This window comes from Gasterosteus aculeatus, chromosome 1, assembly GCF_964276395.1.
Source record: "Gasterosteus aculeatus chromosome 1, fGasAcu3.hap1.1, whole genome shotgun sequence".
Taxonomy (NCBI): domain Eukaryota; kingdom Metazoa; phylum Chordata; class Actinopteri; order Perciformes; family Gasterosteidae; genus Gasterosteus; species Gasterosteus aculeatus.
The window spans coordinates 236,651-376,927 of NC_135688.1; the positions used below are offsets into that span (position 1 = coordinate 236,651).

Consider the following 140,277-nt stretch of genomic DNA (forward strand, 5'->3'; position numbering starts at 1 on the left):
TGGAAGGATTGGCGCTGTAGTGCAGCACCATCGGCCTGTTTAAGGGCAGATGGCGCCGCCTCGACTGCACTGGAGGAGGTTGTTGTTTACTCCTGAGAAGCTGTGAAACATCCTGCGTGTGCTGTGCTACATGATGTGGCTCAGCTTCCAAACGCGCCTCCACCCCGACGCCGATGTTGGCCCAGACCCTGTCCCCGATCCCCAATCACTGCCGCCACTGTTTTTAATTGTCTTTTAATTCCTGCATTTTATTTCACTTGTTATGTGAAGCACTTTGAGTCTGCCTTGTGTATGAAAAGCACTATACAAATAAACTTGCCTTTATAAGTCTGAATATTTCAGTGCGTACACACGTCCTACGTTTCATCCGTACGACACTTCTGGCGCAAATCCTACGCACGCTTTTGTAAATGAGGCCTCAGTCTTCTGGTTCTACCCAACCTACAAAGGCTGGTGTCTTTTCTCTCAATTCAGGATGGTTCAACACCGGTTTCTCTCTGGCTTAAAACGTTTCTCAGTTTTACACTGGTTACAAAATGATTTCTCAACTCACTAGTTTGAAAATAGTTTCTCACAGTGAGGAAACCGTGCGATGCGTACTGGATTTAGAGCCCACCTCCTCTTGGCTGGACGCTGACCTGCTCACCGGTCTGTCCTCCACCCGAACCCTGGTGCACCACATGTTACAGGCCTGTTATCGGACTTTGGGGCTTGTCATTGATCTTATGAACATGAGACTAAATTGAAGAGGCGGAGAAGCGGCTTTGGACCTGATATCAGTTTTATTGTTTCTGTACAAACAAGATCGGATGCTGCAGATGTTTCCTCTTTACACTCGGGAAGGATACAGCATCTGGAAAGCAGACAGGAAGTCACGCGGTCACAATGAAGCACTGTTCAACAGTAACATTTGATCTGAGCTGCAAAGGGTTCCTTTAGAACACCAACTCTTTAGTCACATACGTGTGTGTGTGTGTGTCTCTACCGCCCGTCACATCACAACAATGCAACTCACCACTCTGATTCGGTGTCCGATGGCTTTGGCCGGCAGGTTGCTGCTGAACTTGGCTCGGACCATCCCGCTGCTGCCGTGGGCCCGGGTCACCTTCCCCCAGATCACACGGGTCTTGTTGGGTTTGCCGCCCGGCGTCACTGTGTTCCTGCACAACACGGGACATCGTGAACCCACAGTTTGTTTTAGAGAGCAGCACGTGGCAGCCGGAGGGAGGGACTCACTTCTTGGCTTTGTAGACGTAGGCGCAGCGCTTGCCGAGGTAAAAGTCCACCTCGTCTCTTGTGTAGCAGCCCTCCACCTTCAGGAGCGCCGTGTGCTCACGCTGGTTCCTCAAGCCGCGCTTGTAGCCAGTGAAGATGGCCTTACTCCACAGTCTGACGAGTCAAACAAAGGGTTAACAATCAAGTCTGACAGGCCAAGAGAACCTACTGATCCAGTAGAGTCAACAGCAGTGTTTCCCCAATTCTAACAGGCGGGCGAACAGTCTGCCAGACTACCACCCCCCCCCCCCCCCCCTCTGAAATTGTAAACTAATCTGAACAAGATCCCCGGACGAACAGCGGCTGTGAAACCGCTGTACAGGCAATGTTTTCTGACTGACATCGCTCAGTAGAAGCACCTGAAGATCAACAGTCACAAGACTGAACTTCTTCCAGGGAAAGACTCCCACAGACACGACCGCCATCTTTGACAACTCCGTCCTGACCCCACCTCGACTAACCGACCGACTGACTGACCCCACCCCGACCGACCGACTGACCCCACCCCGACCGACTAACCGACCGACTGACTGACTGACTGACCCCACCCCGACCGACTGACCCCGACCGCTAGGAGCCTCTGTGCGACTCATCTTCCCCTCACTGCCAACATTACAATCTCACGTCCCAGTAGATGCACAGCATCACAACACGTAGCCTTCTCACTCAGAAGGTCCAACCCGGCGCCCCCACAATGCACCACCTGGTCTTTAACCTAAACTCACCCAGTGTTTCAAAACACTGGTACTTCTGTACCATGCCGGGAGAAGATGGCAACCTTCAGGACGAAGGTCCGACCTTGCTGTGCAACAATCAACCCTTTGCTCCTCACTGAGCCAAACATCTCACTGGCTCCTGGAGAGTCTGGTCACCTGGGCAGGTAGCGGGCGTGTAGGTGTGTCTGCTTACCTTCCAGGCATCGTTAGTCTTCTCCAGGTGAGTCACCTAAAACAAACAATAAAGCTGTTTAACAACATTATGAACAGTCTTCATTTATTACAACTTTTCACCTACGACACGCAGCCGTAGTATTTATAGTGTTTGAACACAGTAAACTACTCCACACACGCCGCATCATACACACGCAGGTGTCGTGAATAATCTGGATAATGAATGAATGAAGGCAGCTACATTTCATACGTACGTCTATAAACTACAAGGCTTCAGCAGCATTGCAGGTGATGGAGTTACAGGTACGTTAGCTAGCAGTAAGCTAACATGGAGCTTGTTGATCACCCAGCTTGTTTTAACACTGAATCTTAAATGAACATGAGACCAGTTCATCTGTTACACTCAATGTCTGTCTGTCTGTCTGTCTGCACACATGCCATCATGTCTACGTTACACAGCACGCTTCTACCGGCAAAACAAAGTCATAAGACACCGAGAGAACCGGAGATTCCTATTCGCGTTTTGCAGCAGCTTTGCCGGCAGTGCTTCACCCTGTCAGCCTCCGTTAGCACCATCCAAACTAAATCTACGCCATCACGAAGTGAAGCAGCAACGTAAAGCTCCCGGGGAGCGAAGGACAACCTGCCCGGTCACTGGTGCTGCTTTTCGGTCATACACGAGTCATATTAAGTGTTTTATTTTAAGTTTAAATCGGACATGTTGGCATCTTACCGTCCAGAGGGGAAGAAGATGGCGGAAAAGGAAGAGAGCGATGCATGCTGGGATATTATGGTAAACAGAGGCGGCCGCTCATCTGCCTGAACGAAATGTTATTCATAGTTCAATTTATTCCGTTTTATTTGATCAGAAAGAAAACATGTTGAAACTGTTACACCAAACGTTGTATTTCAAATATATATTCTTTATTATTTTCGTGAATTTTTACTATTCTACCTGCCTACCTTATTTACTATTATACAACGTGTGGTAATTGTGCTTAAATAACTTCAGGAATCAGGAACATTTATGACCAAAATATGTCCCTCCATACACATTGGATGAATTTAATGTATTATACATATTTTACGTTGTTCATTCTGTACGTCCATCGCAGTCTGTCCGTCCCTGGAGGACCGTCCTGTGTCTCTAAAGGTTTCTTCCCTTTATTCTCCCCATCAAACACTTTTTCATTGTTTGGGGAGTTTTTCCTGTCGATGTGAAGGTTTCTGCACAGATGACTTCACATGTGTTCACACTGTAAAGACACATGAGGCAGATTTGCAATATTGTGCGATACAAAATGAAATGAATTCTATGATGATGTTAAAGACCGACAGCGCCCCCTGGAGGCTACAAGCCCCACAAAGTATCACACACGTTAACGTTACGCGTGATGGTAAAATGTAACGGCTCATTTAAGGGCCTCGTCACTCTAATCAATCACATTATATCTATTTAAATGTGGCTTCATGATGATCATCATCCAATGAGAATAAAGATCTCAACTCTTTCAGAGTATGTAGATGAAAACAAGCCCAAAGAATCAGATTGATACGAATTAATAGGATCTATGTATCAGCGTATGTATCATATGTATGTAGACGACCACATAGAACTAGTTTATTACATGTGTGTGAGAATCATTATAGATCCATCGTTCATCAGCAGACATTTGATCAATTGAAGCAGTGAAATATGGAACATCCAGAAGTTTATTAAGAGACAAATAAACCAACAGAACTTTACCAAGAGCACGACATGCAGCTGCTTTCCAGATGTTCTCTGCATCGCAACACCGTACAGACAGTATGTGAGACAGTGTGTGAGACAGTATGTGAGACAGTACGTGAGACCGTCCGTGGGACAGTATGTGAGACAGTACGTGAGACTGTCCGTGGGACAGTACGTGAGACAGTGCGTGAGACCGTCCGTGGGACAGTATGTGAGACAGAATGTGAGACAGTCCGTGGGACAGTATGTGAGACAGTACGTCAGACCGTCCGTGGGACAGTATGTGAGACAGTACGTCAGACCGTCCGTGGGACAGTATGTGAGACAGTGCGTGAGACCGTCCGTGGGACAGTATGTGAGACAGAATGTGAGACAGTCCGTGGGACAGTACGTGAGACAGTGCGTGAGACCGTCCGTGGGACAGTATGTGAGACCGTCCGTGGGACAGTATGTGAGACAGTCCGTGGGACAGTATGTGAGACAGTACGTCAGACCGTCCGTGGGACAGTATGTGAGACAGTGCGTGAGACCGTCCGTGGGACAGTATGTGAGACAGTACGTCAGACCGTCCGTGGGACAGTATGTGAGACAGTACGTCAGACCGTCCGTGGGACAGTATGTGAGACAGTACGTCAGACCGTCCGTGGGACAGTATGTGAGACAGTCCGTGGGACAGTATGTGAGACAGTACGTCAGACCGTCCGTGGGACAGTATGTGAGACAGTACGTCAGACCGTCCGTGGGACAGTATGTGAGACAGTGCGTGAGACCGTCCGTGGGACAGTATGTGAGACAGAATGTGAGACAGTATGTGAGACCGTCCGTGGGACAGTATGTGAGACAGAATGTGAGACAGTCCGTGGGACAGTACGTGAGACAGTGCGTGAGACCGTCCGTGGGACAGTATGTGAGACCGTCCGTGGGACAGTATGTGAGACAGTCCGTGGGACAGTATGTGAGACAGTACGTCAGACCGTCCGTGGGACAGTATGTGAGACAGTGCGTGAGACCGTCCGTGGGACAGTATGTGAGACAGAATGTGAGACAGTACGTGAGACCGTCCGTGGGACAGTATGTGAGACAGAATGTGAGACAGTCCGTGGGACAGTACGTGAGACAGTGCGTGAGACCGTCCGTGGGACAGTATGTGAGACAGTATGTGAGACAGTCCGTGGGACAGTACGTGAGACAGTACGTGAGACCGTCCGTGGGACAGTATGTGAGACAGTATGTGAGACAGTCCGTGGGACAGTACGTGAGACAGTACGTGAGACCGTCCGTGGGACAGTATGTGAGACAGTATGTGAGACAGTCCGTGGGACAGTATGTGAGACAGTACATGGGACAGTATGTCAAGTCAAGTCATTTTATTTTGTATAGCCCAAAATCGCAAATTACAAATTTGCCTCAGAGGGTTTTACAGTCTGTACACATACAACATCCTCTGCCCCGAAACCCTCCATCGGCACAGGAACAACTCCCCAAAAAATGAAAAAAACCCTTACAAGAGGGAAAAAAGGGAAGAAACCTCAGGGAGAACGTCAGAGGAGGGATCCCACTCCCGGGATGGACAGACTACAATGGATGCCATGTGTACAGAATGAACAATGTATAATCATGCAATTCCTATGACAGAAATGATTCAAGTAATTGTGAGTAGTAAGCCAGGCGCACAGCAGGACCACTGCAGAGGCAACCACCATCAGATAGAACCACCATCAGATAGAACCACCATCACATAGAACCACCATCACATAGAACCACCATCAGATAGAACCACCATCCACAGAAGCCTGTGGGGAGGGAGAGCACAGAGATTTTAGGAGAGGGTAATGTCGGTTTATGAGTAAAGTAATATGATTAATATCTAAAATAATGATGATGGCAGCAGCAGGCGTCAGCATGGCCACGGTAGGTGTCAGGACCAGGGTCCCGAAGGAACCACAATCTACGGAGACCTGATAGGGGAGAAAGCACACAAAAAAACTCCCCGAAAGAAGCTGAATTAGTCATGTGCATTAATAAAACTTGAATTATGGTAGAACGAGAGCGTGAGAGAGGAGCTCGGTGTGTCCTAAGAATTCCCCCGGCATTCTAAGCCTATAGCAGCTTAACTAAGGGCTGGTCCGGACTAACCTGAGCCAGCCCTAACTATAGGCACAATCAAAGAGGAACGTTTTAAGTTTTACTTTAAAAGAGCTGAACGAATCTGCCCCCCGGACTGAAAGTGGAACCTGGTTCCACAAAAGAGGAGCTTGATAACTGAAGGCTCTGGCCCCCAGCCTACTTTTTAAAACCATAGGAACAACAAGTAACCAGCATCTATGGAGCGCAGTTGCCTTGTAGGACAATAAGATGTTACAAGCTCTTGAAGATACGACGGTGCCTCACCAGCAGCTGCCTTGTAAGTGAGGAGAAGTACCTTAAAATCTGTTCTTGATTTAACAGGGAGCCAGTGCAGAGAAGTTAATACAGGAGTGATATGATCCCTTTTCTTAGTTCTTGTTAATACACGTGCTGCAGCATTCTGAATCAACTGGAGAGGCTTAAGAGATTTATAAGAGCAGCCTGAAAACAAAGAATTACAGTAGTCCAGTCTGGAAGTGACAAACGCATGAACAAATTTTTCTGCATCACTTTGAGACAGGAAGTTCCTGATTTTTGATATGTTACGTAGATGGAAATAGGCAGTCCTTGAAGTCTTCTTTATATGCGAGTTGAAGGTCATATCCTGGTCGAAGAGGACTCCCAGATTCCTGACGGTGCTGCTGGGTACCAGAGCAATTCCATCCATAAAAACTGTATCACGTGACAGCTGGCTTCGAAGGCGCTCTGGGCCTATCAGGATAACTTCCGTTTTTTCTGAGTTTAGCATAAGGAAGTTGCCGGTCATCCAAGTTTTGATGTCTCCAAGACATTCTTGAAGTCTAACTAGCTGGTCCGTCTCTCGGTCCAAGTACAGAACCTTGTGGGACTCCGTGACCAACATTGGTGGTCTTTGAGGATTCACCGTTTACAAGCACAAACTGGGATCGGTCTGATAAGTAGGATTTAAACCAGCTGAGTGCAGTTCCTTTGATACCAATTAAATGTTCTAGTCTCTGCAACAGGATACAATGGTCTATGGTATCAAATGCGGCACTGAGGTCCAGCAAGACAAGAAAAGAGATGAGTCCTTGGTCCGATGCAAGTAGAAGATCATTCGGAATTTTCACCAGTGCTGTTTCTGTACTGTGATGCACTCAAAATCCTGACTGGAAATCCTCGAACAAAGCATTGTTTTGTAGAAAGTCACATAATTGATTTGCGACGGATTTCTCAAGGATCTTAGAGAGGAAGGGAAGATTAGAGATGGGTCTGTAGTTAGCCAACACCTCTAGAGCAAGAGTAGGTTTCTTAAGAAGAGGTTTAATTACAGCTACCTTGAAGGACTGTGGTACATGTCCTGTTAACAAAGACAGATTCATAATATCTAATAAGGACGTGCTAACTAAAGGAAAAACTTCCTTAAGCAGTTTGGTCGGAATCGGATCCAAGAGACAAGTAGAAGATTTAGACTTTGAAAATAAAGAAGTCAGTTGATCAAGGTTGATGGAAGAGAAGGCATCCAAACAGGCATCAGGGCCCACTGCTGCATCCAAGGTTCCTACATCGGAGGACAGGTCGGCACTGGTTGAAGGCAGGAGACCATCAATTTTCTCTTTGATAGTCAGAATCTTATCATTGAAGAAGTTCATGAAGTCGTTACTAGTGAGGTCCAAAGGAATACACGGCTCGACAGAGCTGTGACTCTCTGTCAGTCGGGCTACAGTGCTGAAGAGAAACCTGGAGTTGTTTTTATTTGTCTCTATTAATGATGAGTAATAAGATGCTCTTGCGTTACGGAGAGCCTTCTTATATGTTTTAAGGCTGTCTTGCCAAACTAGCCTAGATCCTTCTGATTTGGTGGAACGCCATAATCGTTCAAGCTTCCGCACAGTTTGCTTTAGGTTCCGTGTTTGAGGGTTATACCACGGAGCAGACTTCCTCCTTGTTGCTATTCTTCTTTCCAGAGGAGCAATAGCGTCCAGCGCCACTCTCAAAGAGCCTGTAGCAGTATCGACAAAATGATGGATCTGGGACGGACTGAGGTTCTCACAGGAGTCTTCTTGTATCTTGAGGCAGGGCACTGAACTTAGAGCAGAAGGAATGGCTTCTTTAAATAAGGCTACAGCGGTATCCGATAAGCGTCGGCTGTAGAAACCTTTGGCAGGAGGAGGTGGTTCTGATAGTAGAAATTCAAAGGTTATCAGACAATGGTCCGACAGGAGAGGGTTCTGTGGAAAAATTGTTAAATGTTCAATCTCAATCCCATACACAAGAACCAAGTCGAGAGTGTGGTTAAAACAGTGAGTTGGTTTATTTACACACTGACAGAAACCAATTGAATCTAACAATGAAAGGAATGCAGTACTAAGGCTGTCGTTGTCCACATCCACATGAATGTTAAAGTCACCCACCCACAATATGTGAGACAGAATGTGAGACAGTCCGTGGGACAGTATGTGAGACAGTACGTGAGACCATCCGTGGGACAGTATGTGAGACAGTACGTGAGACCGTCCGTGGGACAGTATGTGAGACAGTACGTGAGACCGTCCGTGGGACAGTATGTGAGACCGTCCGTGGGACAGTATGTGAGACAGTACGTGGGACAGTATGTGAGACAGTATGTGAGACCGTCCGTGGGACAGTATGTGAGACAGTACGTGGGACAGTATGTGAGACAGTACGTGGGACTGGCGGTTGGTGCGTGACAGCAGACAGTACGACAATGGACGACACTTTGTTCTGATGGTTCTGATCTATAACAAGTTGTGAATCGGCTTATTTGATGAAATTGCACTTTCTTGTTTCTTGTTCTTCTGAGTTTGTGTCCTTATGGTTGAAATCCACTTATTGGAAGTCGCTTTGGATAAAAGCGTCAGATAATTGACGTGTGATGTGATGTGATGAAACAACACGACAGCAGAATGCAAGAAAGTGCACTTATGTTAAATTTACCAACCAAGGCGTCAGGTTCCTTTATCAGAACGGCACAAAGCGACCTCAGTGAACCGCCTCCTCGGGCAAATCACACTAAATGAGTATCTTCATGACGTAGGTTTGTCCCAAATGGAATGAATGTGGCACAACACAGCGACTCGCAGCGTCTTAAATAAAGTGAAGTGTCCCCCCATTAAATCTACCTCATCAATGGGAACAATGTGTGTCCGTCCTCCGTCACTGGGAAGTGGGTTCTCGTTTTATTTGATGAAGTTGTGCAGCATGCGGCGGATTCACGCGTCCCTCTGCTGTGTCAGCGTCTCTGAATGTCCCATCATGCGGGAAAAGAGGGACGAGCCATGTAATCGGGAGAGAATCATTGTTTCTGATTGGGGGCCGCTGTTATAAACTGTGAATGAGTTTGTGCAACAATAAATGAACACGAGAACTGATCTGAACTTTAATAATGAATATAAGTAGAAATATACTTTCAAAAGTTACAAAGTAGATTCTCTATATACACATAGAGATACACATATATACATATACATACATATATATATACACACACATATATATATATATTATATATACATATATATTAATTATATATATATGTATATATTATATATACATACATACATACACACACACATACAGATACACACTGCAACACACACCTCCTGCAACCCCTTGAGGATAAGCAGTATAGATGACTGACTGACTTAGGAGTATATGTGTACACAAATATTCAACAAATGTTGTAGTAGTGTGGCTGCAGAACAATAAAAATGTTCCTGAATGCAACAGAAGGACGGACAGAAGCTCGTCATCACCTGGTTGCTCCTTCAGTCTCCATCTGATCGCCATTATTTTAAATGTCGATAGAACTAAATCTTTTCTCTCAAAATTGCATGTAAGAAATGTTCTTAATAAATAATTTAATAAATTACAGAAAATTTGTTCTTTGGAAGATATAAAATTTTAAACAATTTAATCTGTAAATGTAGTTTTGGAAACTAAATACTTAACTCTAAAACTGATGACATCATTTATTGATGTTGGGTCAACCAGGTGGTGAAGGAGCCTCAAACAACTGTGAAACTCTTGGAAAACACTGTCATAATGTTTCAGCATTACTTAGACGACAGGTCTAAGGTCCATTGTGTTCTGGGTCATTTGATAACCAAGATGTTTTTAAGATGACCGTCTACAGCCGAGGTCCACTACCAGCTTCCGACTAATGTTCCCGCTGCGAAGATGAAGACCTTTGAGCTGCCTCCACGCATGACTTGTATGTGTGTATATTCGGTCTCTTGTTTAATAAATGTCCTGTTTAATGATTTTATAGAGGTGTAGCGTAAACAATGAGAGTTAAAAACAATGGTGAGAACTAAGAGACCTCCGCCATCCAATGCCAACAAACATCCCCCGAGTCGGACTTCAGGGGCAGAAAGTTGTTTTTCTTCATCACATGATCGCTGACGTCCAATAACAACTCAAAGCTTTGAATGAGAAAGTTTGGATCTGATGGAGAAAACAGCTGCAGACTCCACAGATGAGAGAAACGTTAACTCAAGTCTAATGTTGGAACTTAACTACTTTATCTTTAGCTCCATAGTTAGCCAAAGCTGGCACTGTCGGATATTTGGTAACATTAGCGCTGAGCTAGGTTGGCTTTAGCTCCTGTCTACTGCTGGCTACATGGGAACCAGCTACGCATGCTAGTTAACATTAGCATAGCGCGAAAATTCAATTCAATTCCTTTTATTTTGTAGAGCCCAAAATCGCAAACTACAAATTTGCCTCAGAGGGCTTTACAGTCTGTACACATACGACATCGTCTGTCCCGAAACGCTCCATCGGCAAGTAGTGTAAACCTGGGTACACTTGTTACCAACTAAAACCTAAAGTAACCACATTAGCATGAAGCTACATCACCTTTATATGCAAACCGAGTACATTAATATTCAGGTTCAATGTCTAGCGTTACAGCTATTTCAGGTTAAATTAATAATTAAAATGACTTTTAGCTAATTGTTAGCTGACCGAATGAATGTTGCTAATGTTACCTGTGATAATCCACGTTCGCTGCCATTAAACTTTAGACCATGTTTGGCTTAGCTTCAATCTTAAATCTCTGAATTAGTGTTATTTCAAGAAATGATACATATCAGAAATTAGTAGCACCACATGTAAACGTGCATTTTCATGCTGAAAGGTTTTCATGAAAAGTAACATTAGCATTTAGCTACATTAGCTTTTTTTTCCTATAAAGTTAAAGTGAGGTTTTTAAGTTTTATTTATTTGTTTAGTGTCTAAATATCTTTGATATTGTTTGGCAAGTTTAGAGGATCAATAAATAAAATGTAAGCTGAACCTCCACATTAAGGAGATTAACATTCAAAACCAGGAGAACCATGAAGTTAGCCAACGTTAGCTGCGTCATTGGCTATGAAATGTTGGGTCATTACATTTTATGATCACAGTAAACTATTTTTAGGATTATAGTTGTTCATACATTTCTCTTTTCTCCATACAAGGTTTTTGGTCTGTGGTTGTAACGTCCTGATGATGTCGTGTTTGTGGTCGTAACGTCCTGATGATGTCGTGTTTGTGGTCGTAACGTCCTGATGATGTCGTGTTTGTGGTCGTAACGTCCTGATGATGTCGTGTTTGTGGTTGTAACGTCCTGATGATGTCGTGTTTGTGGTTGTAACGTCCTGATGATGTCGTGTTTGTGGTTGTAACGTCCTGATGATGTCGTGTTTGTGGTCGTAACGTCCTGATGATGTCGTGTTTGTGGTTGTAACGTCCTGATGATGTCGTGTTTGTGGTTGTTACGGTCCTGATGATGTCGTTGTTTGTGGTTGTAACGGTCCTGATGATGTCGTGTTTGTAACGTCCTGATGATGTCGTGTTTGTGGTCGTAACGTCCTGATGATGTCGTGTTTGTGGTTGTAACGGTCCTGATGATGTCGTGTTTGTAACGTCCTGATGATGTCGTGTTTGTGTTTGTAACGTCCTGATGATGTCGTGTTTGTGGTTGTAACGGTCCTGATGATGTCGTGTTTGTAACGTCCTGATGATGTCGTGTTTGTGTTTGTAACGTCCTGATGATGTCGTGTTTGTGTTTGTAACGTCCTGATGATGTCGTTGTTTGTGGTTGTAACGGTCCTGATGATGTCGTGTTTGTAACGTCCTGATGATGTCGTGTTTGTGGTCGTAACGTCCTGATGATGTCGTGTTTGTGGTTGTAACGGTCCTGATGATGTCGTGTTTGTAACGTCCTGATGATGTCGTGTTTGTGTTTGTAACGTCCTGATGATGTCGTGTTTGTGGTTGTAACGGTCCTGATGATGTCGTGTTTGTAACGTCCTGATGATGTCGTGTTTGTGTTTGTAACGTCCTGATGATGTCGTGTTTGTGTTTGTAACGGTCCTGATGATGTCGTGTTTGTGGTTGTAACGGTCCTGATGATGTCGTGTTTGTGGTCGTAACGTCCTGATGATGTCGTGTTTGTGGTTGTAACGTCCTGATGATGTCGTGTTTGTGGTCGTAACGGTCCTGATGATGTCGTGTTTGTGGTCGTAACGTCCTGATGATGTCGTGTTTGTGGTCGTAACGTCCTGATGATGTCGTGTTTGTGGTTGTAACGTCCTGATGATGTCGTGTTTGTGTTTGTAACGTCCTGATGATGTCGTGTTTGTGGTCGTAACGGTCCTGATGATGTCGTGTTTGTGGTCGTAACGTCCTGATGATGTCGTGTTTGTGGTTGTAACGTCCTGATGATGTCGTGTTTGTGTTTGTAACGTCCTGATGATGTCGTGTTTGTGGTTGTAACGTCCTGATGATGTCGTGTTTGTGGTTGTAACGTCCTGATGATGTCGTGTTTGTGGTCGTAACGGTCCTGATGATGTCGTGTTTGTGGTCGTAACGTCCTGATGATGTCGTGTTTGTGGTTGTAACGTCCTGATGATGTCGTGTTTGTGGTTGTAACGTCCTGATGATGTCGTGTTTGTGTTTGTAACGTCCTGATGATGTCGTGTTTGTGGTTGTAACGGTCCTGATGATGTCGTGTTTGTGGTCGTAACGTCCTGATGATGTCGTGTTTGTGGTTGTAACGTCCTGATGATGTCGTGTTTGTGTTTGTAACGTCCTGATGATGTCGTGTTTGTGGTTGTAACGTCCTGATGATGTCGTGTTTGTGGTTGTAACGTCCTGATGATGTCGTGTTTGTGGTCGTAACGTCCTGATGATGTCGTGTTTGTGGTTGTAACGTCCTGATGATGTCGTGTTTGTGGTTGTAACGTCCTGATGATGTCGTGTTTGTGGTTGTAACGTCCTGATGATGTCGTTGTTTGTGGTTGTAACGTCCTGATGATGTCGTGTTTGTGGTTGTAACGTCCTGATGATGTCGTTGTTTGTGGTTGTAACGGTCCTGATGATGTCGTGGTCCTGACAAAAGAACACGGCGAGTAAGGAACAGAACGTGTCCTCATTTAGTTAAAGTTGAACCCGTTTCTCCGTCAGATCCTTTAAAAACACAGGAGGCAGATTGAGCGTGTGCGGCAGGCGTCTACACGGCGGCGGGTGTCGTTGTCGTGGAGATCGGGTGTCGGCGAGGGGCCAGGTCCAGCAAGGCGCCCACGGTCCCAGCCACCTGCGGGAGCCCCCCCCCCTCCAGAATGTGAAGAGGTAGACACAGCTGAGTCTACGGAGACAAACACCACAGAGGAAGAAAACACGGCGAGGGACAAAAAAAACACAACGGAGAGGGGGGGTCAACGAATGGAAACTCAAACCAAGGAGCAAAACAACAGTAACCATGGCAATGGGAGATGTGGGAGAAAACAATATGAAACGACGGGACTCAGAACAAAATTTGTTTTATAATTTATGTTCTATAGGATACGTTACTAATAAAAATAATATACTGTATTAATTAAAATAAACATACTTCACACCCATTAACCAGCTGTAAATGATCTATTACTACACAGCAACTGTCACATTTGATGAGCCAGATGACGCGACTCATCAAATGCGATAAGACCGAGGATCATGTGACTCATCATGTGATCCGTATGGTCATATTAACAAGTCGCTGGGTTCTTTAAGCTTCTTCTGAAGTTCAGAGACAAACACACCAGGTGCTTCATATTTAATTCATTTATTCATTAGAGCTTATTCATCACCCCATAGCCTCATTCTTCCTCCTCACTTAATTCCCACTCTTGAACCTGACCTCAGTTCTATTAACTTGTCCTCCAGAAACTTAACTACAAATATCTTCACCGAGAGAATAAAACGGTAAATGTAAACACACTCACACACACACAACCGTAAGGCACAGAGGGGGCGGAGCTTCAACAAGAAGGGGAACAGGTTCGGGGATTGAAAAGGTTGATCATCTGAGGTTTAATGAACCCCTGATTCTCATGGAGGTTGACAGAAGTCACAGCTGCTGGTGACTGTGATCATCTAGACAGGGGAACCTTGGTACAAGGTAAAGCTTTCAGAGGCGTGATGGATACTACTGGTCATTAAAAAAGAAAATCTTTAGCTTTCCAACAACCGGATCTGGATTGAGGCTTTCTGACTTTAGGTGGAGTCAAGTCTTCTTCAATACAGCATGATGTTCATTTAGTGACTTATGGTGCATGTAGAGCTTGGGTCGACCAGACGATCGCGTGCCATCGCTAAAACAAAAAATGACATCACTTCACGCATGCGCAGTCTAGCGTGAGAGATGACCGAAACTAATGCTAATGCTAACTAGCGATCCTTGTTTACTGACGGACGCATTTAATTTCATTCCAAAGCGACCCAGGCTGACTCCAGTAAGGTAAGAATGTGCGAGATGCTTATGACCTTTCTTCCTGCAGATGAGAGGCTCGTTTTATTCACATGGACTCGTTATGCGCTGGAGTGCGTCACCGCTACAACCCCCCGTCAGCCGGCACAGAGGGAAGGGGGCAGATCCCCATGACTTGGTTAGTTAAAAAGTAGCTTGCGAGCCGGTAAAGTGTGGGCACCCCTGATATAGAGTAAACAGACCATAAAGCAGGGGATGCTTTAGGGCGGGGCTACACACGGATTGAGAGGTCTCTACTAGATAACCTATACAGCATCGCTACGTTGTCCTCAGTCCATATATGGTCACTTCCTGTTCACTGGTTGATACTTCATGTATCACATGACATGTTATTAAGTTGGTTGAGAATCAAAAGTATGGCACCAGGTGTAAGTAGACGGTGCACAACACCGACATAACGGACAGGTAGAAAAGGGCGAAGCCAGCCAGCTGGACCAGAGGGGAGCGGCTTGTGGGGGGCGGGGCCACAGAGAGCAACAGGCCTACCGTCCCATAGACGCTGGCGCCTTCCCCCTCCAGGACCTCCCCTACTGAGCAGAGACAAGCCTGAAGGGGGGGTCGAGGTGTGTTGGACGCGGTGAGGGACAAAACGTTTGGACGAATGGAAGGAATAAAGTAAATAAATCGAATCATGAAAGACGGGAAAATGACAGAGAAATAAGAAAGTTTGTTAGTTCAGGAGAAGCAGAGGAGCAGATCATGATTTCACACAGATCCCGGAACGAGGCCACGCCCAACCGGTGGGTTAATTCCAAGTAATCAATTTAAAAGGATTCGATTGAGAAGTTAAACAGCTGCTGTGACTCAATTTCCATTCAATCATTCACTGTGACATGGTACCAGGTGAGACATGATCCGGTGCTGAGAACTAAACTTGACATCAGATCAAGTTTCTGCTGATCGAATAAAAAACAAGTATCACAGCTGAGGTATAATCTCATTGATTGTATGATGTGAGAGAGAGTTACCTGAGGAACACCGATTCTACGACACGCCTCCAGGAAGTTCTCTACATTTCGTCGACATTTGGCCATTGTGAGTTTGGGCTGCGAAGCAAAGGCGCAGCACCAGGGTTATTATAGTAACTAACATGTTATTATAGTAACTAACATTATTATAGTAACTAACATGTTATTATGGTAACTGACATTATTATAGTAACTAACATTATTATAGTAACTAACATGTTATTATAGTAACTAACATGATTATAGTAACTAACATGTTATTATGGTAACTAACATTATAGTAACTAACATATTATAGTAACTGAGATGTTATTATAGTAACTAACATATTATAGTAACTACAATATTATAGTAACTGACATGTTATTATAGTAACATATTATAGTAACTAACATGTTTTTATAGTAACTAACATTATTATAGTAACGCACATGTTATTATAGTAACTAACATATTATAGTAACTGACATGTTTTTATAGTAACGCACATATTATTATAGTAACTAACATATTATAGTAACGGACATGTTATTATAGTAACTAACATATTATAGTAGCGGACATGTTATTATAGTAACTGACATGTTATTATAGTAACTAACATATTATTATAGTAACTAACATATTATAGTAACGGACATGTTTTTATAGTAACTAACATTATTATAGTAACGCACATGTTATTATAGTAACTGACATGTTATTATAGTAACTGAGATGTTATTATAGTAACTAACATATTATTATAGTAACTAACATATTATAGTAGCGGACATGTTATTATAGTAACTAACATATTATAGTAGCGGACATGTTATTATAGTAACGGACATGTTATTATAGAAGTTGACATGTTATTATAGTAACTAACATATTATAATAACTAACATATTATAATAACTAACATAGTATAGTAACTAACATATAATAACGAACATAGTATAGTAACTAACATGTTGTTATAGTAACTAACATATTATAATAACTAACATAGTATAGTAACTAACATATTATTATAGTAACTAACATGTTGTTATAGTAACTAACACATTATAGTAACTATACTGTTATTATAGTAATTAACAGCAGCACCGGGTTATTCTAGAATGATGACAATAACAATACTAACAATGATAGTAATACTTACTACAGCGGGAGAGGGGACGTGGATGCTGGGGACGGACCGGGGTCTCACGTGATTGGCCAGGTGACAGAGCACCACCCCGTCTGTCAGAGCGGCTCCCAGGTCGCTAGGCAACGACACCTTTAGACGAGCCTCGATATTCTGGAGGGACAGAGAGAAAGACAGAATAAGAGTATTTATCCAGTATGTTATTGATTATTAGTACTACTATGCAATTGGAGTACTCTATGTATTTATACACTACTTGTTATGGTCTCAGCACAACGACTCTAATGATCTTATTGTGACTACATAGTTCAGGAATCAGGAAACATTTCCATAATATGTCAGACATACAAGGAATTTGACTTGGCGGTTGGTGCGTAACAGCAGACACAACGACAATGGACAAGACAGCAGTGCACGAGGAATCAAATAAAATATAATGCTATGGGTTAGTAATATAAGGCTATGGGTTAGTTTAAAAATAAAGTGCACCAGCAAGTGACGTGTGCAGTGTGAGAGAAAGTGACCGGTGGGATGGCAATAAAAGCATAATAAAATATGATTCATTTATGTACAAAGAGGAAACCAGCGACACTGGCCGTGACAGGAAGAAACTGTTTTCTCTTTGGCTCAGAGGAGCAGACAGAGGTACAGACCTTCCTCAGCTGCTCCACCAGCTCAGCATCTTCTCCAACCAGAGGAGCAGCAGAAGCCTCTTCCTGCATCTGAGCAGCATCACCTGAGGTAAGGAGTTAGCAGGAGTCAGATGCTGAAGCCGAGGCTCCTCCATGGACTCAGATAAACGTTAAACCAGATAGATCCAGTACTTGATACACACTTCCTTAGTGATGTCACAGCTAACAAACCACTTCCCCTTCCTTGCTGCACCTGAACGCCTCACCTTTCCTCTTCTCCTGTTTCTGTCCGAGCCGAAACAGGAAGCTCTCTGGTCTTAGACCAGCTGTCCGACAGGAGGCCACGCTGCCTAAGCTGGGGTACGAAGGCGACGGATTGGCTGGAAGAAGCGATGCAATGGATGAATAAATGGAAGTCATTGGGTGAAATAGGAGTGGTTTCTGTTTCATCGTTACCTGTAGGAGACAGAGCAGCTCTGTCCTCCCCCTGCAGAGACACAACACAGCATATTTAATGGAGTACTGTAGAGGCTGTTAATCTTCATCATCGTCACTCGGACCCCTCAAGCAGCTAAAGCTCCTCCTAACTAGGAACCAACGAGCCTCAGACAGGAAGTCAGACGGAATTGAGAGACGGACCAACATGAGATTTAATAATGATTCATGAATATTTAGAAAAATGGCAGAGGCAATGTTTAAGCCAGACATAGTCAGAGAGACAGGCAGAGAGGCAGACAGGTAGTCAGGCAGTCAGACAGACGGAAAGTATGCAGGTTTCAGTACTTGCAGCAAACCACAGGCGGAGCTATTGGACGCTAGAGAATGAGAAACGTCAACAGACACTTGAGTCAGAGACTGACGGAGAAACAGACAGGCCGAGAGGCGGACAGAGAGACAGGAAAATAGAGGGTGGCAGCAATGAAAGCTGGAGGTGTCCTCACGTCTCGGCGCTGCAGGTCACGAGGACAGAGATGATAAATATCTGATCGGTCATATAACTCTCATATAACTCTCCTTATTTTATTTAGTAATCAACTCTACATCGTCTTTTCCATTCAGCTTTAGTAAAGAGTAAAGAGACAAACCTGTCTGCGTGAACAAGGACATCTCTTTATAGTGTTTGTGTAAAAGTCTGTCTCAAACACCAGGAGACACTGAGACACAAGACAGGCAGACGGACAGGGGCAGAGATAAAGTAGGAGGAACAAACTAAAGTGAAGAGAGACAAACATAAACAAACACAAATGAAGTAAATCAAAATTGAAGGGGAAGAATAAAACAAGGATTGACAGAAGAAGAAGAAGAATATTTAGTTTTCAAATCACAGTTCCACCAAAGTTCTCTACATTTTATTTACCATAGCAGCTAATTGCTATTTTTAACATCGAAAAGGTTCTTATGTTCTAGATTTCAAAATATTGATTAGATCGCCACAGACAGGTGGACAGACAATGAGACACACAGACAGGTGGACAGATAGGTGGCGAGGAGTGATTGACAGGAGGGGGAAACACGCTGATCAAAATGACTCAGACTGATGTAGAGTCATGATCAGCCTCCATGACCTCTGACCCTTCGTCTACCTGATCCCTTGTGTGAATCGAGAGGTCTCTAGGTTGGAAAAAAAGACCTCTACTTCCTGTTTGTATGTTAGCCCTAACTACTTCCTGTTTGTATGTTAGTCCTACTTTTACTTCCTGTTTTCACCATTGTCCTACTTTTACTTCCTGTTTGTATGTTAGTCCTACTTTTACTTTCTGTTGGCCCCTCAGTCCTACCTCTACTTCCTGTTTGTATGTTAGTCCTACTTTTACTTCCTGTTTGTATGTTAGTCCTACTTTTACTTCCTGTTGGCCCCTCAGTCCTACCTCTACTTCCTGTTTGTATGTTAGTCCTACTTTTACTTCCTGTTTGTATGTTAGTCCTACTTTTACTTCCTGTTGGCCCCTTAGTCCTACCACTACTTCCTGTTTGTACACTACTGCTACTTCTGCTTCTTGTTTGTACCTTAGTTCTACCTTCCTGTTATTGTATTAGCTCTACTTCTAATTCCTGTTTGTACGTTAGTCCTACTTTTACTTCCGGTTTGTACATTGGTCCTACTTTTACTTCCTGTTTGTAACTTAGTTCTACCTTCCTGTTATTGTATTAGCTCTACTTCTAATTCCTGTTTGTACGTTAGTCCTACTTTTACTTCCTGTTGGCCCCTTAGTCCTACCTCCACTTCCTGTTTGTACCGTAGTCCTACTTTTACTTCCGGTTTGTACGTTGGCCCTACCACTACTTCCTGTTTGTACCCTACTGCTACCTCTGCTTCTTGTTTGTACCTTAGTCCTACCTTCCTGTTATTGTATTAGCGCTACTTCCAATTCCTGTTTGTACTTTAGCCCTACTTATCTTTTCTATGTACTGTAGTCTATTTTATATTGTTTTAATTATCTTGTTATTTGTACATTTTTGGGGGAAGGGCCAAATTCTTACCACAAAGAGGGCGGAGTCATCTGTGTGGGTGGAGCGTCTGGAGGGGTAGACATTCTGAACACACATGGACAGACAGACAGACATGAGGTGAGGGTAACCCTGTGTGGGGGTGGAGGGCCGCGCTAAACATTAATTTAAAACAACAAATCTGATTCTGACAGATGAGAATAAAAGCTGTTTTAACGAGAGCTAAAGTTGATATTTTGTATCTTTTTACATTGACATGGTGAGCTGGTGATGACGACGACGACGAGATGATGTCACCTTTTTATTGTCAAGGTGGAGTGATAACAGAAAATGTGCCATCATTTGAGATGCTGTGACTGGTCATTGTTACAGGTTTGCTTTAAGGAATACTTTACTCTCGTGTCCGAGTCAGGAGTGTGTGAGCAGACACACAACGTCTTTAGGTAAAGAGCAGCTTCTTTTGATTCAATTCCATCATGTACGGGTTTGTTGCGTGTCTGTTGTTGGGTTGTGGTGTCGCTTGTTGTGTTGTGGTGGTGTGTGGTGTCTGTTGTTGTGTCTGTTGTCTCACCTCACAGTCTGGACTTTGAGCTGCTTTATGCTGAGAAACCGAAAGCAGAGTGAGTGAAACTTCATGACGTCAGAAGTACCGCAGTGATTTCTAGATTCATTTATTCTCTTGTCTACAGTTACTCTGTACAATGAAATATGCTGCAATGTCCTGCGTCCAAATAAATAGAATAACACACTAACCGACAAACAGGATTAAATATATTCTCATGCATCAGGCATACGGCTAGATGATCAATAAGAGGAAGTCCGGCGTACCTCAGAGTCTCTTTGCTGAGATCTGCTCTTGTGTCTCTCCTCGTCGTACCTCAGAGCAGCGTGCTGAGCCTCCCTCCTCATCCTCTCCACCCCCACTGGAGCAGCACCCCCTCCTCTCTGAGGGGGGCAGACAGGCAGACAGACATGAGCAGCTGAGATTTGTAGTTGATGGTCAGAAAAACATGTGATTTGAGGTGTTACCTGGCTCTGGGCACTAGGAGGCGCTGTGACACCGTCAACCACACCCCTGCAGGACAGGCAGACAGGGACGGAGGGACAGACCGATGCAATGGGAGACAAATCAGAGTTGGTTGACAGACAGCATGTGTCAGCAATTATTTTATAAACCACACACCTGTTGTGTCTCCTCCCGTCTTCGGTCCTCGAGTTGGTTTTCACAGGAGAACCCTGAACACACAGGAAGGAAGTCACAGAGCTTTATGAAGAAAGAGGCGTGTGGAAATGTTCAGCGACTCGTGTTTCTCTGGCAGAGAATCTATGAATGTCTTTGACTGCAGAGAATCACTGACGAGAAGAACTCAACCTTTGGGAAGCTGCGTGAGCTCCTACCTCTCTGGTGATGCGTCTCTCGATGTAGGCCATGAACTGAGAGCTCAGGCTGACGCTGTCTCTGCTGCTTACTCCTCGACTCCTCCCCTCCTCCTCCTCCTCTTCCTCCCCCACACAGCTGTCTATGAAGTCTATCTGCTCCGACTCCACATCTGGAGAAGACAGAGAGATCAAGACAAACAGACAGAATCTGTTTTAAAAAATCCTTCTAACTGTCTTTGAATAATGTAATTTTTATAGATGATCATCTTTTTTGAAACTCACGTTTGCCGTTAGCCAGCACAGGAGGTCCTCCTCCTCCTCCTCCTCCTCCTCCTCTGTGTCTCTGGTCTCTGCTGATCTCAGCCACTCTGAGTGGCAGCTCTGAAAGCTCCTCTGTGGGCTGGACAGAGACAGCAAGTGAGCTCACACACAGAAAGGAAGCAGAGGACAGGACAGGTGGAGTGTGTGTCTGACCTCGTTCCCTGACCACCTCTTGTCTCCGCTGTCAACACTGTTGAAGCCAGAGTCCAGAGCTCCGTATGATCGGCCGGGGTAAACCTCATCAGCACTGAATCACACAGACCTTTAGTCAGACAGCACGACCACAGACCACTGGGCTTTTATTCTGAAGGTTAAAGTCAGTGGCAGACTGGGCTTTTATTCTGGAGGTGACGCCTTTTCTAGTCTTCCCAGATGGAAAAGATTAAAAAACATTCAGTTTACAACCGTTTCTAACAGAAACGCAGCAAATAATGAACTTGCCAGGAACTGAAGGTCAAAGGGCGTCTGTCGAAGTCTGGAAGGTCGGGGGTCGTCTTACTGGCCTCCAGGTTCAGATACTTAAATATGTGGACCTTTCCTTTAATACAAATCTACAAAAACACAGAAGCAAAACTTTTCTCATGAAAGTCAAACCGACGGCTCTGGTTGGACCCGAATGATGTCACCTCTGGTGCGTACCTGTGCAGGTGGGGTCTGCAGAGGGTTGTTGTCGAGGACGATGGTCTGTAGCTGCGTTAGCTGTCGGTAACAGACAGGGATGGTGGTCACTTTGTTACAGGAGAAGTCCAGACGAATTAGAGGGAGGTCTGCCAGCTCTAAACACAAGTACACAGGTATTTATATTACTGTGATCCTAGTACACACATATACATACACCCATGTACTGTGTGTGTACCTGGAGGCAGCCGGACCAGGTGGTTCCTCCTGATGTTCAGGTCTCGCAGAGCCTCCAGCTGACCCACCTGACATGGTAGAGTCCGGATCTCGTTACAGCTCACGTCCTGCAGGAGGAGGTCCACACACATCAATAAATGATCCAATCACAGATCAATGAGATCAAGACTCACATGATCAAACCCACCAGCTCTGTCAGCTGTCTCAGCTGGCCCACTTCTTCTGGAAGAGAAACCAGCTTGTTGTTGCAGGCAATCAAAACCTTCAGAGGAAGACTGCAGACAACCACAGGGAGGACAGACAGCTGGTTCCGACTGGAGGACAGACACAAAGGGGGAGGGGGTGAAAATAAATATGAACTGGTTTTATTATTGCTTAAAGACGTCTGTGGCGCTCGGCCCCCTGTGTAATGATAGAGGGAACACTGATATGTATACTGTGGGCGGGAATAAGTTATGAGGAAAGGAGGCAAGTAAAGGGATCAAGGACACGGCAAACCAGGAACGGTAAGCTCAGCCTCCGTCCCTCAATCCTGTCTGATGATAAGCAGTTGTCTCAGATTGCTCGTGTGTGTGTGTGTGTGTGTGTTACCTGAGGTTCAGGTAGGTGAGGGCCTGCAGGTTGAGCAGACTGTCCGGTAGAGACCTCACACAGTTCTGGTAAAGATTCAGACTCTCCAGAGACACAAAGAGACAAACGTCCAGAGGAAGCTCCGAGAGGCGGTTACGAGACAAGTCTGGACATAAACAAACACACACGCATTATATTACACAACATGTAACAAACACTATGGTGCAGAGCAAACTGAATGTTCAGTTTAGTCTCCATGGTTACTAGGGCTGTCAAAATGATTGAATATTCGCTTAAAAAAACAACATGAATATATTTGAATATCTGGTTGCGCATTAGGGACGCCAATAACAGGACAAATGTATACAACGAGACATAACTAAAGTTAAACATATTTAACAACATCTTACCTACAAGAAAATAAGTAAATGAACTGCCTCCTCCTCCTAATGAAAGCAGTGCATGGAGCTGTTGTAGTTCTTTGTATTCACACAGTCAGTCAGGGTCCTTCCTATAGGCGAGCGTGTCCTCTAAGCATACGTCTTTCCCTCAACAACATTGATTAACGAAATAAAATGAAATAAAACCTTCATTCAAACAAATGAACATGGCGCCCCGGCGATATGTTGAAAATCAATTTCATAAGTGTTGGGGGGCAATGAGCACACTCAGATCAAGCTAACGTCAAGCTAAATGAGAAGGTCCAAATCTCTGGTGCAAAAGGACGAAAACAAAGAAAAGGGGAGGAGAAGAAAGTATTTCCATCTCAGACGAGTCATTTCATGTCACACGTGGACGCTTTAGATTAACAGCCGGTGCCTTGTTAGCCAAACTGCGTTCAGCCTTAAGGAGCCGTGCAGCATCGTGATGGTGCCGTGAGGAGGAACGCCGTGAACCTCGACTCTTCAGGGCTCGACATGAAGACTTGTCCGGGACGCGCGTCTATTATACCGGTTGTATTTTACCAAGTCACGTTAGCTAGCTAGCATTGTTCATGCGTGACGGTACCGGAGCGGCCAACTTTTCAAAAAGCCTTTAAGTGAGATTTTGTCGGGTGACCATAAGGTCAACGGGGGGGCGCTACGCTACGGGGGGGCTACCGTCGGGGAGCCAGAGGAGGAACCGACGCGGCTCGGAACAAAGTCAGATTTTTCTTCAGCGTGAGAAATTGGATGTGTGGCGTGAGTGCGTGTGAAAACATGCAGAAGCAAAACCAGTCAGCGTTGTACCTAGCAAGCAAGCCATCATTAGCATCATTTATATCGGTTTAATTTAGGTTCAAATCTTCTAAATTGTTACCTATATTGTTTAATGTTACAGCTCATCTTCATTGTCAAAGGGAAACGTGCCTAAATTAAAATGATTAAGCTATAGCCGGACTTTTGTGTGGCTGAGCCCATTGAAAAACGCTGTTTACACGGCCGATGACACGACTGATGACACGACCGATGACACGACCGATGACACGACTGATGACACGACCGATGACACGACCGATGACACGACCGATGACACGACCGATGACACGACTGATGACACGACCGATGACACGACCGATGACACAACCTACGAGTTGTGTAGCTACAGTAACCAGCTAGCATCTGCTTTCCATTGACATTTATTTAAGTCCGCGTTTCCCCTTCGTTGTCTCTAGGAGTTTTTTCGCGGCAGACGGCAATTCTGCCCCGATGGAGACACGAGGCCACAGAGGACACAGAGCGCCCCCCAAAAAGCATTAAACTGAGGGTGTAGCAGTGTTCCTTCAGTGTTTTTGTCATGGAGCTGCAGACACGTGGCTTCATTTCCTCACGCACATGACAGATTGTTGAGATGTTTTGTCTTTATTTTGCGCAGCAAAGCGTAATAAATTGTGTCACACGGTAGATAAACAATATGCTGCAAACATTCATGTTATATATCTTTAGTTACAGCATAATGAGCATACGTCTAAGATGAAATGAATAATATTCCCCTAATTCCAACAAACTAATATATACACTGTAATTATACTGTAAACATAGTTTGAAGTTAAAAACTTAAAAAGATGTGGTTTGAAGCCATATTTAGAGTACTGTTTAAAAGTTAACACATTGTTCAATTTGAATAAGAAAAGTCCTCTTTTTTGTCGTCAATTGTTGCTTTAGCGATTAGCACCGGTATCTGGAAAAAAGAAAAGCGATACCCATCCCTACTGTTAAGATAACTACGAGCTGCTGATCTAACGTTACGTTGGTTTGCTTTTGTTTTAGAGGGTGCAGATTAATATTTCTAAGCTAAACTATATTGTCATTGCTGTAAATGCATCTGATGAAGAGCAGTGGCATCAAAAGACTTTTCAAAGCCTTCAGACCGGCCTCCTAAGACTTAATAGGGTTATCGTCAAGGGTTGATCAAAAAATGAATGAAAGGCATCAGGTCTCTGTGAGACCAGCGGCCTTAATAGGTCTTCATTCTTCTTTTACTTCCTTCAAGCAGAAATAAACCAAAGCACTATAAAACATTTTAAATAGGACTGCAGGTCTCGCCGGCTCAATGTGGATTAGTGTTGGTTTTCTGAGTGCTTTGAATCCTACCCACATGGTACATTTAGTGCTTTTGGACTTCAGACTGGGTTTCATTTAACTGGATTAACTGGATTCAGGCAGAGTATATCCTTAGAATGGTTTCTCTGCTAGATTACTATTGTATCCGCTGTAGGCTAACTAGACAGCTAGTTAGTACAGTGGTTGAAGGGCCAGCTTTGACTCGTACGGAGACTTGGAGGACAAAGGACCTTTCCTGTATTAACTACCACCCTCTGCACATGTCCAACACCTCGTCTCAAGGTGCCTCTGGATCTGCCAGTCAGCTTCTCACAAGACAGACTTTATCTCCTTGCTCTAAAATAACATTAACAAAAAACAAGTGTCTAAAATAGACGCTTTCTAAAGTGATTACTCTTTCTTAGAAGAAAAACAAACATTCATTAAAAACAACAACATTGATTAATCACCATTAATCAAGATTAATACATTTAAAAAAGTTATTTTTTTAACCTATGGACAGCCCTAAACCTTATTGTTTTAAATGTCGTGTGGGAAATTCCCTAGGATCAGCATCCAATGCAGCAAGGGTTCATAAAGGGCTCGAAAAGTCCGCCAGAGCCTCAAACCCTTGGAGCTGTGATAGTGGGACAGAACCAAACCATCACGGAGTCAGTGGGAGTCAGTGGGAGCGTAGGCAACCCAGTCTCACAGCAAAACGTGGAATAGCTGCTGCGGACCAATTGTCAGACAATAGAACAGACTAAAGAGCTGCCAAATGATCAAGCTCCTCCTCCTCTTAAGAAGCCAACCAATCAGAGCAGAGCACTCTGTCAACGAGCTGTCAATCCCCAGTATTGATCTATGATAAGACGCATGATCGGTTCTTCTGCCTCAAGTTTTACCTAAAGAAAGAATAACAAAGACGCAGAGTCACAAACTGTTCATTGGTATTCAATCTAAACTGACCAGAACGGGCAGAGAGACAGAGAAGGAGACAGGCAGGGAGACGGAGCAGAGAGACAGACAGAGAGAGCCAAAGGCGGAGACTCAGAAAGACAGACAGCGCGGGAGGCAGTCCAGAAATAAGCTGCTTTGCTCGGCTTGTTTTGTGTCGTCACGCCGGCCGTCAGCCTCGGATGGGCGGTGCGGCTCTCCTTGTCCAATCAGCCACCTCTCAATTAAACGAAAACAAAACGCCAGTTGTGTTCACCTTTTCACACCGACGTGTGAGACTCGGGGAGAGAATACAGCGCGGCACCCCCAAACCGGAAGGTCCAGTCTGTCCGATCCGAGTAGTAACTTTCATTGGACAACCCGCTTCAGACGGCTAACTGCTGTTAGCATGCTAGCTGGCTACATCCACTAACATCAACAAACCTCACAGGTGTACTGAAACAAGTGGTGGCCCGACATACTCCCCCTCCCCCGCAATTCAGCCAAGGGACCAATTACACGGGCAATATACAGTTTAAACACGGTTTTTATTTGGCCCCGCTACATCTACCTAACTAACGTCACTAGCTAAACTAGCCCGGCGTTATTACTACCATAGTAATGTGGTTACCGTTTTACTCATAAAGTTACAGTGTGCCTCCTCTCGGCCCTGGAGTCCATTAAACTGACACTAAATACCTAACGTAGCGTTAACCCATCCCGGTCCTCTAGGGCCGGTCCCCGCTCCCCAGGCCTCTAACTCTGGTCGCCATTCCCCGGGACTCACTCACCGGCCCTGGTGGTGTCCGTCAGGTCGTGGTGGACGGCGATGCGGGGAAACTCCTTCAGCTTCCGGCTGCTGAGGTTCAGGCTCCCGGTGGCCGAGGCTTCGTCCAGAGCTCGGTCCAGGGCCCGGTTCCAGGGCACCGGACCCACCGTCCCGTTATGATCAATCCCGACTAAAATACTCCTGCTGCTGCCGCCTCCAACCGCGAAGTTGACTCCGACGTTGTCCATCGAGCCCAGCAACACTGATGCCGCCATTACACACTCCGGCTGGTTAGCTCTCAGTGCTAACAGCTAGCTCCCACCCTAAACTTCAGAGGGGAGCATGCGCAGTACGTCTAAACTGTCAAGGGGCGCATGCGCGGAGGGCGCTCCGACTGGACAACAGAAGCAATAGTTCTTGTACTACATTACTGCAGTACTGCGTGTACTACATGGCAATTAACACAACTCGTGTTGTTGTACATAAACTACAATTATACTGCTTGTACAGACTAACTTTGTTAACTGTACACATGACAATACATACATATCTTGAATCTTGTATAATGTTATATTATTTTATAAAATAATATAATATAACTTGCTAATTATTATATTTGTATTGTATTAATATTATACAACACTGCAGAAGCAATATTGCGTGTATTGTAGTAAATTACAATTATACTGATTGAACTATGATATACTGTAGTACAATAATATGATAGTAATTTTATATATAGTACATTTACCAACTGCATTCAACATAATACCAATACTTTGTGTACTATACTACTGACAGCACAGTAGCACACAAAGTACACACAGTGCTACAGTTCTAACATTATAATTAAAACATACATTACATTACATCACATGTAATTTATCTGACGCTTTTATCCAAAGCGACTTACAATAAGAACATTTCAACCATAAGGTACAAACTCAGAAGAACAAGAAACAAGACAGTGAGATTTCCTCAAATAAGCCAAGTTACAACTTGCTGTAGATAAGAACCATTATAAGTCCAATGTAAGTGCTGCAGTTAGTGTGTTAGTGGAGGTAGAGTGTGAAGAGGTGTGTCTTTAGTCTGTAGATGTGAAGGCTCTCTGTGGTCCTGATGTCTTCAGAGACCTCCTTCCACCATTTAGGAGCAGGACAGCAAAGACTATAGACTATTAATTAACTAATACACACAATATTGTAGCCCGTCTCTCGCCCGATGTTAGCTGGGATTGACTCCAGCCTCTCTGTGAGCCTCTGTTCATAAGCGGCTGAGAAGATGACTAACATAATATTGTGTTGTTGTACATTCAGTCTTTGTACTGTAAGACATACTGTAGTATTGTAATACAGTATTACTCACCATAAATGAGTACAATTATACACTCTGTGTACCTTTACAAATAATGTATAAACAATACTACTTTGTGTACGATGTACTGGCAGTACAACAGGTCATACATTTGTATTGTAATATTGAACTTACAATATTACCCAACGAAAGTACGGACAATATTGTTGTACTACTGCACTCTGATAGTACATTTAAGCATTCCATATTATTAGTAATTATTACAGTAGTTCTTTTATACATCATCATGTAAAGTAAATTATTATATTAAAACATTATCAGGAATCAGGAAACATTTATTGCCAAAATATGTCAAACATACAATGAATTTGTCTTGGCGGTTGGTGCGCGACAGTAGACAGCGTGACAATAGACAACAAGACAGCAGTGCACAAGTAATAAAATAAAGTAAAATGAAATGCTAATGCAATGGGTTAGTAGAATAAGGCTATGGGTTAGTATAAAACAAGAGAATAAAGTTAAAAATTAAAAATATTTAAAAGGTTAAAAAATATTAAAAAATAAAGTGCACTAGCGAACAAGTGACAACGTGACGAGTGACATGTGACAGTTAAAGTGACATGTGCAGTGTGAGGGGGAGTGACCGGTGGGATGTCACAGTCAGGCAGTGGGGGACCGGCTCTGTTGATGAGCCCGACTGCTGACGGGAAGAAACTGTTGGTGTGGCGGGAGGTCTTAGTCCTGATGGACCTCAGCCTCCTGCCAGATGGAAGGGGCACAAACAGGTTTTGTCCGGGGTGGGAGGGGTCGGCTACCATCTTTTTAGCTGCTTTAGAGACCTGGAAGCGAACAAGTCCTGCAGGGACGGCAGATTGCAGCCGATCACCCTCTCTGCAGAGCGGAGGACACGCTGCAGCCCGCCCTTGTCCTTGGCTGTGGCTGCAGCGTACCAGACGCTGATGGAGGAGCAGAGGACGGACTCCATGATGGCCGTGTAGAAGTGGACCATCGTCGTCTTTGGCAGGTTGAATTTCTTCAGCTGCCTCAGGAAGAACAACCTCTGCTGAGCTTCTTGGTGATGGAGCTGATGCTCAGCTCCCACTTGAGGTCCTGGGTGATGATGGAGCCCAGGAAACGGAAGGAATCCACAATAGTGACGGGGGAGTCACACAGGGTGACGGGGGAGGTTGGGGCTCTGTTCCGCCGGAAATCCACAACCATCTCCACTGTCTTTAGAGCGTTGAGCTCCAGGTTGTTCTGGCTGCACCACGACACCAGATGGTCAGACTCCACCTGTAGGCGGACTCGTCCCCACCAGAGATCAGTCCAATGAGGGTGGTGTCATCCGCAAACTTCAGGAGCTTGACGGACTGGTGACTGGAGGTGCAGCTGTTGGTGTACAGGGAGAACTGCCAAAGGCGATGATGGTCCACTTCTACACGGCCATCATCGAGTCCATCCTCTGCTCCTCCATCACCGTCTGGTACGCTGCAGCCACAGCCAAGGACAAGGGCAGGCTGCAGCGTGTCATCCGCTCTGCAGAGAGGGTGATCGGCTGCAATCTGCCGTCCCTGGAGGACTTGTTCGCTTCCAGGTCTCTGAAGCGAGCTAAAAAGATCGCGGCCGACCCCTCCCACCCCGGACATAAACTGTTTGTGCCCCTTCCATCTGGCAGGAGGCTGAGGTCCATCAGGACTACGACCTCCCGCCACACGAACAGTTTCTTCCCGTCGGCAGTCGGGCTCATCAACAGAGCCCGGTCCCCCACTGACTGACTATAACACTCCACCGGTCACTCCCCCTCACACTGCACATGCCACTTTAACTGCAATTCATCACTTTGTCACTTGTCACTTTGTCTCTTGTCTGTTACTTGTTTGTTAGTGCACTTTATGCTTAATACTTTTCTTTTTAACTTTTTAATATTTAAAATTTGTTTAACTTTATTCCCTTGTTTTTTTACTAACCCATAGCCTTAGCCTTATTCTTACTAACCCATTGCATTAGCATTTCATTCCACTTTATTTTATTACCTGTGCACTGTTGTCTTGTCTGTCTACTGTCGCGCACTAACCGCCAAGACAAATTCCTTGTATGTTTGACATATTTTGGCCAATAAATGTTTCCTGATTCCTGATTCCTGAGAAGAGCAGAGGGGAAAGAACGCAGCCTTGGGGGGAACAGGTGCTGATGGTCCGAGAGGCTGAGACATGTTTCCCCAGCTTCACGTGCTGCTTCCTGTCAGACAGGAAGTCTGTGATCCACTTGCAGGTGGAGTCGGGCGGTGCAGCTGGGAGAGTTTGTCCTGCAGCAGAGACGGGATGATGGTGTTGAAGGCAGAGCTGAAGTCCACAAACAGGATCCTGGCGTAGGTTCCTGGGGAGTCCAGATGCTGGAGGATGTAGTGGAGGGCCATGTTGACAGCATCGTCCACAGACCTGTTGGCTCTGTAGGCGAACTGCAGGGGGTCCAGGAGGGGGTCGGTGAGGGACTTCAGGTGGGTCAGGACTAGCCGTTCAAAAGACTCCATGACTACAGAGGTCAGGGCGACGGGCCTGTAGTCATTGAGTCCTGTGATCCTGAGCTTCTTGGGAACAGGGGTGATGGTGGAGGCCTTGAAGCAGGCTGGTACGTGGCAGGTCTCCAGGGAGGTGTTGAAGATGTCAGTGAACACTGGAGACAGCTGGTCAGCACAATGCTTCAGGGTGTGAGGGGAGACGGAGTCCGGACCGGCTGCCTTACGGGGTTTTTGTCTAATTCTAATTCTAATGATATAATATTATTATAATATAATATAATAATTATAATATAATATAATACTATATTATTATTATTATGAAATCGGAACAAAACAGCAATATTCTCCTGATTTTGCCTAATCTTTTAGCACCTTAAGTCATTGCAACTGACACGACAACTTCATCCCCCAGAATGCCCGGCGCTGTCGCATATAGACGCATGCGCGTCCGCGACAGTCTGTCCAAGGCCGGGTATCATGGCGACGTACGTGGACATCCTGAAGAGCGAGTTTCCAGAGATAGACACGGAGGTTTTCAACTACATCACGGGCAAGTATCGGGGGACAGAGCTGCTGTCTACGGGGACAGAGCCGTGGTGTGCCGGTCCAGCGGAGCCGTTAACCAGCCTGTTATTCGGCTAGCGCTAGCTCGCAGCTACAAAGCTAAGGAGCTAGCGTGGCTAATGCTAACCGGGACACCGGGTAGCACGGCGTGGCTCATTCCGGGTTCCTGGACCTGAAACCGGCCTAATTTGAGTGTATCGAACCCCCGAACACACACCGGGGTGATACCTTTATATTCCAGTTTTATCAGCAGTACTACACGAGAAAAAACGGTTTTATATGAGGCATTACGGCCATATTGTAGGAAAGAGTACATGAGGATCATAGGACAAAACTGTTGCAGGGAGTATTACTTCGCTAGTACAGGTGAAGTACACTAGTGTCGTAGGAAGTGCTACGAGAATGTTACAGAAGTTATTACAGCATTATTTAGGAAGTATTACAACAGTAATATGGGTAGTAGTACTAGTATTATAGTAAGTATTGCGTCAGTCAGTCAGTCAGTCATTTAGTACATCACTATTTTAGAAAGTATTTTAAGAAGTACTGCACAGTGGGTTCAGGTGTGGTAGGAGGTTTCTGCCGGTGTGAATGTGTCCTGTTTGTGTTTCAGGAGTGTTGGACAGCTGTGGAGGAGACTTTGAGGATGGGGACGAGGTGTACGAGGCCGTGGGAGGAGTCCTACAGGAGGTCTCTGCTGACAGTAAAAACGAAGACGACGTCAGAGAAATCTGTTTCCAGATGTTCAACACTCTGAAACTGTAAGTCAGTGAGAACGTTGCGTTTTTGTCTGTAATCTCACATTTCTAGGTTAATGCACATTCCCACTGGGTTGTCATGGAGATGACCGTGTCTTGTCATGGGGAGTAACCCCATTGTGTGCGTTGAACAGGAACAACCATCATGGCACTCAGAGGCAGGTGTTGCTGGACGCTCCAGTTCAGCTCTCTCAGATATCTGCAGAAAACGGTGAGAAACATAATTATTAGGGGTGTAACGATTCATCCACTGAAACGATTAATCGATTTATATTCCTGCGATCCAACTGAATCGATCTGTGCTCCGCAAATCGATTACAAATCGATTGAAATGGTACATAATCGATTTGTATCGTTACTTGGAAGCTGCACATTGGATTTAAGCACAAACGGTATGGATGTGCACTTTGGACACGTTAAACGTTACTGGATTCAGTCTGCCTGTCTGTGACGTCATCAGTACGCAGCGGCAGCCGCGCGAAACTCTGAACAACTACACACGGCGTGGAGGAGACGACTGCGAGCGAGACATTTACAAACCAACGTATCGATCCAGTGGAAACATTTGGGCTTTTGCAAACACGGAGGTGTTCTAAATAAGTCGCTCGCTGTTTGTAGAATATGTAGAAGACAAATAAAAAACCACGGAAACACAAGGAATCTTTCCGGCCGTCTACTAAGGCGCCGTGGGATTAAACAACGGCGACAGTCAGGACCTCTAGCAGCGTCACCGCTGCAGCAGCAGCAGCAGGTAACTCAGCTCTGCAGACGCCTCAGGCCTCCAGCACCAAACTCATCACAGTAACAAGTTCATCTGTAAAGACGTGCGGCCCTACGATGAGGTGTCTGTGAATTGATCCAAACATTGTTTAATTATTGTGTCATGTTTACATTGAAAATGGTTGCACAATAAAAGGTTAATACATTTGCCATCAATTGTCGTTTGCTTGTTTATAATATCCATAATTCATTTAAACCGGATTTCCTTAAAGGAAACAACAGGGATCTCAGAAACTTTGCCTGCACTGTGCAGTAAAGTTACTGAATCAATTTCAAGTCACTGAATCGAATCGTTCTAAATTGTCCATGAATCGAATCGGCAACCATGAATCTCGAATCGTTGTTAAAATGAATCGTTACACCCCTAATAATAATAATACATAAACTCACTCGGCTCATTTTAAACTTTTAACAACATTTCATGTAAACTGTAAAATATTTGCGTCAGTTTGTGCAGCAGAAGACGTTCAAGGAATCTGGATGATGAAACGTGGTCAGAACACAGTGAGTCCCCCTCGTGACAAGCAGCTGATTGGTGGATGTAAACATGTAACTGTCATTAAACGCATCATATCCTGTCTCTCTTCAGACGGTGGACGCTAAGAAACTGGAAAAGGCCGAGGCCAAGCTGAAAGCTAAACATGATCGCCGCAACGAGAAGGACGGCCTGAAGCCTGCTGCTCCACTGTGAGTACCTGAACTCGCCTGTACTCAACTACTCGCCTGTACTCAACTAGTCACCTGAACCCGCCTGTACTCAACTAGTCACCTGAACCCGCCTGTACTCAACTACTCGCCTGAAACCGCCTGTACTCAACTACTCGCCTGAACCCGCCTGTACTCAACTAGTCACCTGTACTCAACTACTCACCTGTACTCAACTACTCACCTGAACCCGCCTGTACTCAACTAGTCACCTGTACTCAACTAGTCGCCTGAACCCGCCTGTACTCAACTAGTCGCCTGAACCCGCCTGTACTCAACTAGTCACCTGTACTCAACTACTCGCCTGAACCCGCCTGTACTCAACTAGTCGCCTGAACCCGCCTGTACTCAACTAGTCGCCTGTACTCAACTAGTCGCCTGTACTCAACTAGTCACCTGAACCCGCCTGTACTCAACTAGTCACCTGTACTCAACTACTCGCCTGAACCCGCCTGTACTCAACTAGTCACCTGTACTCAACTACTCGCCTGAACCCGCCTGTACTCAACTAGTCACCTGTACTCAACTACTCGCCTGAACCCGCCTGTACTCAACTAGTCACCTGAACCCGCCTGTACTCAACTAGTCACCTGTACTCAACTAGTATCCTGAACCCGCCTGTACTCAACTACTCGCCTGTACTCAACTACTCACCTGAACCCGCCTGCACTCAACTAGTCACCTGAACCCGCCTGCACTCAACTAGTCACCTGAACCCGCCTGTACTCAACTAGTCACCTGTACTCAACTAGTCACCTGAACCCGCCTGTACTCAACTAGTCACCTGTACTCAACTAGTCACCTGAACCCGCCTGTACTCAACTAGTCGCCTGAACCCGCCTGTACTCAACTAGTCGCCTGAACCCGCCTGTACTCAACTAGTCGCCTGTACTCAACTACTCACCTGAACCCGCCTGTACTCAACTAGTCACCTGTACTCAACTAGTCGCCTGAACCCGCCTGTACTCAACTAGTCGCCTGTACTCAACTACTCACCTGAACCCGCCTGTACTCAACTAGTCACCTGTACTCAACTAGTCGCCTGAACCCGCCTGTACTCAACTAGTCGCCTGTACTCTACTAGTCGCCTGAACTTGCCTGTGTTGTCTCTCTCAGAGTGCTGGAGGAGGCGTCGGCCAGTCAGGCCAGCAGTAAGAAGGACAACCGAGTCGACCAATCAGGGAAGAACCGCGGCTACGATATCCGCATTGAGAACTTTGATGTGTCCTTTGGAGAAAGGTGAGTTCATTAATGTTGCGTATGCGATTGACCTGAGATCAAACACACCTCTCTGATTCAAGTCGGTACATAATGAGTTTATGATGACCCTACCCCCCAGGTGTTTGCTTCAGGGGGCGGAGCTATCTCTGTCCACAGGCCGGCGCTACGGTCTGATTGGTCGTAACGGTCTTGGGAAGACAACGCTGCTGAAGATGCTGGCCAGTCGCAGCCTCCGGGTCCCCCCCCACATCTCCATCCTGCACGTGGAGCAGGAAGTGGCGGGCGACGAGACGCCGGCGCTGCAGAGCGTCCTGATGAGCGACGTGCTGAGAGAAGGGCTGCTGAGCGAGGAGAAGACGCTCAATGCTCGCATCGCCACCGGCACGTAAGAGATATATAAACATTACATCACAGAATCTTTAGTCCTGTCGCAGTTATTTATATATATAAATACATAAATTAGGGCTGTCAATAGATATAAAAAACAAAACATAATTAAAGTTTGCTTTTCTCTAAAGACTAAATCTTCTACACTAACGAGTAATCACTTTAGAAAGCGTCATCTTGGAGGTGGAACATGTGTCCTCGTGCACTTTGCTCTCAACTCTCCACCCTTTGACGTGTTGTCCCCACATTTAGCAGGACTAGATGTTGAGATGGAAGTAGCTTAGCATAGCAGCTAGAAACATGTTGGGCGCTATCAGTCCTAAAGTGGTCCGTTTGCACTCGTCCCCCTTCTGTTTGACACGTGGAGGAATTCTTCTGCTCAGATCTTCTGTCACGTTTTGCTTCCAATGCAAAACGTTCTCCATCTTCACGTCTCGCTCTCTGCATCTCACTGACTGCAGCACACATATTGCATTAATCTCGTTCACAATAATCCCATAGATGAACACGTTTTGACAGCCCTGCTGTATATATATGTATTTGTATAATTAGAGAGAAAAACATTGTCAAAGCTTATGACTGTACTTTATTCATCGTTGAAGAGTTGTTGTTTCCTCCTCAGCAGCATGTTGGGCTAAGCGAGGGTTTGTCTTGGCTTCTGTTTGTTTCAGCGCCGATGGGCTGGAGAGCATCAGACTGACGGAGATCTATGCAAAGCTGGAGGAGATCGAGGCCGACAAAGCTCCAGCCCGGTAGCTATGCTAAGCCATGCTAAGCCATGCCATGGCATGCCAATGTCATGCCAATGTGTTTCCAACTGACGTCTCTCTCATCCAATCAGAGCCTCCATCATCCTGGCCGGTCTCGGATTCTCCCCCAAAATGCAACAGCAGACTACCAAGTGAGCTACTTCTAATGCTGCAGTACAGACGTCATGTGCTACTTGGGCTGTCACAATGTCACATTGTTGTTGTGCGATTATTGCACCAACATCTATTGCGATGTGCGATATTATTGCAATTTTCAGACCATTTTATGCCTCTGATAACTTAATGACAATATAATAGCATAGTAATAAAGTACGCTATTTCAAAGAACAACGTTTTATTTGTCAGAATAGTTAGACATTAGAAGCGGAATTCAAACAAAAAAACTAATAAGTGCACGGGACACGGAGCGGGCGAAGCATCGGGCGAAGCATCGGGCGAAGCATCGGGAAGGGCGACGCGCTTCGCGGCTGCAGGGAGAGACGGAGCGGCTCGGTGCCGCTAACAATCGGCCGGGCCGGGAGGAACGCAGGGCGGCGGTCTGGGGACGGCGTCCTCCCGCCCGAAGAGGCCAACGAGCAGTCCGGAGGAAGCGACAGTAGTTCAGGTTAAAGACGGGCGGACGGTTGTTGTTTGGGTGAGATGTTCGCTTAGTTAGCTTAGTTGGGTTCACTGCTTCTCTCTCGCTCTGTGGCGTGCTGCATAAGCCCCGCCCCCCTTTCCACAAGGAAAAGGGACAGAGGATCAACTTAAATGTTGATGTTCATTTAGATGTAAAATGAATATCGCAGCACCAAAGATTATTGCACGCGATTTCAGAGCGTGTGCGATATGTCATTTTATTGCATGTTGCGACCGGCCTACGTACTACTACGTGTACTACTACGTGTACTACTACATGTAGTACTTCTACTGTCGCTCCCTCGTCCGCCCTGCTGTTCTGAGTGTTGCCGCGGTAACGTGAGGGTCTGTCTGCAGGGAGTTCTCTGGAGGATGGAGGATGCGGCTGGCTTTGGCCAGAGCTCTGTTTGGCCGGTAAGGTGTGTGTGTGTGGGTGTGTGTGTGTGTGTGTGTGTCTGTGTGTGTTCATTCATCCTTACTCACCATCTATTGTCCATGTTCGTCCTCATCAGGCCGGACCTCCTGCTGCTGGATGGTGAGTCCGATCCTCCTGTTGACATTCACACTGTAGTCTTTGGTAGGAGTACTGCTAATAGTAGCAATGGGAGTACTAGCAGAAGGACAGGTAGTGATGGGAGTACAAGTACTCGGGTAGTGGTATGTATTTGTATGACCTGTATAGTCGTTTAATGAGTACAAATGGTAGTATTGTTGGTAGTAGTCCAATGTACTGCGTGTGTGTTTCAGAGCCCACCAACATGTTGGATGTCAGAGCCATTCTGTGGTTGGAGAACTACCTGCAGGTCTGCTCCAGCAGCTACTTTAATGTTAGCGTTCCCCATTGAAAGCAGTGGGAATGCTTAGCCACGTGCTAAATGTGGATGAACGTCTCCTCCCACAGACGTGGCAGTCCACCATCTTGGTCGTATCCCACGACAGAAACTTCCTGAATGCCGTGGTAACGGACATAATCCACCTGCACTCCCAGAGGCTAGACAGTTACCGTGGCGACTACGAAAACTTCATCAAGACCAAAGAAGACCGACTGAAGAACCAGCAGAGAGAGTACGAGGCCCAGCTGCAGTACAGGCAGCATATACAGGTACTTCAATTCACTTTGTTTTGTAAAGCCCAAAATTGCAAATTACAAATGTGCCTCAGAGGGATTTACAGTCTGAACACGTACGACATCTTCTGTCCTGGAACCTTCACATCGGCTCCATCATGGGGACAAACGGGGGAGAAACCTCAGTGAGAGTCAGAGGATCCGTCTCCTGATGGACGGACTACAATGACGCCATGTGGACACAATGAACAATGTAGAAGATGAACACATTCAGTTCATATGACAGAGATGATTCAAATCATTGCGAGTAGTAAGCAGGACCACTGCAGGACCACCACCATCAGATAGAACCACCATCAGATAGAACCACCATCACATAGAACCACCATCACATAGAACCACCATCCACAGAAGCCATGGGGAAGATTTTAGGAAAGGGCAATGTTGGTTTATGATGACAGTAATAGTAATATGATTAATATTACTATATATTAATATCTACGGAGACCTGCGAGGCGAGAAAGCACAACAAGCTCCGGGGAAGAAGCTGAATTAGTGATGTTCATTAATAAAACGTGAATTATGGTAGAACGAGAGCGTGAGAGAGGAGCTCGGTGTGTCCTAAGAAGTCCCCCGGCAGTCTAAGCCTATAGCAGCTTAACTAAGGGCTGGTCCGTCTAACCTGAGCCAGCCCTAACTATAGGCACAATCAAAGAGGAACGTTTTACGTTTTACTTTAAAAGAGCTGAACGAATCTGCCCCCCGGACTGAAAGTGGAACCTGGTTCCACCAAAGAGGAGCTTGATAACTGAAGGCTCTGGTCCCCAGCCTACTTTTTAAAACCATAGGAACAACAAGTAACCAGCATCTATGGAGCGCAGCTGCCTTGTAGGACAATAAGATGTTACAAGCTCTTGAGATACGACGGTTCCTCACCAGAAATCCAGTCCAGAAGTAACAAACGTATTAAGTCATTTTTCTGCATCACTTTGAGACAAAGTTCCTGATTTTCACTACTACTGCAGTACAGGTAATATGTACAGGTACTACCAGCGGCGTATTTGTCTAATACATTCATGAGGTTTGGTGTGTTTTTCCCAGAATGCAATGTGCTTGTGTTCCAGGTGTTTATCGACAGATTCCGGTACAACGCTAATCGAGCAGCTCAGGTGCAGAGCAAGCTGAAGCTGCTGGAGAGGCTGTGAGTATTCACACCTGCTGGACGCCTGTCAACCGCTTCCTGTGGGGGGGTAGTCTGTCCGCTGCGAGTACTAGTACTCTTCCAGGTACTTGTACACACTGTGAATCCTACCTGAACACGTGGTTTCCTCTGCAGACCTGAGCTGAAGCCCCTTGAAAAAGAGACCGAGGTGACGTTAAGGTGAGCAGGTGAACTTCTGGAGGGTCCAGGCACCGAGGGTCTCTGGTTCTGGTCCGTCACCATGTGTTTCTTCCGCCAGGTTTCCGGATAACTTTGAGAAGTTGTCTCCTCCCATCCTGCAGCTGGATGAAGTGGAGTTCTACTACTCTCCCGACCGCCCGCTCTTCTCCGGCCTCAACGTGTCCGCTGACCTCGAGTCTCGCATCTGCATCGTACGTGTCACCAGCAGCTGTGTCACGTGACACCATTTCTAAACTTCATTGATCTGAGTAGGAGGAAGAGCTCAGTGGCTTTACTCTGTGCTCACTGTTCAGAGCTCTGTGCGTCTCTTGCGTTTGGTCCAGATAACACGGATGTTCTGACATGGACACAATGACTCTTTATTTTACCGGCAGGTCGGTGAAAACGGCGCCGGTAAAACAACCGTCCTCAAACTGCTGATGGGCGAGTTGACGCCGGTAGGCGGAGTCAGACAGTCTCACAGGTAAGACCACGGACCAGCTGCCTTCACTACGAACCAGGGAACGAAAGTTTATAGTTTGGTTCAGGGAACCTTTACTCAGGTTGGAGAACATATTACTTGTTTGTTGGTTCTTTTCAGTAACGATTAGTGTTTAGGTTACTGTCTACACGTGTTCCTTTTCCACTAACACATCCCGAAAAAGTGAGTAAAAGCTTCAACGAGCTGTTGACGTTTGTTCTGGTGGTTCTGGTTCCTTTCAGGAACCTGAAGATCGGATACTTCAGTCAGCATCATGTGGACCAACTGGACCTCAACGTCTGTTCTGTGGAGCTGCTGCTCAACCGGTTCCCTGGTAACCACGACAACCACACCCACACAACGCCGAGGAGCGACCACGCAGCGTTGTGATTGGCCGATTGTCTTTGTTTCTCAGGTCGGACGGAGGAGGAGTACCGGCACCAGCTGGGCGGGTACGGGATCACCGGGGAGCTCTCCACCAGGCCGGTGGCCAGTCTGTCAGGAGGGCAGAAGAGCCGGGTGGCCTTCGCGCAGATGACCATGCCATGGTAACCGAACGCTCAGCCTGTAGCTGCTAGTGGTGATGACCACCATGATGACGACGCTGTTGCCTCTTTCCTTCAGTCCAAACTTCTACATCCTAGATGAGCCGACCAATCACCTGGACATGGAGACCATCGAGGCTCTGGCCAAAGCGCTCAACAAGTTCAGAGTAAGTGTGAGACGTCGAACATCACGATGACATAAAGACGAGAAGCAAAGTATCGTCTCCAGAGTCGCTAAAAGTCCTGTGTGACCTCTTTTGTCTTTTTGGACTATTTTGTGAACCATTGACTCTCTGTTGATGTTTTGCTCACAGCTGCATCCTGAGGGCTCCTGCACGAAACCAGGATAAGGATTAAGTCGGGATATTCTCGTTATCCTGGATGAATTTAGCTTTGATTAAGCCCAGTAACCATGGCGATGTATTCTTTGCAGCTAGCCTGCTCCAGACCAGGCTAACAGATTTATTTCCATTAACATGCATTACTTGTAACATGCATTACTTGTAACATAATAATACATTTTATTTATATAGCGCTTTACATGGTAGGCTCATTAGCACATAAAACAAGCATATTAAAACCGTCTACAACTTTCCTGTAAGTAGATATTTTTAGACCCTTCGTCATTCCGTCGGTCAGCGATTGTCTAACAGGCTTTTCTCTGTTTAATTACAGCTGCGTTTTTCCCTTTTTGCATATTAGAGGCTTCACCTCCTCAGAAGTTTCCATAATTAGTTGCTGCTCAGCGGGTTAAAAATATGCTGCGCGCGTCTTCTCCATCTGTGCATCAGTAGATGTGTGATGGACACCGTGGTCTACTTAAGCGTGAACGTGCACTCGATAGACATTGACTATCAAATCTGCAGCAGGACTCGTTCAGCTCGTCTGCAGGCGGAGGTCATTCATGGAGGTCTGGCTTGTAGTTGGTGAGGTGTTTGTCTCCAGACCGAAGCAGAGTCACTTGCTGAGAACTGTTGTTGGAGTTTCTCAGAGTCGTTTAGCGTCTCACCGTCTTGCTGAACTTGTTTTGACTCTGTGTACAAGTCTTTGTCCCCGCTCCTAACGGCCTGGTCCTTCTGCAGGCGTAGTGTTCTGAGTCCCGCTGTGAAGCAGGTTTGTGGTTGTAACTCACCCTGGTGCATGATGGTACACAGCTGTCCTCACAGAAGCCTCTGTGAACTCATCCACACTGTCAGTAGCCTCCTCCTCATCCCGGCTCGGCAAACGTGCAACCCATTAAGATCACACTAAGTCGAGCTGCGCTTTTCACTACTGGCTTTCTTTATTCTGCTTGAGTGTCTCACCCTGGTGGATGTGATTTGTCCAGGGCGGCGTGGTGCTGGTGTCCCATGACGAGCGTCTTATCCGCTTGGTGTGTAAGGAGCTCTGGGTGTGTGAACACGGGAAAGTGGGACGCATCGACGGCGGCTTCGACGAGTATCGAGACATCCTGCACGAGCAGTTCAGAAAGGAGGGTTACCTGTGAGGCCACGCCCACCACAGACAGACCACGCCCGCAAACAACACAACAGCCAATGAGCTGTCGGAGCAGACTGGAGGACGTCTCTGAACTGATGATGATGATCTGTTGCCAGCTGATTGGTCGTTCCGGTTTACCCTGTGAGGTCACAGTGAACCCTGGAGAAGGAGCCATCACCACACATTTGGAGTTTATTTAACAGTATATTGAGTTAAACCTGCTTTTTTTAAATCAATTTTAAAGGATCCATAGCTATATTTCCACTCAGAGACTCAAACTTAATAAAACCATCCGATCATTTGTTTGCTTGCTTTTGTGGCTCTTTTAACGGTGACAATCTGATAATCTTAACATGTCTTCATTACTCGAGTGAGCCATAAATCAAGATGCGCCTTTTCACTTCTGCTGGATTTCCTTATTCTACTTGGTGTGTTGATCTGTAGCTGGTACCGCCTTGCCCTCCATCTGCATCCCCCAGGACACGGACCCAGCAGGACCAGAATTACCCGAGGCGTCCCAGTTTGAAGGGGTCTCACAGCAGGACCTGGATTAACTCCAGGGTCCCGTTCTGAGGGGGGCACACCGTAGCAGGTCTGGTTACTTGGGTCTGATTGGGCCTGGGTTTGGCTGGAGATTGGACCTTCGGCATAACAGCTTTTGAGTTCTGGTTCTGCATATTTATGTAGTGTACAGCAGGGAGCAGAACAGTCACTGGTTTACATAAAGACAGACTTTTAGAAGTTATTATTGTTATAATTATTTTATTTCACGCTCTTGTCGAAAAAAGCTGCAACACGAATTCGTTATGGGTTTTATTCTGAAAAATCAAAATTCCAGGCCGGAAACTCTACTTGTTGTTTACGATCCAAATCTGGTTAAACAGGTGAAAGTGACGTCTGCTGTCTTCCAAAGCATTTTTTAACATTCGCCACGATTACACGCCCCCCCCCCGGTACATGCCCCGCCCCCTACGCCACATCAGGGTCAAAAGTCAATGAGAAAAAAACCGATCGGAATGCGAAAAAACGATTTGAAAGTGAAAATAAACGTTTAGAATCTGAAAATATAAGATTTTAATCTTAACATGCCAAATATGCAACCGAAAATTATAATACAGTGATTATCAAAAATATATAAAGTGAAGATTGAAGAAAATATATTTTATTCAAAAAAATATAGAGCTGAGTCAAAACTATACTCATCCCGAGAATATTTTTCGGCCACTTATTTCTATTTTCAATACACTGTATTTTTCAACGTTCAACAACAAAACTTGTTTTTCAAATGAACAAAACTTGCAACTAGCAAACCTGGATTTGGCGCCATACTTATCAAACATAAAGAATCAATCTGATCTATATCTTTACTTAAGGTCCAATCAGACTCGTCGATCAGCTTTTCTCTTGACATCAGATATTCGGCACTAAGCGCGTGAGCTGCATTGATTGCTATTTAAATCCACTGTGACGACCCCGAAAGCTCTTATCACGTGACCCGGAAGCCGAGACCTCCAGAAGGTTCGGTCAGGAGCCGAACCTTTAAATGACCCTTTTCTGAAGGAAGTCTTGCGTCAACGTCTCCGGAACAACTCGCGGGAGCCGCTTTTAATAAACACGTATGTTTGATGATCAATATCCGTCTAAACAATAAAAGTAGAAACAGTAAAACTAAAGTGGTTTTAAAGGGTTTATTGGCGCGTGGTAATAAGCGCGTGTATATGATCATTGTCTCTGCGCCGTGTAGCATCGTGTCAGGATGGCCGAGCGGTCTAAGGCGCTGCGTTCAGGTCGCAGTCTCCCCTGGAGGCGTGGGTTCGAATCCCACTTCTGACATAAACTTTTTGAGCCTTTTTATAAAACCAAGAACATTATATAAGGTTTCTTTCTGCCCCCCTCAGAGTCCTGCAGGCAAACAAGTCCTGAAGGGACGGCAGATTGCAGCCAGTTCCCCTCTGCAGAGCCAGATAGCAGATACGACAGCGTTGTATAATAACAATAGTGATGATAATAACATTAATACAAAAAATATGTTGATAACCTGTGAATCTTTGGTTTAGGTTTTAGGTTGGTGAAAATATATTTATGACTATGATTGGATCATTTAGTCCTCATTGCGTCATCATATAAGGGACGGTGCTGGTGATGGATCGCTGGTCTAAGTGAGATGTGTCCTGCAGGTCATGGCGGTCTCCGAGGTGCGGCCCGGTTTGTTCCTCAGTGGTTTGGACTCGGCTCTGAAGCTCAGTGTTCTGACCAGCAGGAACATCTTGCTCATCGTCAACGCCAGTGGTCTGGAGGACGTCCCCTACCCTGAGCGGGAGGGCATGGGGATCCTACAGGTACTGATCCAGGATCGACCCGACGAACCTCTCAGCCGCTACTTTGACCTGGTCGCCCAACGGATTCATCAGAACCAGACGGGAGGGACTCTGGTCCACTGCAGCGCCGGCCGGAGCCGTTCGCCGACTCTGATCATGGCCTACCTGATGAGGTAGATACTGAGTACACCTCAGTATACTTTAGTATCTACCATGTGTACTTCATAGTCAAAGTGTCCCTGAGCAGGACACCCAACCCCTAATTGCTCCATGGGTTCTAACCATGGAGCAATTAGGGGTTGGGGGTTTAACCGCTTTAACCATGGGTTAAAATGCAATGTAAGTCGCTTCGGATAAAAGCGTCAGCTAAATGACCGGTAATGTAATGTTAGATACTGACTGTGATGTCACAGCACACCTTACTGGGGCTCTGCTCTGCAGGTTTGAAGGTCTTAACCTCCGGAGGGCTCACGAGCTGGTTCTAGACCAGCGTCCCTTCATCCGACCCAACGGCGGGTTCTGGAGGCAGCTAATGGACTACGAGAAGAAGTTGCTCGGCAGGAACACGGTGAGGATGACGAGGACACCCAGCGGGGTCCTGCCTGAGGCGCTGCAGGACTCTGAGGACTCAAACTCACAACCAGAATACTGCATCAACATCTGAGAGGAGCATATCGGTTCTTTATTATTAAAGCTCTTGGCTCAGCGTCATCAATTCCGCTCTGTGGCTCACTAGTTCCTACTGAAGACATTGATGTTAATGTTACGATGAGAAACTAATTGGTCTGGAAGCAGAACCAGGACCAGGAAAGGTTTTCTGAAGGGACTCTGGTGAGAAGCGACAGACCGCTTTAGTCCACAGGGGGGCGCCACAATCAGCATCACTTAAAGATCAGCAAGGCAAAAAAAAGGCAACTTTATTTGTGAAAAAACATTTCACATTTAAACAACAAAGCCACGTGCCTCACATCCAGCCCGGGTCGCTTTGGAATGACATTAAACGCGTCCGTTAGTAAGCGAGGAACGCTAATTAGCATTGCCAATAGTTTGGGTCATCATCCGCGTTAAGACGACGCAGACGTGACGTCATTTGTTTTTTAATCAATGGCGCGCGATCTCCTCCCTGATCGAGATTGATGACTATTAGAAGTTTGTTTTTCTCAGACTAAATCTTATAAATGAACAGAATTTAGACACTTGCAGGTGGAACACGTTGAACTACGACTCTTCCTGTCGTCCTCGTTCACTTTGCTCTCATCTCTCCATCATTGGACGTGTTTGAAGTGCCAACAATGTCCCACATTTAGCCAACGTTTTCAAACCACTGTCGTTTAGGGACACCCTGGTGGTCCTCTGCAGACTGTGTGTGTACTGATGAACCACTAAAACTGGATCCAGAACCAGAAGGACCCTTTAGAACAAACACACTATGGCAGCAGAGTAAAAAATAAAAAAAGACAAATGAAGTTTATTGCGACATCAGAAAGACAATGACATGTGTGACGTCATTAGATAAGATGATCAGTCTGTCTGGTCAGTGAAGGACTCTGGGTAATATAAAGAGGGGTTGCTGGTCTCAGTACTGGAAGCTCCTTTTGGTCTGGATGTCGTCCAGGATCTGCTGCAGCTCCTCGTCTTCAAAGCGACCCTCCACACTGAAAACACAGGGGAGGAAAGGGGTTGTTGGTATTTTCCCCAGTTCAGATCTGGTTCCGGTCCCAATCGGATCGGACTCACCTGGGGATCAGGGCTTTTGCCTCTTCGGCTGCTTCCGGACACAGATTGGCCAAACTGGCCAACTCAAACTTGTGTAGCTTCTTCTGCAGCAGAAGACTGAAACGGAGAGGTGGGGGTGATCAGAACCCAGTCAGAACCACATCAAAACCGTAGATAGCAGTGCAGGGCTCACCTGCGCACGGCGGTGATGGTCTCCCGGTTCTTGAAGCGGCTGAACCGGGCCGTGTAGTTGAGCGTCTTCATGAAGACCTCGGAGAGCTCCTGCTCGTCCTCGGCGCTCTCGTTCTGCTGCTTCCGGTGTTCCAGCAGCATGTGGACCTCTGAGTTCAGCAGGGTCTCTGAGCTCTCGAACTCTGGGGGGCAATCAGAGGGCAGCACGAGTTACATTGGAAGTATTAATGCCACTGTACTGTACAACTACTCTAGTCGGGCATTTGACATACCTTTATATTAGCTAATACAAATATATACACGTACATACAGACACGTGTACATTAAGTATACATATTTATAGATGCATATGTCAGAGACCTTTAGGAAACAGCAGCTGCGACGCGTCTTCTTCGACGTCTCCAACATGAGCAGAAGCAGCGCTTCCTCCCGCCGCCATGACACACGACGACACAACAGCTACCAGCTAGCGGCTAACAGCTAACAGCTAACTGTGAGCGTCATCTGAGGGGACAAACAGCGGCGGAGAGGAGCGCCGGCAGCCGCTACCAGAGGCGTTAAACGGACTGTCGGAGATCTCCGACGGGGATCGGGGGGACTCTGCGGATCAGTTGAATCACGGAACAGCGTTCAGCTTACAGACTGCGGCTACGGGAAAACAAAGGCAAACACTTCCGGCTGTGACAACTATCACTTCCGCTTAATGGTTGCCTTCCTTCAAAGTAAAAGCAGCAGTCCACAGTGCATTCTGGCGGGACCCCGGTCCGACATTTTTGTTTTCTTTATATTTTCTTTGTATTGGTTCTGATATTTATATATATATATATATATGTATATATATATGTATATATATATATATATACATATATATATATATATATATGTATATATATATATATATGTATATATATATATATACATATATATATATATATATGTATATATATATATACATATATATATATATATATATATACATACACACACATATATACATATATATATACACACACATATATACATATATATATATATATCGTATATGATATTGCTATTCATTATTTTACAGTGCTCTACTTTTCATGCTGTCTTTGTTGTTTGACTGAATATATTTAGCGTTATGTTTTATTCTTAAAAGTGAAGGATGTTTTTGAAATAAACATAACAGAATATCTAACCAAAGTAAAATGAAAAAGACTGCGTTGGCCGGGAATCGAACCCGGGTCAACTGCTTGGAAGGCAGCTATGCTCACCACTATACCACCAACGCTGATGTTGAAATCTAGATAACCATTCAGTATACAAAAACATTTACTATAGGTTAGTAAAATGGGTTAGTTTAAAAATAACGGAATAAAAGTTAAAGTTAAAAATGTTTAAAAATAAAAAATGAAGTGCACCAGCGAACAGAAAGTGACAAGTGAAAGTGACATGTGCAGAATGATGGGGGGAGTCAGTCAGTGGGGAACCGGCTCTGTTGATGAGCCCGACTGCCGACGGGAAGAAACTGTTGGTGTGGCGGGAGGTCTTAGTCCTGATGGACCTCAGCCTCCTGCCAGACGGAAGGGGCACAAACAGGTTTTGTCCGGGGTGGGAGGGGTCGGCTACCATCTTTTTAGCTGCTTCAGGGTCCTTGTAAGAATACGTGTTCAAGATTTGGAGCCTGGTCGGGGTTATCAAAAATTCAGCCGAACGACTTCTCTCGTTCTGGGAGATTTATTTGTCAGATCACAGGTCAAGTATCAGCGCTGCGTTTGCAAAGGCAGGAGCAGTTCAGGCAGCACACAGGCCGGAAGAACAACTAACATCAGCAAGAACATCATGTTTTATAACCCTTGAAAGACAGAGAAGGAAAGATTTCTATTGGCCCTAAACTGGCGTAGAGGAGGACCTTCCACCTCCCGCATCTAAGATCCGGTCACATCCAATATCCAGACTCCTGACTTAACGTAAACATCAGCGAACACAGTGTGTATGTTGAATAGTGTTGGTGTGTCTCTAACCCCCCTTAGGCTGGTAAATCTGCTAGTTGACCCGCAGACCTTACATTCCTCAGCCAGGACAGAAACTGACTCCCCATCCTGTCAGACTCGTGTCTGCCTGCTCGGCACATCCTGCTTCCCCCTTACCTAACTCTTAAATCAAGACTAGACAGCGAACCCCCAACTAAGACCATGAAAAGAACTTTTGATTATCATCCTGGAAGCGAACAAGTCCTGCAGGGACGGCAGATTGCAGCCGATCAGCCTCTCTGCAGAGCGGAGGACACGCTGCAGCCTGCCCTTGTCCTTGGCTGTGGCTGCAGCGTACCAGACGGTGATGGAGGAGCAGAGGATGGACTCCATGATGGCCGTGTAGAAGTGGACCATCATCTCTTTGGCAGGTTGGATTTCTTCAGCTGCCTCAGGAAGAACAACCTCTGCTGAGCCTTCTTGGTGATGGAGCTGATGCTCAGCTCCCACTTGAGGTCCTGGGTGATGATGGAGCCCTAAACAACAAAAAGCGAAGCGCACCGTGGCAGCCGCCGTCGGTGCCATGTTTACATGTTTATATCAGCCAGATGTGCGGCTTTACATTCTCCTATGTGCTGATTTACTGATTAGCCTTGTTTCACATGCTAGCTAACGTTAGCTAAAATGAGCTCGTATTCGCTTAAACTAAGGTTAGATTTTTGTAGTATGCATTTCGGGACTACAAACTCAAAGATGTATGTGCGAGTTCAGGTACTTGTTAGTAACACTGCTGGGGAAGCTTTTATATGTTTAAATGCGTCCACATGGTTTTAGTTGCATGTATGCGTGCTCCTGTTGTTATAGCAAACTCATACCACAGGATAGTCTCTCCCAGTTAGCCTACTGCCTACTACCTATCTTGAAATATGTAGGCCATGATGGGGTGAGATGTAGCCTAGGTGGTAGTAGACTTCACATATTCACAAGGCTGTGATTGGTCCGCTAACTACGTTCTTTACGGAGTCTCACATTCCCGCTTTCATAGCCCGATACGGCCATTATTAAAACGTCACTCCTTGTAAAATGACTTCCTGGGATACTGTCCTGATCACAGGAAACCACGTCCCAGTTCAAAAGGTCACAGACCTTCTGTCCACTCACTTTGGAATTTTTCCGACAAGAAATGATGAGAGAAAGAAAATTGTTTGCTAAGGGACAGACAGCGGATTGTTGTATTTGTGAGTACAGTGTCCACTGTTCTCGAATCTAAGGTGACGGTGGAGGGCAGCCTTCATGTTGTAGTCTCGTATTTTTTAAGCTTTTAGCAGTTTTTAGCTCTCAGTTCTCTGGTTACCAGGGAATAACTTTTGAACACCGTACCACTTAGCTTAGAAGAGTCTTCAATGCTGCCCGGTTTGCTCCACAGCGGCCGGTCTTCTCATACCCGGCTGCCAGCACGAGCCCACCGTTCACCCTGCCGTGATGCTTCCGTCCGGTTAGCAGACCTGGGTTGGTCTCTGCTAGCCAGGTTGACCTCCATTCTCTGGTCCAGAAGGTTGTCAGGCTAACAAGCAGGTAGCCCTCCAAACCGCAACGCAATGTCGCTGCACAACTCAAAGCCCACTACATCTCCAAAGATCTGGTCCAGCCATTTCAAACCGGTTGATTTTATTACATCTTAAACAAATGATATTACATTAACTCTGATTCATTGAGATGAGCATAGCACCTCAAATAAACTGTTGACTTCTTTGTTTGTGATGCAGAAAAGAGCGGAAAGCTGACTACTTTGTAGCCCCGTAATGCTACCTGTGCTTCTTTGTGCTGCCCGAGGCCCCTTAATGCGACCTGTGCTTCTTTGTGCTGCCCGAGGCCCCTTAATGCTACCTGTGCTTCTTTGTGCTGCCTGAGGCCCCTTAATGCGACCTGTGCTTCTTTGTGCTGCCCGAGGCCCCTTAATGCTACCTGTGCTTCTTTGTGCTGCCTGAGGCCCCTTAATGCGACCTGTGCTTCTTTGTGCTGCCCGAGGCCCCTTAATGCGAGCGGGGACAATGGTGATTTAAACACAACGCACAGCTTACTGGCCAACCTTACCTAACGTTGTACACATTACCGTCAGAGGTCATCTGAAGGTCACAGCTCTGCATATTGTCCTCGTTGTGGTGGACATGATGATGGAGTATGCCATGTTTACAGTATTGTTGGACAGTAGTGAGTCCTGGAGGAGCTCCACCAACACCAGAACAAACCCCGGAGGATTCTGCGGACACTGAAGGCTCCGAGCGGCTTCACTAATGAGCCAATTAGCAACCGCGCCCTGCGTCATGGGAGGGACGTGCTACTGTTTGGCCACAAGATCTCAAGACAACAAAGTGAGAATATGAACTTTGTGTTATTGATGGAGACGTAAAGAAATAAAAAGAATACTCTAATATGAAATAAGGAAATAAAAAGCTTTTAAACGATTTAATCTGATTACTGAATTCACCTCTTCTTAAGAAACCTACTCTTGCTCCACGTGTTGGATACCTACAGACCTCAGGAATCAGGAATCAGGACATTTATTGCCAAAATATGTCAAACATACAATGAATTTGTCTTGACGGTTGGTGGTGACAGTAGACAGTGTGACAATAGACAACAAGACAGCAGTGCACAAGTAAAAAAATAAAATGCTAATGCAATGGGTTAGTAGAATAAGGCTATGGGTTGGTATAAAACAAGGGAATAAAGTTAGAGTTAAAAATTTAAAATATTAAAAAAGTTAAAGAATATTAAGCATAAAGGGCACTGTGAACAAGTGACAAAGTGACAAGTGATAAATGACAGTAAAGTGACATGTGCAGTGTGAAGGGGAGTGACCGGTGGGATGTCAGAGTCAGTCAGTGGGGGTCCGGCTCTGTTGATGAGCCCGACTGCTGTTGGTGTGGCGGGAGGTCTTAGTCCTGATGGACCTCAGCCTCCTGCAGATGGAAGGGGCACAAACAGGTTTTGTCCTCGATGATCCCTGACAAATCCGTCGCAAATCAATTATGTGACTTTCTACAAAACAATGCTTTGTTGGAGGATTTCCAGTCAGGATTTCGAGTACAGTACAGAAACAGCACTGGTGAAAAGTACGAATGATCTTCTACTTGCATCGGACCAAGGACTCATCTCTGTTCTTGTCTTGCTGGACCTCAGTGCCGCATTTGATACCATAGACCATTGTATCCTGTTGCAGAGACTAGAACATTTAATTGGACCGATTTTATTTACCCTCTACATGCTTCCTTTGGGCGATCTTATCAGGAAACACTGCGTAAACTTCCATTGTTATGCAGACGATACTCAACTGATCAAACCAGAAGAGACGGACCAGCTTGTTAGATTTCAAGAATGTCTTGAATGACATCAAAACATGGATGAGCTGCAACTTCCTCATGCTAAAAACCGAAGTTATCCTGATAGGCCCGGAGCGCCTTCAAGGTCAGCAGTCACAGTTTCTCTTGATGGAGTTGCTCTGGTACCCAGCAGCATTGTCAAGAATCTTGGAGTTCTCTTGGACCGGGATATGACCTTCAACTCGCATATAAAGAAGACTTCAAGGACTGCCTATTTTCATCTACATAATATATAGAATACCAGGAACTTCCTGTCTCAAAGTGATGCAGAAAAACTAGTTCATGCGTTTGTTACTTCTAGACTGGGCTACTGTAATTCAATCAGGAGAGACTTGTTCTGCAAGATCAACCCTTTTATTACATACAGTAGGTAACAGGAATTAGTGGTCTTTGGCGATTGGACTCGGCCCAGATACTCAGGGGTCGGGATGCAGAGTTCTGTTCTGTATGCAGTATATGTCTAACAAGAACTAAGAAAAGGGATCACATCACTCCTGTATTAACTTCTCTGCACTGGCTCCCTGTTAAATCAAGAATAGATTTTAAGGTACTTCTCCTCACCTACAAGGCACTTGCTGGTGAGGCACCGTCGTATATTAAAGAGCTTGTAACACCTTATTGCCCTACAAGGCAGCTGCGCTCTGTGCTGGTTACTTGTTGTTCCTATGGTTTTAAAAAGTAGGCTGGGGGCCAGAGCCTTCAGTTATCAAGCTCCTCTTTGGTGGAACCAGGTTCCACTTTCAGTCCGGGGGGCAGATTCGGTCAGCTCTTTTAAAGTAAAGCTGAAATGTTCCTCTTTGATTGTGCCTGTAGTTAGGGTATACGATCTAAACTCTAAACAGTTTGAGTCCATGTGGGTTTCCAGTTGGTGCGTATCCAGTGAGGAGATCCGCATGTGGATGCCGTGGAGGTCACGGTGGTTTGGGAGGGGGGGAGTAGTTAGTTGTTGATGATCTCATTTTTTGCTTTGAAGAACCACATGAATTGAGCGGTTGAGGAGTTGATTTGTTGAGAAGAGGACCTTTGGGTTTGGTGGAACCGGAGTTGTTAAATGTTCTGTTTTTTCTCTCTGCTGCTGTACGTTGTTGTTCAGCGTGCATCAGATGGCACTTTGCTTCCCCTTTGTAGCAGAGCCTTTGTGGTTACACACTCAGACTTCACCTCACTCGGCCTCGCCAAACCAAAAAAGGTTTGTGCCGAGGGTCCGAGACATCAAGAGAAAGGAAGTAACTCAGACAGGTGGCCTCCTTCTGCGAGGAGATGAAGGATCTACATCCTATACAGGAGTGATGGTGCGGGAGGGGTCAGGATGGTTGAACTGTCTGTACCCACTCGGCTGCTAGTTGAAGCAACGCACAATGATCTCACTTACACCAACCAAGAGAGAGCTGCCACCTGCTCCTGAAATGACAAATAGCAGCAACACGTAACAACTTACATCCAGCTGTGCTTCTCACAAGAGACAAATACAAACATATTGCAACAGTTCACATTTGTTTTGTTGTCAATCAAAGTCTTGAACACAAGTGCTCTTATTTATTCATTATTTATTAATATCCACATACAATTGAAATCAGTAACCCGTTTTCTTCTGTGTTGGTGCAGAAGTGAAACGTTGACTCATTAGTCATGAACGAGGCAGCAGGTCGTGTGACGATGAGTTGGGGGCGTTTACCCTCCTGAGGAGGTTAAGAGAGGCGAAGAGGCTCAACGGGCTCAATGTGTTCAGCCACGTCTCTCCTCCAGTATTAAGTGCACGATGCTTCTAATTCTCTGTTTGCTTATTGAATAATGGTTGATTTCTTTTATCTGCACACAAAGCCTCTAATAACTGTGACAGAGCTCGAGTGCTTGATGATGACGAACTCCACGCAGGTTTCATATTTCACATTAAGTGCCTACTTTGACACTGGTGTTCTCCGATATTTCTACTTTTTCATCATCCTGTCTTTATATGTGTTAATAGTTTGTTCCAATGTGCTGCTCATTGTGGTTATCTGCATGAACAGAAGCTTACATGAACCTATGTACCTTTTCCTCTGCAGCCTGTTTGTAAATGAGCTGTTTGGTAGTACAGGCTTGTTTCCATTCCTTCTGGTTCAGATCCTCTCGGACACTCACACTGTTTCTGCTCCGCTTTGCTTCCTGCAGATCTTCTGTATCTATTCCTACGTGTGTGTAGAGTTCTTGAACTTATCCGTCATGTCCTATGACAGATATCTTGCTATCTGTTATCCTCTGCACTATCAGGCGCGTATGACCCCTCAGAAGGTCTCCGTGCTGATTGCCCTTACCTGGTTATTGCCCGTCCTTGCGATCCTGGTCCTGATCTCACTGAGTGCCCCTCTGAGGCTGTGTGACAGCGTCATAGACAGAGTTTACTGTGGAAACTACGCAGTTGTGAAACTGGCGTGTTCTGACACCAGAGTGAACAACATCTACGGGCTCCTGTACACCGTCGTCTCCCTCATCCTCCCGCTTGTTCTCATCCTCTTCTCCTACATGAGGATCCTGAAGGTTTGTTTCTCTGGTTGCAAACAGACCCGACAGAAAGCCGTCGGCACCTGCTCTCCTCACCTCGCTTCCCTGCTCAACTTCTGCTTCGGCTGCTGCTTCCAGGTGCTGCTGAGCAGGTTTGAGGGCCGCGCCGTGCCCCCCGCGGGGGCTATTGTGCTGTCGTTGTACTTCCTGACCTGTCAGCCTCTCTTCACGCCGCTGCTGTACGGCCTGAACGTGTCCCGGATGCGCCTCGCGTGTCGGCGCCTGCTGCTCGGGGAGACGCATGTTGGTTAGATTCACCGTCGCAGGCAGGTTGTGACTGATCAGCGTTTAACTTTAATCTCTGAGTGTTAAAGACAAATAAGAGTCCTTTCACTATTTAAATGTAGCTGTTGTTTGTTTAATGTTCTGGTGTAAAATAAGTTCATTTAACTGCCACAGGAACACGAGCTGGATGCAAAGAACATCCAAAGGGTTTCACCTCTTTCTTCTCCTCAAGGGAAGTTTAGCTGAAACTGAGAAAAGTACACGAGCCGCAACGTTAGAACTTCAAACTGCATCGTTGTATTTTCTGTCCGTCAGCGTGTCCACAGCATGTTCCATGTGGGGGAGAAACAACAGAGAACAATAAAGGTTCACTTCAGTGGTTTTATCTTTTTATTATCCTACATGAAGCAAATGTTCATCATCATAAATCATTAAACATGATGTTATATCACCTCATCTTTTAACCAGATTACTATTGATTACTCTGAAGACCACAAACAATCATTTAAAGAACACCTGTTATTATTTACTCTGACATTCAACCACTGAATCAGGTGACACAATTTAATTAATAAAACATAAATGTAAAATGACTATTTTTCACCTCTCAGGACATTTTTAAAACCTCCTGATTTTAATATTTTGATGAGAGATGTGATGGTTTTACTTCTGTTCTTTTAGAGGCCGGGATCCGAGTCCCGAGGAGTCAGCATCACTTACAGTAACATGTATCCTCAGTGATGATGTGATATTAATATATAACCGTCAGGGTTTCTTATGATGCTGCAACAAATTATGCGTTTACAGTATTTCACAATTGCCAAGACACATTTCTTGAAACCTTCACCCATATTCTCAAAACTTATACATATATATATATATGTATATAGACATATATATATATATGTCTATATACATATGTATATATACATATCTATATCTATATAGACATATGTATATATAGATATAGATATGTATATAGACATATAGATAAGTCCACCCGCCTGACGGGGAAAACCTGCCCACCTTGTCCCAGCTCAACCACCGGTGGAGCGCCTGGTCCAGCTGCGGGTGGCCGGTGCTGTGGAACCTCGTGTTGGCGTCCATGTCCCCGTCTGCTCCGTTATCGTCCCCCATCGTGGTCCCGCACAGCAGCTACTCTCCGCGGCTCCTGAACCTCACAGACATGTCCTCTGTTAAACGGCTAACGTAGCTCAACTCTCCCACTCTCCGGGTCGGGCCTTCAACGTCACACGGCTCCACCGAGGCCACACGGGGGCGCTGTGGCGCGAGGGGAATCCCAGCAGCCTCCGCTTTATTTCTTTAAAGGTCACTTGTATTCGGCACATAACATTTGAATGAGAAGCTATGATTGTTTTTTACTTGTGACTTGGCCAGATAGCACGTGACGTGACATCCCCGTTCCTTTGAAGCCTCAAATGAATACATTTTGTCATCACGAGTAGACTTGAAACTAGAGACTGAGACATAAACTCATGTTTACTGAGGGAATAAATCAAGAGAGAAGTAGAGTAATTTCCTCATAGACGTCTATGGGAGCAGAGGAGTCGCCCCCTGCTGGTCACTACAGAGAAGTAGAGTCATTTCCTCATAGACGTCTATGGGAGCAGAGGAGTCGCCCCCTGCTGGTCACTACAGAGAAGTAGAGTCATTTCCTCATAGACGTCTATGGGAGCAGAGGAGTCGCCCCCTGCTGGTCACTACAGAGAAGTAGAGTCATTTCCTCATAGACGTCTATGGGAGCAGAGGAGTCGCCCCCTGCTGGTCACTACAGAGAAGTAGAGTCATTTCCTCATAGACGTCTATGGGAGCAGAGGAGTCGCCCCCTGCTGGTCACTACAGAGAAGTAGAGTCATTTCCTCATAGACGTCTATGGGAGCAGAGGAGTCGCCCCCTGCTGGTCACTACAGAGAAGTAGAGTCATTTCTTCATAGACGTCTATGGGAGCAGAGGAGTTGCCCCCTGCTGGTCACTACAGAGAAGTAGAGTCATTTCCTCATAGACGTCTATGGGAGCAGAGGAGTCGCCCCCTGCTGGTCACTACAGAGAAGTAGAGTCATTTCCTCATAGACGTCTATGGGAGCAGAGGAGTCGCCCCCTGCTGGTCACTACAGAGAAGTAGAGTCATTTCCTCATAGACGTCTATGGGAGCAGAGGAGTCGCCCCCTGCTGGTCACTACAGAGAAGTAGAGTCATTTCCTCATAGACGTCTATGGGAGCAGAGGAGTCGCCCCCTGCTGGTCACTACACAGAATGCAGCTTTAACACAAAAGTTTTCTCAACATAAACATTAACATAAAATATATTATAATTTGAAGACAAGACGTCACATATCTTTCTGACACTTTGATGTACACATTGATTTATATATTTCTGTTAACGAAGGGCAGCAGAGCTTCATGTAAACCCATTATGGACACAAAGCCTCATAACACAATGTCTTTATGTGTTTAGGTACAAAGTCTAATCAATGGGTAAAAGGACAACGTTACATCTGTATATTAAATCAAACAATTACAGATATTAAAGGGCAGTCTGTAAATGTTCTCAGGAAGGATGCCCCGTGTCTCAGCAGAACATCTAGTCTCTGGATTCCATCAGCTGGCAGTGGAACTGGTCCCTGAAGGCCTCCAACAGGTGGGGGATGGCCTCCTCCACGCCGACATCTCTCCGCAGCTCGGCACTCAGAGACGTCACTCCTTTACCCACAATGCCGCAGGGCACAATGTGGCTGAACCACGACATGTCGGTGTTGCAGTTCAGCGCCAAGCCGTGAGAGGTGACGTAGCGACCGCAGTGGATTCCTACCGAGACGGGAAGAGAGTCTGACACTTGATGACAGCAGCTTCAATCTTCTACCTGAGCTCATTCAAACAAAGAATGTTACTCTGACTCCGTTTGTTAGGGATGAATCCGTACATGTACAGAATGAAACCACAGGTACCTCAGAGGCCTCCTCTCACCTCATGAAGTACTACAGAGACGAGCGAAGGAATCAAACCACACAAAGACGTTATATTACGGATGCTACCAATGGCACAGATCTTGTTCTCTCCGACCCAGACGCCGGTGAGAGGAGACGAGGACGCCGCCACGCCCAGCCGGCCGCACGCCGCGACGGTGGTCTGCTCCAGCTGGGACACGTACCAGCGGACGCTCTGAGGGGGGGCAGACCGCAGTGAGACGCACGCTCACGCGCTGTAACACGCCGACGCTTCATCAAACCCGGAGCCCCTCACCTTCTTGAAGCTTCCCAGGTGGAGGACCGGGTAACAGACCAGCTGACCTGGCCCGTGGAAGGTGATGAGTCCGCCTCGGTTGGCGTTGTGCACCTCGGCCCCCAGCCGCCGGAGGCCGTCCAGCAGGGGGGGAGGGTACGGTTTGTGGCGGATCCCGGTGGTGTAGACCGGAGGATGCTGACACAGCAGCAGAGCGTGTGACGGACCGGACCGGTGGCGGTCTACGTAGACCTGCTGCAGCCGCAGAGCCTCCCGGTAGGAGACCAGGCCCAGACGCACCACCTCCACCGCCGGCCTGCCGCCCCCCATATGGGACAGGAAGTGCTCTTAGGACACAGAGAAACAGGTGTTCATGGTCCTGAGGAGGTCTCCAGCTGGAGGTCCAACCTTAGGGCTAAAGACATTCAGCTAAATCATAAAGAACCTATTTTCTGTACATTAAATAGGTTCATTCAGCTATTAAAAGCACACTGTACTATAACCTGGGTTCTTAATGAACAAGTAAACTCTATAACGTATCATATGTACAATTAACAAATATAGTTTAGCTGATAAATGTGCCATAATATAAACTAGTGCATTAAATCCACTTGTTCTCGTGGTAACTTTAAGGGACTTTTACCTCGAAAAAGTATTTAATACTTTAATAATTATTACATAAAAATACCTCATATTTCGATAATAAATACATCTCTTTACTCGGCTTTATTTGACCCTTTATTTGTCCCGAGCCGTCCTGCAGCGGCTGGTCGCGCTTCTCGCCGCCATTCTTCTTCTTCTTCTTCGTCTTCTTCCTCCTCTTCTTCTTCTTCTCCTCCTTCTTTTGACGGCGGCCTCCAGCGGAAGGCGCATCACCGCCCTGCTGCCCCGGAGTGAGAACGCAGGCAGCGGATCAGTCACGCGGTGCTTTCCTTCCCAGAAAGAATGCTTCTTTTTAGGGCAGTAGATGAACCAAAAATAACTAATTCATCTCACATTTTGAAATTCATTAATTTGCGATCAAAAGTTTGTTTTTCTTCTAAAGACTAAATTCTATAAATTAATCACTTTAGAAAGTGTGTACATGGTGAAACCACTAACACGCTAACTAACTGTAGCACTTACATTGGACTTCTAACGCCACTCATCTATAGCAAATTGTAAATTGGCTTATTTGAGGAAATTGCACTTCTCTTGTTTCTTGTTCTTCTGAGTTTGTGCCCTGTGGTTGAATGCACTTGTTGTAAGTCGCTTTGGATAAAAGCGTCCGCTAAATGACATGTATTTTAGACACTTTTGTTTAATTGTATTCTAAACACAAACTCCCCCATGTGATCGTCTTTGAGGTGACTTCATGGATGGAATGGAGATAGAAAAAGCGGTTCCACCTGAACCAGGATCCTTAGATCCATCTGTGCATGCTGGCTGATATGTTATCCTCCACTGTTCCTGCAATACTACCCATACGTTTAAAAGCTTGGCTTTTGTTCAGAAAATAAATGATCAACTCACACTGAGAAAAATAGTCACGGTGGTTTAGCTGATAGCGATTGTCTGATTCAACGCCACATCAGCCTCAGAGCTTGGGAGTGCACCACATCAGCTTCTTCAACAAGTTTTTACCGCTGACCGAAAAACCACACAACCATAATCAAGAACTCGTCTTATTGGACCAATATAAATATTTTTCATGGCAGATCTGCAGGTTTCCCATTCTGACCCTGCTAGACACCTTATTATATTTATAATATTCTTAAATGGAATCCTCCTCTGAATGTGAACGTTCCATGTTAATCATCGGACCACACAACTAACCCTAAACACGCTCTTCTGTCCATACATCTCTACTTGAGTATCTACTCCTCTCTTTCTAGTAGACCATAGTTTTACAGACAGAAAACTCAAATCCACATGAATAAGACCATCGTTCTACATCATTAACAGCCTCTTGTACTTTCCCTTTAATGTGGTTTATGTTCTTCCGTCTCTTCCACAATGCTCCATTGTCAGCAAACAGGGAACCCGAAGGAACACATCATTAATCCTCCCATGACTGATGGGGACTGCTGTCGGAGGTTTTGCGGCCTTAACTGTTCCATCAGATGCTCCACCTTGGCTGACCCTCTTCACTGCCCCTGCATACGTGATTTTATTCTGCACCCTCGCCTGCTGTATTCACCCATAGTGTGCCATAGTTACTACAACACATGGTTGTCCATGCTTATACTTGTAGTCTTCTCCTCTCCGTCTGCCCTTGCATGCTTTGGTTGTGTGTCCGAACCTTTGGCAGTAGTAACACCTCATGAACTCTAACAGTGTAACCTAAAGAGACTTTCTTTAGTTTTTCTTCCTCCTCCAAATCGAGCACAACGTCACTGCTCATCTCAATGTTCATCTCATCCCCTCTGCCATCTGCCGCCTTCGAGCTCCTTTCTCGGTTGGTCATGTGGTCATAGGTAATGTTAAATAAATAAAATAACGTGAAAGTAAACGCATTTTATTTTGAAGTCTTACTTAAGCCGGACGTCAGAGGAAGGCTCGCTTCAGATTGAACGCGCGTGCCGCCCACCTACCGCCGAGCGGTGTACGCGCGCTGCACGCGCGTTCAATCTGCGCAGCGGGGCGGGGCTTGTTTTGAGAGCGAACCAGGGAAGATGGCGACCGAAGGGTCCGCCGAACGGCCCGGTAGACCGGCCAAGTACGGGACCGTAGCTGGGTGCGGGTCCACTTCCAGTGCGCCGCAGAGCGAGCCGGAGCAGTGTGCGGGGAGGCGGCCCAGCGGCAGCCCGCCCCCCGCTCCCCCGGCCTGTCGACTCCGCCGGACCCCGAGACGCCCCGGCAGTGGAGAGCGGCTCCGGAGGAGGAGCGAGCCCGGGAGAGGGAGCAGCGCGGCGGGCAGGAGGGACCGCGACCCCCGGAAAGGTTGGTGTGGTTAACGGGCTGTTTACGAACCAACGAGCGGAGTGTAACTTTATGATACGTTTAGTGCTGCAGGAGGCCTGAGGACGTTAGTGGACGTCACTCTGGTAAAACTCATTGATGACGTCATGAACTTTTTTTGCGGTGTTGACAAACTGATCTCAAGTCAGCTGGACCCGACACACGTGACCGAAAACAGCAGTAAGAACTGATCTCAGGTCTTCTGGGCGGCTTCATTCAAGTCTGCTTTAAGTTCCATCTGTAGACAGATCTCAGGCTACACTAGTCTACTACTATAATGGACTAGTTCACTACTATGTAGTACTATAATGGACTAGTCTGGACTAGTTCACTACTATGTAGTACTATAATGGACTAGTCTGGACTTGTTCACTACTATGTAGTACTATAATGGACTAGTCTGGACTTGTTCACTACTATGTAGTACTATAATGGACTAGTCTGGACTAGTTCACTACTATGTAGTACTATAATGGACTAGTCTGGACTTGTTCACTACTATGTAGTACTATAATGGACTAGTCTGGACTTGTTCACTACTATGTAGTACTATATCAGGAATCAGGAAACATTTATTGCCAAAATATGTCAAACATACAAGGACTAGGCCCAATGCTATAGTGGACTAGTTCACACTAGTCCATTAATACTACTATGTAGTACTGTAGTGGACTAGGTCAGACAAGATCAGTATTACATTCAATGTATACTAGTACTTCTGTAGAAGAAGCTGATGTGTGACCGTACTAGTACTAATGTGTCCACTGATACTTTAAACATATCAAAGTCACGTGTGATTAAATCTACTGTGTATCCATTTCCAAATCTTACTTTTCTCTTGTACTTTTTGGTGTTAATATTACTTCTTGTACACTCTATATTTCTACTCTTGTACCTTTTGTGTTTTTGACTTTTTTTATTTTATTGAATTATTTGCTTAAATTATTGACATGATGCTTATTGATGCTTTATTAGTATTATTATTTCAGGCTTTTATCCAAAGCGACATACATTGCATATTTAACTTTTTATTATTATTATTTTCACAAATGTGTTGGTATTATTTACTTTACACATGCTCATATACATTTATATTTTATTCTCTTCTGTCTTTTTTATCTTGAATAAAACAATAATTTACTTCATGATGAATAAAGTTATTTATATAAAGTTCTTTTATCCGTAAATGTACCCGTGTTGAATATCTTGTAATATTTGACTTCTCCATACAGACATGATTCATAACTAAAGATGGTCCTTAGTAAAATAACATGTATAAACAATCCCAATGCATCATGGGACTTTATTCTGTGCAGAGTGCTTCGTGTCTCCGGCTAAATGTTGTGATACTTCGTCAGCGCCTACTAGCAAACACAAGGTGAGTCCGAATTCCCGCGGTCAATGAAGGCAGCTGCGTGGTGCGTTCGCTGACTCACAGAGGTTTGTGTTTCAGCCGGGGGCCGAGGAAAGAGAAGAGGCGAAGAGGAGGACTTGTAGAGACAAAGACGTGCCAGTAAGACCTGTGTGTGTGTGTGTGTGTGTGTGTTCTCTTGGTCCTTCTGTCTTGGGGGGTCCTCATTTGATGTTTTCTCGACCCCACTTGAAAAATATTCAAAGTTCTTGAAATGTTCCGGAGGGACTGACCTTCCTGTTTTAGAGTCATGATGGTCTGTGCTTTCTCTTTACTTGTACTCTATTATTAATTATTTCTACATTGTAAAGAAAATACATTGAAGGAGAAGGTGTGTCCAAACTGTCTGTGTGTGTTTAACGGTTCTGGTTCCTCAGGGAGTTCTGTCGGACTCTGAGAACGAGGAACCTTTTAGCAGGAGGATCAGAAACATCTCAGCCTTCATAAGGAAAACCCAGAACTCAGTGGCCGCCTCAAGGTGAGGTCAGCCGGTCGCCACGGTGACGGCCCAATTCGCCGTGAAAAATAGCTGACTGTTTTATTTTCCTTCAGTGGTGTTCAGAGGAGTCAGAGCTGCAGTGAGCCAGTGGAGGACCCAGGATGGAAGACGAAGGTCATCCAGCCCGCCCTCATGGACAGAGTGAGTTACTCTGGTGACATGTGCCCGGTGTGTGGACTCAACAGGAAGGGACCATATCCGGAATGAGGGCGGCCATAGAGACCTGTCAATCAGCGCTTAAGGCCCCGCCCTAAAGCAACCCCTGCTTGATGCTCCGTTTAGAGTCAAACAGACCATAATTCACTAAATGAACATCATGCTGTATTGAAGAAGACTTGAAACTAGAGATTGAGACCATAAACTCATTTTTACAATGTTTACTGTGGGCATAAAATAGCGTTGTCTTCTCGTAATGTCCTTTATTGATTATTAATCAGCTGGCAGCGATGCTCTGTGTCTTTTTGTCGTCTGTGTGAATCTGAAGCTTCCCTTTCCTCCTTCAGGTGGGCATCAGTCACAGCTACGCAGCAGGAATCCTCCTCTCCTCGGAGAACAGCCGCTCCGTCTCCGCTGCGATCACTGCCGACCGCCAGCTGGCCTGGCGAGCCGTCGTCTCCTCGAGTGCGGCCGGCGGCGCCCCCCCGCACCCCGAGCGCTCCATCAGCCCCGAGAGCAACGACAGCATCTCAGAGGAGCTCAACCACTTCAAGCCCATTGTGTGCTCGCCGTGCACTCCGCCCAAGCGCCTGCCGGACGGCCGCCTGCTGGAGCCCGCCGTGGTGAAGTCCACACCCAGGAACCTGACCCGTGGCCTGCAGAAGGCCACCAGCTACGAGGCCAGCCCCGCGGTGCTGCAGAAGTGGAGGCAGATCGAACTGGACCGCCAGAACCTCAAGACCAACTCCAGGGCGACCCTGACAAGCCCCGTCAACGAGCCGCCCCACCGCAAGTCCGGCGGGGTGGAGGAGGCCGAGGGCCGCGGGTCTCCACAGGGACGGGATGGGGTGCGGGCCGCCAACAAGAGGATGCTGCTGTTTGAGCCTCTGGCCGGAGATGCAGGCTCCTTCCAGAAGCATGCCGTAAAGATCCGGGTCCCCGCGATCCGTTACAGCAGCGAGACCGGACTCCGAGGAACCTCTGACTTTGAGCCGGCAATCGGCGCTCCTGAATCCGGCGGCGCGTTGCATTTCAGCCAAAAACAACAACAAACAAAGTCATTTTCACCGTATACCAAGAACTCCGGTTTACAATCCTGTAAATTGGTGCCGAAGGCCTCGCAGAGTCCCAGGAAGGAGTCCGACAGCAGCCTTCACAACCAGTCCATCTCGAGGAGGGGCAAGAAGCGGGAGCAGAAGACCAAACACTTGGACTCAGAGCAGGAGCCGGATCTGAAGAAGCGCCGCTCGCTCAGCCAGGAGGCCTTTGACGAGTGCTACGTCCGTCAGATCCAGCAGGAGCGCCAGGACCGGGCCGTCGCCTTGAGACTGCAGAGACAGTTTGACCGGGAGAACCAGACCACCGACCGTCGAAGAAGCCCTGACCAGTACTTCCTGCGATCCTGGATTTCCAGCAAGAACCACCGACGTAGGCGTGGCCTGAGGAGGTCTCGACGAATCAACAAGAAGCACTAAAGAGCGAGTCCTCTGTGGAGAGGTTCATATATGCAAAGTGACAAAAGGTTTGAATGTTTCACAAAAAACGCAAACTCTAAGATGCTGTAGAGGAAATGGACATTTATTTTTGGCTGAAATCTGAACTCTCATCACATCTTTGGGGGAAGATGGTCACATTTGATTGATCTATTGACCGAAAATCTGTCGACTGGTATTAAAAGAGAATTGTTGCTTTAAAACCTGAAGGTCTGGGGCTTTAGGGGTTACCCATGGTCTAGGTTCTTGAAAGTCTCAAGCTTTAGGGGTTACTGATGGTCTAGGTCAGGGATCTCAAACTCATTTCAGGTGCGGGCCAGATGCAGCCCATTCAACACGGGCCAGACCATTATGGTCGAGGGAGGGGGCGCAGACGGTCCGACCGGCCAACGGTACGGTTGACGGGGGGGGGGGGGGGGGGGATGACGGTCTAAATGGTGCGGTCGACGGCCACGATTGTGGCCCACGGGCCGGAGTTTGAGACCCCTGGTCTAGGTTCTTGAAGGTCTAAAGCTTCAGGGTTTACTCATGGTCTTGGCTCTTAAAGGTCTCAAGCTTCAGGGTTTACTCATGGTCTATGTTCTTGGAGGTCTTGAGCTTCTGGGTTTACTCATGGTCTAGATTCTAGAAGGTCTAAAGCTTCTGGGGTTACTCATGGCCTAGGTTATAGAAGGTCTAAAGCTTCAGGGGTTACTGATGGTCTAGGCTCTTGAAGGTCTCAAGCTTCAGGGCTTACTCATGGTCTAGGCTCTTGAAGGTCTTGAACTTCAGGGATTACTTATGGTCTAGGCTCTTGAAGGTCTTGAGCTTCAGGGATTACTCATGGTCTAGGCTCTTGAAGGTCTTGAGCTTCTGGGATTAGTCATGGTCTAGGCTCTTGAAGGTCTTGAGCTTCAGGGATTACTCATGGTCTAGGCTCTTGAAGGTCTTGAGCTTCAGGGATTACTCATGGTCTAGGCTCTTGAAGGTCTTGAGCTTCAGGGATTACTCATGGTCTAGGCTCTTGAAGGTCTTGAGCTTCTGGGATTAGTCATGGTCTAGGCTCTTGAAGGTCTTGAGCTTCTGGGATTAGTCATGGTCTAGGCTCTTGAAGGTCTTGAGCTTCTGGGATTACTCATGGTCTAGGTTATAGAAGGTCTAAAGCTTCAGGGGTTACTCACGGTCTAGGCTCTTGAAGGTCTTGAGCTTCTGGGATTAGTCATGGTCTAGGCTCTTGAAGGTCTTGAGCTTCTGGGATTAGTCATGGTCTAGGCTCTTGAAGGTCTTGAGCTTCTGGGATTACTCATGGTCTAGGTTATAGAAGGTCTAAAGCTTCAGGGGTTACTCACGGTCTAGGCTCTTGAAGGTCTTGAGCTTCTGGGATTACTCATGGTCTAGGCTCTTGAAGGTCTTGAGTTTCTGGGATTACTCATGGTCTAGGTTCTAGAATGGTCTAGTATCTCCTCCCACCGTGCCACTGGTCCAGTTCTTCCAGTTTGTGGGAAGTTCTTTCATTGCTTTGAAGCTTTGGACTCTGGACTCTCTGGTCTTTGGCAATGAGCCTTGTGGGTACTGTAGTCTCAGAGCCATTCACCAACCAGTTGGGATCGAGAGAAGAACTGTGTGTTTGGACAAGTTTGTGGGCAAAATGTAAAGCATGAAGCTTCAAGGAAGAGCTGATGTTTTATGTCTAAAGCAGCGTTCACATTAAGGTTTGAAGGCTGAAAGATGAATGCAAATACTCTAAAGCGCCTGAGATTAAAGTCCCAAATCTGTGTGTGAAACTTTCTAATGGCAAACAATGGTACAACAACATTAGAACAACAATGTTAATGAACAACAACTATACAACGACAACGTTTAACAACGTGTTTACATGAGCAGCTGTGGACTTTCTTTAGGTGCATTCATGTTATTACAATCTCTGAAAGATTCATATGCTAAATCATGTAATATCATTTCTGTCTTGTTAGCAAACACTAATTAATTTGATATACTTTAAATGACTGTTTAATGCCGTTAAACTGTGATTTTTTAAGTTTACAACTTGAATTTTAAGGCTTTTTTTACTCTGAAAATTCGATGCGATAATCTGGAGGAAAATTGAAGGATTTGAGAGGATTTAATATGATAAATGTTAAATCCATAAATACCAAATCTCCTTTGAGGAGTGACAGTCGTAAAATCAGAGTGAACGTCTTGCCTAATGCTGCAGCTACCGATTATTTTGATGATTGATTAATTGGTAGATCTTTTTTTTTTTTTTTAGATTAATCAGACAAAAAACAAAACCGAATTTAAAAAAGCATTAATTCTATTCTAAAAAAGTGCATAAAAAACTTCAGAAAGGGCACAGTTAACATAATATATAAAAAATACAAATCAGAAAAGTTTGAACGTCGGAACTTCTACACTCAGACGCAAAGCTCATTCATTAAATGATTTATCATTGTACTTCAGTCAATTTCTAAACCACATTTAAACACAGTTTAAGATGACCAAGTTAAGAATGGCATCAAAAATGAGCGAGCTAACGCTATTAGCGAGCTAAGGCTGTTAGCGAGCTAAGGCTGTTAGCGAGCTAAGGCTGTTAGCGAGCTAAGGCTAGCTCTTGACCTGCATAACGAGCAGCCGCCTCGCTCCAAAGCGGCCGTAGCGTTGCGTAGTGACGGACCTCATCAAAGGCTTTCGTTTGAGCGCTGACCCGCCGCGTCATGTGACTCTCTGCCTGCGCCACGTGACGCGCGCATGTCCGTGACTCATTGGTTAATAACGATTCGATAATGACATCTGTTGCCAACACTATTAATAGTCGATTTGTTGTGCCAGCCCAAGTCTCGTAATTTATGCATTTCAACTTTAACAAACGTATATTATTGTTATTATTGAGCGAGCAGATGAGTAACCGGCTGATTTCTACTACAGTAGGGTTTTACTTCCTGTATTCAGTACCTTAAGCTGTACTTCATGTACTTGTACTTTAATGTGAATGCTGCTTGGCTGTAAATCTTTTTTTTCACATTCCTGCAGTTTGCAGCTTGATTAACTTGAGTTAAAGTTATGAAATCATCATGTTGGGACACTTCAGTCAGGAGGAGTGGACTTGTTTTCATTTATGAGATGATTATTATTGTTATTGACAGAGTTTCAACCTTTCCTCTTCAGAGACTCTGAAGGGCTTTCTTTTTTTAACTCTCCAACACTGATATGCACATTTTGTACCGTCGTAGTGTTTGCTGAGTGCCAACGATCCGCGAGTGTGTTGATATTCAGCTTCTCTGTGGCTGCATCAAGACGTATCTAACAGAGTCAAGTATGATGATAGAATACACAGGCCGATGAACATAATGCTGCCAAAGTGTCATCCGTATAATAAGGATAATATCTGAGAACACAATTCCAACCTAACAGGATCAATTATTCTGATAATCAATACAGAATTAAGACAAAATGTTGAAAACATCCTCAGGTTACTTTTCTGTTCTTCAGTGATTTAAACAGCTTTTATGAAACAATAAAAAAATAATCAAACAATAAATAACCTGTTTCAGTCCTGAACTAAATATACACTAAAGGCCGCCGCGTGTTTCTGCGTCTTTACGTGTTGACGCGCTGGTTTCACTTCCTGGTTGTAAAGTCTTTCTCTTGTAAACATTCTTGGTTTTAATAACGGCCGTATCGGGCTGTGAAAGCGGGAACGTGAGACTCCGTAAAGGACGTAGTTAGCGGACCGATCGCAGCCTGGTGCGCTGCGGGAGGCTCGGACACGCAGAAGCATAAACTAGGCTTTAGACCGTAAATAGTTATATAAGGTACATAAATAGTTACAATAAATAAACTTCCTTATAATATTAAGAAGCAGTAGAGCTTCATGTTTTCATAATATTTCTGAAGATCAAGTTGCGCTATTTCTGGTGCTTTATGTCCTTTTATTTGTTTTGTTTTTTTAATTGTGAGGAGGGAAAGGAATAGAGCGCGCGCACTATGACGCGTAATGTGGGTGCCTCGGGCACGCGGGCGCAATAACGTGTCATACCACGTGGTCCTTTTGCGAGAGCCAATCAGATGCGTCCAGATCACAGGTTCCGCGTTCTGAGCGGAAGAGAAGATGGCTGCTGCGAGGAACGGAAAGAACGGGATCCTGGAGAAAGTGAGTTTAAAAACACGACAAAGTTTGATGATTTCTGACCGGATGCTAAGAAAATGCTCCCCCGGACGTCAGACTATTGGAGCGGGAGTTTTTGTGAGTGGGCCAGATTTATCATCTGCGTCGGTGCTGCCGTTATCCAGCGGAGCTAACGCTAGCAGGCTAAGCTAATACTAGCAGGCTAAGCTAATACTAGCTGGCTAAATTGAATGTAGTGGTACAATTAAGCGGAATACGTTGATTGACGTACTGCTGCAGAAAGGAGACCAGACTCCACAGAGAAAACGGGTCATTCAAGAGTTTTATTACAATTCAAACCTTTCATTTTACTACGTAAAGTAACGTGTTTGTTTTTCTGTCGGCGCACGTTAAAACAGTGACGTCATCCGTTTAGATATAAGGTGGGTGGAGCACATTCATGTTTATTGTAAGTTAGTTTCTCATCAGAATATTTTATTTGGGTCATTAGTAGTTGGTTGGTTTATTGATACATTAAGTATTGTGCCTTGATCATAAAATATGTTGACATGGTTACTCTTGTTGTGTATCACCATGTTTTATGTGCCGTTCTTTACTTTAATATAATATCTCCAATAACCGGAGGTTGTTTAAGTAAAGTGTATTCATATTGCCTGCTTGACGATGACGACTAAGTGACTATTTCTAATGATCTAAACCTATTTGGGACATGTTCTATACATGTTTATCTGCTCTATAGATTCATAAATGATACTATATGTTAATGATGGCGAGACGAGTTAACCTTAGGAAAATTAGTGTTGATACGACTGAACAGTTTAGAAAAAAAGGTAAATTGTTTTAAAACAGGAAGTAGTCCTGCAGATTAATAATATTTCTGATAATGATGAATCTTAATGGAAATGCGTTTTAGTGGCGTATCGATGAGAAACCAGTGAAGATCGACAAATGGGACGGAGCTGCTGTGAAGAACTCTCTGGATGACGCCGCGAAGAAGGTGAGCTTAGCTTTTGTTCTTAAGTGTTGTCTGCTATCATCAGTGGTCAATAACCGATGATGATGACGACGCCGGTGACGACCCCCTCCAGGTGCTGCTAGAAAAGTACGGCTACGTGGAGACCTTTGGGCTGGTGGATGGTCGTCTGGTCATCTGCACAGTCTCCTGTCTCTTCGCCATGTTGGCTCTGATCTGGGACTTCCTGCACCCCTTCCCCGAGTCCCGACCAGTTCTGGCCTGCTGCGTCATCTCATATCCTTCTGAGGCCCCAGTACACCCCCCCCCCAGCCCGGATGAGCTGGTTCAAAGGTTCAACATCTGAGGTTCTGATTCCGGATAGGACTGGATGGTGTTGGCGTCCGTACCTATGACGAACGGGTGGTGTTTGGAGCGCCTACATATGACTGGTGGTGTGTGCTTAAAAAAAAATTGTTTAGGCACCGGTATCGGGAAAAACCCAAACGATACCCATCCCTACATATGACTGGTGGGGTTGGGAGTCTTTATATATGATGGTTGGAGTTGTCTTGGTGTCTCTCCTTAACTCCTCCATCACCTACTTCATCATGATGGGCATTCTGACTCTCTACACCTCCTACAAGGAGAAGAACATCTTCCTGGTGTCTCTGCAGAGGGACCCTTCAGGACTGGATCCAGACCACATGTGGCAGCTGTCCTCGTCCCTGAAGAGGTGAGGACAGTTACCCAGCATGCACTCTGATGACCCACAGACATACATCGGGTGTACTTGCATTACATTAGATGTCATTTAGCTGTTTATCCAAAGCGACTTGCAATGAGTGCATCCAACCATAAGGATTCAAACTCAGCAATTCATTAAATAAGCCGATTTACAACTTGCTATAGATAAGAACCATTATAAGTACAATTTAAATGCTACAATTTGTTTAATGTTTTTAGTGGAGGTCGTCTTTAGTTTGAAGATGTGAAGGCTCTCGTGGTCCTGATGTCATCAGAGAGCTCATTCCACCATGGACATGTATACGCATAAATGTACTGTGTCCCAGATGTGATGTATTTCTTCATGTGCTCTGGCCCAGGTTTGATGACCAGTACTCGCTCAGAGTTTCCTTCTCTGACGGGAAGTGGAGAAACTCTCGTGAGGCAGAGTTCACCAAGTCGGTGTCTTCGTTCTTTGACGAGAACGGGACTTTGTCCATGGACCAGTTTGAGAAATGTGTCTCAAAACTCCACGACACGCTGGCATCCGACAAGAAGACCAAGTAACCACTGTGTCAGTACGTCAATACTCCGGTGTATAATAAAGTATTTCTCCTCCCTCACACGATGTTCTTGTTAAAGCACATGATGCCTTCAAGGACACTCAGATTCAAAGACTCAATGTCAGCTGCAACAAGCAGATTTTAAAATTCGCAGATGAGAAGAAATGTTGTAAAAGAAGCTGGTGTTTGATGTTGTATCTTCGGTTTCTCGACATAACACCACCTGAGATCCATGTCTTTGTGTTGAGCCAACGGCTCATTTTAAGCTCGGTCTTTGTCGTCTCTATTTAAAACAAGATCACATCACTGGTGGGTGGAGCCTCTGCGGTCACATGGGTGGAAACGAGCAGCCTGATTGGTTCTTTACCAATGATAGAAATAAAAGGTCTGAAGCGTTTGTTTCCGACTGCAATGACAGAAAGTTCAGATTTACATTGTTAGCATCCGTGAATGAACGCGTCAAAGCCTTCAAACCAGAAGTGTAAACTTTACTTTAAGTGCTTTTCCTTTTTTAGCTCTATAACTTCATAGTTTGGAGAATTAAAGATGGAGATTGTTACAGAAACGTTTGTTTATTCTGTAGAACCTTCATTGTTCCAGCAGGTGGAGCTGCTGCTCCTCCACTCACTCATATTCAATAACAGACTACATCTGTTCACCAATGCACTAGCATATAAATACAAGAGTAAGAGATTTGACGATAAATAGATATAAAAACATCAGTTCATTCACCATTTATTGCATTCATGTGTTGATTGAATATATAATACATCAGTAGTTAATGATCTGCAATTATATATGTATTCATATTAAATGTGTGGTTGTGGTGCATTCGAGTATCTGACATCAGACATCAGGTCAGTGTACAGGGGGCGGGGCCAGGAGGAAGGACTCACTGACCTGGTGATCAGTTTGAACTATGGTCGGGCTTTACAGTCTACACATGTGACATCTGTCCTGAAACCCTCAAATCAGCACAGGAAAAACCCTTCCATGGGGAAAAAGGGAAGAAACCTATAGCAGTTTAACTATGGATAGAGCTTGATGACTGAAGGCTCTGGCCCCCAGCCTACTGTTTAAAACCATAGGAACAACAAGTAACCAGCATCTACGGAGCGCAGCTGCCTTGTAGGGCAATAAGGTGTTACAAGCTATATAATATACGACGGTGCCTCACCAGCAAGTGCCTTGTAGGTGAGAAGTACCTTAAAATCTATTCTTATTTTAACAGGGAGCCAGTGCAGAGAAGTTAAAACCGAAGTAATATCCCTTTTCTTAGTTCTTGTTAATACACGTGCTGCAGCATTCTGAATCAACTGGAGTTGCTTAAGAGATTTACAAGAGCAGTAACTAGTTTTTCTGCATCACTTTGAGACAGGAAGTTCCTGATTTTCGATATATTCCATAGATGAAAAAAGGCAGGCCTATTTATAGTCTTCTTCATGAGAGGTGAAGGACATATCCTGGTCGAAGAGAACTCCAAGATTCTTGACGGTGTTACCAGAGCAATTCCATCCATGACAGCTGACTTTGAAGGCGCTCTGGGCCTATCAAGATAACTTTAGTTTTTTCTGAGTTTAGCATGAGGAAGTTGCACTTCATTCAAGACATTCTTGAAGTCAAACAAGCTGGTTGGTCTCTTCTGGTTTAATCGACAGATACAGTCGAGTATCGTCTGCATAACAATGGAAGTTTATGCAGTGTTTTCTGATAAGATCGCCCACCCACACCATTCACACACTGATGACAGGACTTACCACACCACCTGAACCACCAGGAATCTAACTAACTATTCTCACACCAGCAGGGAGCTATTTGGTGCAAGAGTCTTGCCGATGTAATTCACTTCATTGCATTTTATTTTATTTTGTATAGCCCCAAATCCCAAATTTGCCTCGGAGGGCTTTACAGTCTGAACATTTGGGACATCCTGTCTGAAAACCCTCACATTGGAACAGGAAAAAAAGAAAAACCCTTCCATGGGGAAAAGGAAGAAACCTTAGTGAGAATGACGAGGATCCCTCTCCACCATCATACAATATATAACCACCATCAGATAGAACCACCATCCACAGAAACCTGTAGGCAGGGAAAGCACAAAGACTTTAGGAAAGAAGCAAAGTCGGTAATGTGGTTTATGATAACAATTATAGTAATGTCATTAATATTAATAATGCGAGTGGTAGCAGCAGAAGGCCCCTTCTGTTCTGGGACAAGTTGCTCTGTATCAAGCAATCTGCTCTCCAGGGACAACGGTACAAAAGCATACTGGCCATGATAGACTGGGGCAATCACACCTGTCAAAAAAAGATATCTACGCGGTAACTAAAGGAAAAACTTCATTAAGCAGCATACTCGGTATCGGAAAAAAGAGACGGGTAGAAAATTTAGACTTCGAAATTGTAAAAGTTAGTTGATCAAGGTTGATGGGAGAATAGCTAGGGCTGGGCGGTATGGCCAAATATTCATATCAAAGGTTTCTGACAGTATCCCGGTATATCAGTAGTTTTTTTGGAGCAAACACATTTATTCATTAACGGCGAAAAGGACCGTTGGCCACCTGAACAGCTGTTTACCGATTGTTGTTCACCGGTCACTGGCCAACTCGCTCACAGCCGGCCGGTAAGTTAGCTTGTTAGCGTGTTAACTGTGGTTGCTGCTAGTGTTGCCACCAGAGGCAATATCAGCTCTACCAACTTTGCAATAAATCGTTTTCTGATCTAACGTTAACAATACATACAAACCAAAAACCCTCCAAGCAGCACACAACTCCTCTTTTGGCCACAAATTGTGTTGGTGTATCTCTGGTCTGAGTGGTGAGGTGCAAAAATTAATTTGGCCCGCCAAAAAGCAACACCAGTTGGTACGGCTATACACACTGGAATGACGGTACGTGACAAGCTCATACTGTAAGGAAATCTGGTACCGGTATACCGGTTGTTCCCACTCCCAAAGGCAGATTGGCACCTGTTGAAGGCAGGAGACCATCAATTTTCTCTCTAATAGTTAGAATCTTATCATTAAAGAAGTTCATGAAGGTGTTACCAAAGGAATATGGCTCAACAGAACTGTGACTGTCTGTCAGTCTGGCTACAGTAATGACGAGAGACCTTTTTCAGAATTATAAGCTGCTCTTGCATTATGGAGAGCTTTCTTATATGCTTTAAGGCTGTCTTGGCAAACTAGCCTTGATTCTTCTATATCGGTGGAACACGATACACATTTAGGCTTCTGCACAGTTTGCTTTATGTTGCGGGTTTGAGGGTTGTACCAAGGAGCAAACTTCCTTCTTGTTACCACTCTCCTTTCTAGAGGAGCAACAGTGTCCAGGGCCACTCTCAAAGAGTCCGCAGCAGTATCAACAAGATGTTTGATCTGGGACAGACTAAAGTTTTCACACGCCTGGTATCTTGAGACACGATACAAACTTAAACCTGAAGGAATCCCTTTTTTAAACGTGGCTTATCAGATAAGCATTGACTGTAGAAACCCATATCAACAGCAGCACAATTAATAAAGATTATTATACAATGGTCTGATAAGAAGTACATGGACACACAAACGTGGAGACAGGGCGCCGGGGATCAGAATCGTGGATCCCCTGACTGAGGGACAACCCGCTCTACCATTAAGTGGCCATGATAGACAGGGGCAATCACACCTGTCAAAAAAAGATCTACGTGGTAACTAAAGGAAAAACTTCATCTCGCTTTGGGCGTACAGGGATTGGATGTCCGCAAGATGGCCACACCCTGTACTCTCGCAGCACCTTTCACAACATCTGTCGGGGTATCCGATGATACATCTTCTCCAGGTCCACAAAACACATGTAGACTGGATGAGCATACTCTGAGGCCCCCTCCATGATCCGTGCAAGAGTAAGAGTTGGTCCATCTTTCCATGACCAGGACGAAAACCGCATTGTTCCACTTCAATCCTTGGTTCGCCTATCGGCCTCTGTTACGTTTCCTGCGTTACCCCGTGAGTCTCATACCAAAGAGAGGCAGCAACATGGATGTTTCGGGTTTGTAACACGTTTTTATTGTATACTCTTTTAGGGTACAGTGCACACACGTAAAGTCACACTTTGCTCCGCCCTCCTTCCTCCGCTTTTCAGTCACTAGTGCCCTTTATTGGGGAGAGACACAAACATACACAGATTAAACCCAGCTAAGGCTCCACTCCTTTGGCACTGTCCCAGACTTCCACAAAATGTTGAGGAGTTTGATTCAGGAATTTCTCAAAGTTCCCTTTTCACCGCACAATAACCTCCTCAGTTGCAGTCAACAAGGTGCCATCCTTACTGTACGCAGCTTGGATTATTCCCCGTTCCTCCTGAGGTGGCATTTACCGACCGAAAGTCCTTCTCCATAGCTACCCCGAACTACTGCCACTCTGCCGCCCTTCGAGCCTGTCGGTACACTGCAGCTGCCTCAGAGTCCCACCAGATATCATAACCCGGAAGGCCTCCTTCTTCAGTTGGATGGCTTCACTGACCACCGGTGTCCCCCATGGTGTTCAAGGGTTACTGCCCCTTGATGCACCTAAGACTTTGAGGCCACAACTCACCGCCGCAGCTTCAGCAATGGAAGTTGTGCACATGAACCACTCTGGTTCATTCCCCTCTACCCCCACATGACTACGAGAGAAGTTCCGCCGAAGGTTGAAAATCTTTTGGACCTCCTCCAGTCGTTCCCAGTTACATTACATTACATGTCATTTAAATGACGCTTTTATCCAAAGCGACTTACAATAAGGGCATTCAACCATAGGGATACAAACTCAGAAGAGCAAGAAACAAAGTGCTATTTCCTCAAATAAGCCAATTTACAATTTGCTATAGGTGCGCTGCCTTCTGAGTGGGAAGGGGACGTATTCTCCTGATGTTGTAGAGCGTGTATTTATAGAATCGTGTTGTTGCAGTGATGTTGAGAGTCAGGGAAAGTTGGCTGTTGAGTGTGACGCCGAGGTGCCTAGCAGTCAAAGTGGGCGTTAACACGGAGTTGCCAAAGTTGACCGTCAAGTCCTGGGTCGGAGAATCTTTTCCCGGAAAGAGAAGTAGTTCAGTCTTGTCGGGGTTGATTTTTAGATGGTGAGCGGACATCCACTGAGAGATGTCAGTCAGACAGGTGGAGATCCGTGCCGCCACCTGGGTGTCCGAGTGAGGGAAGGAGAGAATTGGTTGCGTGCCATCGGCATCGCTGTGGTAAGAGAAGCCATGCGAGCGAATGACAGCGCCAAGAGAGTTGGTGTAGAGCGAGAAAAGGAGGGGATCCATGACGGAATTTTGAGGAACTCCAGTAGTAAGAGGACAAGGTTCCGACACAGATCCTCTCCAGGTTACCCGGTGGGTGCGGCCGTCGAGGTAGGACGAGAGAAGGGAGAGAGCAGAGCTTGTGACACCAAGTTCCTGAAGGGAGGAGATAAGGATCTGGTGGTTGACTGTGTCAAATGCAGCAGAGAGGTCCAGAAGGATGAGGACAGAGTGGCCTTGAAGCCTGACTGGTGGGGGTCAAGGAGGTTGTTATGGTGGAGATAGGAGGGGAGTTGGTTAACGATTGCACGTTCAAGAGTTTTGGACAAAAAGGGAAGAAGAGAGACCGGTCTGTAGTTTTCTACATAATTGGGACGCAAGTAGTAGGAGGTGGGTTTGAGAAAGACCAGCGCATGTCAGCTATTTTCTGACATACGCAAAGTACGTAAAGCAAATTGTACGTAAAGTAGTTGACAAAGTCTCCCGGAAGAAGAGTGGAGGGGGGAGGAGGGGTAGGGGGTTCGAGGAGGTTGGTGAAGATCGAAAAGAGTTTTTTGGGGTTAGAAAATGAAGATTCAATTCTCGATTGGTAGAAAGAGCTTTTGGCAGCAGAGATAGAAGCAGAAAATGAGGAGAGAAGAGCTTGAAACTCAAGCAGGTCATCGGGTTGTTTATATTTACGCCATCTCCTTTCCGATGCTCGCATGGTGGCTCTCATGGCACGCACCGGCTGAAGAGTTGAGAGGAGAGTCTCTGCAGCAGCGTTTCTAGTGAAGATGTAGTCAAGGTGATTGCCAGCTTTGTGAGTTGGAGGAGAGGGACTGAGTGACAGAGTGAAGGAAGAAAGTAGGTGGAAGAGATCAGATGACTTCTCTGTCTGGGTGTTGAAGCCACCCAGGAGGATGAGCGGAGGGCCGGGGTCGATGTCTTCTCAGGTGTGATCCAGGTCTCGGTGAGAGAGCGAGGATGTCAAGCGATTGCTGGATAGCAAAGCCGGAGATATAGTTTCCCACAAAATACTCTTTTGTCTTCGTTCTGCTCGTCTTCGTGCTGCGAGGTTATGCAAACGCTGAAGCTAACGCTTCACTCAACCTCTAATTAAATACTCCCTCGTTAGTGGAAGTCGGCTACAGCTGCACTGACAACTCCCCCGTCGACAAAAGGTCGATTGGCCTCGGCAGAAACTCCTCAAAATGCAAAACACCAATTGCTTGACACTCTAATCAGTGAACAATCACCATGTGGCGTTTTGACAAACTGAGAGTTTAAGGGTTTCAGTCTTTTCTGCTTCAGAAGAGAAGGCAAAACAGACTTAGATCACTACGTGCTTGGGTTTACCAGTTCTATCCCGAGTCTTTCCCCGTCCTCTGACCCAACCACCAGATGATGATGATCAGCTCTGCCCCTCTCTTTACCAGACTGTCCAAGACATGCAACCTCTGATTACATACGATTACAAAATCAATCATAAATCTTTGGCAAAGGTGGCTCTGGTACGAAGTATACTTGTAAACATCCTTATGTTCGTGGTGGTGTTCGCTATGGACAGTGGCTATGGAAGTCCAACAACAAACGGCCGCTCAGTTTTAGATGAGTGCCCTTTGCTGATGTAATTTCCCCGCTCTGCGACCGATAAAGGATTATCTTATTTTATCCTATTTTTATCCTTATCTCTAAAAGCGAGCACAGCTGAAGGGACATTCTTTGGTGTCTCATGTGATTCTTCAGCTGCTTGATTCAACGTGAGCGGACTGCTGATGAGTAGAAACATTAAGGAGAACACATTTCATCAGTTAATATGAAAATATTTGGTCACTGAGTCATTTCATCTGATGCAACCCTCACCCAGGCAATTGCATCACTTTATTGTTAATTAAGTCCCTCAAGTCAAAGGGCAGTTCAGCCTGTCAACATGTTCGTCCCGGATCATCCCTTAGGCTTCTTCACATTAGCCACAGTCTCCACTAATTCCCTCTGAAGCAAATTAGTCAGAACGGTCTGACCAATTAGTCCAAGCAGACCTTACTGGTTGCTCTGAGACAACCTCAGGAAGGACACACACGCATCGGAAAACATCAATTCTGGAAAAGTTGCATACGTGTTTCATATTTCATTCAGACTCCTAAAAGTGCAGGATTAGAGAAGTTGAGCTGTGACTTATTGGTAGAGCGGGTCGTCTCTCAGTCAGGGGATCCACAAAAGGAGAGTGGCAACAAGAAGGAAGTTTGCTCCTTGGTATAACTCTCAAACCCACAACATAGACTGTGCAGAAGCCTAAATGTGTATCGTGTTCCACCGATATAGAAGAATCAAGGCTAGTTTGCCAAGACAGCCTTAAAGCATATAAGAAAGCTCTCCATAATGCAAGAGCAGCTTATAATTCTGAAAAAGGTCTCTCGTCATTACTGTAGCCAGACTGACAGACAGTCACAGTTCTGTTGAGCCATATTCCTTTGGTAACACCTTCATGAACTTCTTTAATGATAAGATTCTAACTATTAGAGAGAAAATTGATGGTCTCCTGCCTTCAACAGGTGCCAATCTGCCTTTGGGAGTGGGAACAACCGGTATACCGGTACCAGATTTCCTTACAGTATGAGCTTGTCACGTACCGTCATTCCAGTGTGTATAGCCGTACCAACTGGTGTTGCTTTTTGGCGGGCCAAATTAATTTTTGCACCTCACCACTCAGACCAGAGATACACCAACACAATTTGTGGCCAAAAGAGGAGTTGTGTGCTGCTTGGAGGGTTTTTGGTTTGTATGTATTGTTAACGTTAGATCAGAAAACGATTTATTGCAAAGTTGGTAGAGCTGATATTGCCTCTGGTGGCAACACTAGCAGCAACCACAGTTAACACGCTAACAAGCTAACTTACCGGCCGGCTGTGAGCGAGTTGGCCAGTGACCGGTGAACAACAATCGGTAAACAGCTGTTCAGGTGGCCAACGGTCCTTTTCGCCGTTAATGAATAAATGTGTTTGCTCCAAAAAAACTACTGATATACCGGGATACTGTCAGAAACCTTTGATATGAATATTTGGCCATACCGCCCAGCCCTAGCTATTCTCCCATCAACCTTGATCAACTAACTTTTACAATTTCGAAGTCTAAATTTTCTACCCGTCTCTTTTTTCCGATACCGAGTATGCTGCTTAATGAAGTTTTTCCTTTAGTTACCGCGTAGATATCTTTTTTTGACAGGTGTGATTGCCCCAGTCTATCATGGCCAGTATGCTTTTGTACCGTTGTCCCTGGAGAGCAGATTGCTTGATACAGAGCAACTTGTCCCAGAACAGAAGGGGCCTTCTGCTGCTACCACTCGCATTATTAATATTAATGACATTACTATAATTGTTATCATAAACCACATTACCGACTTTGCTTCTTTCCTAAAGTCTTTGTGCTTTCCCTGCCTACAGGTTTCTGTGGATGGTGGTTCTATCTGATGGTGGTTATATATTGTATGATGGTGGAGAGGGATCCTCGTCATTCTCACTAAGGTTTCTTCCTTTTCCCCATGGAAGGGTTTTTCTTTTTTTTCCTGTTCCAATGTGAGGGTTTTCAGACAGGATGTCCCAAATGTTCAGACTGTAAAGCCCTCCGAGGCAAATTTGGGATTTGGGGCTATACAAAATAAAATAAAATGCAATGAAGTGAATTACATCGGCAAGACTCTTGACCCCAAATAGCTCCCTGCTGGTGTGAGAATAGTTAGTTAGATTCCTGGTGGTTCAGGTGGTGTGTTAAGTCCTGTCATCAGTGTGTGAATGGTGTGGGTGGGCGATCTTATCAGAAAACACTGCATAAACTTCCATTGTTATGCAGACGATACTCGACTGTATCTGTCGATTAAACCAGAAGAGACCAACCAGCTTGTTTGACTTCAAGAATGTCTTGAATGAAGTGCAACTTCCTCATGCTAAACTCAGAAAAAACTAAAGTTATCTTGATAGGCCCAGAGCGCCTTCAAAGTCAGCTGTCATGGATGGAATTGCTCTGGTAACACCGTCAAGAATCTTGGAGTTCTCTTCGACCAGGATATGTCCTTCAACTCTCATGAAGAAGACTATAAATAGGCCTGCCTTTTTTCATCTATGGAATATATCGAAAATCAGGAACTTCCTGTCTCAAAGTGATGCAGAAAAACTAGTTACTGCTCTTGTAAATCTCTTAAGCAACTCCAGTTGATTCAGAATGCTGCAGCACGTGTATTAACAAGAACTAAGAAAAGGGATATTACTTCGGTTTTAACTTCTCTACACTGGCTCCCTGTTAAATTAAGAATAGATTTTAAGGTACTTCTAGAGCAGGTTCAGTGGAAGGCCCAGCAGAATCCACTTCCCAGTGGAAGGCCCACAGAATCCAGAAATCACATGAAGCAGAAAACACAAGCTGTAAGTTCAGACATAAGTCAAATGACTCAATTCAGCTGAAAAGAGACAGATTGTTCCTTCTCCCTCAGAGGAGCAGGAAGATCTGACCAAGCTTCTTGGTGTAAGAGACGCTTTTGATACACATCAGAGATGTTTGTATTGCTCAATCAGAAAACACCACTTTACAAGGAATTTGACCAGAAACCAGACGCTGTAGGAATGTTCCCTTTGACGCTCTTCCCCTCAGTTTGACCGTTAGGTAATCATTGTATGAAAGACAGATGGAAGAAAATAAAACATCGTTCCATTTGTGAATCAGTTCGGTCCACAATACAGGTCATTAAGTTAAAAAGAGAGAAGACATGTTCTTTGAGTTATTGAGAGACTCATAGCGTGCATAAGATTAATCAATTTCCCCCCAACAGTTATTATGTATTATAATATTTATCAGTGCTTATTGCGTGTTACCAGAGGTGTTACCCGAACAACGTGTATTTTGTTATTGTTTATTGGACAGTTTGTGCCACATCTTTTAACAAGAATGCATTTCAAAATGCTTTACGTGCTAGAGTAAAGGATTTAAGAAAGTATATATAAACAAAAAATAAATAGAAAGGCAAAATACTGCGTTCAAAATAGTGATTGTGACAAGGTACTTTCATGTTATTGAAACTGAAGTTATAAACTACATGTCTTTCAACAATACGTTACATTTGACCAGAAACAAGACTTTTACATATGATGCGTATTTTTGTCAAATTCAGTCCGTACATTAAAGGGTTGAAGAGAGGTTGGCAAGTGAGAAAGTATAAAGACAAACAGATGCGCAACAAAATGGGTGCTCTGTTCATATCAAATCTGCCCTGTGCTATTTCAAAGAAACACCCAAAGAAGAAGTTGAGCAGAGAAGCCAGGTGAGGTGTACAGGTGCTAACAGCTTTCTCTCTGGTCTGTTTGGACCCAGATATACAAACTCTCAGGATCCTCATGTAGGTGTAAAAAATCAGAATTGCAAGACCAAATAATACAATGAAAGTGTACATGAGTCCATATATGTAGATGATTGTCGTGTCAGAGCAGGCCAATTTCACAACCGAAAAGTTGTCACAGAACAATCTGTCAATAATGTTCCCACACAACCGTAAAGACGCACTCAAAGATATCATGATTACATTACTTAGAAAAGGGAATACCCACGTTAGAACAAGAAGCCTAATAACCTTGTTAAATGCCATGTAAGTGTTGTATTGTAAAGGATAACAGATGGCAAGATATCTGTCATAAGACATGACGGCTAAGTTATAAAACTGTACATTTGCATAAGTGTACAAACAGAAAATCTGCAGGTAACAAGATGAAAAAGAAACAGTGTGAGTGTCCGACAGGATCTGAACCAGAAGGAATGGAAACAAGCCTGTACTACCAAACAGCTCATTTACAAACAGGCTGCAGAGGAAAAGGTACATGGGTTCATGTAAGCTTCTGTTCATGCAGATAACCACAATGAGCAGCACATTGGTGCAAATAGTTACAACATAAAAACACATACTAATTATGAACAATAGGTATTTAAAGAGTCCAAGATCAAAGTAAGCACCAAATGTGAAATATGAAACCTGTGTGGAGTTTAACATCATCATTATCATCCCTTTGTTTCACAACGTGACAATTCAAGTTTGCATAAGATAAACAACTAACAGTGTTTACATTTTACAGATTTAGTGAGATCAGACTAGTTTAGATCTGCTTTTAGGCTTTTTCCTGACTCAATCCATGAACACATTATTAAGCCTTTGAACAGCAAAGATGTCAACTTGCACAAACTCACATATGACAGATTCTCCAAATAAATCACTTGTTTCTATTCATTAAGATGATTAGCTTATAAATGACAGAACAAGTGGTGACCATGTTTGAATGCTTATAATAACCTGCTATGTAGTCCTGACGGCTTTGGAATTGAGGCAAAGCTCTTTCTCTGCTTCTTTAAACTCTTCAGGTGAACTGATGTTGCATCATTACCACAAGACACTAACTGATGTCACCAACTATTACCATATTACAAAACAGAGAGGGTCCGTTAAACCAATCTTAATTATTTCTATCACATTACATACAGCTGTAGTCATCAACCTATATCTCCAACAGTCAATCAATACAAATATTGCTAATATGTTGATAACCGAGTAATCATCATTTGTCTGTATGTGAAATATGGGTAAATATTCACCATACTTTACTTAAGTTTTCCTCACTTCAGTTTACTTATTACACTTTTATTTCACTTTCATTTATTATTACTCCTCATTCTCCTCTAGAGGGCGTCGCCTATGTGAAAGACCCCCAAGCCATCGTGCCGATGTTCGGTGACGGAGTGGGCCTTCTTGCCTTGTTTTCAGGGAAGGCCCAAAGTACGGTCCTCTTCCTCGTGGGGGTATTTCCAGGATGTACAAAAAAAGCTATCCTTGATAGAACTGGCTTCGCCTTCAAAGACCACCGTCACCGGTTCCGGGCCGCAATGTGGCCCATCCCTTTGTATGCGCCCTGCAGCTGAGGGATGTGGCAAGGAAGGTGCCAAAACCAGGGGAGTCTGCTGGCGACCAAGAAGATTCTGGAGAAAGATGTGGTCAAGCAGTTTGGGGGGGGCCGAGCAGGATCTCGGATTGGGTGCAACAGACCTGGAGCCGGCAATCACCTTAGAGTCCACCCCGAGGCCCGGCAGCAGAGGGGCAGACATCATCAACACTTCAGCAGAGAGTGTCCACTTATTGATGTCGGCAAGGTTGTCAGAGTTGCCGGCCCGCCAGCACCCTCCTCCAGTGTAGGGGGGACATACAGCGTTCTGGTAAGGATCCATCACCTGGCTATGCTGGATTCGGGCTGTACGCAGTCTATGATCCTCCAGAACCTGGTTCGGACTGGGGAGTTACTAGAGTATAAGTATGTGAAGAGTGTTTGTGTGCATGATAATGTTCACAGATATCCTGTTATTCGAGTGGAATAAAAATAAGGGCAAAATGCATTGAATTAGGGCTGCAGTTAACTCCCGCCTTGCACACCCACTTATTTTAGGCACAGATTGGCCCGAGTTTAGGTGTAGGTTTGTAGACTAATGTGTGGGTGTGCGATTGTGACCGAAAGGGGCAAGTGTTGTGTGCTGTAATCAGCGGTAATACGACATGGTCCGACCCTGCGGACTGCAAAAGGGGGAACCAATGGTGCAACAAAATAAACTCCATTGAAGATTTTTCAACAGGACAGTCTGTTGACTATCTTTCTTTGATAGTCCTTTGAGGAGTGTGGCTAATTGGGGATGATTCCAGGCTGCATGTGTTTTCCCGGTTAAGAGTTTGCAGAAGAAGTTTATGCCACTATGGTAGGTCTTTATAGTAGGCGTTTTGATCGCCATCTCAGAATGAGCAAAGGATACGATGCATGTCATTGACACCAGGTCGGATGACAGGAAGGTTACTTGGTAACCTACTCGGTTGTGGAAGCTCTTCCATGCTGTCCAGTAAGACGCAATGGAGTGCTTTGTGTCTGATAGGCTGTCGAGTATGGAGTTTTGTGAGCTGGCGGTTCCGCCACCCATTTGGCAATGGGTGGCGGTTGTGTGGATGGGCAGATCATAAAACCGTCTTTCACTTCCTTGGCGAGGAGCTGGTTGACTGATTCTGGTTCTTTCAAGGGGTGGACGGTTGAGTGGCGAGTGGAAACCTTTTTTAAGTCCATCAATGAGGAACTGCACAAGATGTACGCCAGCATCCCAGTGCCATGAGCCTTGCCTACGGTTTGCATTACGTTGCTGCCTTGTTGCGTTGCATTCTTGACAGCATTGGGTTGCCTTTTTGTGTGACGTTGTTACATTGTGTGAATATTGAACATCAGGGTTCCGTCCTGGGTCCCCTTCTCTTCTCGCTCTACACCAACTCTCTCGGCGCTGTCATTCGCTCGCATGGCTTCTCCTACCACAGCTATGCTGATGACACCCAACTAATTCTCTCCTTCCCTCACTCGGACACCCAGGTGGCGGCACGGATCTCTGTCTGTCTAACTGACATCTCTCAGTGGATGTCCGCCCACCATCTGAAAATCAACCCAGACAAGACTGAACTACTTCTCTTTCCAGGAAAAGACTCTCCGACCCAGGACCTGACGATCAACTTTAGCAACTCCGTGCTAATGCCCACTATAACCGCTAGGAACCTCGGCGTCAAGATCGACTGCCAACTCTCCCCGACTCCCAACATTACTGCGACAACACGATCCTGTAGATACTCGCTCTACAACATCAGGAGAATACGTCCTCTTCTCACTCAGAAGGCCGCCCAGGTACTGATTCAGGCTCTTGTCATCTCCCGCCTGGACTACTGCAACTCGCTCCTGGCAGGTGTCCCTGCTACCACCATTCCACCTCTGCAGCTCATCCAGAATGCAGCAGCTCCACTGGTCTTTAACCTTCCGAAATTCTCCCACACTCCTCCACTCTCTTCACTGGCTACCGTTGGCTCATCCAGTTCAAAACACTGGTGCTCACGTACCATGCTGTGAATGGATGGGGTCCAGCTTACATCCAGGACGTGGTGAAACCCGACATCCCAACCCACACTCTCCGCTCTGCATCTGCAAAACTGCTCGTCCCTCCCTCACTGAGAGCAAAACACTCGACTAGATCACGACTCTTTGCTGTCCTGCTCCTAAATGGTGGAAGGAGGTCTCTGAAGACACCAGGACCGCAGAGAGCCTTCACATCTTCCGCCGAAAACTAAAGACACACCTCTTCAGACTCTACCTCGACTAAAAGACTAACAAATTGTAGCACTTAAATTGTACTTGTAACGTCACTCATCTATAGCAAATTGTAAATTGGCTTATTTGAGGAAATTGCACTTTCTTGTTTCTTGTTCTTCTGAGTTTGTTGTTGTGAGTGTTGTTGTTTGTAAGTCGCTTTGGATAAAAGCGTCAGCTAAATGACATGTAATGTAATGTAACATGGACGTTAGCTGTGACGAGGCATTCCGGTGCCGGTTGCTCCAACCTGTAGCCATGAATGGTGCGACTGGGAGGCGTAGAGCTGTGGCATCCCGGTGCCAGAGGTTACGCCGAGCAGTTAGGGAGGCTGGGAGAGGGTGGTTGGGTGAGCGGGCGTCTCGGTGCCATGAGCCTTGCTTACAGTTTGCGTTATGTTCCTGCCTTGATGCTTTAAATTCTTGAGAGCATTGGCGTGGCTGGGAGAGAGTGGTGGGGTGGGTCGGCATCCCGGTGCCGGTTGCTCCAACCTGTAGCCGTGAAGGGTGCGACTGGGAGGCGTAAAGCTACGGCTATGGCTTGTGTTACTGAGTTACGTTGCTGCAATATGCTGCGTTGTTACCTTGTTGCCAATGCGTTCCTTGTTAAGTAACGTTCTTGAGTTACATGTTAGGGTACATTGTCTGTGTTGCATTGTGTAAATACTAAAGATCAACTAGGAGGTGTGAAGGATTGGCATCCCGGTGCTGTGTGCACTGGCTAGAGCTAGCTACTGTGGTAGGAGGAATTTCAGGGCCCTGGCATCCCAGTGCCAGGTGCTCCTGCCAAGGCTAGCTGGAAAGGTTTCTCTTTGCTATGATTTTATGTTATTATATAAATGCTGAGGATTATCGCTGTGAGCTGGCATCTTGGTGCTGGTGGCTCCAACTAGCATAGGGGTGACTTGAAGGCGTGATTTCTATTTGGTGTTGCAATGCACTATGGGCAGTGCTGGGGGTAGTGTTGCCTCCATATTTAACTGAAACGAATGCAATGACGTTAAGTAATTTAAGAGTTTAACTTTTGTGTCCGATCTGTTGAAAGGGATTCGGTTTTCCATTAACGTTGGGGCTTTTTTGCGGGGCGCAGCGTGGTGATGGAGCTTCCGTGTCGTGAGCCTGGAATGGTTGGGGGAGGTTGACTTACTCGGCCGCTTCTCTGGCATCTGGATCACGGAGGCGCGGAGTAAAATACTGTCCCTTCAGACGATTTTGTGGAATCGTCTGAAGGGAAAACTGCAATGGCATCTCGGTGCCGAATGTTAGATGATGTAACGTAGGTAAGGTGTAAGTAACGTGCAGACGTTAGATCATGTGTTACCTAACCTCGGCCGTGTTTTAGAATGCGTACTCAAGAACGAGAAGAGTGGGTTGAGCAGTGTTTATGGAAATACCAGAAGGGCCGTGTTGGAGGTGTGGTCCTGCTCCAGAAATTACGCTAATTATCTTTAAGAGTGGAGACAAACCTTTTCTTTTCTCTACGGCTGTCAAAATGAACTAAATAATGTCACATTTCGAAATCCATTCATTGCGATTAAAAGTTTGTTTTTCTTCTAACAAAGACTAAATCTTATGAATTAACGAGTAATCACTTTAGAAACCGTGTACTTTAGACACTGTTGTTTAATTATATTTTAAGCATACACACATTTGCTCTCAACCCTCCATGATTTGACGGCTGTGTTTGTGCCAACAATCTCTTGAAATTTAGCCAGGACGTTTTCCAAATCACTGTTTTTGACAGGACACAGTGCTGGTGCCCTGCAGACTGTGTGACTTGAAGGGTGGATGTTGAAATGGAAGTAGCCAAGCAGCTAGCTTAGCCTAGCAGTGCCTAAAGTGGTCCATTTGTCACTCATCCCCCTTCTGTTTGACACATGGAGGAATTCCTCCGTACAATTCTCCGCTGTATATCACGCCTCTTGTTTTACTTCCTGAATGCTGCTAGTGGCAGTTTAGTTTCCACCGGAAGTAAACAAAGTTGCGTCAACTGCGTTAAAATATTTTATTGCATTAATGTCGGCCACATTAATCGGATAGATTAATGCGTTAATTCTGACAGCCATCTTGGCAAGATGGTGCCGCGGATGGCAGCCTCGGCACTGCGCTCTCCCTCTCTGATCAGCAAATCAGCAAGAAGGAACTCTTAAACTTCAGACATAACACTGGTCAAACTTTTCCTTTCCGCCTTACTTCACAACAGATCTGCAACAGGTGCTCAGCGCAGTTGCATCCCTTGATCGTTAATGAAGTCCCAATTGTCTTTTCAGTCTCTCAACACGTTCGTGCCCAAGGCTTCTTGACATTAGCTACAGTCTCCAATAATTCCCTTTGAAGCAAATTAGTCAGAGCTGTTAACCAGTGAGACCAATCAGTCCGAGCGGACCTCACTGTTTCCACGGATCAGCCTGCTCTGAGACAATCTCAGGAAGGACACACACATCAGAAAACATCAGTTCAACTATTCAGGAAAAGTTGGATATGTGTTTTAACATTCAGGCTCTTAAAATTTAGTTAGCGGTCAATGTTGGGCTGTATGACAACAGGGCAGGGTGGACGACGACAGGGCAGGGTGGAGGGTATGACCATTGGGACGTTCCTCACCATGACGATGGGACAAAGCTTATTGCAATAAAGTAAATGGGTGATGATGAGACAACAAAATGATGATGAAGTCATGAAAGGACTACTACGACAAAATGGCGCTTTGTTCAGTAATGCTCTCTAATAAACTGTGAGGCCTCCACAAAACATGTGTATTTATACTGAGATATTGTACACAGGTAGACCCAAATTTACTAATTATTGGAGTTGCAAATGTGACTTGTGAATTGTCACACCAGATCTTTGTGATGGGTTTTACAGTAAAGGGAGTGAATACATTTCAATACGGAGAGACTTGAAATTTGAACATTGCTTTATTAAAACATTTATTTATACTGCAAAGTTGTTTGAGGCCTGGACTCCATCCTGCAGTGGGATAGACCAGGGGCTATTATGCCGAGCTGAGAAGAGGCATATACCCCTAAACGAGATTTATTTTATGAAGGAATGAAATAAATACTTACGGCCACTGAGAGGTCCTAGCCGGACTTCCATCCGGAGCTTGTGTCACAACGGGGTAGCTTTGGTAGAGGGACAATAGACAATAGAAGCCAAGGTTAACAAGAAAAGGAAAGAGAAAGATCTCGTTGATCCATAGACAAGGACACGGCGAACAGGGACGCCGCAGGACATAGCGAGGGTCTAGCTGGACCACAGTAAGGCATGGTGGGATTTCAACAGATCCCGAAGTAAATGGGAGACTCTGCTAGACCAAAGGACAAGATAGGTTGGGGTCAAAGTTGACTGGGAACAAGGACAGGTTGTTGTTGTGTAAGCCCGAAGACAAGATAGGGGTGGTCAGGGCAGACCGCAGAAGAGGACAGTCAGGGTCAGGGGAGACCGTAGAATAAACATAGTTGTTGAGGGCCTCCTCACAGAACTACTTGACCGGGTTTGCTTAGACCTGGAAACAAATGTCACAATGGTGTCACTTCACTGGTCGTGTTAGTATTTATGACTCTTGCCTTTTAATAAACCTTAAACCTAAGGTGGATTATAACTCATTTGAAAGCCTGGTTCTCAGTATTTCGCAACCAACTTGGAAAATAATACAGCCGGTTCTCTTTTCACTTACTAGTGTACAGGTAGGTAGGTAGGTACCTTATTCAGAATTTCTCAGAATTTTCAGGAATCAGGAAACATTTATTGCCATAATATGTCAGACATACAAGGAATTTGACTTGGCGGTTGGTGCGTAACAGCAGACAGTACGACAATGGATGACATGACAACAGTACACGCAGATATCAGAGTTAAAAATATTTAAAAATTAAAAAATAAAGTGCACCAGCGAACAGAAAGTGATAAGTGAAAGTGACGTATGCAGTGAGAAAGAAAATGGCCGGTGCGATGTCAGTCAGTCAGTGGGGGATCTGCTCTGTTGATGAGCCCGACTGCAGACGGGAAGAAACTGTTGGTGTGGCGGGAGGTCTTAGTCCTGATGGACCTCAGCCTCCTGCCAGATGGAAGGGGCACAAACAGGTTTTGTCCGGGGTGAGAGGGGTCGGCTACCATCTTTTTTGTCCTGCAGGGACGGCAGATTGCAGCCGATCAGCCTCTCTGCAGAGCGGAGGACACGCTGCAGCCTGCCCTTGTCCTTGGCTGTGGCTGCAGCGTACCAGACGGTGATGGAGGAGCAGAGGATGGACTCCATGATGGCCGTGTAGAAGTGGACCATCATCGTCTTTGGCAGGTTGAGTTTCTTCAGCTGCTTCAAACTTTAACAAGTTTGGTCCTTAAAACGGACAAGGTAATTATCGCGGGGGATTCATGTGGATGTCGATAACGACAGCCTTGGTACTTGATTTCTTTTATTGTTACATTACATTACATGTCATTTAGCTGAAGCTTTTATCCAAAGCGACTTACAATAAGTGCATTTCAACCAATAAGCAAATTGTAAATCGGCTTATTTTATGAAATTGCACTTTCTTGTTTCTTGCTCTTCTGAGTTTGTGTCCTTATGGTTGAATGTACTTATTGTAAGTCGCTTTGGATAAAAGCGTCAGCTAAATGACATGTGATGTAATGTTCTAGTCTCTGCAACAGGATACAATGATCAACGGATATCTCAAGGGTCTTTTGAGAAGAGGTTTAATTACAGCTACCATGAAGGACTGTGGTACATGTCCTGTCAACAAAGACAGATTCATAATACCCTAAAAAGACGTGCTAACGAAGGAAAAAATTCTGCAAGCAGCCTATTCGGAATCAGATCCAGGGAGAGGTAGACACAGTGCCTTATAAACCAACAGCAGGATTTTGAAGACAATTATTTTTTTGAATGGAAGCCAGTGTAAAGACCTAAGAACTGGACATATACTGGATATGTATATAAACATATATACATATCCAGTATACAGTAATCCCTCGTTTACCCGCGATAAGTGAAATCCGCGAAATAGAAAACTTTTTTTTTTTTTACAATTAGCAACTATTACATGTATACAAATACAGTGACTCGCGTGTAGGCCGTTTCACTGCTCTTCAGACTGGGCCGCTGCATCCTGACTGCGCTCTGCAGTGTTCTCTTCTTCTGAAGCCCGCGGTGCAGGTGTGTTTGTTCGGGAGAAGAACATAGTGATAGGCAGCTGTTGTCGCTCTTTTTTCTTCTTTGCAAAAAGATCCTTGTACACCGACATGCCACCATCGATTACGTTGGAGAACTGTAATGAACGGCTCATCAAAGGGTCCCATTCCATACAAAATGATAGCACAATTCGTAGCATGTTTTGATACAAGAAGCGGGAGTGAGTTTTTAGCGAATCAGAATGCAGAGCACAATGCACCAAAAAAAAAAAAAATGCATTATGAAAATCCGCGAAATAGCGAATCCGCGATAAGTGAACTACTCACACACATGTGTAGATGATCTCTTCTAACCACTGAGATACACACCCTTCTCTTTATCTCTCTTGTCACTGTAGTTTTTAGATGAAGCTCTCACAGTTTGCTGGATTCAATTCAATTAATTTTATTTTGTATAGCCCAAAATCGCAAATTACAATTTTACCTCAGAGGGCTTTACAGTTTGTATACATACGACATCCTCTGTCCCACCATCGGCACAGGAAAACCTCCCCAAAAAATTAAAAAAAACCTTCCAAGAGGGAAAAAAGGGAAGAAACCTTAGGGAGAACGTCAGAGGAGGATCCCTCTCCCGGGATGGACAGACTACAATGATGTCATGTGTACAGAATGAACTGGATGGTGGATGGATGGTGATCTGTTGTCACACGACAGCGTGTCGAAGTGGTACAGGGGTATAGAGGGTGCGCCGGGAACTGCAAGGTTGGCGGTTCGAGCCCTGGCTGCTCCATATCCCATGTCGAAGTGTCCCTGAGCAAGACACAAAACCCCTAATTGCTCCCTGGGCAAAAATGTAAAAGAAAAAGCCATGGTTTAGAGATGCAACGTAAGTCGCTTTGGATAAAAGCATCAGCTAAATGACCTGTAATGTAATGTAATGACATGAAGTAGGTGGGACTGATAGGCCTTTTCTCTACATGAAGAGGTATAAACAGCAGATATCAGAGCAGACTGACATATTTACTCCCCTAAATATCATCTTACAAATATTTATCTGTCTGTTGTATAAATGTTTTTAGGAACTCCAATTTAAATGTATTTATTCCTCCATTGAGGTAAACTTGTTATTATTGTTGCTCTTGTCTTTGTTTGATTATTTTTAATTTGAGAAATATGTCTTCTATTTCCTACTGGTTTGAAAAATGAGAAGCGGACGTTGTTACAATTGTTTGTTATCTTAGTAGAACGATGGCAAATTCAACTTTAAATTATTTCATTCTTGGAACTTACATCCAGGTAGGGACTTTGAGATATTTGTATTTCATGTTTACTTTAATGTTATACATTGTTATAGTTATCCTCAACATTTGTGTCATTGTGGTTATCTGCATGAACAGAAGCTTACATGAACCCATGTACCTTTTCCTCTGCAGCCTGTTTGTAAATGAGCTGTTTGGTAGTACAGGCTTGTTTCCATTCCTTCTGGTTCAGATCCTCTCGGACATTCACACTGTTTCTGCTCCGCTTTGCTTCCTGCAGATTTTCTGTTTGTATTCTTATGCAAATATAGAGTTTTCTAACTTGGCCGTCATGTCCTATGACAGATATCTTGCCATTTGTTGTCCTTTACAATATAACACATATATGACATTTAACAAGGTAGTTACTTTTATCGCAGTAATATGGTTTTATTCTTTTGTGAAGTTCTTAATTACTTTATCTTTGAACATTCGTTTGAATTTTTGTGGAAACATCATTAACAGTTTGTATTGTCATAACTACCTTGTTGTTAAGTTGGCGTGTTCTGACACTCAAGTGAATAACATATATGGACTTTTTGGTGTTGTTCTCACCATCTTAGTCCCTCTGGTTCCAATCCTTTTCTCCTACATGAGGATCCTGAAGGTTTGTTTCTCTGGTTCTAAACAGACCAGACAGAAAGCCGTCAGTACCTGCTCACCTCACCTCGCTTCTCTGCTCAACTTCTCCTTTGGCTGCTGCTTTGAAATCATTCAGAGTAGGTTTGATATGAGCGGTGTACCCGGAGTGCTGCGTATCATCCTCTCACTGTATTTTCTCATCATACAGCCTCTTTTGAATCCCATCATGTTTGGATTGCAAATGTCAAAGATACGGAATAAATGTAAACATGTTCTATGTCATCAAAGGTTGACTTGTTGCAGAGATACTGTATAGAAAAAATGAGAACATTTTCAGTAAACATTTATCTTTTTCTAAAGTGTTGTAGCTTGTTTTTTCTACTCTCATATTGTATTATATTAACTAAAATAATTCCATGGAAGAATTTTTAAAGCATAGAAAACGTTGTGTGAGCTTAAAGACGACTCAGTTGGAAGAGGGGTTGATTGTGTTTCTAATATTGTTGTATACTGATAACACAAATGAGTCCAGTGACTGATTCAGACACCAGAAAAGAAGCTCTGGAAGAACTCAACATGTTTCCTCTGTGCCCTAGAGATGATGTGGCTTATGGGTCATACATCTCGTTCCTGACGGTCCTTCTCGTTTGTCGTGAATCTTGGTTAAAGGGCTCGTTCGATACTCAGAAATGCCTCAGATAAGACCCCAAATGCTGGATCAGACTTGAGTGTGCATGTGAGCCTTCTCCCCGTCAGTACTCTTCATTTTGCCAGTTGGTTTGAGGCTTTTACAGACTCACCGTGCACTCATTACATACTAATTTCTACAACAATAACAGACGCATTTGTCTGTCTTGAAAATCAAGCCATCTGATCATTAAATATGTGCTTAACTTAAGAAAGAAAATTGAATCTCAAGTCGATATTGAAATATTTACAGCACAAAAGTTCAATCATTGGTGAATTTGTAGGTATATTAAATGATAAATTTATATATTTGTTGTGCAGTACTTTTCAAATGAATTGAAAACAGGAATGAAACAAATATATGTATTAAATATATACGTGTGTGTAGATCTACACTGTGCTGTGAAAAAGCCTTTTTTTGCATATTTGTCACACCTAAATGTTTCAGATCAATTCAGTTTTAATATTAGACAATGATGACTGGAGTAAATACAAACACATTTTTAAATGATGATTTCATTTATTACGGGAAAACAATATCCAAACCTTCTTGGCCCAATGTGAAAAAGTAATTTCCCCCAAAATCTAAACCTGGCTGTGCATCCCTTGGCGGCAATAACTGCCAGCAAAGCCGGCCACGAGCCTTCCACATTGCTGTGGAGGAACTTCTGCCCATTCTTCTCTGCAGATTTTCTAAATTAAGCCACATTGGAGGTTTGAGCATAAACAGCGTGTGACAACATCTGAATCAGATTTAAGTCCAGACTTTGGCTTGGCCACTCAAATAACCTTCATCTAGCTTCTTCTGAGCCATTCAGAGGAGGACCTGCTGGTGGGTTTTGTCCTGCTGCAGAAGCCAAGTGCTGTTGAGCTTGAGGTCACAAACTCATGGCCAGACATTTTCCTTCAGAATTTTCTGTTGAAGAGTAGAATTCATCAAAATGGTCCACCAGGTGAAGGAGAGAGGGGACTTGGACTCTATTTAGAAGAATCCAACAAGGGGTGTTGGATACTTGGCTAAAGATAGCCAGACTGCTTTTATACCGAAATGTGAGAAGCACAGCGAAACACCAGTTAAGATTCCCACTTGATACCACTGAGATTGATGTTTTGGGCTTATTTTGAATGTGTCTACGATCTCCGTTTTGGAGTTTAGACACTACTGCTGGTTCTTATATTGCGGACTGGAGATCTCTAGACCCGTGAGAGGACGCTGAAAGTGAGACGACCCCTACCCGGAACCCTTGTGAGAGGCAGCATGCAGACAATCAACAAATACAGAATCAGGATGAGAAGACAGTTCTAATGGAAGTGCTGAGACATTGTCGGTGTTGAATGATGGACTGTCAGTAATTCCTAGACCCTAGATGCTTCTGTTGGAACTGGACCGTGCAAGGGAATGCCGATTTCGGCTGCATATTCTGGCAGCGGCTTGCGGCCGCAGCTAACGTCTATTTTCCCCCGAGGGACCGAGATCATGGTAGTGGTTAGTGCGGTCAAACGGTTCCGTAGGGCAGAGAGGTGCTGAGTGGCCCAGGACGTCACAGGTTTAGGCAAGTCACTGGCTGCGAGCCGCCCAAAATTATAACTAGCAGTTCTTTCTCCGAGACCTACCAGTTCCGTCAGATGTTGGATTGGGCTATGTATACTGCTTCTTCGGTAGTTTAATTAACGTTAGCAGGCCAAAGGTGATATTGAGTACAGCATTTTGATTTTTAAAGCCCCGGTAGTACTCGGGCGCACTTGAGGTTTCTTTAAACCATTCTACAACTCGTCTGCTTTCTACATAATGGATGTCAAGGCTCCCTTGTATGTGGGGTCCAGCACTAGACTTCGATTGGGTAATTTAGACATGGGGATTGGTCCGTTTCTGACCGTGGTATTTATTTTACCGGCGGTAAGGGATGTGTGGTCGGGTATCAGAATGCGTCCTGTTTTGTAATAGTAATGCATGACGTTGCCCCAGTGTGTGGTGAGTTACCTTTGCTTTCCACGCCACCACCCTTAGATTGGCTATTAAGGTGATGATGGTGAGTAGGGCGATGACCAATATTACTTTGGTGAGTTTATACGATACCCGCTTGATGAGTTTGGTGAGTCTTTTCCTGCAGGTGCGTGGTGAGGTCTTTCCTTGTAGGTTGAGTTTTTTAACCTTTTTTCGGGTTTGGTCCATCGCCGTCCGTGTTCGGTATGTTTGGCATCTTTGGGCATGATCTATTGTGGGGACAGTCTTTCAGAGGCGTTATTTTTCCTGAGGGGCCGCCGAAGGCCCTGCCACGGGCTTTTCTTCAACGACCCTTGGCATTGGTAGAGTTTTATAGGGCGTGTTGCTATCGTGGTGAACATAACATGTGAACCCATGGTAGTTCATGTTTGCCTTTTCCAGTGTCTTGTGGGAGCTGCTTAGGACGGAGTTTTTGTCTGTTTTAACAAATTTCGCAATGATGTAGCTGACGGTAATGGGTTTACCCCTTTTTCCGTCTTCTGTGGGTTCCCCTTCTAGTTGGAACTTGCCTGATGTCTTATACCCAGCTAGAGGTTCTTTTGGCCAGGTACCGGATGTAACCCAGTCTCTCTGTTTTGGACTGGTTTTAACTGTTATTAGGTCATTCTTGGTGACTGTGGGTGAGTGGGGAGCACGGTCGTCATCCAATCAGAGGGTTGGGGGTTCGATCCCAGGCTCTGCTAGCCCGCATGTCGTTGTGTCCTTGGGCAAGACACTTAACCCAACATTGCTCCTGTAGCTGCGACTACAGTGTGTGAATGTTAGTTACTGATGGGCAGGTGTCACTGTGTGTGATTCTCCTGTCATCAGTGTATGAATGGGTGTGAATGGGTGAATGACGTCATGTAGTGTTAAAGCGCTTTGAGTGGTCGGAAGACTAGAAAAGCGCTATACAAGTACAGTCCACAGTCCATTCCATGATGGCAACGCCGAGCTTCCCCCTCTTTGGACCCGAAGGGGGGCCTTCCTATCTTGTATACTATTTGGGGATATTGTTCTCGCACCATGTGGCTGCACTCTATGGGTTGCATGGTGAAGGACTTTCGTGTCGACATACGGGACACCTGCTGGTTAGACAGTACGATTCCTGCTTGACATAGTGGGTATTCTTACAACAGTGGCCCATAGTTGGGTGATCGTATCTGGCTACAATGTACTTAACATTATGGTTCATCCAGCACTTCTGACAAAGAGTCACTTTGTAGCAACCTTCTAGCTCCACCCCATTATCGTCTTCAGGTGGTGGGGCCTCCGGTGCTTTGAAGTCTTGTGGCCGAGCATTTCTTAACCCTTCCCACAGTAAGTCGAATACGGGGGCGTCGCATAATACGCATTCCCCCGGGTTACCTACTGCTGTGGCTGGATGGCTTATCCCCACCTTTATGCCCTCCTCCATGGCTGAAATGACAATCTTTCCCCTTGATACGGACCCGTCTTTGGTTTGGCCTACACCTTCAACATGCAATTTGGCTCGTCTCAACCGACTAATCTGTTTTAGCAGCTGTAGCACTTTTGACATGATGTAGGTGTATTTGTGATGGGTGCACTATACCTCCGTTTTTGAGAGTAATACAATTCGGTTGGATTGATACTATCACTTCTGTCCCCTGGAGGTTGTGGTAGTTCGGTCCTTTTCCGCGGTTTTGCTTTCCTCTCCTAACCCAGACTGTGTCACCTATATTAAAGGATGACAGAACAGCCGGGGTCAGTCCTTTCCCCTACGGAATACTTCTCGTTAACTTAGGTAGTGAAATATGTCTGTTTAGCATGTATAGCGGCTTGTACACAACAAAAACTATCCAAAAGCCGCAGCAGGCTAAGACATGAGGAGATTATACTCAAGACGCGTCGCACTGAAGTATTCCATCTGATGTTTATTTCACCAGCAGAAAGAATACACGCCAATCACTTACGTTGATAGATGCCTTTCATCCGTCAAGAGAGGATCAACAGCGCATAAAACTTCATAGTGACGTTAGTGACAATAGCTACTCCAGTGACGGTGACGATGATGCTGACGCTCAAAAGTTAGTTTGTTCCCCATGCTCACCCTGCAGCCATGCTCCAAACAATCCGCCGTGCCCCACAGGTGAACAGACACGCTAATATACACACCACACCCCCTTACGGTGTCGTAGATAAAAAGGACGTCACACCACACGCGCACATACCAACAATGTAGAAGGAAAGAAGAAATAATACAAAAGAATAATCAAACCCAATGTATGGCTCCTACAGCATGACTAGTTTGCCCCAATCTTTGCCTAAGTTGGTGAGAATGTATTCCTTAACTGACATCACAGCCCTTTCGGCGACACCGTTTGTGGTGCTTTTATAAGGGATTGACCAGAGGGGTTGAATGCCTAGAGACTCTAGCAGACCCAGAACCTTGGCATTCTTAAAGTGTGGAGCATTGTTGAGTCTGAGGGTTTTAGCCTCACTCTGTTTCGTAAAGTAGCGGCTTAATCGCTCCGTTATTATATCCGCTGTTTGTCGTTTGATCGGAAACGCTTCGGTGTTCTCGCCCGCATTGTTGCAAGCTATAAGGAAGTATTTGTTACCGTTGGACGACCTCTCGGTGTTTTCTCCGATATCTGCAGAGAAATGTAAGCCTGGTGTCACATTTAATTTGCTGTGATGGGTCGCTGTGGCACAGGGGTTAGAGAAGGTGTGCTGGGAAGCACAAGGTTGTTGGTTCGTTTCCAGGCTGCCCCATGTTCCATGTTGAAGTGTCCCTGGGCAAGACACCTAACCCCTAATTGCTCCCCGGGCAAAAATGTGAAAAAGCCACGGGTTTAAAGTGTAATGTAAGTCGCTTTGGATAAAAGCGTCTGCTAAATGACCTGTAATGTAATGTAATGTCGCTGGATGCAACCACACCCCCTTTTTCCTTGCCAGGTTTGCATGAAGGTCCGGACTAGGGCTCTTTGAGCCAGAACCGCCGGGTACCTAAATACCCCGTTTCCGAACATTAGTGTGACTATCTCTTTTATCTCTAGGTCCGGACCGCTTCTGTTTCTCTCGTCTATAGTACGGATTGCCGTATCCAAGACCGAGGTTAAGTATGCTGTCTGTCTAGTGGATTGGTCCCCGTCGGGGGGTCTATCCTCTGGGTCTTAGCAGACCATTACTAAACCGACCACGTTTGACCCTTCATCGTCTAGTTCTATAAAGTCTACACGGCCGTCCCTAAACGGGAGGTTATTTCCCCCATGGTGCCATGTGTAATGGCGTTTTACCGGGTCGGGTAAAACGCCTGTTTGGGGATCTTGACCATCGGAAACCCGAGGCCATGGTCCTGCTAGAATCATCTGAGTCTCTGTCACGGCTCATTTTTGATGGGGCTTTAAAACGTTTTTAAAGCGATAAGAAAAGATGTAAAAGCCGTGGTTTGGTGGTAGCGTTGCCGGGGTACCGGTCCGTCAGTGGAGAGGGAGCTACCCTCAAGGTCGACGTCCGGGCTGACCGGGTGGTAGCACGATAGAGTGATAAGAAACAGTTTGTTACTTCAGCAGGTTGATTCGACCTATTTTAGGGATTCTCCAAACCCCTTTTTACTGCCGCAACGTTTATTAGCTTTTTGTGAAACTTATCTCACTACGTCGTGTGTCGGCTCTGGTATAGCACGGGTTTTAGCGGTGCTTGCTATCAGACGTCTCTTTCACTAGTGGTGAGACACTGAATCAGAGCCCCACGTTGGGCGCCATGTCGCGTGTACGTTTAGTTGTTTCAGTGAGGAAGACAACTTCCTTAAGAGTAGGGCTTACAGCTACAAAGGCGAGTCATAATATGCCTATTTCTTAAGTCGTGTGTTTTTATGTTTTTGCCAGCAGCGGAACTACTTTATAGTCACTGTGTAACTTATCGTTGTTAGCGTTAAGATGAGCTCTAATATCGATTATATTCCTTAGGTAAGATAACTCGTATTTGTTCGGTACACACAGTATTGCTTATCTTCCCCCCAATATCTGACGCGGATGATGGTGAAGCAGGCTAGTTAAGACAATACCTTTGTGATACTTTATTCTAACACTTTCTTGAGTAAAGGAACCTCTTTGATTAACTTCTCACCCGGGACCTATATGTTTGACCTACAACCCCTCCGACGAGTGAGCTTGTCCTTTCATACCGATTAGGTCCCTAATGCCCTTGGGGTGTGACTGGTACCTCTATGTATCAAGATAAGGGCACTCACCGGTGTCTGCAGCTTTCGAAGCGGTGTTCTTGTCATTCAGCCCCTTGGAGGAGGCTCCTCAGTGGAAAATAATCTCCCAGAAACAAATGGTCTTTTGTTCCCCAAATAGGAGCATTTTTATTTATATATAAGCAAAAAGGTTTACAACAATTGATATAGAAAACAATATCAGAGCTAACTATATCAGGTCGAGCTTCAAGTACTAAAACGTATTGGTATATATACGTTTCTAACAGAAGCAATGTGCGTCACAGGGGTTTCGGTTACGTCAATCGCAGTTTTGGTTGCGTCAATCGTGGTTTCGGTGCAGAAACGAGATTTAGGTCGGTGTGTCCTGAGCTGACTGGTTTGTGCGTTATTTGCGGTACTAAGTGCTTATACAGGAAAACAGCTTTCCATGTTAAATGGAATCGTTTTTGGTGCAGGATTCGCGAAGCGACTGTAAGCATTTTTGTTTTACATTACAGGTCATTTAGCTGCCGCTTTTATCCAAAGCGACTTACATTACACTTTAAACCCGTGGCTTTTTTACATTTGGCCCAGGGAGCAATTAGGGGTTAGGTGTCTTGCTCAGGGACACTTCGACTTGAGACATGGGGCAGCTGGGACTTGAACCTCCAACCTTGCGCTTCCCAGCACACCCGCTCTACCCATTGCGCCACGACGTTTTACACGGTATCAGCTTTTTATCAGGTTTATCTAAAATGAGCTCACCGAATCTGCCCTCTGGACTGAAGGTGGAAGTTCCACAAAATCGGAGCTGGATAACCGAAGGCTACTGCTCCCATCCTACTTTTTATGATTCCAGGAACAACAAGTAACCAGCATCTATGGAGCGCAGCTGCCTTGTAGGGCAATACGGTGTTACAAGCTCTTTAAGTACAGTTGTTTAGCATCTCTAACCTCCTTGCTAAACTTGTATTTTGACTTATTTGTGTACAAGTCTTTGAGGTGTCAAGTAACAAAGTACAAATACTTTGTTACCATTCCAAAAAGAAAATTACATTACTTAAGTAGAAATTGTGGGTATTGTGGCAACCCATGGGCGCAGCACTCTGGACATGGCCTCAAGAGAGCAGCACAAAGGGCAGGGGCACCAACGAGCAAGAGGTCAAGGGGAAACACCCCGCCCCCTCAGGAGACAACGGGCGGCCCAGGTGCAGCTCATAAGGCTGATGAAGGTTGGCCACACAATAAAAGACCAACTATTCCAACAGCCCGAGAGACAAGACGAAGGAGACTGAAGGCTGAACGAACCCACTGAACCGCACCCTCAAAAGAGGAAGAACCTAATTTTCCAATAAATCGTACCCTTTTCTTGTGCAACTAGACGTGTATCTGAGTCCGGTGATTCCACCCACACCCGTTGGTTGCCACAGTATCTTCCTGGAGTATTTTTGTTTTACTTTTAGTCCTACATTTTCATGCAAATATCTTTACTTTCTACTCCTTACATTTTAAAACAGCCTCGTTACTCGTATTTCATTTTGGCTTGTTTTCATTGTGGCTTGTCATCGTTCAAAAACACACAAAAAAACATCCAGATAATTGGCGTCATGCGGATAGAGTGAATTTGATTGTGGTTGGATGAGAAGTATAAACATATACCATCCAGACACCCTATTGGTTTTCTCCGCGATGGACCTGCAGGTGACACAATTCAGAGTGACGGCGGGTGAAAAGTGGTCGGTAGTAGGATCCTTGCAGGCGTAGCTCTCGGAGTTCCGCTATGAAGGTCACGGGGTAACAGCCAAAACAAAGGTAGGACTCAACAGCAGGATTCAGTGGATGAAAAAAGGATTTTATTTCAGCAGAAGTGGGATTTTGATAAGCAGCGCTGAATCCGTGGCCAGGGGACCGCTGGAGAAAACAAGTAAGCACAAGGGTTCGGGCGGCAGGAGCAATGTGATCTGGTAGAAACAACACTGGAGGGAGAGGTAGCAACTGACTGGCTGGACTGAGTTTTCCAGAGTTGCGGCGGGTGAGATGAGAAGGGAAGCAAGGGAATCCGTCAGACTCGGGAGGAATAAGGCTGGAACAAGGAGACAAGGTAAGTGCACAAAACTCTTTCTTTGTTAATCAAACACTCTGGTGAGAGCTGGCCAAGTTACCACAAGGAGGGCAAAACGATCTGGCGAAGACTGGCGCTCCTGCTGCTCCTTAAGAAGGGTTCCTGATGATGGTAGATGCAGTAGATGTAGAGCAGGTGTGACAGCAGGCAGCCACCAGACTCCCCCCAGGTAACCGGGGGAAGCCTGCTCACCCAGCCTGAAACTCAAAACACACCTCCAAGCCAAGTCAGATCATGGCAATAAACTAGGTTTGTCGTGGTTATAACCCACCCTGGTGCATGGCAGTACACAGCTGTCTTCACAGAAGCAAATGTGGGCTAGGAGAGGGAGGGGTGGGGGACTGGGGCAGGTTGGTGGAGCTGTGGGGGATGGGATCAGGACATTGTCCATCAAATCTGCAGTAGAACTCATTCAGCTCGTCTGCCGGGCGGAGGTCATTCATGGAGTGTTGGCCCTCATCACCTGGTGTATTTAGTCTGTGGGTTCCTGTCCTCTGTTGCCAGTTTGTCTTTGATACTCCATGTTCCTAGCGTTCCAGCATTTACTCCTGATAGCCTTCCTGTCACCGACCCCTGCCTGGTTAACGAGTTACGTCTCTGCCTTTTCCCTGCCGGATACCTTGCCTAGTGATCGACTGCCTGCCCGTGTACCGACCTTGCACCGGAACGTTTACGAACTCTGCACCTGCCTGCCTCCTGTCGGGTTATTACACCCGTGTTTGTACTGCCATCCGACAATAAAGTTGGTTAACTGCACCTTCTTGTGTCTCCGAGTCGTGCAATTGGATCCACACACTTGTCTGCACCCCTCACAGAACCAGGGTTTGTCGTTGTTGTAACTCACCCTGGTGCATGATGGTACACAGCTGTCCTCACAGAAGCCGATGTAGGAAGTTACAGCCTCTGTTAACTCATCCAGACTGTCAGTAGCTAAAAACATCCCAGTCTGTGCAGTCAAAGCAGGACCGGAGATCCTCCAGCGCCTCACTGGTCCACTTCTTGAATTCCCTCACCACAGGTTTGCAGAGCTTTAGTTTCTGCCTGTATGCAGGAATCAGATGGACCATGACGTGGTCAGAGTGTCCCAGTGCAGCACGAGGGACGGCGTGATGAGCCCTGCTTACTGTGGTGTAACAGTGATCCAGCGTGTTCTCTGGTCGGCATTTAATAAACTGTCTGTATTTAGGAAGTTCATGGGTGTGATTTCCATTGCTAAAGTCCCTGAGGACAATAACTAAGGAGTCCGGGTTGGTCCGCTCCACACGCCGTATCTGGTCGGCGAGTGTCCGCTGGGCCTTGTGCACGTTGTAAACACCGACCAGGATGAATGAAGCGAACTCGCGGGGGAATAAAAGGTTTTACAGTTGATGAAGAAAGTTTCCAGATCAGGAGAACAGTGTTGTAGGCGTCTCACCGTGTGAGTAAAGGTGAGAGGACCTTTGACTAGAATGTCCAGTAACTCCACAGAAGAAAGAAGAAAAGTTGGAAGTAACTCCGCAGGAGTTTTTCCCCCGATGTTCATGAGCTCATCTCTGGAGAAAGAGAAGTAGGTGGGACTGATAGGCCTTTTCTCTACATGAAGAGGTATAAACAGCAGATATCAGAGCAGACTGACATATTTACTCCCCTAAATATCATCTTACAAATATTTATCTGTCTGTTGTATAAATGTTTTTAGGAACTCCAATTTAAATGTATTTATTCCTCCATTGAGGTAAACTTGTTATTATTGTTGCTCTTGTCTTTGTTTGATTATTTTTAACTTAAGAAATATGTCTTCTATTTCCTACTGGTTTGAAAAATGAGAAGCGGACGTTGTTACAATTGTTTGTTATCTTAGTAGAACGATGGCAAATTCAACTTTAAATTATTTCATTCTTGGAACTTACATCCAGGTAGGGACTTTGAGATATTTGTATTTCATGTTTACTTTAATGTTATACATTGTTATAGTTATCCTCAACATTTGTGTCATTGTGGTTATCTGCATGAACAGAAGCTTACATGAACCCATGTACCTTTTCCTCTGCAGCCTGTTTGTAAATGAGCTGTTTGGTAGTACAGGCTTGTTTCCATTCCTTCTGGTTCAGATCCTCTCGGACATTCACACTGTTTCTGCTCCGCTTTGCTTCCTGCAGATTTTCTGTTTGTACTCTTATGCAAATATAGAGTTTTCTAACTTGGCCGTCATGTCCTATGACAGATATCTTGCCATTTGTTGTCCTTTACAATATAACACATATATGACATTTAACAAGGTAGTTACCTTTATCGCAGTAATATGGTTTTATTCTTTTGTGAAGTTCTTAATTACTTTATCTTTGAACATTCGTTTGAATTTTTGTGGAAACATCATTAACAGTCTGATTTGCACTAACTACCTTGTTGTTAAGTTGGCGTGTTCTGACACTCAAGTGAATAACATATATGGACTTTTTGGTGTTGTTCTCTCTATTTTAGTCCCTCTGGTTCCAATCCTTTTCTCCTACATGAGGATCCTGAAGGTTTGTTTCTCTGGTTCTAAACAGACCAGACAGAAAGCCGTCAGTACCTGCTCACCTCACCTCGCTTCTCTGCTCAACTTCTCCTTTGGCTGCTGCTTTGAAATCATTCAGAGTAGGTTTGATATGAGCGGTGTACCCGGAGTGCTGCGTATCATCCTCTCACTGTATTTTCTCATCATACAGCCTCTTTTGAATCCCATCATGTTTGGATTGCAAATGTCAAAGATACGGAATAAATGTAAACATGTTCTATGTCATCAAAGGTTGACTTGTTGCAGAGATCTCACAGGTTGAAACTAGATCCATTATTATAGGCGTTAAAATGTTTTTTTTTATTTTAGGAAAAGGTTTAGAAACGTTCTTGTCAAAATATATATCAATCACTGAAGAATATGAAATGTGGTACATTGAAATAAAAACCTAACCTTTTAATACAATATTTGAAATTCATGTATTTCCTTCACAAACAGGACAGGTACTGTAGGTAGTAGAAATTAGAATAACACTTTATAATAATTACACACTATGAAGCAGTAGTTAAGTAGGAGCTAACACTTTGTATACAACGTTTCATAACAATATTTTGTTCTTGACTAATAAACGTATCTACTATGTCAGGAATCAGGAAACATTTATTGCCATAATGTATCAGACATACAAGGAATTTGACTTGGCGGTTGATGCGTAACAGCCGACAGTACGACAATGGACAACAAGACAACATAGTGCAAGAGAATCAAATCAAATCAAAACAAATATATTATTATTATTATGTATTGTTATTGTGTTTTTATACTTTATAAATTATGGATTTCCCACTTGCAAATGAAGTATTTTATACATTACAAGAGTTGTACATACATAAGATACCTATTGAGATAGAAGGGTACATCCTTCATAAATTGATATAAATAATTTATATATTTACTTATGGTTAGTTGTTGGTTCAGTATTTAGTGTTAGCATAGGGCCCGAGGGAGTCCTAGGGCAAAAACCCATAACAGTAATCAAGCATATAAGAACGTTCCCGTGGAGTGGGTTTGGCCTACGAATGACTCCATCGTGGACCCTGAAAGGATGAGCACGAGAGGGACGGCTGGGTTTCTGTTTGTCTCTTAAGATAGACAAATGCCAAGTTGTCTAATCAGTGTCATGCTTGAATGGGTGAAGAAGCCTCCACCTGCCACTACTGACTATGCAGTAAAACCACAACCAAAGGAAATGGCTTGACTTTCATCCACACGGTGAAGAGAATGAGTGGCAGTTTTACAAATACACTGATAATGTCAACCTGGTTCATGTACAGTTTCTACCAATGTAACATTATCTCAACACTCTGCTGATTGAAAAAAGCTAAATGGCCCCTGTATCTCAAAATGCAGTTATTTTTTGCATAATTTTAGCGAGAATTAGAAACTTAACACACAATGATTCAAACTGTAAAATATTTCATTTTTACCACCCACATTCCATGGACCACATGTACTGTTGACAATGCATCTCATGTTATTGAAAGCTGATGAAATAAACTACACGTCTTTCAACAGTATCCAACATTTTACATTTAAGTTCAGTCCGTACCTGTCACACCTGTATGTCAAGTTGGGTTTTTGTCCTGTCTCCACGTTTGTTTTGTGACTTCCGTTATAGATTCCTCAGTTGGCCTTATGCCGTTTATTGCTCCACGGCCATTTTCTTTTGTGATTATTTTCTTATTTCCTCGGAAAGAGAGATTTTGGTTTTGCATTTTTTACTATTCAGCGCTTCGAGTTAATACAGAGCATTTTTAGTTCTAATTTGTAATTTTCTCCTTTCCCGTCATTTTGTATTGCCCAGCTTTATTAGTTTAGGCAGAGCATTTCCACGTTCATCCCTCTTCAGAAGAGTATTTTGTTTCCAGGGATTTCCCTGTGTCTTTTTGTTGGGAAATAAAAGTTTAAAAGTGAACCTCAACTCTGCGTCCGAGTCCTCCTCAAGAGCTCCCTTACTGTCGTACCACCCGTTCAATCCCGAGTTACCCCCAAAGGGTCCAAACTGGAGCAAAATCCAACTTCCAACAGGAATAATGTGTACAAATGTATGAATGCTTAACATCCTTCAAAGCGTTTGAGTCTTGGCTAGAATCGGTTTCAAAAACCTCAAAACACAACATAAGTTATACAAAGTTAGAAAAAAGCCTCGGATCACGTTAGAGGGGTTAGGGAGTCGAATCTCAAAGCAAGACGGCCCTCTTGAGCATTCTCAATGATCAAGCTGTTAGTCATTTTATTTCAGGCAAATCCATTTTTTTTGTGTTGTACTGATTTATTTCTTTACCAGTAACATATGAACCAATTGATGAACATTCCTCTTCATCCCCGCAGAAAAAAAAAAAGTTGTAGATACAGAGTTAATACACTTGGAGCAGAGGCCAAACAAACCAGGAAAGGACAGGTTAAAGCAGGGGTCTCAAACTCATTTCAGGTGTGGGCCAGACGCAGCCCACTTTGACCGACCGTGTGCCAGACCAGGGGGGTAGGGGGGGCGGCGCTGGCGGTCTGACCGGTGAACGGTATGGTCGACGCCATAGTCGGTACACTCCGGCGGCAGCGGCAGGCCGCAAGTATCTTTTCTTTAGACCAAGCTAGTCTCCTAAATTTGTTGTTAATGGTACTGTTTTAAGTTCATTTGATTGCTAGTTTGCTCGAGCTCTTTCCGTTTTTCAATGCCAGTTCTTGCTGTAGACTCTGCTATTAAGTTGACTGCTAGCGTGCCCTCCTAACTTTGCTAGGTTTGACCCGATCTAACTCTGTTTTGCCTTCTCTTCTGAAGCAGAAGAGACTTGAATCATTAAACTCTCAGTTTGTCAAAACGGCACATGGTGATTGTTCACTGGTGTCAAGCGATTGTTGTTTTGCATTTTGAGGAGTTTCTGCTGAGGCCAATTGACCTGTTGTCTCCTAAATAAAAGGGGAGTGGTCAGCGCAGACGTGACCGACGAATGAAATTGCACTTTCTTGTTTGTTGCTCTTCTGAGTTTGTGTCCTTATGGTTGAATGCACTTATTGTAAGTCGCTTTGGATAAAAGCGTCAGATAAATGACATGTGATGTGATATCAAATCTGCCCTGTGCTATTTCAAAGAAACACCCATAGGAGAAGTTGAGCAGAGAAGCCAGGTGAGGTGTACAGGTGCTAACAGCTTTCTGTTTGGTCTGTTTGGACCCAGATATACAAACTCTGAGGATCCTCATGTAGGTGTAAAAAATCGGAATTGCAAGACTAAATAATACAATGAAAGTGTACATGAGTCCATATATGTAGATGATTGTCGTGTCAGAGCAGGCCAATTTCACAACAGAATAGTTGTCACAGAACAATCTGTCAATAATGTTCCCACACAACCGTAAAGACGCACTCAAAGATATCATGATTACAATATTTAAAAGAGGGAATAACCACGTTAGAACAAGAAGCACAATAACCTTGTTAAATGCCATGTAAGTGTTGTATTGTAAAGGATAACAGATGGCAAGATATCTGTCATAAGACATGACGGCTAAGTTATAAAACTGTACATTTGCATAAGTGTACAAACAGAAAATCTGCAGGTAACAAGATGAAAAAGAAACAGTGTGAGTGTCCGACAGGATCTGAACCAGAAGGAATGGAAACAAGCCTGTACTACCAAACAGCTCATTTACAAACAGGCTGCAGAGGAAAAGGTACATGGGTTCATAATTGATGGAAAACATAATAATAATGTGGAGAGTTGGTTCGGTCCAACTTGGGCCTGGGGTGCGGCGTGAACTACATGCTTCTAGGGAGGGGCTCTCGGGGTCGAGCAGGGCTGCCATTGACCCAGCAAGAGTGGTTAAGATCTACTTGCTACTTGCTTTTACTTTTATTATTTACAAATCAACACAGCTTACCCACAGTTTTGACAACACAAACACTCCCCATCCAGGACATTCGTCCGCCATATTTGAAACCTAGTTGGTTTAGTACGATGTTTGTCTGCCATATTGATAACTCTTCATTTGCTATATATTGCACCACACACTGGTATTTTAGATAATAGGCTTGTTTTCTGATGATAGTTGTTTCCAATAGATTTTAAAAAATGAACTAATTAACCGCACATTTCGAATTTCATTAATCGCGATTAATCACAATTATAAGTTTGTTTTTCTTCTTAAGACTAAGTCTTACAAGTAATGAGTAATCACTCATGTATTTTAGACACTTGTTTAATTGTTAATGATATTTTAAACACAAAACTACACACATCGTCTTGGAGGCAGAATTCCACCGGGTGGAACATGTTGAACTAGCAGCTCTTTCTGTTGTCCTCGTGCACTTTGCTCTCAACTCTCCATCATTTGAAGTGCCAGCAATGTCCCCACATTTAGTCAGGACGTTTTCCCCACCACTGCGTAAAGTGGTCCGTTTGCACTCGTTTCCCTTCTGTTTGACACGTGGCGGAACTCCTCTGCTCAGTTCTTCTGTTTGTTTTACTTCCAATGCAAAAAGTGTCTCCGCCGTCAGCTACAGTCTCACTCTCTGCGTCAAACTGACTGCAGTACGTGGCGGTTTGGTTTCCGGGGTCAACTTTTTTGCATTAACTGTGTTAAAATATTTTTATCGCATTAATTAATTTTACTTCACATACCTTCATTCCAAGCAAAACATCCAAGTTAACTTTGACTCCTGAAGATGCTCAGTTTAAATGACTTAATTTTACAGCACTTCACTTGACTAGTCAACTGCACTATTAATACACCCTAACTCGAGGACATAGTGTCATGTAACCTTACTTTACTTTAGTTCCCTTCAGTTTACTGCATTGATATTCACTTTAACTGTAGGACCCTTCAATCCACTTCCCTCCTTTATATTTGATTAATCTGTACTTCACTTGAACCTACTTTCACTTTAGTTTAATTTAACTTTACTTACATTACTTAACTAACAGGAATCCCAAAAAAGTCTACTTCACTTTGCTTCAACTTTGCTGTCCTTTACAGTTTAGTCTGTCAGTTAAACTCTGACCCACAAAGATGCTCACTTGACCTTACTACATTTAACTAGACACATAACACTTTCATTTCTATCATAACATATCTTTATTATTGTTAGCATTATAATTTGGAGTGAATTGTTAGTGGAGACTCATGGTTAACCATGGTTACAACCCTTTCATCAGTGATTAGATGTTTTGCCAAATGACAGATGTGAATGTATTAATTACTTTAAGCAGGTAACAGTCACAGTTGGCGAATGCATACAAGCTGTGTCTGAACTTCGACAGTCATATTGTCCATTTTCATTTGATTCTTTTCATGTTACAGAATTTCAGGAATATGGAGATTACAATTTATCAAAAAAACAGACTTTTACACACAATGCGAATTTTGGTCAAATTCAGTCCATACAACACAGGGTTGAAGAGCGGTGGACATGTAAGCCAGTATAACGATGAAAAGATGCGCACCACATTATTTACATTTTTTATATCAAATCTGCTCTGTATTATTTCAAAGAAACAACCTAAGGAGAAGTTGAGCAGAGAAGCCAGGTGAGGCGAGCAGGTACTGACGGCTTTCTGTCTGGTCTGTTTAGAGCCAGAGAAACAAACTATAAGAATCCTACAGTAGGAGTAAATCATTAAAAGAACGATTCCAATAAATGCTGCTGTGTAAGTCAGTCCATAGACGTTGTTGACTGTTGTGTCATAACAGGCCAGTTTGACAATATGATAGTTGTCACAGTACACTTTGTTAATAATGTTCCCACACAGCTGTAAGGGGACTGATAATGACATCAAAATAGTGATTGCAAAGAAAGGGTACAACCACGTTAGAGCAATGAGTATTGCTGTCTTTTTGTGCGTCATGTGTGTATGGTAGTGTAGAGGATAACAGATAGCAATAAATCTGTCATAAGCCATGACGGCCAAGTTAGTAAATTCCACACTGCCGTAAGCGTACACTAAAAAGATCTGCAGGAAGCAAAGCGGAGCAGAAACAGTGTGAATGTCCGACAGGATCTGAACCAGAAGGAATGGAAACAAGCCTGTACTACCAAACAGCTCATTTACAAACAGGCTGCAGAGGAAAACGTACATGGGTTCATGTAAGCTTCTGTTCATGCAGATAACCACAATGAGCAGCACATTGGAACAAACTATAACAACATAAATACACATTATAATCATGAAGAATGCATATTTAAAAAGTCCAGTTTCAATGTAGGGTGACAGTAGGAAATATGAATACTTTGTTGAATTCATAATGATCATCCTTCTGAATATGAGTGTTTACACCTTGCACTAGATATACATGTGAAGTGTGAGACGCAACAATATCAGAAAATGAGCTGTGAGTGAAGGTAGCAGTAGCTGCAGGTCCGGTAAACACGGTGTGACTGTTACTTTAAAGTGTCATTATTCATTCAAACAGCTTTTAGTTCAATCAAGCACCAAATACATGATGTTAAATTCTTAAATGCCCTAAGAAACCTTTTTTAAACCATCTGCTGCATCAACACAAAAAACAAAACTCAGACATGTCTTTGTATCATTGAAAATCAGAACTTCAGACCACTGCTCGTGACATTTTGTGAGTTTACCTGCTGCTCTGCTATCGTCATTGATTCCCTCCCAACTGAGCTGAATGACCGCTTCAGTGTCTTTTTCAACTCTTCAAGATAGGAGACGCCCACAGCACCAGACGGACCTCATTATCAAATAATACTCTGAATATTACTTATTCTTGATCATCAAGAAGACATTTCAAAGAGAAATGACACAATATCTGAACAAATTAAACCTAAATGAAATTTCTATGAATATATATATATATAATATATACACATATTGTTTAGAAAATGTAGGCCCTAAAGGTGGCTATTTACATATACAGTATATTTACATGTATGTGTCATATGTGTACAAACTCTGTACGTGTTGTGTAATTTTTTTATTTTATTCAAAATCCAGATTTGTTTAAGTCGAGAGGTAAAGATTGAAGTGTAGCAGTCGTGAGGGGGGCACCTATTGTCACGGTTTGGGTTTATCTCCTGTCTTATTTTGTAGTTTCATGCCTCTTGTGTCCCAGGGTTCACTTCCTGCCTTGTCCTGTCATCCCCTGTGATTGTCTGCCGTGTCCATGATTGTTTCCACCTGTGTCCAATCACCTGCACCTTCCAGTGTATTTAAGCCATGCGCGTCTCTTGTCCCTTGTTGTGTCATCAACTGTATGCCTTCATGGTTGTACCAAGTATCTTGAATGTAGGTCCGATAACGAATCTCGTTCCCGGGTGTTGTGAGTTCCTGGTCCCCGTCTTGTCTACGTCTTGCCCCCAGGCATTTTGATTTTTTAATTATTAGAGTACCTTTTTGTTAAACTCTGCATTTGAGTCCCGCTTCCTTCGAGCCCGTCATGTGACACCTATTGGGGATTGTTTTAGTCTCCTAGTTATACTGGGGTACTCAAAAATGTTTATGTGGCCTGCTATAGGAACACAATAGGACAATAAATTGCGCATTGCCTGAAAACATCCGAGGTCTCCTTGCTGGATCTTCCACCATGTCGTTCATTCACATCGCTCATGATGTCCACCGGACTTGAACCTGAATCGAATGCAAAAGCTAGCATTGCCCCAAACCTTTATTGTGGCATTTCTGGCTTTTTCTAATGCAAAAACTGTTATTCTGAGTGCGCACTTCTATGGAATGCTCAGGTCAATGTAAACAGGTGAACAATACTCTGAAGACATCAGGACCACAGAGAGCCTTCACATCTTCAGACTAAAGACACACCTCTTCAGACTCTACCTCCACTAACACACTAACTAACTGTTAGTAACTAACTAACATTGGACTTATAATGACTCTTATTATTAGCAAGTTGTAAATTGGCTTATTTGAGGAAATTGCACTTTCTTGTTTCTTGCTCTTCTGAGTTTGTACCCTAATGGTTGAAATGCACTTACTGTAAGTCTCTTTGGATAAACACGTGGCGTACAGACACAGCCTGCTCGCATGGTGGCTCTCATGGCACCGGTTCAGACCGACACGGAGCCAGAGGGGATTTTCCAGTCTGTCGGGTCATAAGAGGACAGAGAGTCTAGAGAGGAGGAAAGAGTTGAGAGGCGAGTCTCTGCGGCAGCGTTCGGATGCAAGAGTAAGAAGGAGTCAGTGGAAGGGAGAGCTGATAGAACAGAGGAGGCCAGGGAGGACGGAGAGAGGGAGCGAATGACGAACAGGTACAAAGTCAGTTAGTTATAGAGAGTAAGAGATGAAGAATGGGTCAGTCAGGCAAGTCCCCGGTGCACCGTCTCTACCACTGTGCCACATTAGCTCTTGTGTGCTCTTGTTGTATCCAAGGAGGTAGAAGAAGTTTTCATTCTTGGTGAGCTGCTTGGGCCAGAAATGGGGCTTCTCTGGAGCAGCTAGAAAATGGTTGGAGAGGCCTGAATCCTTAGTCCTGAGGCCAGTCTAAAAAGTTGATTATAAGAGGCTGTCTTCAATCTCTCATCGACGCAAGTCGATTGGTAAAGATGTGGATTTCAGAGGCTGTCTTTAACCTACACTGACCAGAGTCAGAAAGTTTGCAGAGAGGGAACTCACAGTAGATACCAGGGGGACCCCTGTGGTCTATGTGGCTTGGCCAATCAGATCTCAGGGCTGTTTCACCCACAGAGATCACACTTTTCGGGGGGTTTATGTCCTGCAGCAGAACAGTACATTTGGTCTTGTCAGCCTTGGTCTTACGCTATGGTGGAGCCAAACAAAGTATTATATTTATAAAGAGAAGCTATCAATCAAGAACCAATCTTGTATTATATTAATTAGAAACTTGTATTGAAACTAGAATAAGAAAAGCAATTGGATGTTCAGTCCTTAGTGCTTAATTGTCTCTGATTTTCGGAATAAATTGGGATAAATTGTTTTAAATTAATTCAAAATGCCAAACTTGACACAAGAGGATTTCTGTTTTCAAGCCAAACATTTCACACAATGTACACAAAGTGGTCCCATTGGGATTATATTTTGACCCCAGAAAAAACAAATTCCCCCACAGTGCGTTTTCCTTACATGTTTTAGCTGTTCCCCCTATTATACAAACTTAAACGATTGATCACCGTTTGCATTGCAGTTTCTTGTTTTCAAATGACACATTTACACCAACTTATGATGGTTGAATAAATGTCATGAAATGCTGTAAAACGTTGAGGAATAATGCCCGTTGGGTTATGGGTTAACACAACTTCTATTTTGTTTTTGTTTATTGGACTATTTGTGCAAAGAATTTTACAACAAAGGCAGTTCAAAATGCTTTGCATAACAGGATTAAAACAAGCATATATCCATCTTCAAATACACTTATCCTTTGTACAAAGGGGGGGTCTGGAATCAACCCCAGCTAACATCGGGCAAAAGACACCCTGGATTGGACACCAGCCAATCACAGGGCTGACAGAGACAAATAACCACTCACACCTACGGGCAATTTAACGATACCAATGAACCTGATCCCCGGAGCATGTCTTTGGACTGTGGGAGGAATCCAGAGGGAACCCACGCAGACACGAGGAGAACATGCAGACTCCACACAGAAAGCCCACTTTCCCACTGGGCAGAGTGGGACCCAGGACCTTCTTGCTGTGAGGAGACAGTGCTAACCACCACACCACCGTACACCGGTATAAAAACCCCAGATAAAAAGACTATATACTGCTCCAAAGGCTCCTTCACATATAAACTTATAAAGTTGTTCACCTGGTTCAGCTGTCTAGAATGTGCAACAACTTCATATATAAGCATCTGGAAGAGTCAGTTTATTTAAATAGTTGTTTAAGCATGACTAATCACCATTCATCTCTTCTACCATCAATACCACTTAGAAAGCAGCAACTGTACAATTTATATACAGTAGTTGTAAAAGTGTAAATGCAATCCGATTTTGATTTTGTGACTTGTGTAAAAAGCTTTTCCAATAAATATAATTCATCTCTGAAAACACTCAACGAATGACAAATTTGACATTTTCAAAGATTTAAAAATGGATTTTCACCACCCATGGACACCATGAACTGATTAAAAGGTACTTTCATGTTATTGAAACTGAAGTTATAAACTACATGTCTTTCAACAATACATTACATTTGACCAGAAACAAGACTTTTACATATGATGCGTATTTTTGTCAAATTCAGTCCGTACATTACAGGGTTGAAGAGAGGTTGGCAAGTGAAAAAGTATAAAGACAAAAAGATGCGCAACAAAATGGGTGCTCTGTTCATATCAAATCTGCCCTGTGCTATTTCAAAGAAACACCCAAAGGAGAAGTTGAGCAGAGAAGCCAGGTGAGGTGTACACGTGCTAACAGCTTTCTGTCTGGTCTGTTTGGACCCAGATAAACAAACTCTCAGGATCCTCATGTAGGTGTAAAATATCAGAATTGCAAGACCAAATAATACAATGAAAGTGTACATGAGTCCATATATGTTGTTAACTGTCGTGTCAGAGCAGGCCAATTTCACAACAGAATAGTTGTCACAGAACAATCTGTCAATAATGTTCCCACACAACTGTAAAGACGCACTCAAAGATATCATGATTACAATATTTAAAAGAGGGAATAACCACGTTAGAACAAGAAGCATAATAACCTTGCTAAATGCCATGTAAGTGTTGTATTGTAAAGGATAACAGATGGCAAGATATCTGTCATAAGACATGACGGCTAAGTTATAAAACTGTACATTTGCATAAGTGTACAAACAGAAAATCTGCAGGTAACAAGATGAAAAAGAAACAGTGTGAGTGTCCGACAGGATCTGAACCAGAAGGAATGGAAACAAGCCTGTACTACCAAACAGCTCATTTACAAACAGGCTGCAGAGGAAAAGGTACATAGGTTCATGTAAGCTTCTGTTCATGCAGATAACCACAATGAGCAGCACATTGGTGCAAATAGTTACAACATAAAAACACATACTAATTATGAACAATAGGTATTTAAAGAGTCCAAGATCAAAGTAAGCACCAAATGTGAAATATGAAACCTGTGTGGAGTTTAACATCATCATTATCATCCTTTGTTTCACAACGTGACAATTCAAGTTTGCATAAGATAAACAACTAACAGTGTTTACATTTTACAGATTTAGTGAGATCAGACTAGTTTAGATCTGCTTTTAGGCTTTTTCCTGACTCAATCCATGAACACATTATTAAGCCTTTGAACAGCAAAGATGTCAACTTGCACAAACTCACATATGACAGATTCTCCAAATAATTCATGTGTTTCTATTCATTAAGATGATTAGCTTATAAATGACAGAACAAGTGTTGACCATGTTTGAATGCTTATAATAACCTGCTATGTAGTCCTGACGGCTTTGGAATCGAGGCAAAGCTCTTTCTCTGCTTCTTTAAACTCTTCAGGTGAACTGATGTTGCATCATTACCACAAGACACTAACTGATGTCACCAACTATTACCATATTACAAAACAGAGAGGGTCCGTTAAACCAATCTTAATTATTTCTCTCACATTACATACAGCTGTAGTCATCAACCTATATATCCAATAGTCAATCAATACAAATATTGTTAATATCATTCACCTATATGTGAAGGAATAGGTGTTCATGTGTGTTATTTCCACCTCTTACACAGTAGGTGGTCTATGAAATATGGGAAAATATTTAGATTAAACTCAAAAAAATGTGACCAATGGTTACTCAAAAATATTGTGGCAACAAAGTGACAAATAATACAATTGAGCAGATTTCAATTGCTAAAACTTTGAGTAAAATGTATTGAAAAAATTCATTAAATCTACAAGAGATATTTAGTAAATCCAAATAAATTTTACAAGGAAAATTTATTCATGTTTACTTATCAAAAGTAATTCATAATGACTGGATATTTGGGTGAAATTTACTTATATTTACTGAATATTTGAGAGAAATTAATTTACATGTACTGATTATTTGGGTGAAATGTCTTTATATTTACTGAATGTTTCATTGAAATTGAGTGTTACATACTACTAATCTTGGTAAAATTCAATTTGACTTACTGAATGAAATAAGTTATATCAACTCACATTTTAGCACATTGTTAGTTAATTCAACACATTGCCATTGCCCTTCTGGACTTAAATTAATGGTTTGAATCTATTCAATAGAATTACGTGTCACTTTGTTGCCACAATATTTCTATGTCTAATTCACTCAATACATTTTTATGTAACAGTAAACTTAACTTAACAAACACATCATCATACATAAGTACAACAGGTTAACATTTATTTGTGCAAATTTCTATAAATACGTACAGGAAAAGCTGCATTAAATGAGCATGGTTTATATACATTTGAACAACACAAATAAAGCACCATTAACACTAGATAGCAATACTAAAACTGAACTCCAGAAAAACAAGAGCCAAACCTAAACTTCTCAATGTGAATCTTTAAAATATAATTAACAAGCATTGAACAAACAGAAAACGAAAGTTACGAATGTAACTACGGTTCTATGAATCCTGGATGACCGCCAGAGGCAGGGCTTCACACTGGATTATCTTCTGTCTCGCGCTGCACAGGTCGAGTCTTTATACCAACAAAGTCACCTGTGACCCCGGATGACCTCCTGTCAGGTACAAGTACCGGTGTCATCCTGGGATCAGTCCTACGGAATCTTCTCGCGAGTTCACGAGGGGGTGGCAACGTTCACTCTATAGTATTCTGTCAGTTTGCTGCCTTAAGGCCGCAGCACATACATGTACTGTATATCCGTCATAGGCATACCTTTCAGGACTGCCCCTGATGTGGCGACGATCCTGGTAGAGTGTCTCTCGATTCTCAATGGCTGAGCTTGGTTGCTCGCCTTGTATGTCTAGGCAATGGCCTCTGAAACCCAGTGGGGTGAGCGCTGCTTTGAGAGAGTACAGCCCTCAGTTCCAGCATAACTGATCGTTCTAAACCGCTGTATCCAAGCGTAAACTTCTACACAAGCTCTAAGGGCCCTCACTTGGTACGGTAGCCCTGACCTTGCCTCTCCTGCTGGAAGGAGGGGGGGGGGGCAACTGTGCAGGCTAAATAGGCTGGTTGGTGCTTGAGCTTGTTCACACCATCGGGAGGGGTGCTGCCTTAGGCCACAGAGTAATGCCAGAGCCAACTGAGGTACCCTCAGATATGACATGCAGCCGCTAAGGCTGTGATGGCAAGGAGAGAAACACCCCTTTTGGCCACTCACCATCTCGGCTCCACTTGTGTTCGGTCAAAAGACACGTTTAGGGTCTCCAGTGCCAAGGGTACATCTCTTGCAGTGGCTTTTTGGGCGCTCGCAGGACGTGATTGCGGAGACCCCCTTTTTTTTCACAGTGGGACGCCAGTCTGTGGCTCCCTACTGTGTGATGTCAACCTCAGTAGGCTGCCCCGAAATGGGGCCGTCTATAACCCAATGGTAGAGGGAGACTGGCCCTTATAGTGGAGGGACTTGTGGAAACCCAAGTACAGCAGGCACAAGGCCTTGTAGTGGGTGTGAGATCATCCCCTGCTCTTATTGTGTTTTCCGCCTGTTTTCATGCACTTCCTGTCTAATTTTCAACCCACTGTTCGTCCCTATCCACATCACTTGTCTTCATGCCTTGTTGATTGCCGGTCTTCACTCTGATGTTTCTCACCTGTGTCTAGTTGTCTTCCCCTCCCCCGTGTATATAAGCTCATACGTGTTCACTGATCCCCTGCCAGATTGTTGTAGCTCCATGTTGACTCACTTTCCAGCGTTTCCTTGTTTTGTCTTCTCGTGTACCTGGACCTATTGCCTGTTTCTACGACCACGTTTACCTGCCTGTTGGACCTGTACTGTTGCCTGCATTACTCTGGGAGCAATAAACCGATTACCCTTATCCCTGTTTCCTGAGTCGTGCATTTGGCTCCGCTATTGTAGCCTGACAGTGGGGTCCTGTTGAGAACGGCACACCGGTCATAAAACAGTTTCCATCTGTTTATTTGACTCTCGGGCGGGTACATCGCGCCCTGGGATTCAGAAGTCGGTTTGACCGATTTTTGCAACCACCTAGCGCCCAGTCGGGTCTTCTTGTGGCCAGGTCCACAGTTGAAGGCGTCAGGGTTTGGGATGCAAAGAGGTTCCTCTCGTCGTAAAGAACGGATCAGAGGCAAACGCCTCATTTCTTGGCCACCCTGATTGGGGGTTTTGACTGGGCCCCAGGTTCGGCGTTGCCTTTGGGAAACATGTGGTAGAGTTGCATGGGTACAAGCTGGCGTCCAGGCAATTTGTGGCAGTTACTGGAGTTAGCTGAGGAGGGCCAAAGTGGAACCCCATAGATACGCTGGCATGTTTCTGTGAAGAAACAGAACTGCTGTCTGCCCTGGCTATCTACAATACTTTGCTGAGGCACCTGGTTTAGCAGCTGACAAACAGCTCCACAGGCTTCCATGGTGACACTACGGAAGATTCTTCGATATGTCTCTGACAGGGGTGACTGCGCCAGCCAAACCCAGCGGCGAGTCTGGAGCAGGGTGGATATCAGAAGCAGGAAAGTTGAATGATTAACCTGTAGGACGAATACAGTTGAACAGCAGAAACGACACCAGGCATTCAGTTCGACATGCACGTTGTTTCTGCTTTAATTAACAAAACAGCATTCACATAAAACAAGCAATATCTAAACATCATCTAACTTTCAGTTAATAATAGCAATGTACAAGCCCATGTGCGTATCGTGTGACAATAATACAGTGTCGGCGCTATTCCTGCAAGAAAACGCTCAGGTCAAAATAACCGCTAGCTGATCTGCTAAGGCTTAACTCATAGCTCGAGTCTGTTGCAAATCTACACACTAGGTGTTTACACTGTCGAAATACCGTCACAAACCCTTTTTGAATTAGCGTGTACATGTAGAGAGTTTTAACAATATTGGGTATCATCCATTTACATAAGCACCAACCTGTAGGACGGATACAGTTGAACAGCAGAAACCACACCAGGGATTCAGTTCGACATACATGTTGTTTCTGCAGATCGAGCAGGAGTCACGCCCACAAACAACCCAGGTGCAACTGCTCCCGTGCCCCTGGTTTATTTAGTAGATATTAATTAACGCCAATCCCAGTTTTTACAGTGTACTTAATTTCAACTTTCCTTTACTTCTAAAAATACATTTTAAAAATAGTCAATATTTGTGTTTTTGAAACATGGATTATATACCTAGTAATATTTGTAAATTAAGATATCTGTACAAAATATATGTTTTTCCTGCACGTCCTCTCCACTTGTCTCAGCTGGGCTCGGGTTGATCTCAAAGCAGCGGGTCTAAGAAGCAGTTAGCCAATCACTGATTACATTACATGTCATTTAGCTGACGCTTTTATCCAAAGCGATTTACAATAAGTGCATTCAACCATAAGGATACAAACTCAGAAGAACAAGAAACAAGAAAGTGCAATTTCCTCAAATAAGTCAATTTACAATTTGCTATAGCTGAGTGGCGTTATAAGTACAATTTAAGTGCTACAATTTGTTAGTCTTTTAGTCGAGGTAGAGTGTGAAGAGGTGTGTCTTTAGTCTGAAGATGTGAAGGCTCTCTGTGGTCCTGGTGTCTTCAGAGACCTCCTTCCACCATTTAGGAGCAGGACAGCAAAGAGTCGTGATCTAGTCAAGTGTTTTGCTCTCAGTGAGGGAGGGACGAGCAGTTTTGCAGATGCAGAGCGGAGAGTGCGGGTCGGGATGTCGGGTTGGACCAGGTCCTGGATGTAAGCTGGACCCCATCCATTCACAGCATGGTACGTGAGCACCAGTGTTTAGAACTGGATGAGCCACCGGTACCAGTGAAGAGAGCGGAGGAGTGGAGGAGTGAGGGAGAACTTAGGAAGGTTAAAGACCAGTGGAGCTGCTGCATTCTGGATGAGCTGCAGAGGTTGAATGGAGGTAGCAGGAGACCTGCAGGAGAGAGTTACAGTAGTCAGGATCAGGATCAGGATTAGGATCAGGAATCAGGAAATCAGGAATCAGGAAACATTTATTTACCAAAATATGCCAAACATACAAGGAATTTGTCTTGGCGGTTAGTGCGCGACAGTAGACAGACAAGACAGCAGTGCACAAGTAATAAAATAAAATAAAATAAAGTAAAATGAAATGGAGGGAGGGAGATGATAAGAGCCTCAATCAGTACCTGCGCTGCCTTCTGAGTGAGAAGAGGACGTATTCTCCTGATGTTGTAGAGCGTGTATCTACAGGATTGTGTTGTCGCAGTAATGTTGGGAGTCAGGGAGAGTTGGCTGTCGATTGTGACGCCGAGGTTCCTAGCGGTTAAAGTGGGCGTTAGCACGGAGTTGCCAAAGTTGATCGTCAGGTCCTGGGTCGGAGAGTCTTTTCCTGGAAAGAGATCCGAGTGAGGGAAGGAGAGAATTAGTTGGGTGTCATCAGCATAGCTGTGGTAGGAGAAGCCACGCGAGCAAATGACAGCGCCGACAGAGTTGGTGTAGAACGAGAAGAGAACGGGACCCAGGACGGAACCCCGAGGAACGCCCCTAGTAAGAGGACAAGGTTCCGACACAGATCCTCGCCAGGTTACCCGGTATGTGCGGCCATCGAGGTAGGACGAGAGAAGGGAGAGAGCAGAGCCTGAGACACCAAGTTCCTGAAATAAACATGTTTACAGTCTGGTACAAAAACAGTTTATTCTCCATAGCGGATTTTATGTAACTCACCAGTGATGTACATTTTTGAGAGCTATGTTGTCAAAAACATACCTTATAATGAGCTCAGTCTTCCTTTGGGGAATTCTTGACACGGTTAAAAGAAGCAGAAGCAGAAGTATGGGCTCAGTTAGGAGGGGCTGACTAAAGCAGGTGAATGTAAGCAGTCCCACAATGTCATGAATTAATCGTGGTTCATTATTTCTAATCCCAACATTCTGTTTTTAATAGAGGAAATGATATTGTATCTGTTTTGTGTTGTTACACGGAATTCTGTTTGTGTGAGGAGGATCATGATCAACTCAACAAAGGTTTCTTATTTTATACTTTCTGCCTACGTGGACACTGGGCTGTTGAAATACTTGTGGTTCATGTTCATCCTGTCTTTATATGTGTTAATAGTTTGTTCCAATGTGCTGCTCATTGTCGTTATCTGCATGAACAGAAGCTTACATGAACCCATGTACCTTTTCCTCTGCAGTCTGTTTGTAAATGAGCTGTTTGGTAGTACAGGCTTGTTTCCATTCCTTCTGGTTCAGATCCTCTCGGACATTCATACTGTTTCTTTTTCATCTTGCTACCTGCAGATTTTCTGTTTGTTTTCTTATGCCTGTATGGAATTTTTCAATTTAGCTATGATGTCTTATGACAGATATCTTGCTATCTGTTATCCTCTACAGTACAACACACGTATGACATTTAAAAGAGTTACTTTTCTTCTCACTGTTATCTGGTCTTATGCCTCCTTTTTATGTTTGGTTCCAGTCATATTGAGCAGCTCTTTACAGCTGTGTGGAAACATCATTAACAAAGTCTACTGTGACAACTACTCCATAAGCAAACTGGCCTGCTCTGACATAACAGCCAGCAACATCTATGGACTCTTTGCTACCGGTCTCACCATTGCATTTCCTGTTTCTCTCATCCTGTTCTCCTACATGAGGATCCTGAAGGTTTGTTTCTGTGGCTCTAAACAGACCCGACAGAAAGCCGTCAGTACCTGCTCACCTCACGTCGCTTCTCTGCTCAACTTCTCCTTTGGGTGTTTCTTTGAAATAATACAGAGCAGATTTGATATGAACGATGTTCCCAACATGATAAGAGTGTTTTTATCTTTGTACTGGCTCACTTGCCAACCTCTCTTAAACCCTTTTTTACATGGCCTGAATATGAAAAATATCCGCATCCGATGTAGAAATCTGATTTTTCTTTGAAAATAGATGACTTTCGATCATCCCGCAGATTTTCAGCTTTTATTTAAGTGCGTTATGCTTTACTATCAGAAAACGACTTATCGTATATATTGTTGAAACTTGTGCTTCAAGGGAACATTTAGATTCACATCATGTCAACTTGAGTAATATGTATGACTTACAGTTAGAAATGAGACTTAATTATATTTCATAGAAGGGGAGTAAAACATTTGTGTAGTTTGTGTGAATCTTTATGAACAAGTTCCACTCAATAAACATCTCAAGAATGCTTTTAGTTTTCATGTCTTTCTTACGGGACTTTTTGGTAAAAGTACAGTAGCCTGGCAAAGCAATAAGACTGGACATTATGAACTCTTTGCAATGAGGTCCTCTACTCTAGCAACCCATTATCGGTCATTTGATATCTAGATATGCTTGTTAGTCCGCTTACAGTTTTTTCTGATTGCTTAAGCAAATTTTTTGTAACTATTGGCTATTTTTGCAAAACTCTACACACAAATAAGAAAACCTTTCACCCAATTATCAAAACATTGTAGTTCTCTTGCAAAAGCGAACACAGCTAGATTAACTCTTCACACCTTCGTAAAAATTGTGTTTTCGTATCAAACAGTAAACACAAGCTATCATCTACTAAGCACACAATGTGCCAACTACACACTGATGGTATGAATACAAAACACTTTGTGTCTTCATTTTGCTTTCTCTGTGTACAGATGTCAATTTGAGGTCATACTTTTGTCATAGTGTCATGTAAACATACAAGGATCCAAACTTCAAGTGTTGCTGTTTATTCACACATATCAAAACCAGGACAAAGTCGGAACACAAAATAGTTATTTCACAAAAAAAAAAAAAGACAATCAGCCTACATCATGTCGTCTTTCTGGGTCCGGCCACATCGCATGCGATGTCTTCCAGTCCAAGGCACTGGGGAAAATATCTCCTTGAATGCCGTATCCAGGCCTGACATGATGCCTGGTCAATATCAGGATCAGGATCAGGAATCAGGAAACATTTATTTGCCAAAATATGTCAAACATACAAGGAATTTGTCTTGGCGGTTAGTGCGCGACAGTAGACAGACAAGACAACAGTGCACAAGTAATAAAATAAAGTAGAATGAGATGCTAATGCAATGGGTTAGTAGAATAAGGCTAAGGCTATGGGTTAGTATAAAACAAGGGAATAAAGTTAAACATTTTAAATATTAAAAAGAAAAATATTACAGTTTTTGCCCGTTGCTTGAACACATTTTGTAATATTTCGCTCATTGTGCCAAAACTCTACACACAGGTAAACATGACACAACACTGGGAAATATACCATTCACATCTGGGTCAAATTGAAACTGTACTATCAAAACCTAACATTCCTTTGTCAAAATGTAACTCTGATGACAAAAAGACACATACATGCATCATATGAATACACTTTCAGATCAGCAGCAACACACTAGTCTACTTTATATAAAAAACTGCAGTCTTTTGTTTTCAATGTTTTTATTCAATTCCACAGAGGGCATATTTTCACAACAACCAAAAAATGAAATACTGAATTCAAAATCATTACATTAGTATATTTTACAGTACAGTAAGTTCAGTTCAATCAAAAATAAAAACAATACACTACTGTAAACACAGAAAAACACAATTGTGCGCAGGCGGGCGCATGGATCCTGCCGTCTGTTGGGGTCTGGCCACAGGATCTCATCAACATCACAAGCGATGTCTTCTCTCGCTGAGCATCGGGGAAAACATCCTCTTGTGTTCCGAATCCATCCCTGGATTGACCTCCCCTCAATGTCTCCGCAGGCCTGTTCCATTGCCTGCAGAAGAGGCATACGGCCATGTGGTTGGCGGTCATATCTCCAAGCGAAAAAAATTCCTCTATAGGATTTAGAAATGGCGAGTAAGGGGGCAAGTACACAACTTCAAATTGATCATGGTTGGTGAACCAGTTCTGGACCAGAACAGCCCGATGGAAACTAACATTCTCCCAGACAACAACAAACCTGGGCTGATCTGGTCCATCTTGTACAATTGCATTATGAAGTGCATCTAGTAATGTGATTATGTGTTGCGCATTATAGGGACCCAGTTTGGCATGATGGTGCAGTAGCCCTCGAAGACTTATGGCAGCACACAATGTTATATTTCCCCCGCGCTGCCCCGGGGCGTGCAAAATTGCCCTTTGGCCAATTATATTACGTCCTCGTCGTCTGCTTTTGCTAAGGTTGAATCCAGCCTCGTCAATGTAAATACATTCATGTGGCTGGACAGCTCCATCCATGTCCAGGATTCTCTAACAAAAACATACATATTGTGGATGGCTTTACTCAAAAGCCATCCACAGTCTGAGTAGAGTATACAGTTGAAGACATACCGGTTTTCCAGTCGGAATGTCCTTATTATGGATGCAACTGTGATACGGCTGTAGGATGGACTCTCTGCCCAGCTTCCCTCATAGTCAGGCCACGGTTTATGACCTGGTCCACCAAAGTTGCTCTTATGTCATCCGAAATAATGGTCCTTGTGTGGCCTCTTCGACCACGTCCTCCCCTCTGTCTCGGTCTTCCTCGTCCTCTGCCTCTAGCTCTCTGCCTCCATGCTTGCAAAGTTCTCAAAACGTGTTACTGCAACTGGGGCCTTTTTGTACCTGGCTGTTTAGTGCTCAGTTTTTTCAGGTGTGTGTCGAAGTCTTTTCAATTAACCAATGTGTGTTGTATTTTGAATAGATGTGTTTTCCCAATGGTACCCTGAGATTTAATTTTTGAACTAAGTGTCTTATATATGAAATAGTTTGTAGTGTCTAGGAGCAAGTGTGTTGCAAAAAGGAGCAAGTGTGTTACAGAATTGCAACTAAAGTGCAAAGCAGCGCTTTTGTTTAAGGTATGGTTACACTTTGTTTAAGGTATAGTTACAACAACTTCAAGTTATGTTACTTTTGTTCAAGCCTGTGTCTATAGTGTTCAAGCAATGGGCAAAAACTGTAAGCATAAAGTGCACTAACGAACAAGTAACAGACAAGTGACAAAGTGACGAGTGACGAAAAAGTGATGAATTGCAGTTAAAGTGGCATGTGCAGTATGAAGGGGAGTGCCTCCTCCATTGCCTGTAAAAGGGCTACCTGTTGATGAGGATGACGGTCGTACACCTTCCAGCGCCAGGCAGAGAAGAACTCCTCGATGGGATTTAAGAATGGAGAGTATGGAGGGAGGTTGAGTGCCATGAAGAATGGGTGGTCTGTAAACCAGTTGCGGACCAAAGCAGCCCTATGGAAACTAACATTGTCCCATATGATGACATATGGGGTATGCTCCGGTCTCTGTGAGCATGTCATGTAAGGTGTCCAGGAATGCAATAATGTGTGCAGTGTTGTACGGGCCTATGGTTGCATGATGGTGAACAACACCATTTTGGCTTATAGCTGCACACATGGTTATGTTACCACCACGTTGTCCTGGGACATTGATGATGGCACGGTGTCCAATAATGTTCCTGCCACGTCTCCTGGTTTTACCGAGGTTAAAACCAGCCGAATCTACAAAAAGTAGCTCATGTCCGATGGCATCTGCTTCTAGTTCCATCACTCTCTGGACAAGACAAAACAAATGCAACACATCAGGCCCATGCACAGCACTACAGTATGCACTTCCAAATTCAGAACCAATGACACTATAGCTTACCTGCACATAGTCATATCGCAGTTGCTTTACACGTTCTGTGTTTCTCTCGAAAGGAACTGTAAATTTGCTTTATTCTTATTCTGTGCCGCGCAAGTACACGATTTAGTGCAGAAATGCTTACACTGGGTATATTTTGAAAGATGGTGTCATTATCAATTATGCGCTGCTGTATTTCGCGGAGTCTTATTGCATTATTGGCAATCACCATGTTCACTATATGGGTCTCTTGCTCTGGAGTGAACATTCTTCCTCTGCCCCCAACATCTGGACGTCTAGCAATTCTGTAAAGTAACAATTTCAGTATTTATGGTATTATGTGTGGTACTGTTGTGGTTCCCATTCGAGTATGGCAGTGCTACAAAGTACTTACCGATTCTCATTTCGAAATGTCCTAATGATACTTGCCACAGTGTAGCGGCTCAAATTAGGCTGAACCCGTTGGCCAGCTTCCCTCAGGGTCATCCCATGGTTGATGACATGGTCCACTATTGTAGCTCTGATGTCATCAGTTATTCTCTTTCTTACTCTTCTCACCCTTCCTCTTTCTCCTCCTTGTCCTCTTTTTGCTCCTCCTTGTCCTCTTCCTCTAACATCCTCTAACCCTCTCGCTTCTTCAACTCCACGTCCTCTTCCTCCAACTTCTTCACCTACACGTCCTCTCCCTCGGCCTCCTCGGCCTCTGATTCTCACTCTTACTGCTCCTTCCACTGTACTCACCGACAGCTCGCCTGTGGCTTATTTATAGTGCTTAGGCTGATTACAAAGTCAACTAATTATCTAAAACAGTTTTCACATGTGAAAGTGTGCCAGACAGTTGGCAAAATAGTGTTAATGATAGCCATACATGTGTATAATTTTGCTAGGAGTGTGTTGGAAATTTGGTTGAGTGTAAGCAGTGAGTTGTGTTTAAATTTCTGCAAAAAGAGTGTTGTGCAGTGAATTGTGCCAACAGTTTTGCAAAGTGTGTGTTACAAAATTGCAAACTGAGTGCAAAGCAGTGTTTGTGCTTTTAGTTTTGCAAACCCCCGAGTTGGTTGATGAGAAGAATCGCAACACGTTGATCAATTAAAGTCAAAAAGTTAACATTTATTTAGAAGAGAAAAAGATTACATGAGCAATTCTCCGCAGATATCTGGCTCTAACTATTGCTTGCAAGCAGGAGGTCAGACACACAAGTACGTATCTCAGCGTTCGGTGTAATGACGTCTCCGAGCAGTAAAAACGCTGAGTTTTTATACACATGTGAAGGCCAGTGCCGGGTACGAGAAGCTACAAATCAGGTTGAGATAAGAACCCAGGTGAAGCTGAGGGTAGCACACACACAAGATCCTCCTCAGTGGTCGGTGCAAATCATAATTAATTGACATAGATCCGAGAACTTTCGTACCGAATAAGATATGAACCAAGGCCATGAACAGAAGTCCTTTGTTTTGAAGCGTCTATGAGATCGAGTTGACCGCTCTCCCTTCTCAGGACACAGCTGCAAACTAACATTTTGTATCATGTTGCTCCTTCAAATACAGGACACTTGAGACACGGCTTTAGCACAAAACAATGTTATAATATATTTTACCATTACATGCATCTCACACTATACGTATTAATAGTTTTAGAAATTATGCTACAAGAATCACGATTAGCGCATAAGTATTCAGAAAAAAACGTAAAAGCTGCTGAGTGGAAATGCAATTTATTGGTGCGATTTGTACATTTAGTCATTTTAAACCCCACAAGCCTGAAGGGTGATCAGTAGGTCAACAGTAACACGTCATTAGTTTATTGTTCAATAATTCCTGAGGAGGTAACTAAACCCCCACTCCCCTCCGTCTCCCTTGTTTCCCACTAACCCACTCCCCTGAGATGATGAACCAAAGGCAGTCCACAAAGAGGAAAAAAATACATTGATTAATGAAATAAACAAAAGAAGGGGAACAACAAAACAAAGACATCTCAGTTGACCAATGAATCCCATGATGATTCGAAACACATTACTAAATGCATATCTATATATATGTATTTATAGACATAATAATACACCATAATGTACATGTATGTTACATATGTATTGGTGTGTATAACACACAGTAAACAAGGAAGAACTCTGCATGCCAGATAAGACACGCAGGTACGATGCTGATTCCTAGAGTAAAATGTAAGAAAAATTGATTTATGGAGCTCTTTTCATAAACAAAAGTACTGAAGAAAATATAATTAAAACAAAGCGCTCATATAAGAGCCAATAAAGTACAGAGACAAACAAAAGACAAAACCCCCGTAAGGCAGCCGGCCCGGACTCCGTTTCCCCTCACACCCTGAAGCATTGTGCTGACCAGCTGTCTCCGGTGTTCACTGACATCTTCAACACCTCCCCGGAGACCTGCCACGTACCAGCCTGCTTCAAGGCCTCCACCATCACCCCTGTTCCCAAGAAGCCCAGGATCACAGGACTCAATGACTACAGGCCCGTCGCCCTGACCTCTGTAGTCATGGAGTCTTTTGAACGGCTAGTCCTGACCCACCTGAAGTCCCTCACCGACCCCCTCCTGGACCCCCTGCAGTTCGCCTACAGAGCCAACAGGTCTTTGGACGATGCTGTCAACATGGCCCTCCACTACATCCTCCAGCATCTGGACTCCCCAGGAACCTACGCCAGGATCCTGTTTGTGGACTTCAGCTCTGCTTTCAACACCATCATCCCGTCTCTGCTGCAGGACAAACTCTCCCAGCTGCACCGCCCGACTCCACCTGCAAGTGGATCACAGACTTCCTGTCTGACAGGAAGCAGCACGTGAAGCTGGGGAAACATGTCTCAGCCTCTCGGACCATCAGCACCGGTTCCCCCCAAGGCTGCGTTCTTTCCCCTCTGCTCTTCTCCCTGTACACCAACAGCTGCACCTCCAGTCACCAGTCCGTCAAGCTCCTGAAGTTTGCGGATGACACCACCCTCATTGGACTGATCTCTGGTGGGGACGAGTCTGCCTACAGGTGGAGTCTGACCATCTGGTGTCGTGGTGCAGCCAGAACAACCTGGAGCTCAACACTCTAAAGACAGTGGAGATGGTTGTGGATTTCCCGAGGAACAGAGCCCCACCCTCCCCCATCACCCTGTGTGACTCCCCCGTCACTATTGTGGATTCCTTCCGTTTCCTGGGCTCCATCATCACCCAGGACCTCAAGTGGGAGCTGAGCATCAGCTCCATCACCAAGAAGCTCAGCAGAGGTTGTTCTTCCTGAGGCAGCTGAAGAAATTCAACCTGCCAAAGACGATGATGGTCCACTTCTACACGGCCATCATGGAGTCCATCCTCTGCTCCTCCATCACCGTCTGGTATGCTGCAGCCACAGCCAAGGACAAGGGCAGGCTGCAGCGTGTCCTCCGCTCTGCAGAGAGGCTGATCGGCTGCAATCTGACGTCCCTGCAGGACTTGTTCGCTTCCAGGTCTCTGAAGCAGCTAAAAAGATGGTAGCCGACCCCTCTCACCCCGGACAAAACCTGTTTGTGCCCCTTCCATCTGGCAGGAGGCTGAGGTCCATCAAGACTAAGACCTCCCGCCACACCAACAGTTTCTTCCCGTCGGCAGTCGGGCTCATCAACAGAGCCGGTCCCCCACTGACTGACTCTGACATCCCACCGGTCACTCCCCTTCACACTGCACACATCACTTTACTGTCATTTCTCACTCGTCACTTTGTCGTCACTCGTCACCTTGTCACTTGTTCAATACACTTTTTTAATATTTTGTAACTTGTTTAATATTTTTAATTTTTAACTTTAACTTTATTCTCTTATTTTATACTAACCCATAGCCTTATCCTACTAACCCATTTTAGTATTTCATTTTATTACTTGTGCACTGCTGTCTTGTCTTTTGTTACACTGTCTACTGCCACGCACCAACCGCCAAGACAAATTCCTTGTATGTTTGACATATTTTGGCAATAAATGTTTCCTCCTGATCCTGATCCTGAAGAAACAAATTTGAGGCGGCGGGGAAAAATGATCAATAAAAAACATAGTAAATAATTTGTCTAAACAGGTCAATTCTAGTGACAATTCAATGCTAGTCTCCAGGCCTCTGCAACTAGTCCATGGACGTTTCAGCTAGTTTTCAGGCTTTTGCAACTAGTCCATGGGCCTCTAAAACTAGCCGCCAGGTCTCTGTAGACCTGGCGGCTAGTTTTAGACTGTCACTAGGCTTTAGGCTGTCACTAGACCTCCAGAGCTAGTCTTTAGGCCTCTGCAACCAGTACATGGACCTCTACAGCTGGTCAAAAGGTCTCTGTGACTAGTATATGGATCTTTCAGGTATCTGCAGCTAGTCTCTGGACCTCCGGTTAGTCTCCTAGCCTGTGCATCCTATCCCTGGACAACTACAGCTAGTCTTCCTGCGCAACCTGTCCTTTGACACCTTGCTATCTATTAGTTCTTGGATATCTACAGCTAGTCTCGAGGCCTCTGCAACTAGTCCCTGGCTTTTTAGCTTACTTACTGTTCTCTGTAACTAGTCCATGGACCTTTCAGTTAGTTTCCAGGTCTCTGCAACTAATCCACGGGCCCTTTCAGCTGCCTTCCACACCCCAAAGAGAGTTAAACAACATAAGACCAGCTGAAAGGAGTTCAGCTCTTACTTTGTGGAAGCAAAGTAAGAGGTCCTGTACCCAATATACCTGAGTGCATTGGCAATTCTAGGACCCTTCTTCTTCTTGCCCAATTCATCTGCAGTTGCATCTCAATCTGGCCTCATCCCTTGAATCAAACAAACCCCCCCACCACAAAAGTATTTTGAATGGGATATTATTTTTCCTTTGGAGATTTGAATACAGGATTATATAAGATATTAAGATATAATAAGATGTATAGACAATAGGGGTGTAACGATTCATCCACTGAATCAATTAATCGATTTATATTCCTGCGATCCAACTGAATCGATCTGTGCTCCGCAAATCGGCATTCCGGACTACATATATCGATTACAAATCGATTGAAATGGTACATAATCGATTGTATCGATACTTGGAAACTGCACATTGGATTTAAGTACAAAAACGGTGTGGATGTGTGTTTGTTTTTTAGCACTTTAGACGCGTTAAACGTTACTGTCAGTCTGCCTGTCTGTGACGTCATCAGTACGCAGCAGCAGCACAACAACAACACACAGCGTGGAGGAGACGACTGTGAGCGAGACATTTACAAACCAACGTATCGATCCAGTGGAAACATTTTGGCTTTTGCAAACACGGAGGTGTTCTAAATAAGTCGCTCGCTGTTTGTAGAATATGTAGAAGCCAAATAAAAAACCAGGGAAACACGAGGAATCTTTCCGGCCGTCTACTAAGGCGCCGTGGGATTAAACATCGCCGACAGTCAGGACCTCCAGCAGCGTCACCGCTGCAGCAGCAGCAGGTAACTCAGCTCTGCAGACGCCTCAGGCCTCCAGCACCAAACTCACATCACAGTAACAAGTTTATATGTAAAGACGTGCGACCCGACAATGAGGGTGAAAATCCGGGATTCTGTGAATTGATCCAAACATTGTGTAATTATTGTGTCATGTTTACATTGAAAATGGCACTTGATTCAAATAAAAGGTTTATACATTTGCCGTTAATTGTTGTTTGCTTGTTTATAATATCCATAATTAATTTAAACCTGATTTCCTTACAAGAAACAACAGGGATCTCAGAAACTTTGCTTGCACTGTCCAGTGAAGTCACTGAATCGATATCAAGTCACTGAATCGAATCGAATCGTTCTAAATTAACCCAGATCGTCCATGAATCGAATCGGCAACCATGAATCGAATCGTTGTTAGAATGAATCGTTACACCCCTAATAGACAACTGGGAAGATTATGACAGTAGGTGATAACAAGAAGCAACTGCGTATTGAAGGAAACCGTTTAATCATCTTAAAGTGTTCTGAACTATTCTTGGAAGGGAGCACGAATCAATTGAATGGGACTTGTCCGGATGACCTGAATCTGCTGCTGTTTTCCCCGGTTGAAAAGGTATAAAAGACATGGGTGAGCTTCTACTCGTTGAGGAGGGACTCACACCCTGACTGCAGGAGGATCATAGGTGAATGCACGGACTCCCACATCACAGATGTTTTTCTGTACTTTGTAACGCGATTTTGATGACAATTAATCTTTACAGGATTACCATGCTGACCAATGATCACGTGTATCTGGTGTTGATGTTGCATTTTAATAAATGTGTGACACATAACATAGTTATTAGTTGCTGAGCAAATATATTGTAATATTGTCATTAACCAAAAAGGGGATGATGATTAACTCAACTCAGGTTTCATATTTCACACTTGGTGCCTACGTTGACACCGGGGGTTTTAAATACTTATGGTTCATGATTTTAATGTGTATTTATGTTGTAATAGTTTGTTCCAATCTGCTGCTCATTGTGGTTATCTGCATGAACAGAAGCTTACATGAACCCATGTACCTTTTCCTCTGCAGCCTGTTTGTAAATGAGCTGTTTGGTAGTACAGGCTTGTTTCCATTCCTTCTGGTTCAGATCCTCTCGGACATTCACACTGTTTCTGCTCCGCTTTGCTTCCTGCAGATTTTCTGTGTAAAATTGTATGCAGCTGTTGAATTGTTAAACTTATCCGTCATGTCTTATGACAGGTATCTTTCCATCTGCTATCCTCTACACTATAACACACGCATGACCTATTATACAATTGCCACTCTTATTGCTCTGACGTGGTTATATCCTTGTGTTTTAATGGTTGTTTTACTGTCTTTGACTGCTCCTTTGCAGCTCTGTGGGAACATCATTTACAAGGTTTACTGTGACACTCACTCTGTCGAGAAGCTGTCCTGCTCTGACACCCATGTGATTAATTTATTTGGACTTGTTGCCACTTTTAGCACTATCTCTGGCTCTTTGCTTTTAATATTTTACACTTACATGAAGATCCTTGTAGTTTGTTTCTCTGGTTCTAAGCAGACCAGACAGAAAGCTGTCAACACCTGCTCACCTCACCTGGCTTCCCTCTTGAACTTCTCCGTGGGTGCTTGCTTTGAGGTATCACAGAGCAGGTTTAACATGAACAGTTTACCCAATGTGTTAAGAATCTTTCTGTCGTTATATTTCTTCACGTGCCCGCCGCTCTTCAACCCCGTTCTGTACGGCCTGAATCTCTCCAAAATCCACGTTATATGTAAAAGTCTAATATCAAACATATAAATTAGTTATGATTAACCGCAAAAATTCCATAATGAATTCAAAAGTACATTGTACTGTCATTTAGCTGACGCTTTTATCCAAAGCGACTTACAATAAGTAAACATAGTAGTGTATTGTGCACTTATATTTATGCAAACACCTTCATTAAGGTGCTTTTTAACAGCACAATCCTCTTAACAAAGTATTTCAACTTCAAAATTAATTTAATCAAATAAAATATGAAAACTAAAGCTATTTTCCACTAACAGGGCATTAAGGTTTTATCTAGTTTATATTGGCAAAGTACATTATAATGGGAACCTTCCAACATAAATAAGTTTTCTTTGTTTACTGAACTGCAAAAACATGTTTCTCTTATCAGGAACCAGCATGAACTTTTCTCAGTACTAATGGAATTTGTTATTAATGTATGTTGGTATAATGAATAGTGGTGTTTAATAACTAATTTGCTATCTTTCTCTATTCCTTTTCTGTTCATGTAAGCAGTCTTGAGAGAGTGTGCGGGTCGGGATGTCGGGTTTGACCAGGTCCTGGATGTAAGCTGGACCCCATCCATTCACAGCATGGTACGTGAGCACCAGTGTTTAGAACTGGATGAGCCACCGGTACCAGTGAAGAGAGCGGAGGAGTGGAGGAGTGAGGGAGAACTTAGGAAGGTTAAAGACCAGTGGAGCTGCTGCATTCTGGATGAGCTGCAGAGGTGGAATGGTGGTAGCAGGAGACCTGCAGGAGGGAGTTACAGTAGTCCAGGAGGGAGACGACAAGAGCCTGAATCAGTACCTGCGCTGCCTTCTGAGTGAGAAGAGGACGTGTTCTCCTGATGTTGTAGAGCGAGTATCTACAGGATGGTGTTGTCAGTGATGTTGGAGTCAGGGAGAGTCGGCTGTCGAGTGTCAAGCTGAGGTTCCTGCAGTCAAAGTGGAGTTGCAGAAGTTAACCGTCAAGTTCTTGGTCGGAGAATATTTTCCCAGAAAGAGAAGTAGTTCAGTCCTGTTGGAGAGAATTAGTTGGGTGTCATCAGCATAGCTGTGGTAGGAGAAACCATGCGAGCGAATGACAGCGCAGAGAGAGTTGGTGTAGGGCGAGAAGAGGAGGGGACCCAGGACGGAACCCTGAGGAACTCCAGTAGTAAGCGGACAAGGTTCCGACACAGATCCTCGCCAGGTTACCCGGTAGGTGCGTCCATCGAGGTAGGACGAGAGAAGGGAGAGAGCAGAGCCTGAGACACCGAGTTCCTGAAGGGAGGAGATAAGGATCTGGTGGTTGACTGTGTCAAATGCAGCAGAGAGGTCCAGAAGGACGAGGACAGAGGAGAGAGAGGAGCTCTAGCAGTGTGGAGATGCTCTGAGACAGCAAGGAGAGCAGTCTTTGTGGAACGGCCTTCAAGCCTCCCAAGTCACCCATGGTGTTTCTGTATGTGTATTCAGAGCCAGTAAGCAACACATTTTCAAATTAATAATCATTTTAAAAAATTGCATTAATGTTCAATAAAATATTTGTTTGTTGTTGGTAATGAATAAATGTGCTAACGTGATAATAACGCATTAACGTGCGCCATCACAATTATTATATAGTTCTGCAAGGGAGGACTCGCACAGATTATGAATGTTTTGATTTGATAGTACAGAAAATAGGAAAAAAGAAAAAGTGCAAGGGTTCAAGGGTCAAGCCAGAATGATATTTATACATACCATTTTAGTTTATACACAGGATGGGGAAGGGCTTAGGCCCTGAACCCTCAATGTCACCCTAAGACCCCAAACCCTGATTCCTCAGAGTCGCCCTACCATCCTGAACCCTGAACCCTCAGTGTTCTAACCCCAGCTGCTCCATGTTCCGTGTGGAAGTGTCCCTGAGCAAAACCCCTAACCCCGTAACTGCTCCCCGGGCACCTTTACAGCAGCCCACTGTGTGGGATGGCTTAAATGCAGAGAACAATTTCCTGTATGTGTAAAATAATATACTTAATAAAATGGCTTCTTCTTCTTGAACCCTCGGTGTCCCCCTAAGACCCTGGACCCTCAGGGCCTAATCTACACTGAAAATCTGTGACATTGCTTGAAAAAAGCTAGGTAACAATTTCCACACTGAAATTGTGAGTAATTTTAACTCAGGAATTATCAAGTTAAGTTTACTTACAAGTAGGAATTGTTTTTTATCCAAAATATTCAGGTAAATTGTACTTGTAAATTATTTTAAATGATTTCCTTAGACATTAAATGTACTTTTACTTAGGTCATGTGTCTTTGTTAGTAATCTTTATGTTTCAGGATTATTTAACTATCTTTTCTTTCCTTATCCCATTGAGAAATATTAAGTAATTCTTACTCTATATGTTGTCTATTTATCACTATTCTACACCACTATTCAAATATAATTATTTTTGCAGTTTTTAATTTAGGCTACTTTTATTTAATAAATAAGCTTTTTTTAAACTACAGCACCTTTACTTGTCATCTGACATACATACAACCAATACAGGTATAAAAAGTGGTTGCCAGTGGTTTAAAACATTTAGAAATCAGTGCTGCCATCAAAACATTTAAGAACATTTAACAAACATTTTCAGAGATATCTCTGACAAAGACGAGATCCTTACAAAGATACTATTTTTAATGAACCATAAAAGTGCAGAATTGCATCAACAAACGTAAGTATCATCACTAACATGCGTTGGCTTTCAATGTTTTTAAAAGGGTAACTCCTTCAAAAATTACAACAATTCAGTGTTCAGTATCAGATGGGTAGTTATACTAAAGTTTGCATAATCTTTAACACATCAAGCTTCAGAAAGAGCTTCTGAAACAAGTTATGCAAGTTCATTGCATAAGTGAAGGCCGTGAGAAGAAGGCACGCCTTTGCCACACTTTCAGTCATGGAGGACCTCTTTGCCTCGATGACGATCAACAGATCTTTCATTGTTGCACCTCCATTGATTACCACGACCTTCAGGAAATGTTGCACAATGTCCTCTTCAACGGCATCTTTGGTCACATCCTATCAGAAAAATGTGAATCAGAGGTCAACAAACATTTTACCCACATATTTTATAAAGGTTTCTGAATATGTAGGTTTAAGTTGCCAATTCATAGTCTACAGATAAAAAACGGCAAAATAATTAAGAGGTTTACAGAGAGACATTAGATAAATGCCAGGTAAGTGTTTAGATAACTATTGATGAATCTACTTACATGTAGGGCTGCAACAACGAATCGATAAAATCGATTAAAATCGATTATTAAAAGCGTTGGCAACGAATTTCATTATCGATTCGTTGTGTCGCGCGATTATTACGTCACTCAATGAGTTGCGGAGATGCGCGAGGAGCAAAAATAAAAATAAAGGCGCCGAGCCGCCGTAGAGGAACGAGCAGCCGGCCGTTGTTGTGAGTCACAAGGAGGTGTGCGAGCGTGGGGGGTCCCGGTCCACGTTGTCCCGCTTTGACGTGAGGGACGTAACGAGCCTCCTGTTTACTCGTCATCCAGCTGATCAAGCTAGCGTTAGCTCGCTAATAACAGCAGTGAAGCAGTTAGCAAGAATAAGACACGTTTTTATTTACTCGCCTCTTTTGGACCTTTCATTTTTCAATGTGTTGTCTGATATTTTGTGCTTTGTCCCATATCGGTTATTGTTGACAAATATATTTGTGTGTGTTGTACTTTTTAATGCTGTCATATACGGTAGTCCAGTGCACTTGCGCATATACTGTGGGTTATACGGTAGTTGATGTGACGCCTGTAAAGGGAGACACATGGTGATCCATTAAATCAACTAAGAAGCCTCTAATGCATTTATTTACAAATGCCATTTTAAATCAATCTCATAGCACTTGGTTGTTTTTTAAATGTATGCATTTACTTAACTTGCACTACAATGATAGTAATAATTTAATGAATATGCTTCAAGTGAACATGAGGGTGTGTTTGTGAGTGTGGTATAGAGAACTAGTTCTGACGAATTTGAGGTTCTGTTTTAGAATAAAGGTTTGGAAATTAAAGCTTTTTAATGCCGTTTTTTAAAAATCCGATTCATCGATTAATCGAAGAAATAATCGACCGATTAATCGATTATCAAAATAATCGTTAGTTGCAGCCCTACTTACATGTAGTGGATTCCTTTTTGTAATCTATTTCTTGGTTCAATGTAACCCTAGTTCATGTCTTTCATATTGGTTCACATTCAAGTCACTGAGTTATCCATGTTATTTATTCTCAAAGTTGTAACTGTACTGTAACTAATAATGTTATGTCAAGTTAAACCTATAACAACACTAATTTCACTTTACCTTGAGTCAACTGTTGAGAGCAACTTCCTTTGATATTCTGAGAAATATATAGAAAAGCACACAACAGTAAATCTGAATCTGAAAAAAAGCAAAATTGGCACTGTAGTTCGAATATGTCAGTGTATGCGTTGCACCAATGGACAGACTACACCATCCTTAGCCGTTAGCCCGATAACCCCCCTCTGAAGTGGACATTTGATAGCATGTTTTACCGAAGCGCCTCCAGGCTAACAACTTTTCAAGGAAGAACCCTATAGAATCGCGACTAAAACAAGCAAACCATGGCTACAAAGATAACGTTAGCAGCATGAGCAACGTGTAATGCAGTCCCAAGTTAGCTAATGTTAGCATGATAGCCTAACTAGCTATCATGCTAAACTGACCAGTTAATGATCTCCAGTATTCACAACTCAAACTTGACCGAAAGCTCAACAGCAACCTATAACATTAATGTCGCTCCTGGCAACCTCATGTGGGTTAATTGAGGGTATGCAAAGCATGCTGTGACATCCCATGCCGAGGATTGGATGGACGAGAGAGTCCCGCCCAATCGGAGGGTGGCTATTGCAGTTCCCGCCAGTTCAAATGGCCGTTAGGGTTACTGACTGGTTGCAGCTCAGGGCGGCTGCCAGACCAGATTCAGGAATCAGGAATCAGGAAACATTTATTTGCCAAAATATGCCAAACATACAAGGAATTTGTCTTGGCGGTTGGTGCGCGACAGTAGTCAGACAAGACAACAGTGCACAAGTAATAAAATAAAGTAGAATGAAATGCTAATACAATGGGTTAGTAGAATAAGGCTAAGGCTATGGGTTAGTATAAAACAAGGGAATAAAGTTAAAAATTTTAAATATTAAAAAGAAAAATATTACGCATAAAGTGCACTAACAAACAAGTAACAGACAAGTGACAAAGTGACGAGTGACGACAAAGTGGAATTGCAGTTAAAGTGACATGTGCAGTGTGAAGGGGAGTGACCGGTGGGATGTTATAGTCAGTCAGTGGGGGACCGGCTCTGTTCATGAGCCCGACTGCTGACGGGAAGAAACTGTTGGTGTGGCGGGAGGTCTTAGTCCTGATGGACCTCAGCCACATGCCAGATGGAAGGGGCACAAACAGGTTTTGTCCGGGGTGGGAGGGGTCGGCTACCATCTTTTTAGCTCGCTTCAGAGACCTGGAAGCGAACAAGTCCTGCAGGGACGGCAGATTGCAGCCGATCAGCCTCTCTGCAGAGCGGAGGACACGCTGCAGCCTGCCCTTGTCCTTGGCTGTGGCTGCAGCGTACCAGACGGTGATGGAGGAGCAGAGGATGGACTCCATGATGGCCGTGTAGAAGTGCACCATCATCGTCTTTGGCAGGTTGAATGTCTTCAGCTGCCTCAGGAAGAACAACCTCTGCTGAGCTTCTTGGTGATGGAGCTGATGTTCAGCTCCCACTTGAGGTCCTGGGTGATGATGGAGCCCAGGAAACGGAAGGAATCCACAATAGTGACGGGGGAGTCACACAGGGTGATGGGGGAGGGTGGGGCTCTGTTCCGCCGGAAATCCACAACCATCTCCACTGTCTTTAGAGCGTTGAGCTCCAGGTTGTTCTGCCTGCACCACGACACCAGATGGTCAGACTCCACCTGTAGGCGGACTCGTCCCCACCAGAGATCAGTCCAATGAGGGTGGTGTCATCCGCAAACTTCAGGAGCTTGACGGACTGGTGACTGGAGGTGCAGCTGTTGGTGCACAGGGAGAAGAGCAGAGGGGAAAGAACGCAGCCTTGGGGGGAACCGGTGCTGATGGTCCGAGAGGCTGAGACATGTTTCCCCAGCTTCACGTGCTGCTTCCTGTCAGACAGGAAGTCTGTGATCCACTTGCAGGTGGAGTCGGGCGGTGCAGCTGGGAGAGTTTGTCCTGCAGCAGAGACGGGATGATAGTGTTAAAAGCAGAGCTGAAGTCCACAAACAGGATCCTGGCGTAGGTTCCTGGGGAGTCCAGATGCTGGAGGATGTAGTGGAGGACCATGTTGACAGCGTCGTCCACAGACCTGTTGGCTCTGTAGGCGAACTGCAGGGGGTCCAGGAGGGGGTCGGTGACGGACTTCAGGTGGGTCAGGTGGGAGTGAGAGCGTGTTGGGGAGTGTGAGGAAGAGGGCCCAGGAATAAGTTTAAGAATATTGATACCTAGTGATGGCGAGATGAAGCTTTATGAAGCTTTCCATCCATTTGTGCCAGACACGGCCGAAACTTCATGGTGCTTAATTTGCTCTACTGCGCCACCAAGTGGTCAATAAATGAAATGACACCATGGCTTTGGTGTGTGAAGCATTTAATTGAATGAATGAATGATCTTTGTGATGTGTGATACATAACTTATGATCGTATTAATATCATATTGGGGTCAATGTGGTGCAGGGGTAGAGAGGGTGTGCTCGGAACCGCAAGGTTGGTGGTTTGAGCCCCGGCTGCCCCATATCCCATGTTGAAGTGTCCCTGAGCAAGACACCTGACCCCTAATTGCTCCCCGGGCAAAAATGTAATGTAAGTCGTTTTGGATAAAAGCATCAGCTAAATGACCTGTGATGTGTCTGTCTTTATGATACAATGGCGGGGTCAAAAGGGAAAGTGGAAACAAATTGGGGAGAGGGTTGTGATGTGAAAAGTAAAAAACTGTGTTACCCTCTCTACCCATTGAGCCACGGCCACATACGGACTTGTTGGTTTGTGACTGTGCTTGTGTTACTAGGGACAGCATGTAACACGTTTATTTAAGCTGTTATTGTTGTATCCGAGCTCCCTTGAACACAACAGACACTTCCCCTTTGAAAATACCAGAAATAAGAAGAAAGACAAGCAATACGCAGTGTCAGATTTATTTACAATATATTATGCTAGTTATTAGTAACATATTACTATGTGCATACCTTATTGTGAGAGATCAGCTCAAAATGTCCCCAGACAGGAGAAAATCTCTTTCCTGTTGGTTCCATCACAGAAAAAAGAAGCTCGAATAGTTTGTAAACAAGCGCGCAATGAAGTCTGAAGTACACAAAATGTATGAGTCCTTTTATTTTCAATCGTGCTCCAGACCCATGAACCATGTCCTGAATCAGTCACGTGGTACGGCTGGTTCGCGAGGCTTCGAACGTCACCACATACGTCATCAACACGAGCCGCAATATGCGCTTCATCAAAATCTTCCTGGGTTAAAGGTCGCCGCGTGTTTCTGCGTCTTTACGTCGACGCACTGGTTTCACTTCCTGGTTGTAAAGTCTTGCGTGTGTTGCAGAGCGATTCACCTCCAGAACAACAGGTGGAGTCACGTGTTTTGTTGAAGACGACCTGGAGAGTCACGTCTTTGTGTGTGGAAGTCGCTGGTTGCTTTATTTATTGATCATAGACTTTATTGCCCCGTGCATCCACACTGCTGCTTTTCATCAAGGACACATTTGTCCCGTATTTTCCTCCACGACTTTGTTCCCCTCGTTTGTGGAGATCTCCCTCCATGAATCAGAGGCCATCCGGCGTCCTCATAGTCCGCCAATGACGGCTTGTACAAGCGCTCATATTTAAAAGCTCTTCAATCTGATCCGTTCTCTCGTAAACATTCTTCCTTTTAATAAGGGCCGTATTGTGCTGTGAAAACGGAGACGTGAGACTCCGTAATGGACGTAGTCAGCAGACCAATCACGGCTGCGTAGCTTCTGACGCTAGTCATGGCGTCTTGCGTGTCCCCTGGGTGTCCTTGCGTCTCTCTGAAAACCCAGCAGCATAAACTCGACTTTACTCGACAGAAGCTTCGAAGCCTCGACGCTAACGTCACATCAGTAGGTGATAAGCGAGCGTACGAGCGTTTACCCTCCACTACAGGAGTGATGAACTCATCCAGCAGCTCAAACCAACCTGTTTTTGTGTTGCTATGGTGATTTTTCTAAACTTCGG

At 44.4% G+C, this 140,277-nt stretch overlaps 17 protein-coding genes and 2 non-coding genes across 23 annotated transcripts; 10 read left to right on the forward strand and 9 right to left on the reverse strand.

Moving 5' to 3' along the window:
- Positions 1–763: 763 nt before the first annotated feature.
- rpl35a (ribosomal protein L35a) lies at positions 764–2,988 on the reverse strand. Its single transcript, XM_040183720.2, has 5 exons — positions 2,899–2,988; positions 2,185–2,220; positions 1,237–1,389; positions 1,016–1,160; positions 764–853 (listed from the first exon to the last, which is right to left on the reverse strand). Exons 2-5 carry the CDS (start codon positions 2,193–2,195, stop codon positions 830–832), a joined length of 333 nt encoding a protein of 110 aa, XP_040039654.1. The 5' UTR covers positions 2,196–2,220; positions 2,899–2,988; the 3' UTR covers positions 764–829.
- Positions 2,989–13,401: 10,413 nt separating this feature from the next.
- Positions 13,402–29,429, reverse strand: lrch3 (leucine-rich repeats and calponin homology (CH) domain containing 3). Its single transcript, XM_078105320.1, is given in 22 exon segments — positions 13,402–13,636; positions 15,769–15,846; positions 16,916–17,053; positions 17,554–17,636; positions 17,799–17,912; positions 17,989–18,019; positions 18,316–18,387; positions 18,618–18,686; positions 20,014–20,067; positions 20,552–20,574; positions 20,775–20,925; positions 21,010–21,055; positions 21,164–21,216; positions 21,379–21,530; positions 21,643–21,760; positions 21,835–21,928; positions 22,123–22,232; positions 22,321–22,457; positions 22,538–22,643; positions 22,724–22,850; positions 23,128–23,272; positions 27,356–29,429. Coding segments are annotated over 22 exon segments (2,289 nt in total). The 5' UTR covers positions 27,609–29,429; the 3' UTR covers positions 13,402–13,501.
- A 2,152-nt stretch (positions 29,430–31,581) lies between these two features.
- Positions 31,582–42,221, forward strand: abcf3 (ATP-binding cassette, sub-family F (GCN20), member 3). Its single transcript, XM_040183391.2, has 21 exons — positions 31,582–31,715; positions 32,343–32,490; positions 32,622–32,698; positions 33,716–33,771; positions 33,857–33,954; positions 35,089–35,211; positions 35,312–35,578; positions 36,252–36,332; positions 36,422–36,481; positions 37,326–37,382; positions 37,481–37,503; positions 37,716–37,771; positions 37,870–38,070; positions 39,159–39,235; positions 39,371–39,415; positions 39,495–39,627; positions 39,811–39,899; positions 40,139–40,230; positions 40,312–40,444; positions 40,521–40,608; positions 41,769–42,221. The coding sequence occupies exons 1-21, from the start codon at positions 31,643–31,645 to the stop codon at positions 41,925–41,927; spliced, it is 2,136 nt and encodes a 711-aa protein (XP_040039325.2). The 5' UTR covers positions 31,582–31,642; the 3' UTR covers positions 41,928–42,221.
- A 1,003-nt stretch (positions 42,222–43,224) lies between these two features.
- LOC120823570 (dual specificity protein phosphatase 14) lies at positions 43,225–44,949 on the forward strand. Its single transcript, XM_040183665.2, has 3 exons — positions 43,225–43,536; positions 44,098–44,411; positions 44,680–44,949. The coding sequence occupies exons 2-3, from the start codon at positions 44,101–44,103 to the stop codon at positions 44,900–44,902; spliced, it is 534 nt and encodes a 177-aa protein (XP_040039599.2). The 5' UTR covers positions 43,225–43,536; positions 44,098–44,100; the 3' UTR covers positions 44,903–44,949.
- trnal-cag (transfer RNA leucine (anticodon CAG)) lies at positions 43,671–43,753 on the forward strand. Its single transcript has one exon. It is a non-coding gene; the product is annotated as a tRNA-Leu (tRNA).
- A 730-nt stretch (positions 44,950–45,679) lies between the features above and the next one.
- Positions 45,680–46,929, reverse strand: polr2d (RNA polymerase II subunit D). Its single transcript, XM_040183680.2, has 4 exons — positions 46,507–46,929; positions 46,148–46,328; positions 45,976–46,071; positions 45,680–45,893 (listed from the first exon to the last, which is right to left on the reverse strand). The coding sequence occupies exons 1-4, from the start codon at positions 46,583–46,585 to the stop codon at positions 45,815–45,817; spliced, it is 435 nt and encodes a 144-aa protein (XP_040039614.2). The 5' UTR covers positions 46,586–46,929; the 3' UTR covers positions 45,680–45,814.
- A 415-nt stretch (positions 46,930–47,344) lies between these two features.
- On the reverse strand, positions 47,345–47,416 carry trnag-ucc (transfer RNA glycine (anticodon UCC)). The gene has a single exon. It is a non-coding gene; the product is annotated as a tRNA-Gly (tRNA).
- A 5,902-nt stretch (positions 47,417–53,318) lies between these two features.
- Positions 53,319–54,299, forward strand: LOC120823472 (olfactory receptor 11A1-like). Its single transcript, XM_040183464.2, has one exon. The coding sequence runs from the start codon at positions 53,336–53,338 to the stop codon at positions 54,272–54,274; it is 939 nt and encodes a 312-aa protein (XP_040039398.2). The 5' UTR covers positions 53,319–53,335; the 3' UTR covers positions 54,275–54,299.
- Positions 54,300–56,613: 2,314 nt separating this feature from the next.
- On the reverse strand, positions 56,614–58,335 carry lipt2 (lipoyl(octanoyl) transferase 2). 3 transcript variants are annotated; one of them, XM_040183642.2, is made up of 4 exons: positions 58,207–58,335; positions 57,508–57,833; positions 57,300–57,426; positions 56,614–57,072 (listed from the first exon to the last, which is right to left on the reverse strand). In XM_040183642.2, exons 2-4 carry the CDS (start codon positions 57,814–57,816, stop codon positions 56,849–56,851), a joined length of 660 nt encoding a protein of 219 aa, XP_040039576.2. In that variant the 5' UTR covers positions 57,817–57,833; positions 58,207–58,335; the 3' UTR covers positions 56,614–56,848. The 3 variants fall into 3 exon arrangements, with proteins under 3 accessions (XP_040039576.2, XP_040039584.2, XP_077961391.1); XM_040183650.2 differs by having other exon boundaries at positions 58,175–58,332; XM_078105265.1 differs by having other exon boundaries at positions 57,232–57,426; positions 58,175–58,311.
- Positions 58,336–59,992: 1,657 nt separating this feature from the next.
- On the forward strand, positions 59,993–67,502 carry rnf169 (ring finger protein 169). 2 transcript variants are annotated; one of them, XM_078105143.1, is made up of 6 exons: positions 59,993–60,408; positions 61,743–61,804; positions 61,880–61,948; positions 62,215–62,315; positions 62,390–62,477; positions 62,840–67,502. In XM_078105143.1, exons 1-6 carry the CDS (start codon positions 60,141–60,143, stop codon positions 63,965–63,967), a joined length of 1,716 nt encoding a protein of 571 aa, XP_077961269.1. In that variant the 5' UTR covers positions 59,993–60,140; the 3' UTR covers positions 63,968–67,502. The 2 variants fall into 2 exon arrangements, with proteins under 2 accessions (XP_077961269.1, XP_077961270.1); XM_078105144.1 differs by having other exon boundaries at positions 61,880–61,939.
- On the forward strand, positions 67,011–70,896 carry spcs2 (signal peptidase complex subunit 2). Of its 2 annotated transcripts, none has more exons than XM_078105253.1 (5): positions 67,011–68,114; positions 69,004–69,087; positions 69,179–69,338; positions 69,643–69,778; positions 70,149–70,896. In XM_078105253.1, exons 1-5 carry the CDS (start codon positions 68,073–68,075, stop codon positions 70,333–70,335), a joined length of 609 nt encoding a protein of 202 aa, XP_077961379.1. In that variant the 5' UTR covers positions 67,011–68,072; the 3' UTR covers positions 70,336–70,896. The 2 variants fall into 2 exon arrangements, with proteins under 2 accessions (XP_077961379.1, XP_077961375.1); XM_078105249.1 differs by having other exon boundaries at positions 68,048–68,207.
- A 9,772-nt stretch (positions 70,897–80,668) lies between these two features.
- LOC120823512 (olfactory receptor 4D1-like) lies at positions 80,669–81,731 on the reverse strand. Its single transcript, XM_040183558.2, has one exon. It carries the CDS (start codon positions 81,605–81,607, stop codon positions 80,669–80,671), a length of 939 nt encoding a protein of 312 aa, XP_040039492.2. The 5' UTR covers positions 81,608–81,731.
- Positions 81,732–91,007: 9,276 nt separating this feature from the next.
- On the forward strand, positions 91,008–92,110 carry LOC120823489 (olfactory receptor 11A1-like). Its single transcript, XM_040183522.2, has one exon. It carries the CDS (start codon positions 91,130–91,132, stop codon positions 92,075–92,077), a length of 948 nt encoding a protein of 315 aa, XP_040039456.1. The 5' UTR covers positions 91,008–91,129; the 3' UTR covers positions 92,078–92,110.
- An 8,984-nt stretch (positions 92,111–101,094) lies between these two features.
- LOC120823483 (olfactory receptor 11A1-like) lies at positions 101,095–105,174 on the forward strand. Its single transcript, XM_078105329.1, has one exon. The coding sequence runs from the start codon at positions 102,567–102,569 to the stop codon at positions 103,515–103,517; it is 951 nt and encodes a 316-aa protein (XP_077961455.1). The 5' UTR covers positions 101,095–102,566; the 3' UTR covers positions 103,518–105,174.
- Positions 105,175–106,248: 1,074 nt separating this feature from the next.
- On the reverse strand, positions 106,249–107,058 carry LOC120828338 (olfactory receptor 6E1-like). The gene has a single exon (XM_040191874.2). It carries the CDS (start codon positions 107,056–107,058, stop codon positions 106,249–106,251), a length of 810 nt encoding a protein of 269 aa, XP_040047808.2.
- Positions 107,059–108,581: 1,523 nt separating this feature from the next.
- On the reverse strand, positions 108,582–109,502 carry LOC120828442 (olfactory receptor 4B13-like). The gene has a single exon (XM_040192020.2). The coding sequence runs from the start codon at positions 109,500–109,502 to the stop codon at positions 108,582–108,584; it is 921 nt and encodes a 306-aa protein (XP_040047954.2).
- Positions 109,503–113,187: 3,685 nt separating this feature from the next.
- Positions 113,188–114,373, reverse strand: LOC120823506 (olfactory receptor 10J5-like). Its single transcript, XM_040183545.2, has one exon. It carries the CDS (start codon positions 114,302–114,304, stop codon positions 113,366–113,368), a length of 939 nt encoding a protein of 312 aa, XP_040039479.2. The 5' UTR covers positions 114,305–114,373; the 3' UTR covers positions 113,188–113,365.
- A 4,218-nt stretch (positions 114,374–118,591) lies between these two features.
- On the forward strand, positions 118,592–121,428 carry LOC120823476 (olfactory receptor 52D1-like). Its single transcript, XM_040183478.2, has one exon. The coding sequence runs from the start codon at positions 120,183–120,185 to the stop codon at positions 121,158–121,160; it is 978 nt and encodes a 325-aa protein (XP_040039412.1). The 5' UTR covers positions 118,592–120,182; the 3' UTR covers positions 121,161–121,428.
- A 9,705-nt stretch (positions 121,429–131,133) lies between these two features.
- On the forward strand, positions 131,134–132,060 carry LOC144388271 (olfactory receptor 11A1-like). The gene has a single exon (XM_078088579.1). The coding sequence runs from the start codon at positions 131,134–131,136 to the stop codon at positions 132,058–132,060; it is 927 nt and encodes a 308-aa protein (XP_077944705.1).
- The last annotated feature ends 8,217 nt before the right edge of the window (positions 132,061–140,277 follow it).

Bases quoted from the DNA above. Each gene is read 5' to 3' on its own strand.
- LOC144388271 (XM_078088579.1), top strand. From the start codon at position 131,134: ATGATGATTAACTCAACTCAGGTTTCATATTTCACACTTGGTGCCTAC.
- lipt2 (XM_040183642.2), bottom strand. From the start codon at position 57,816: ATGGGGGGCGGCAGGCCGGCGGTGGAGGTGGTGCGTCTGGGCCTGGTC. The intron at 57,427-57,507 runs GTGAGGGGCTCC...GCCCCCCCTCAG, and splicing joins ACCTGGGAAGCTTCAAGAAG to AGCGTCCGCTGGTACGTGTC. The intron at 57,073-57,299 runs GTAGCATCCGTA...CCGTCTCGGTAG, and splicing joins GAACAAGATCTGTGCCATTG to GAATCCACTGCGGTCGCTAC.
- LOC120828338 (XM_040191874.2), bottom strand. From the start codon at position 107,058: ATGGCAGCCCTGCTCGACCCCGAGAGCCCCTCCCTAGAAGCATGTAGT.
- LOC120823472 (XM_040183464.2), top strand. From the start codon at position 53,336: ATGATGACGAACTCCACGCAGGTTTCATATTTCACATTAAGTGCCTAC.
- abcf3 (XM_040183391.2), top strand. From the start codon at position 31,643: ATGGCGACGTACGTGGACATCCTGAAGAGCGAGTTTCCAGAGATAGAC. The intron at 32,491-32,621 runs GTAAGTCAGTGA...TGCGTTGAACAG, and splicing joins ATGTTCAACACTCTGAAACT to GAACAACCATCATGGCACTC. The intron at 35,212-35,311 runs GTGAGTTCATTA...CCTACCCCCCAG, and splicing joins GATGTGTCCTTTGGAGAAAG to GTGTTTGCTTCAGGGGGCGG.
- polr2d (XM_040183680.2), bottom strand. From the start codon at position 46,585: ATGGCGGCGGGAGGAAGCGCTGCTTCTGCTCATGTTGGAGACGTCGAA. The intron at 46,072-46,147 runs GTGAGCCCTGCA...TCTCCGTTTCAG, and splicing joins ACCATCACCGCCGTGCGCAG to TCTTCTGCTGCAGAAGAAGC. The intron at 45,894-45,975 runs GTGAGTCCGATC...CTGTGTTTTCAG, and splicing joins GCAAAAGCCCTGATCCCCAG to TGTGGAGGGTCGCTTTGAAG.
- LOC120823512 (XM_040183558.2), bottom strand. From the start codon at position 81,607: ATGATAATGATGATGTTAAACTCCACACAGGTTTCATATTTCACATTT.
- rpl35a (XM_040183720.2), bottom strand. The intron at 1,161-1,236 runs GTGAGTCCCTCC...CGTGTTGTGCAG, and splicing joins TACGTCTACAAAGCCAAGAA to GAACACAGTGACGCCGGGCG. The intron at 854-1,015 runs GTGAGTTGCATT...TCTGCTTTCCAG, and splicing joins TCGGACACCGAATCAGAGTG to ATGCTGTATCCTTCCCGAGT.
- LOC120828442 (XM_040192020.2), bottom strand. From the start codon at position 109,502: ATGATCATTATGAATTCAACAAAGTATTCATATTTCCTACTGTCACCC.
- LOC120823506 (XM_040183545.2), bottom strand. From the start codon at position 114,304: ATGATAATGATGATGTTAAACTCCACACAGGTTTCATATTTCACATTT.
- LOC120823483 (XM_078105329.1), top strand. From the start codon at position 102,567: ATGGCAAATTCAACTTTAAATTATTTCATTCTTGGAACTTACATCCAG.
- LOC120823476 (XM_040183478.2), top strand. From the start codon at position 120,183: ATGATATTGTATCTGTTTTGTGTTGTTACACGGAATTCTGTTTGTGTG.
- rnf169 (XM_078105143.1), top strand. From the start codon at position 60,141: ATGGCGACCGAAGGGTCCGCCGAACGGCCCGGTAGACCGGCCAAGTAC. The intron at 61,805-61,879 runs GTGAGTCCGAAT...TTTGTGTTTCAG, and splicing joins CGCCTACTAGCAAACACAAG to CCGGGGGCCGAGGAAAGAGA. The intron at 62,478-62,839 runs GTGAGTTACTCT...TTCCTCCTTCAG, and splicing joins AGCCCGCCCTCATGGACAGA to GTGGGCATCAGTCACAGCTA.
- LOC120823570 (XM_040183665.2), top strand. From the start codon at position 44,101: ATGGCGGTCTCCGAGGTGCGGCCCGGTTTGTTCCTCAGTGGTTTGGAC. The intron at 44,412-44,679 runs GTAGATACTGAG...TCTGCTCTGCAG, and splicing joins ATCATGGCCTACCTGATGAG to GTTTGAAGGTCTTAACCTCC.
- LOC120823489 (XM_040183522.2), top strand. From the start codon at position 91,130: ATGGCAAATTCAACTTTAAATTATTTCATTCTTGGAACTTACATCCAG.
- spcs2 (XM_078105249.1), top strand. From the start codon at position 68,073: ATGGCTGCTGCGAGGAACGGAAAGAACGGGATCCTGGAGAAAGTGAGT. The intron at 68,208-69,003 runs GTGAGTGGGCCA...AATGCGTTTTAG, and splicing joins CTATTGGAGCGGGAGTTTTT to TGGCGTATCGATGAGAAACC. The intron at 69,779-70,148 runs GTGAGGACAGTT...GCTCTGGCCCAG, and splicing joins CTGTCCTCGTCCCTGAAGAG to GTTTGATGACCAGTACTCGC.